The sequence below is a fragment of the Engystomops pustulosus genome, chromosome 4, assembly GCF_040894005.1.
Source record: "Engystomops pustulosus chromosome 4, aEngPut4.maternal, whole genome shotgun sequence".
NCBI lineage: Eukaryota > Metazoa > Chordata > Amphibia > Anura > Leptodactylidae > Engystomops > Engystomops pustulosus.
The window spans coordinates 99465775-99587670 of NC_092414.1; the positions used below are offsets into that span (position 1 = coordinate 99465775).

At 39.8% G+C, this 121896-nt stretch overlaps 1 protein-coding gene and 1 long non-coding RNA gene across 2 annotated transcripts; one reads left to right on the forward strand and one right to left on the reverse strand.

The window, feature by feature from the left end:
* Positions 1 to 4317: 4317 nt before the first annotated feature.
* CNTN1 (contactin 1) lies at positions 4318 to 117984 on the reverse strand. Its single transcript, XM_072146872.1, has 24 exons — positions 117833 to 117984; positions 74957 to 75041; positions 53563 to 53685; positions 43374 to 43500; positions 43093 to 43265; positions 35417 to 35512; positions 33330 to 33536; positions 31683 to 31779; positions 29505 to 29686; positions 27727 to 27851; positions 27528 to 27645; positions 26187 to 26337; positions 23193 to 23323; positions 22311 to 22483; positions 19540 to 19666; positions 18181 to 18339; positions 15120 to 15269; positions 14959 to 15029; positions 14153 to 14387; positions 11559 to 11662; positions 10960 to 11146; positions 9667 to 9779; positions 9374 to 9530; positions 4318 to 8013 (listed from the first exon to the last, which is right to left on the reverse strand). The coding sequence occupies exons 3-24, from the start codon at positions 53612 to 53614 to the stop codon at positions 7934 to 7936; spliced, it is 3015 nt and encodes a 1004-aa protein (XP_072002973.1). The 5' UTR covers positions 53615 to 53685; positions 74957 to 75041; positions 117833 to 117984; the 3' UTR covers positions 4318 to 7933.
* On the forward strand, positions 117859 to 121656 carry LOC140126895 (uncharacterized). Its single transcript, XR_011854921.1, has 3 exons — positions 117859 to 119791; positions 120822 to 120975; positions 121131 to 121656. It is a non-coding gene; the product is annotated as an uncharacterized lncRNA (long non-coding RNA).
* The last annotated feature ends 240 nt before the right edge of the window (positions 121657 to 121896 follow it).

The window sequence follows — 121896 nt, forward strand, 5'->3', positions numbered from 1 at the left end:
TGTAGGCACTGTAGCTGAAGTTGTATAATAGCTTTTCCTTTATACTCAATTCAATTCTGTACATGTAACAGTAAATTTTGTTGGTGGTCTTACACATTTAGTAGCTGTTGACTGGTTTGGTTCTAATCTCCCATCGTGTCATTAGGCTTCCTAGAGGTCATGCTTGATGTCACGGGAGCTGCCTTACAAGGTAACTTTTCATATTTTCCAAGAATCCCTTAGTGGAGCATCAATGGATATAAGTCTCCATACATCTACACGGCGGCCTTAATTGGCAGTCTCCGTAAGGAGAACTACGAATTGGCGTCTCTAGCAACCAGGGTCGGCGCTATGGGTAGGCAAAGTGAATCTTGAATCTTGTTTCTAGGTGCCATGGATCCAAAGACATTCAGGTTTAAAGTGAGAATATCAGGTACCATTTTTATATATAAAAATCACTCCCAACTGACGTTTAACAGTTAATATCTCCGTTAATTTAGATTTATTTAAAAGAGGAGACTCTCTTGTTTCATAGAAAAAAAGAAGTGAGGTTCTATGTGGCACAGAGACAGAGATACAGCCCAGTGAAGTGTAGCCCCTGCCTCTAGCAGGCTACAGGGAGGATATGCTGGACACAGGAGCTGCTGCACCTCACAGATAACTGAAATATTCACTTTATATGTTACTACATTCTGATAAGGGATAATATCAACTAATATTCATGTTTTTAACCCTCTCCTATCCAGAACTATCTAAGAACACACTTTCTTTCTTATTGCCCTTTATTTTGTGATAATTTTTTTTGCAAAAAATGACTGATACGATGAACATTTGATCCTCTTCGTCTAATGTCGCTACTATATATTAACAGCGCAACCAAGAACTTGTCCATAAAGTTGTATGTAACACCAAAAACACCCACATGTTCTGGAATAAAGTTTTTATTTCCCACCATCCTCCATTATTTATACCTATGTTATGACGTTCTCACTCAAATTCGTATGAAGTGCAGAGGGTTCTGTTATTGTGCGGATAATGCAATGGCGCACATCTAAAAGTGACTTTTGCTATCTCATTAGCTTGGTTTATGGATATATAGTTATTATTTTGGTTACCATTGTGTAAGGGAGAATACAATGATAGATCTGTGTGAATCTCAGTGCAATTTTCTGCAAAAATAGTTTGGTGTCCCCTGTGGATTTTATATTCCTTTTGCTGCATATTTTGGTGAATATACACATGTGGGTTCTGTGTGATCTCAAATCTTGTTGTTTTAAGAAAGTATATTTTCTTTATATAAATATTCTGGATTTGTACTTATTTTAGAGGAAATTTTGAATGTCAATTGCCAAATGCATCACCTGGTTGTCTGCTTTCAAAATTCTATAGGTTTTATGGCGCCTTTACCTTTTATTCTGTTTTATTGATATATTTTGCAGGTTATGACAGTCTTAAAATTTGTAGCTGAAAAGCAGATATCTAGTTATTACAGTTTTAGTGATATTATGTGGATTTATTTATGTGAACATATCAATATGGGACATTTATGAACTCTATACATGTCCATCTATTACATTTAGGAGAAGGTAATTTCTGTTCATTACATTTTTTTGCCATCAAAGTAAAATTTTAAGTATTTTTAATAAAATGTTTCAGTTTGAATCAAAATTGCATGAAGGCGTCTATGTCTATAATATCTTTAATGCAATTTTGAAAATGGGGCAAGTGTCTGCTTTCAGAAAATATATGGTTTATTGGGTTTACTTTAATTATTTCTGCTGTAATTCCGAGTTAATTTTTAAACATCAAAATTGTAAAAATTGCTCTGGTCAATAACGCAACAAAATATCCAGAAATGCCGGGTGGTGAAAGGGTTAATAACCCTTGGTTGAATTCCCCTTGGTTGAATTTTCTCTATCTATTTTCTAACCAATATTCTATTTCTTTTCTTCTGTATTTACCTCTCATATGTGTGTATATATATATATATATATATATATATATATTCTAGTTTAAAGTTCTGCATCTAGAAATCTCTATCATCTTTCATATTTATCTTCTATCATAATTACAATTAATAATTCCTTTATTTATATACCGTACACAGACTCCACAGCGCTGCGCAGAGCTGCCAGATCAGTCCCTGTCCCCAATGGGGCTCACAATCTATTCAACCTACCAGTAATTTTTTGGAGTGTGGGAGGAAACCGGAAACCCACGCAAACAAGGAGAGAACATACAAGCTCCTTGCAGATGTTGACCAGCACTGCAAGGCTGTAGTTATAACCACTGAGCCACCATGCTGCCCTTCAATCTCCCTATCATCTATCTCCTATAAAATTCTCCCATATGTTTTATTTTCCCATATATGTTTTATTTAATCCCATATGAATTTTTTACCATACTAAATGGAGCCTCTTGCTAACTGTGACTTGTCATAAAATAGTTTTATTTTGGGGCCCCACTTTTAATTTTGCCCATGGCCCCACTTTGTCTAGAACCGGCACTGCTAGCAACTAGCCATGGAAGTCACCCTGGCCAAGCATAGCCATGGCTAGTAGCTATGCTACCCAAAAGGAAACATCTGATCTGCACATCTCTATTTTCCACCATTAGTGCGTGGTGACAGATGCCTCTGGGGCCTGCTCATTTTATCAATATATACCATATCTAAAGTTGGCTGGTCCATGGTTTTTCTTTATACCCATGCGTGATAACACAAATCATTCAAAAACAAATATCAGTTTACTAGAGGATTCTGTCATACCTTGCTCCAAAAATCTGTGATTTATCAAGGGTCTTAGACAATTTTCAGCCTCTTTTATAACTAGTATGACACAAAGGGTGTGGTCTATGAGTGTCATTGCGCCAATGGCCGGATTAGGACTGCAATGGGCCCTGGGCTGTATGAATATTATAGCGCCTAAAAGTCTGTAATTCAATTCCTACATATGGTGCCAGAATCAAGCTTCTTGGGGAATGGAGGATGTGTCCCTTCTATCTGTTTTCAATCTGTGGATTCAGGACCTTTCTCCTTTTACCTGTCCCTTTTCGTCCACTCTGCATAACACCGACCACTCTGCCTGTAAATACTCTATGGGGGGGGGGGAGGGGGGGTCCTGTCATACTCTATATGGTCCTCCCTTTGTATTCTATCTTTGGAGGTACGGCCTGTATATAGTACCTAGGGGGTGGAAGTGGGGCCTGCCTGTATATACTATACTAGAGGGAGGGCTAGATCAAGGTATAAATGTTTGTTTTTTTAATAAGGTCACGGACATAGCTCATATAGGCTGATTTGAGACACTTTGATTCCAGTCAATAAGAAACTATGGGTGGTTTAGTGTCCCAAATCAGCCTGACAGTTTCCCTTTGAAAAAAAGCTTAAAGAATAACAGTCATTTTAGATAATTTTTTATACTGTGTAGGGAGAAGCGTTGTAAACATTTTTCTATTTTAATTCATTAAGAAATTCAGCTTAGTGTGTACAAAAAAAACAGACTGCAAAATGCTCCTTAATTACAGTTTACTTAACCATTGCCATGGTAGATCTGTCAACCAGATTGTGGTCAGGTTTCTCTTTTCTCTCCTTGGGTGTCATTCTCCTCTCCTGTTTGGTTACACAGCTGTGAGAAGTGAATGTTAACCCATTCTGCTCTCTCCTTGTCTGTAGTATGCTGTGAACAGTATTTTTAAAGAACAAGCTGGAAAAGAGGGGGTTAATCCTTGCTTCTTAGAGCGTTTTAACCAAACTAAAGTAGATCAGTTATAAGCTCATACTATTTAGGCTGGAATATAGATCTCTATGGGAGGGAGCTCTGGGGCCTGATATTTTACAAAGTAAGGCTACATTCAGACGCCCGTTGCCTGCCATAGCATAACACGGTGGACACATGGTGGCGCACGGGGAGAGGAGGAGAAGGTGAGGGCTGCTCACCCCCGCCCCTCTCCATAGGTATATATGGCGCACGGCATCATATGCCATGAAAAGATAGGACATGTCCTATCTTTCCACAGGGTACGGAGCGGTACGGTGCCGCACGTGTGCTGCACCATACCGCTCCCATAGGGTGCCATGCGCCCATTGCCATCTATGGGGGACATATATCGGCCGTATATACGTTGGCTGTATGTACGTCTCCCATACGGCCATCTGAATGTAGCCCAAGAGGAATTTCTTAGTAAAGTATATCACAAAAATGTTCCCTTCCCCCCACACAATATTAAAAATCATCTGAATTGATGTTATGCTTTAATCTGTGTATAAATCTTTTCTATAAATTAAGGGTGGCCCCTTGTTACAGTTCTGGAAAAATCAAAACATACTTTATCAAAACATAGTTTGTCAAACGCCTTTATTTTGGAGATTTTTCTAAACAAAACATAACATTTTGGCAAATGTAAAAGCCAGCAGTTACATGGTGAGTAATACTGATATTCAATTTTGACAAAAGCCAAAAAAAACATAATATAAGATCCCTGCCTATTCCACTTAAAAAAACAACATATGAACAGACAGCCAAGATAAAAAAGTGCATCTATAACAGAACAATGTAAATTAGCATTCTTACATAATAAAACTAGCAGTTGTGTTAGAAGGATCTTGAGCTTTAAATAGCTGATATATCTAGTTATACTCTCAAATAAAAATTGGTCATATGTTGCAGTATTGGTTGTGAAGCTGAAAAGCACTATTATGTTGCCTTCCCAGGACTTACTTTGACTCTTAAATGCCTATTTAAGACATAAAGGGGCACATTCTTAACTTTACATGGCAAAAGAACTAAAAAAAATAATAAATAGATAAAATAAAAATACAAATTTTGTTCACTTATTAAAAAAAGTAAAAGGCCATCATGCATTTGGCAAAACGATAGCTGAGATGGAGGGTAAATATAAAAATGAGAATGAGTACTACACAAATGAAAGGGTATGCCTGTGCTTTAGCATACTACCAAAGTGGGATGCATCACCTTCCTAAGAAGAGTATGTTTTTTATATAGATATGGTATAAGTACAGTGCAGTCATGGATCACGAAAGGCACTGCACCCCCAAAAGGTCATTACTTCTCATAATCAAATTAGGGGTTTTACCCATGATCCATGCATGTGCACTCCATACGCTTAGTCAAAAAGTTTTTTTTATTTTAAAACAAGTGATACTTCCCATTTAGAGTTTTAAACCTCTTGGTAATTTCATCAACTGTATATAGAAAAAATGTCTATTGTTGAAATAACCATTTAATAAACCGACAAAAGAAGTGAATGAAACAAAGATATTATCACATATGTAAACAATACAAAGAATAGAACATGAAAGACATGGGTAACAGTAGATTTGTTTTCATTCAGATCTTATTAATGTCTTATATTATGTTGAATCTAGAAAAGTAAAGGAACTGCACCCAATCAGCTTACAAGTTTGTGCTAAGAATAAAAAAAAATACAATTTTGAATTTCTTGGAAATAAAAATCAAACATTTCACTATTACTTGACCCAGTTCGATAATACTGTGTTGTACCATTCACACATGAACTGAAATACTGAAGCACAACTCTAAAATAATTATGACCCAACAATACAAAAAGGAAAAATAAAATAGACAAAGTCAGAACAAACACATTCATTAAGTTCAGAAGTGTCAGTAACACAACATTGCAGAACATTGCTGCTTGTGTTCATCATCATTCACTTATTTCTTCTAATATATTTCTCAGACTTCTATGACTATACCACAAGCTGTACCACTTTCCACTGCATCACCTGTTACACAACGATTCCCAAATATGGCCACATTTACATTTACCATACCATATCAAATGAATAACTTCCGTTTGTGATGTCTTAATCTCTGTCCATATCTAGGTGGCTAATGACATTTCTCTAGGATGATAACTAAAAGCCAATCAAATGTCTTCTTCTGACTTGTATTCAATGTTGGGCAGATTTCACTATAAAACACGGTAATACACATGATACTACGTATGTAGATGACAATTTACAATTAAATAACCATTAGCAATAGATTATGTACAGATGTAGGTTGTCTTATTGCTACATCCAGTATTTTTTATCTTTCACATCAGGGAACTCCCATTGCCAGCAATGGGTTTTGTCACTATATAGCTATCACATTATGGTCAAATTGTAGGAAATGTTCTTATATGTTTAAGGGCTATCGACAACTTTCCCATGTGTTACATTGATTTTATGTTAAAAAAAGCTGTGAACTTCATTCCATTTCAGACCCCATTATAGTTTATATTAAATTTTAATTTAAGACATTTGTCATAGGGGCCTATCATAGGCCTAGTAATAAACACAGGATTTGACTTTGTTCAGGATACAGCTAATAACAGCTTTCATGTATTAGTTCAGCTTCTCTTCTGTACTGACATCCCCTTCCGTAGCCCATGAGGGATTTATTAGAAAGGAACACAGAATGAATATGTGACTGAGTTCAATCTCTTGTGATTGTTCTTCTCTTTTTCCTCACAAACACAGGCTTTGTGATCCCTCCCTGTGTCTTATATTTGGAGAAGTGAGAAAGCCAGAAAGTGTCACATTCACCATTATAACAGGTTGTGAGAAGGAGTTGCACAGTGCATACAAGTCCATAACCTTTAATTCATAGCAGACAACTATGATATTACAATGCAACCTATAGATCTTGCATTTGATATATACAATGATAAATCTAAACTTGTGTATGTTAAAATGGTTTTATAAAAACAAAAACCTTGCTTTATCTCCTTGGATTTACTGTATGCTAAGCAGCCAGTATTGTAGAATGACCCACTGTCACCTAATACTTTATGCTGGAGCATTTGTCGCCACTCTACAGAGATTGCACACAGCTACAGAGCTTGATTCAAAATTATACAATTTCATTTGGAAAAATTTTAGTTTTTTAAAATTATTTTTTACCTTTCCAAAATTTACTTAACATGCAGTTTTGTGGGTAAAAAAGCTTTCTGGAGGGAAGATGGTTCATGCACAATGCATAAAGACCTTCAGGCCTTTTCTTATTGTACCATCAAGAACATATTCTTTACCGTTTCACTATAAATCATAGATGTCTGCTTATTTATTCAATCTTATATATATATTTCAGGTTTGCCAATATCCTTTCCTTACAACATGTCTAACTTTATATCCTAATGCTTTGAAATATTAATGTCATTTATAAAGTATGCTTTATATCCTATTTATACCTTACATTCATATGTGGGCCATCTATTGCACTATTTACAGTGTGACATATCTATTGCAAGTGCAAACTCTCCAGTACCGAAAATAGGTCATTCTGCAAGTAGGAACATTTCATCCTATGTTTGCACCTCTAAGGAATCAATGATATGTGTATATTACAGAATTCTAATATTCAATTGTCATTTTCAGCATTCTGACTCTACATTCATTTTTTTGTTTGTACAAATGACATTTTTTTTTCCAATACAATGACTGTTTTTGATCTGACTATATGTCTAGAGGCTCGTTCAAAAATATGCAGCACACAAAACAGATAGTACAGACAGATGTAGGTTACTCTACACATACCATATACAACATTTGAATCTCTAATATATTTCATAATTTGTTATTGTTAAGTTTTGTCACCAGTGGAGGTGATTTTGCTTTCACTGTACAGTCTAAGTTTTTGTAATTTAACACTGTAACTTGCCCCATTTGATCATGCAACTGTCAGACACTGGCGTAAGGCATATTGGAACAAATTAAAAACGATCTATTATCCTTGAAAATGATTTCCTCAGAGGAGTTCCTGAATGCCTTAATCCTATTTAAAGTTCATAATAAATCTGCTGGGTAATATATGTGTATTTTTTTTCTCATTTTTGGCTTAAGTTGTTTCCGCGGTCGTCAAAAAAGGATGGTTTTCTCCAGTTGTGAAAGGAGTACACTGCACTCAGGATGTTCTAAAGAGACCTACATTCAGAATTCCAGGTAAACCAAGAGGCCAAAAGTTGGTAGCAATATTCCAATAATACTGGGAAATATTCCTGAAGTGTCACCTACAATACAAAATACACAAACAATATTAATAACTATGCTCTTTTATTCTTTCTAGTCTCTTTTCTGTACAAAAACAGTTATAACTCACAAAACATATGAAAAAAACAGCATGACTATGGAGTCATTATTTAGATTTTATTATTTGTATTATTTATTTATAGAGCACTATTGATTCCTTGGTACTGTACAACCAATAAGGGGTTCACATACATTACATACATAAATTACTTATGTGTTAATTCACAAAATGATGGACAATATTTTCTCAGCTTATAACAAATATTAAAATTTTATTTAAATATAAACCTGGCCAAAAAAGAACTTGTACTTACCTTCACCAGCGCTACCGTTGTCCCACACCACCGCCCATCAGGGCCACGCCTCTCTTTGTTTACAGAGGCAGGTGCTTCGGTCCAAATGCTGCGTACAGCAGTGGTTGGATGGACGTGTACAATGGGGAACTTATACAAAAAAAGATTGTTTGCTTTTCTTACCCCCCCCTGGTGCACTCTATAGGGGCAGTGGGCCTCAGATTCACGCAGAACATGTGCCGGAAATACTGAATCTGGTTCACTCTGCACTATACACAGGCAAACTTGCCCCAATATGTATATACTCAGAACCATTTCTCTAGTGCCAGTTTCTAGATAAAGAATACACTGGAGTAGCATCTGTGTCAATATCATCTTCAGTCCACGGTGTGCACCTGAGGAGACACTGATTTTGTCTCTTTATGTTCACACAAACAAATACCATGAAATAAACTTATTTTGCTGGCAGAGTGGCACCCTTATCCTCCCGCAGCCTTCTTTGGTTTTACCATGGTTACATGTTGTGACTGACAAAGATCTGTTCCAATTGTCGCTGAAGCAGAGGCTCTAGTCTTCTATAAGTTTTTTTATATTCAGTTCACTGTTGCTTATAGTTTATCTTGACCGGCTCAATACCTTGTGCAAGAGACTCTATGTCCTGTATTTCTTGTATTTCGATCTTGGCTCCTGTTTTGATTACTCTTCTGCTATTTTGTTCTTTGTTGCCATCTCTGTTGTGACCTGGCTTCTTGACTATTCTTCTCTTTTCGTGTTGTTTATCCTGTTATGTGTTTGCAATTTGGCATACAGAGGGACCGATGCCAAGTTACTGGCCACAGTTGAGGGTGGATCAAGTAAGTAATTAGGGTTTGTCTTTTCCATTACAACTGGTTAGTAAACAAAGTCCTCAAACAAACTATGTGTAGCTGAACATTTACAAACACCTTCATGTTCACAGAACATTATAGAAAATTCAAGAAAAATAATTTGCTCTTTCAACTAGCAGAAACTGTTTTCACAGATCTTTTCAAACATCAAAAACACCTACTAGTGAGCTTGACATAAGCAACTTCTCCATCTCCTCCTTCACTGTGGGCTCGAACCTCCACAATATATTCACCCTCCATGGGCGCAGGCACTTCTAATGAATGCTCTCCAGTAGAGTAAATTGTGCCTGCGTGTTGTCCAACTGGCTTGTAAAGAATCTTCAGAAAGAAAAAGTATTTTTTATAAAAGCAAGAAAGATAAATAAATGGATAACAGACGATCAGATAAATACCCCTACCATATGATAGCAATATGTATTGTTAAAAATCAGTAATAAAAATTAACAAAACTTACTTTATATCCCTTTACTGCTGATTCATTGGACAATGGCTTTACATGATCCCAAGTGATGATATACTGGGAGCCAGACTTCACAGCACTAATAATTCTAGGTTTCTGACTTGGAGCTGAAACAAAGTTGTAAATACAAATACTCAAATGAAAACTAAAGTTACAGTTATATGTGCAAAATGTCTTGGGTCTTCCGCATTATTATCATTGCTTACATTAGAATGCTGCATATTTTAAAATAGGTTTTCCAAACTGGACATTTTTGGGGGGGTTCTCTCAATAATCGACCATATTTTTCTAACTATAAAAAACAACCAGATTTAGTCATCAAATAAAGGAAAATATATTTGATGCCAATTCACTGTTGGTCAAGTACAATCACAGCACAAATAGCTCTGCTACATCTTTATACTCATAAGGACTTGCAGTGATGTAGGCAGCATGTGCCAAATGCATCTGACATAACCACTTATGGTCCTGCAGAAAAACTGTCAGGACTAGGAAGGACAGGGAGAATATGTTCTCCGAAGAGCAGGTGAAATGCTTTATCAGTGCTTCCCCCGATCTTCATCCTAAATTTTTTTTTAAGAAATGAAAATGAGCTGGTCCTTAAGAGGTTAAAAATTGGAGAATCCTCTACTTCTTGTGCAGATGGTTGCAGGACACTTAGGAACTTTACACCAGAACTTAATATCCTGGTGGAGATGTTGGCATTGGGTTTGGTCAATTTCTACTGACAACAATGGTGTGTGGGGCTCAACCGGCAATGGCTGACATTGCCATTATTCTTTCTGGTAGCATTTTTGTTTGACTTCTACCTCAAAAGTTTTACATTTTTTGGGAGGTCAGGTTGAATAACATTTATTTTTTGGGTTTACAAACAACTGTATACTATTATGTAACTTTTATATCATTTACTTAAACTTACATAAAATTGAGGGGAACTTATCCTGCCTTGTATGTCAGTTTTCCTATATGAAAAAGTAGCAATTCCTGGCATATGGAACAGAATTGCAACTCCCCCCTTCCTTTTGCCACCCCCACTACACTTTATTGTGGGTGTTCCACTGGCCTATAAAATTTACAATAGGCGGTACCAAAATCCTGGTGAACGAACCTAAGACATGGGTGCCAGAGTTGGCACTCAGAACCCTCTAAAAGGTTCGCCATCACTGTCGTTGTACACCAGTGATGCACCAGTGAGGAGGAACACAATGCCCCTAGTCTTGATGAATTTCCCCCACACTATTCATTAATAAAAATTATAATGCAATAATAATAAGATTCTGGACTTACGTGCTTTTCTAGTATGGAATTCAATACGCTTACTCCTAGGCCCATCACCGGCGCTATTAAATGCAAACATATCCAGGTAATAAAGTGTATCTGGTATCAGTCCTTCAAGTCTGACTGGTTCATCTAATTGTTCTACTTGTACTCTGTGGGCTGCTGCTTCCTTGTCTTGACTACGCCAGTAACGAATCTGACAAAATGAATTTTTCACAAAAAATTACACATGCAAAATTAAGTTGTGGTTTTGAAAAAAATTAAGTTGTTTTATTGCAAATAAATACAGCAGGGTGGAGAGTACTATATATTTCCAGTTATTTATAATGTGTTTCTGCCTCAAAAAAAAAAGCCACAACGCCACACCAAAATCTGTATTGTGGCTAACATGTATTTACTTCCACTTATGTCCTGTCTCAAAAATTACTTCAAAGTTTTTTTTCCCATAAACACAGTAATATATTTTTTATTTATTTCTTATTAAAATACTTAAAAAGTGTGATATCCCGTTTACTGTGACCTCACAACTGACAGATAAAGCTTAGACGCCATATAAAATAGTAGTTATTTTTACTATATAATATACAGTATGCAATGGTGGTAATCACCTGGTAACCTGTGACTGTCTGTCCAATTACTGGCTGCCAATTTATTCGTGCTTCAGAGGATGATAACACATGGGCTGTGACTTCTGTAGGAGGCTCAGTTGGTGCTGGGAAGAAAACACAGGAAATGCTGATTAAAATAATAAGTAAGCATATATCTATCTGTATGTCTATATCGACAGTATCTATCTACACACTTCGTTATATACTTTTTTTATCATTAAAAATAATTTTTCTTATGTTTATTTATTGTGATTTGTGTTCCTAAACCATAAATCTTTTAACACCCAAGGAAATAATATCAGGGTAGCTCAATTGTTATGTTAAACTTAATGGTGTCAGTAGTTCCACGTTAATGCTCAGTATATTTCTCTTTTTTTTTGTCAGTGCCTTCTATAAGCTGTATAGGGACTTGTTTTTTTTATGGATGAAATGCAGTTTTTAATAGCGTCAAATGTGCTTCTGATATTTTATTAACCCTTTTTTATGCAGAATATTTTAAAAAGAACAGTAATCTAATGATTTTCTAATAAAAAAGTTTCTGCATCTCTTGTGGAACCTAAATAACATAAAAACTTTTTTATTTGGGTCAATACGATACAAAAGTACAATGATTCCAAATTTATAGATTTATTTTTTTTTTTTAAATGGCCTTTATTTGAATAATGAAATCCTTAAGGGGAAAAAAACCTGTTGAAACCTCATTGCCTTCCAAGTGCCATAACCTTTGACATTTTCTGTCACTGTGGCTACGTAAGGGCTTGTTTTTTGCTTAAACTCCTGTTGTTTTTATTTCTAAACACTTGGGATTCATAAAGCTTTTTTTTATTATGTTTAATATAATTTTTCGATTGATAGATGAAAAAAATGTCAATTGGACATTGTTTTTATTAAGTTTTCTGTCGTACAGGAAAAACACTATTATAGTATGTTTTAAACTGAGTTGCTAAGGGTGTGGAAGTACAAAAGGTGTGTGATGTTAAGGGCAATTTATGTGTGTTGGGGTTTGAACATTTTTGTTTACTTAATTTTTTACATAAAACTTTTTTTTGTTTTTTACTTCATCCCACAAGGATACAATGAGTTGAGGTCACTTGATCTCTTGTATAATACTCTGTACTGTGCATTAATCTGTCAGTTGCAGCCCAGCCCCTGCAGCAGCAGAACGCTAGGTCCTTCTATAATAAGATGCATACTGCATAACCATAGTAAAAAGCCAATACAGCGGTCATTAAGATGTTAAAGCATGTTCTTTACAAATATTTGGATGAAAAGTTTAGGGTTATGGTTCTATTCACATAGATTCTGTTGAGCCTGAATGTCCAATGCTTTGATGGGAAAAATATTGCTGCTTGTAGCGCTAATATTTCTGTTAAATCTAATGGAATTTGTAATTGAGACTTCAACACAAGTGTGAAAAAACAATGCATTGTTATCTCAAACATTTCTGTAAAGACACAGGAGGCATTGTGAAGAAGACGCATGTTTTTTTTTATAGTATTGAAAACTAGTTTTCTGTAACTCTGGTTGTGGTACATTAGTTTCCTGGTTTGGTAACTTCTGTGTGAATGAGTGTGCATGACTTCTTATTCTACTTCTCTCATTATACCGCCCACCTAATGCTCTATTCTCTTCTGTCTAGTATTACCACCTGGAAGCTATGTACCAAAACCAGGGAATGTGCTATTACAATGAAAAATTATGTAATATACGTATCATGTAATATACATATATATGTGTAATGTTCTACTTACCTGCAGCATGGTGGGTCTGCTCTGACCTTATAAGAGGCAGGCCAGCAGCAGCTCTGGTGTTTTATAGGGGAAGCTGCAGAGAATTGTGGGTATTTCAATTGAATGAAAGGTGTCACTGACCAGCAATCTGGGGGATTATGATTGTGGAGATTTGTGTTCTGCTGGTCTGTGGAACTACAAGAGCCTGGTGTTTATTAACCTGTTATGTTATATATGGACTTTTCAAAATAAACTCCTTTGGATTATTTTCATCAAGCAAAGCCTGGTTGTGCATTGAAAAGCCTATGCCTCGCAGGCATCTATTAAGAATGGCGTAATTCTGTCGTCCCCCTTTTTTTTGTCAGCACTAATCTACTTAGACCACTTTCACACAAACGTATGAAAACGCCCGTATCCTACCCGTACCATACTGCTTTTATATGTCTAGCATACAACAACATTCATTTTAATGGGCAATATGTGTCATACCGTGAGAGAAATGTAAAATGTAAAAAAATATACAAATATATTTTGTCCAGTATTTCGGTTCTGTAAGCCCCATAGAAGTCTATGGGAATGTTTAAAAAATCAGTGAAGTGTCCAGAGCACCAATCTTTGGTACACCCTATAAATGTTGCACAAAATAATAATTTTTATCATATAAAATATTGTATTCAGTATTATACACTATTATCTTGATATCCAACGTAAGAAACGACAACACTTAAAAAAGAAATAAAATTATGATACATAAGACATATCTCCTATGGTCAATATAGATATGTAAAGCATTACACCCTATTAAAATGTGCATATCGTGTGTAATTGTGTAATGGTTTAATGAAATTGTTCCTGGCAGCTCACCTTCATCCGCTGAATAAATAACAGCAATGCTGCTGAATGGACCATCGCCAATCTTATTGAAGGCTTTAACTTTTACTTGAAACTGTGTAGCAGGAGTGATGCTGTCATCTTTATGTATATATCGCCCACTTTCTGGATTGGTTACTGTCACTTTCCTCCATTCTCTTTCATTGAAAGGCTTAAAGGCAATAATGTATCCAAAGTCGTCACCAAAATGGTATTCACGGGCTAATGGCTGTCAAGAAAAATATAGATGTTATAATAATATTTATACTAAACTATTCATTCTATGACAGAAACTTAATGGCTATAAGGGTTAAAATGTGAAATACATAGTGAATAAATGTCTTATTCTGTATGTTTGGAGCTCTCACTGCTGGCCAAATGTGCCCCAAAAGTCACCCTGAGTTGCTTTATAGCGCAATAGACAAAAGAGATCAATTTCAATAGGACTTCTTTGACAGTTCACAGGAGAGTTGATCCAGGAAGTTCTATTTAGCATTCGACCATTCAAGGGATCTTAAAGTTACCCCATTCTGCCAATTGCTAGGGGTTACTGCAGTTGGACCCCCATTATCAGACATGTATGCCCCATCCACAGGATAAGTGTCTTTTAATGATGCCTCAGATAATTTGCCAACACCTGACATTTACTACACCTGCTAAAAAAAGGTGCACCCTCGTCTTCCTCAGGTCACATACTTTGGGTCATTGCTTTCACTAGCTTAGAATATTCCATACTACCAAAAGGTTTTATAAGTTTTGAAAAATGTTTACAATGCATACAGGTAATACTCTTTACTCACCACCCAGGTTACTGTTAACTCTTTATTGGTTCCTCCGCCTCCACTAACATCAGAGGGAGCAACAGTGGGTGCTATAAAAACAAAATTTTATTATCAAACTTAACTTTTTGCAAAAGATTACCAAAAATTTGATACAAGAACATATCCTATATAATACCTACCAGCTCCTTCTGTTCTTATTTGTGGTGATGGCAGACTTGGTTCTCCGGTCCCTAATGTATTAGTTGCTATAACTCGAAACTCGTAATCCATCCATGGAATCAAATCTATCACTCTTGCTGACTCCATATTTCCTTCAATGTTGGGGATTTCTAAATCCAATAGAGTGGTTACACATTTATTTTCCATAAAATGCAGATCAAAATAGATATTTTTATTTTATTTATTGAAGTGCTTTTTTGCGGTGCTTAACTTAGACTAGTACATTGTGCAAACACTAAGCTAAGCATTTCATGAGATCTGTCATCAGAATATACTAATGCCTTCTAAATACAGACTTGTCACTATTCTTGACATGTCTATTTTAGAAAATACAGTACTTGATTTCTTCATATAAAAGGCTAGAACACCATTATAAAAGAATTCTATATTATGTGACAGTTGTTTTTATATATAAAATGTAACGTTTCGGGTAAAACAGCAATGTTTTTCAAAGCATACAGGGGGATTATTAACAAATTAAATGGGAAATAATAATACATATTTTAATATATGTTTTTATGTATATATATTGTGTTTGTGTATTTTAATACTTTACATGTTCCCATGAGGTCATTAAAGACCCTGGGGCGCACTTTCTTTTTTTTTTTTTTTTTACAAGTTTTTCACTTTAACTAGCAAGGGTAAAATGGCCCCCTGTGGGACAGAGCTGGACTGGGTCTGATGAGACCCACACTGCGTGGCATGAGAAGTCAGTGGCCGGTCGGGATTCAGTTAAAAGTTCCTATTGTCATACTAAAAAGTGTTTGAGTGCAAACAAACAGAGTGACATGTTAAAGGTACCGACTCTTCTGATGCCACAATTTCTTTATTTATTGCATAATTCACCAGTGTGGATCCCAATGACACACTTTTACCGTATACAAAGTATATATAGGTCTTTGATCTGGCGTAAGAAGGTGGCCCGCATTCGACTGGAAACGTTACAAAGGGCAAAAGATGAAGGAGGATTAGCAGTGCCCAATCCATGCTTGTATTTTTTGGCTGCCCAGCTACAACAGCTGAAGGGCTGGGGACAACCGGGTAGTTTCATAACAGTGGAGCGCCTTCTGTCCTACTGTAATGGTGGGAGACCCCCTCTCTACCTACTGGAAATAGGTGCCCAGACCCGACCCCCGGACATGCTCCCTGCGGTAGCTTTATTAATAGAGGTGTGGAGGAGAGCTAAGCTGATGCTTGGACTGGAGGGCTGTATAAAGATCACTCCTTTATGGAGGAACCCACAATTCACCGAAGTAAATAAGTTACAAGATGTAGGGGTATGGGAAAATAAAGGGATTCATAGGGTAGGACAAGTAGTATCCGATGGGGTAGTAAAGAGCTTTGAGCAGCTACAGGAGGAGTATCAGTTTCCACATAACATGTTTTATAGGTATCTCCAGTTAAGGCATCCCCTGGATACTCAAATGAAAAGTACCCCATTGACCATTAAAAATCATTTAGTCATTAACACTTTGGTCTCCCCAGGAAGTGGTAGGGGAACAATATCGCTTATATATAGACAACTATTAGATGAATATCATAAAAAATTCCCGTTAACAATCCGATCTAAATGGGAAGCTGATATTGGGCTCATAACAGACGAACAATGGACCTCCATTCTAGCTTGAACACCAGACCTGTCTCCAAGCGAGAAGCATAGGCTCTCTCAATTATTCTTATGCCACAGAACATATAAGACGCCAGTGTGGTTGTGTAGAATTGGCATAAGGGGGGATGACTGTTGCCCCAGATGTGGTAGTGACAGGGCACATCTACTCAATGTGATGTGGGAATGTCCTGAACTGGGTACCTTTTGGAAGGAGGTACTGGATCTTGTAAAAAAGGTATATGATGTGCAAATCCCTGCCACTCCTATGGTTTGCATTCTGGGTTGGGTAGATGAAGTAACAGATGAAAGGGGGCCTCGACTGGGCATTGCTCGTATGTTATACCAAGCGAGAAAACTGATTGCGTATCTCTGGATACAGGCTGCTGCTCCTACTAAACAGGAATTTATTAATAAAATGAACAGGATAATTAGGCTAGAGAAGGGGGTATATATCAAGAGAAAGGCTGAAAAGCGATTTGAGAAAATATGGGGGCCTTGGCTCGACTAGCCGGGCTCCCATCTGTGCACCTGCGAGGAACCCGTTTAACACTTTATAAGACACGATATGGAAAACATGGTGTAATTATTGAAAACGGAAACTAGCCGTCATAAGCTTTATTGATGTGAATGTCATTGGAGGTCATGGATTTGGTCTGCTTTTGCATACAATGATAACCCCATCACATAATGTATGATGTATGTGAACTGTAAATAATAAGATCCTTTTATGCTGTACGGTCTCTGGAGGGTGGGGGGTATTTGTTTTATGATGTTTGTTGTAAACTGAAAAAACGTTAAATAAAAAAGAGTGGATTAAAAAAAAAAGGTAACGACTCAATATATCGTTTTTGGAAAAATATCAAATATCTTTATTTAAATTCATACTACAGACAAGTTAAAAACATTTAAAAGCACCAACACGTGCAAATTCATGTCCTATGTAATCAGTCAAATATGTGCAAAATGTGTAAACAGCAACCACTGCTTATTTTTTGCACATTGTAATCCTGCTATTGTAATCCTTGCATCATTTTGCACATATTTGACTGATTACATAGGACATGAATTTGCACATGTTGGTGCTTTTAAATGTTTTTAACTTGTCTGTAGTATGAATTTAAATAAAGATATTTGATATTTTTCCAAAAACTATATATTGAGTCGGTACCTTTAACATGTCACTCTGTTTTGTTTGCACTGAAATGCTTGTTTTTGACATGTGGTACCAATATCGGCCATTAACTGGTTTCACTAAAAAGTGTTTGTATATTTTGTTTTTGAGACAATTTGTATTTAACATTTTTTAATCATAAAAAATAATTAAAGAACTATATATAATGTGTATATATAATGAAAATGAGTCAGTTGTATTAAACAGCCTATTTGAATGAGGTTGGAATTGAACAGCATACCAGTTTTGACATCTTTCCACTCATCCGACAGTGAAGTTTTGGCCTGAATGGTATACTTGGAAATTGGCTGGTGATTGTCTGTACCACTGCTCCATGTGAGTTTCACTGATGTATCTCTTATTTCTTCTGCTCTTACACCTCCTGGAGAACCAGGTGGACCTAAAAGGGACATTTATTTTCAAGTAACATTAAAGTATACAGAATCCATTGCATGCAGTATTGTTTAATATCAGATTGCTGATTTGTATTAGTTTTTTTTAAAAAAAAGTAGAACTGTAAATCACCCATGAGGCCTTTGAATAAGGATAATGTCTGAAAAATTGTACTGTAACCATTATAGAACCACTGAACCAATGTTTCAATCCCTTATAATCCAATTGATAAATAATAATCCATTCAAGAGTATCTATACATTGCTGACAATAATAGAAATAAGTATACAGTAGTTGTTAGTAGGATTGCTAAAGAGTATACAGGCGGTCCCCTACTTAAGAACACCCGACTTACATACGACCCCTAGTTACAAACGGACCTCTGGATATTGGTAATTTATTGTACTTTAGTCCTAGGCTACAATAAACAGCTGTAACAGTTATCACAGGTGTCTGTAATGAAGCTTTAGTGTTAATATTGATTATTATGACAACCCAACATTTTTAAAATCCAATTGTCACGGAGACCAAAAAAGTTCTGGCTGGGATTACAATGATAAAATATACAGTTCCGACTTACATACAAACTCAACTTAAGAACAAACCTACAGACCCTATCTTGTATGTAACCCGGGGACTGCCTGTATAACTTTTGAAGCAAATTTTTTTTATATTTAGTAGTGAAGATGCATACACTGGCAAATTACATTTATTCACATTGACTGTGAAAGGAGTCAGTACACTCTAAGAATATTGATCTCATCAATTTGGCCAGTGGAAGAGAGAAATAATCTAAAGATACAAAATCAAGGATGTTAGCACTGGAAATAAAGCGGATGTAATATGTGGTAAAATACACTGAATACTGGAAAATGCTGCCTGAAAATGTATACACATATGTCTCTGCTAACATGTGTGCTTCAGTGGATACTTTTATTCTGTATGAAATAACTATTCTCATTTTGTCAAGAGTGTTACTGGTTAGTGGTGTGTTCCTGCATTTCATGACATTTTCACACAGCATAAATTGCCAGCTGGGTTATTCTAGTTGAGGGTGAATCCTTAGTCAGTATTAAAGTGGAAAATCAGTTAACCAGTTAAACATAAAGTAGGATCTGAAAATTATGTTCATGCTTACAAAGAAAAAATTACCATTTTAACATCAAGTTACAAATCAAAGAAATCTACAAGTAACGAACATTCTCACCTCTAACAACCAGATCGGCTGAGGCTGAGGAGTTGTCCACAATGCTTTGTGCAGTACACGTGTATCTCCCAGCATGCCTGAGTTGAACATTTTTGATTATGAGTTCACATTTGTCATTATCAGTTTCCTGTTCGAAAAATGAACGAGAAATTAACTACACATATTTCTCAAGTGCTGATCAAAAATTATTATTGACAACATTTTGGTCTTCTTCAGGAAAATACATTGATGAACAATCCTTAGGACATGGTTATATACCATTTGAGCACCAAGGGCTCTTCTTTCTGCTAGATATTACGTCTCTAGAGGGGAAGGGTAATAATCATTAATCACACATCCTAATGATGTGCCATGTGTCATCAATGCATTTCCCTGCATATTTCCAGGTACAACTTTGACACCTTTAAAAGAGATATTCCTTATCAATATCTGAGTTAATCTTTAGAAAGCAAATACAGTTGATACAGAATAAACAATCATATCTGCACTAAGTGGGTTGTAAAATATAAAATAAAATGTTTACAAGTAAAGCAATGTAGTAAAGTTTGATGCATGCAGCTGCATAGCTAGAGTAACCTGAAGAAATCCTAAAGCAGAATATTACATGGGAACCTGTCACCAGTCATTTTCACTAAAGACAGGTTACAAAAGCCCATTAACGCTACAATGCAAATGTGTCTTTCTGCCTTCTCTAACCATTTGCATTACAGTATAATTGTGTGACAACATGTGGCTTTTCTGTGCTGCAGACTCCACAGTTCTCTCCTGTACAGCTCTCCCCCACTGATGTCAGCTCACCAGTATGTGAGCTCTGTGAAGGCGTAGGAGGGAGGAGCTGTGCAGGAGCACAAAGGTGGGGGCCAAGAACTGAGCAGTCTGAAGCACAGACAAGTCACATGTTGTTTTTTGAAATGCATCCATACCAAAGCACAACCCCTAGGACTACATAGAGAATTCTGTCAGGGTGCAAGGTAAGTTATAACACACATTTATATTGTAATGCAAATGCTTAGAGAATGATGAAAGGCATATTTGCAATGCAGGTGTGATGGGTTTCTGCAGTGCGTCTTTAGTGACAATGAGGTTCCTGGTGACAGGTTCCCTTTAATAATAAATATAACATACATATCTTTATTTATCATGTTAAATTCTATAGTGGCCACAAACAAGATGCTTTTTTTATGAACACACAATTACAGAGCAAAGGAAGCTACTTTAATAGAGTTTCACTGAAAAAAATGAAATAGAAGATATTCATTAAATGCATCAATAACACCTAAGCACTAAGAAAAATCAAATAAAAAAGTTTTCTAAAGCCTTTGGCTCTATGATCACTAAAATGTGTATAATCTGTGTTAAGTCATTAGAGATGATTTTGGCAATGAGCACACAAGCAACTCTAGTAACTAAAACTATAGTAAAAGTGCCCTTAGATCTTTTACTGCAGAAAACTTTACTACATTGCAATTTTCTGCCAGATCTTGTGACACACAGTAAAAATGAATAAGATATTATGTAAATGTATTCTAGAACTGATGAAGGGGTTCCATATCAAGATAAAAACTTTGTTATTATACAAGTTTCACTTAATATTGGTTCTTTACATTTATGGTACATTTAGGTACATCTCAAATATGTTCATATTTTTATTGTAAGTTATTGAAGATTCCATTAAGAAAAGGTATTAAATCTTCATATTAAGTATTTAATATTTATAATATTTAATCTTCGTACTAAAACACCATAACAATACAGTAGGATACCATAGCACTTACGACTGTCAATCACGAGGCAAAGCAATGCAGGTAAATATTAATATGCAGGACTTCCTTAGTGAATAACTCACATCCGGTGAGTTGAATTTAAGTTTACAAACTGATTTTTTAACATTGCAGCCAAAGAAAGGAACCATTTAGGGATAAGGACAATGCTTTTCTATCATAGTTTTAATGATGTATTTATTTTGGATGGGATAATTTGCATGACAGGTTCATTTTAAGCCCTTAACGCTGAGGCCCTTTTTTGTTTTTGCATTTACATTCTTCACTCCCCACCTTCAAAAATCTATAACTTTTTATTTTTCCGTGTAAAGAGCTATGTGAAGGCTTGTTTTCTGGGTAACAAATTACACTTCATAGTAACGGTATTGAATATTCCATGCAGTGTACTGGGAAGCAGGAGAAAAACACCAAATGCAGTGAAATTGTGAAAAACTGCATTTGCGCCATTTGCTTGAATTTTACGGCTTTCAATGTGCGCCTCAAATGACATGTCTACTTTATTCCTTGGGTCGGTGCAATCACGGGGAGACCAAATGTATATAGGTTTTATAATGTTTTCATACATTTAAATCCTGCGATGACATCATAATGAAGGAGGAGCCAGAGACCTCATCTATCCGATGCAGTGTCTTATACATTGCTTTTTCTGTATGGTCACAGTGTCGGTATTAATGTGCAGCCCCCATATCAACAGAACAGCATGTAAAGTCTCCTATGTTTTCAAAATCAGGCACATCATATTTGGCAAACCAGTTATCCTTCATACAAGGCAATCAAAAGTCACCATGAAAAAATTGCCTTTTTGCCACTTTACCCCCAACTTTGGCCAGACAGATTGACTAAAACTTAAGCCTGGGAATTGACACAGATTACAGCTGTCCATTCCACCCTGCATGCCAATATATTATGAAGGCAACTTCCAAGTTCTTTTTTATGTTTTTAGTAGTCAATTGTTTGTAAAATAATACAATATACAATTTCTCAGCTTACCCTTATATGTTCTTCATAGTAATCGGTACCATCAGTCTCTATTATAAATCCATTCAAAGACCAGATAAACTCAATTTCCAATCCAGGATCATGAGATGCATGGCACTGTATGGTTGCATTTTCTCCAACTGATACATCTGCATTAGATGGTGCAAGGGTAATTTTTGTGGCAGCTGTAAAGTGAAAAATTGTAAGGTTAAAAGTCAGGTCCCCTGCATTGCAAAGGCTCTAATGCTAATCATTAAGCCACTGTACTGTCGTGTTCATGAGAAATCTCCTCTTGAGAGTATCATTATTATCCTCCAACAACTCCAACTTTTCATCCAAAGTCCTTTAAGATAAGCCACTAATTCCAGAGCAAGTGGAATTTCCTCTATTTTTAGATCTCTACTGTCAGGTTGAATGTTCCAGCCAAGGACAACCCATTTTACTACTCTGTTAACCATGTAAAGTCACTTCCTATGTTATCCCTAGGTCAGAGGAGGCACTCATTTGCTGAACCATTTCCCTTCCGCAAGCTGAACTTACGACCAGATGCAGAGCCGTAAACTGGAAGTACATAAGTTCTTTTTTTACCATCCTGGCCCCCTGGTAGTTTTCCAGATACCACGTAACCTCCTTTATGACCTAAAGTTCACATACCTGTTTTAAGGCTTCATATATTTATATATATATAAATATATATATATATATATATATATATTTATGAGTGTATAAGAAGCTCAATAGTGATGCCAAATAAAAGTCAGTCCCATTGATCATACTTTATATTTTAATGGAAAAAGTCATATGGGCTGCAGCGCTATTCTGCATGTGCATCTAATACAGTGGAAATATCCTTTGAAATACTATATACAGAGCAGTAAATACAGTATAAATTACCTTTCACAGAAAGAGTTGTCGTACTATTTGCTTTTCCTCTGTTATTCTCAGCAAAGCAGGTGTAGCTGCCTTCATCAAGCATAGTTATATTAATGATTTCCAGGCTGCCATCTTCCCAAATGAATACCCTACTACAAAATGAAAAAAAAAGATAAATAAATGTGGAGGTTCATAATTCTTTATTCATTGTTTTACTAGATGAACCATTAATTTTCATATGTAGCTAGATAGATAGATCATTCACTTTCCATGACTTTCATGTTGTTGTATGCTGATGTGCTAATAATTTGCTTTCAATTAATTTACTGTCCCAGTCATTCATTTGTTTTAAGAAAATTGAGGTTGTCCAAGGAAAAGTTGTAGTTTCAGTGTCTTGAACCAATTTTAGGTCACATGATCTTCACCATCTGAAATTCACACATTATTCGATAATGCAACAAGAGCTGGAGTTATGTTGCAGTACTGAAGAGATCTAGTCCTCTCAGTCACTGATCAGAGCCCTAAGCTGCCAAACAGTGCATCTCTGCATGCATATGCAACATTATCCAGCATCAGCCATTACGACTAAACTGTAGTATTTTTAGATTTTAGACAGCACTATCAAACCTGTCCGAGTGCGTATGCTCTTCTAAATCTGGCAAAACCTAGTGACAAGAAAAAGGTTATTAACCCCTTAAGGAATGGGTCATAATTGCACTCAATGACTGTACATTTTTTATTGCTTTTCTATCAGATATAGCATTGTTTTTTTTTTGCAGGTAACTCTTGAGTTCTGAATTTTGTGGGGCAAGCTGTGTGTTAGGCATCTTTTTAAGATCACTACGTTGTAAGTATACAGTAACTGTGAATATAAGTGACTTTTATGTGTTTATTTTAAAGAAACATGCATGAAAAAAGCTATTTAGTCATTCCTTCTTTCTTTTCAATGTTATTATTTTATTTAATACAATGAATATTAAAATTGTATAATTTACAGTACAGGCAATCCCCGGGTTAAGTACAGTTCCGTAGGTTTGTTCTTATGTTGAATTTGTATGTAAGTCGGAACCGTATAGTTTAAAATTGTAACCCCAGACAGAATTTTCTTCGATCTTTGTGACAATTGGATTTTAAAAATGTTAAGTACTCATAAAAAACATAATTAATTATAAAGCTTAATTGCAGACACCTTTTATAACTCCTACTGCTGTTTATTGTAGCCTAGGACTAAAGTACAGTGAATTACCAACATCCAGAGGTCCGATTGTAACTAGGGGTCATCAGTAAGTCAGGTGTTCTTAAGTAGGGAACCGCCTGTATTTATATTTTTAACTCTTATTCCCATAGATGAGTTATTATTGTTATTATAGTTTTGCTCTATTATTTTATTCTTATTAAATATACTTAACATCATTTTTTCACTATAATTTCTAACACGGGATAAATCAAATTATACTCTTGGGTTCCAGGCAAAACTAACTATAAAGGACAGCCCTTTATTCAGGTTGGTGATTATAAATATTAGCTTTTTATCACTACTAAAGATTAGGCCTGGTATAATGGTTGCTTCTCCTGTAAGGTTCACTAGATGGCAGGAGAATCCAGAGCGGGTAAGCAAAGAAAAATACTGTACAGATTTTTAAGTACGTCAGATAAGATCTATGCTACCCAATCTAATGACAGTAAGCAATAGAGGAGCAGATGCTAGGTTTGGAGATACAGTATAATCAGGCAGTCCCCAAGTTATGTACAAGATAGGTTCCTTGGGTTTGTACTTAAATTGAATTTGTATGTAAATCGGAACTGTATATTTTAGAATTGCAGCTCCAGACTCCCCCATTAGTGCACCAAGAAGCTTTTTTGCATAAAAAAATGCAAAAACTGCATTTTTCTAAAATAACAGATAGCTACAAAATAAGAAAGGTAAATCTAGGAAGATGAAGGGTGCTAAGCATAAATGGCTAGTAGGAAGATAGAGATTGCAAAATGCAGAGATTTTTTTATGGGCTTAGTTGTCGTATAGGAAACTTACCACATGAAATAGTACTTGTAAGCTTCAAATACCGAACACCTGCTCAGGGTGAGTTGGTGCCGGAGCATATTTTCATTATTCTCATAAACTGGTGTAAACACTTTTGGAATCTTTATATGTGAAGCAGCTTCGACTCAGCTTCACCGTAAAACCGCAATACAGCAATATGCTCCGGCACAAGCTCACCCTGAGCTGTTGCTCAGTATTTGAAGCTTACAAGTACTATTTCATGTGGTAAGTTTCCTTTAAATGAACATGTAGCTCTTCTCTCAGACTGAGATCAAAATTGTGTGGGACCTTTTTCTGAAAATGTGCTAAAAAAGCCCAACCCGGGCTATACGCGAGTGTATAAAAATAAACTTGCATACTCTCCTTCTGGGGCTACCCAATGCTCCGGGTGGCTCCTCTTCCTTTTCTCTTGACTGGAAATAGAGCGAGCAGAGATGTGACCATGCGCTCTGCCCACTGGCGCACACTATTGCGCGGTGGTGTCACTGCTGATTATGTCATTTTATGTGCTGGCAGCAGAGCGCATGGATGCGTCTCTGCTTGCTTTATTTCAGTGAAGAGATGGGGGAAGAGGTTGGAGGGGCTGGCTACAGGGCATTCCATCATTGGGGGGAGGGGTTGGAGGGCATTCCATCATAAGGGGGGCTGCAGATTCTGTTTAAATTCTAGGGGGGTTATATTGGTATTTAATTAAAAGGGACTGCTCCGGGGCATGTAATAAGTGGGAGGCTGCTGCTAGACATTTCATTAGTGCAGGGAGGCTAGGACCAATGTATCTCTCTAGGCCTATACTCGGGTCAATGTGTTTTCCCAATTATTTGTGGGAAAATTAAGGTCCTCGGCTTATACTCGGGTTGACTTATACTCTAGTAAATACAGTACCTTCTATTAGCACTGGGTAATGCACAATATAATCGTCGGTATTACAGGCAAAATAATAGCAAAACAAAACTCAAGGTTTTGGCGGTACAAACCGAGTATCATTTGTAAGCAGTTCGGTTCCTTTACTCCATGAGAACTTGGGTTTTGGCGCTGCCTTTGGTTTACATTCTATTATAACACGTCCTCCTTTTGCCGCTAATACCTGTTTCCTCATAGGATTTAGGTCAAAAGTTGGCGCCAAAGCTGGAAAGGAAATAAAAAATGTGAATATGTAAAAGTATTGCTGCCACCTTATTGCCTGGTTACCAACCCTACAACTTCCTTGTCTAGGCCTGAGAGGGCATAGAATCCAATTTGTATGCCTTCTTCATCTCCACATCTCATACAATATGGTTCTGCAAGCTATATTTGTAGAATCTTCCCCTATTAACTCCTCACTAAGCTTCAGTCAGTCTACCTGAACAGATACAGCCTATAACAAAACTTGCTCAGTGTTTGGAAAACATCCTTAAATTCTTAAAAAAGTTCTACAACAGAAGTTTTGACCTTACAAAAGTGCAGACAGTGTTAGGTAACTGCCCTGTGTAGATACTTAGCCACATATTTTTGTATCTGGTTCATATTTTTGTATCTGGTTCATAGCAGCAGAATTAATAACATTTACCTATATTGGAGCTGGGCTGCACGCTCACACTGCTGTGCTATGAAATCATTGAACTTCTCCCTAGCCCCTCACCTCTGCTCATAGTAAAATCTGTAGCAGGCTTCTGGTTGAAAACTACAGCATCTACACAGATGGGAGAGGAGGGATTGTAGAGCAGCTCTATGCACGCTAAGTGCAGAGCAGTATGAGTGATGCATAGAAAAGGCGAACAAGGGAAGACAAGGGAGCGCTCATAGAGTAGTATTGTGCAGAAAAAAAATCTGATCATGGTGAGACAGTTAGAATAAGGCTCACCAAAGTGAGTTGTGCTGATTCCAGGCACAACACTAGTATGACGCTTAAGTGGGGTACCATATGGTGCTGCCCATTGACAGAAGACAGTTGCCACACCGGTCTGGATGAGGTACATTGGGTAATAGGGTGGTTGTCACTGCGGCACACACTGGTAATCAATGGAATTCGGAGTAATCTTCATAAGAAACTTTTTATTGAAGTCTCAGTCTCAAAGTTTCTTAGGAAGATTACTCCGAATTCCATTGATTACCATTGTGCACCACAGTGACAACCACAGCTGTATGAGGAAAGTCACCCATGCACTTATTAAAGCTACAGTCGTAGAAAAGATAAAAACCTTGCTTCTGCAAGTAACAACATATACAGAGATATGATAAAACATCAATGGCTTTGTTCTGATGTGTTAATATATAATAGAGTATTTTGGGTTTCCATTCCAATGTTATGAAACAGAAAACTAAAGAGAATCACTAACCCAAGATCTTTAGCTCAGCATTTGCTTGAATGGTCCCATGCTGGTTGTATGCTATGCATTGATACATTCCAGCGTACTGTATAGTTAACCTTGGGATCCTCAGTTCTCCTGTAGTATACTAAAAGAAAGCATCATATGTAAGCAATTTGTAATAAAACTTCAATTCATAAACTTTTATTAAAGACTATATTTAACTTACATGAGTTCCATTTTTTAACCATGAAATTTTAGGAATGGGTTTTCCCTTTGCAACACAAGGCCAATTCAATTCACTGCCGATATCTCTTTCTGTATCATTTATATGTTCAACCCATTCAGGAGGAGCTACAGAACAAATGAGAGAAAAGTGAGCATTCTTGCTACGGAGCAGGAAGAAGCAACTTTAGGTGTGACAAGTTAAATGTTCAAAAGTAATAGAAGCCTTCGTTCCTCTATGGTAGTATGATAAATGTATTGAATGCCACTTCTAATTGGACAAATATTAAAATATTTCCAAAGATAGTTTATGAACAGAAATATCTGTAATAAAAAAACATTTATTGGGGCACTCTATGGCACTATATTATACTATCTATAAACATTGCGAGGAAGGGACTACATATAGGACTAAAGCAATAAGAGTCATATACGAGCATCCTCCTCATATAGTAGTCCTTTATGGGACTGCTGTTAAATCACCTGTGTACAGCAGTTTACTCACTGAAGTTTCAATTTATTTGGTATAAAATGTATCAATAAAGTATATTGATATATATTTCACCCCTGTAGATTAGAACCTTAATATGTTGTTGTTGTCAGATAGTACAGATATTTTGATGTAGTGTGTGAAAAGCACATTAAACATCACTTAATTTTAATTATGAGTATCCTTTTAGCATGCCTCTTCCCTGGACCCCCCCCCCCTCTCTGCAGGCCAGAGGTGACTGCTGGGGGTCATGCGGCAGTCACCGCCCCAAATCCCAACACCCCTCATGAATACATTGCGTTTACAGCATATAGCGCTGTTAGCGTTATCAAGGTTTTCGATAGCACTAGCATTGTAACACTGCTGCTTTTGTTTTAGCACTACTACTTTAGTAAGCAGCTCCTAGTGCTATTTTTGAGGGTGACAGGTGCTCTTTAAACAATTCTGAGGAATCACAGGAGAAATCAGCAGAGCCAGGAGACACAGCTACTGCAGAACCAGGCAGAACCAGGCTACTGCAGAACTGAGGAGTCTAGCAAAGAAACGGTTGACCATAAGATATGAATATAATAGGTTAAGTTGGTCTACACACTGCTCCTCCCCTGCAGTGAACAGTGTATCTGAAAGCTAGAGCAAAATTCCCTTCATGATTCAGCTCTCTGAAACAATTCAAATATCCAGAGACAGTCAGTAAAGGATTAAGTCATTAGCAATATGATAAGGTTCTTATCTTATCAGCTGTTAGTGGTGTAAAGTGAGATGGAGCTAATTTTCACAAACTGCTTAAATGAGGAAGAAAGGCAGAAGGAAAAGAAGGACACAGGAACTTATTTCTTTAATAAAGTATATTCCATAGTTTGCTATTATTATCTGCACTATTAATTTACAAAATGTTGTCCAAAGTTTAGTTACACTTTAAGCCTCATACATACAGTCATAATTTTATTCCATGTTCTTTGTTATGCGGCAGTGCATGGGATTTTACTGTACTTATGTTCATCTCTGATCTCATGCTTACTAAACACATCGAACACAAACAAAAAAATTTTATTACAGCATAATATTGTGTGCATTACTTCTGTCCTACAATAGCTCTATTTATACAGTAAAAAAGCATTCTATGACAGCACACAAAATTTCACTTCACTACAGTATACTATAAAGACAAACATACTCCATTAGTATACAACCTTCTACCAAAGGTTACGCTACATACAAGAAGCCAAAACATTTTTATATTTAACATATTCATATTTACATATTTTGTTTCAGAAAAATAAAGGCTTTCTTACCCTGTACATAAACATAAGCTTTGTGTGTATCCCTTCCCTTAATATTTTCGGCCTCACATTCATAAGTCCCTTCATCTTCAGGTTGAATATTAAATATTTTAAGCACAGCACCTGAGGCACTAACTTCCGCTGAGGCAGGCATTGGTTCATTTACTTTCCGCCATCTTATTACTGGTACAGGACTACATGTGGAAAATGAAAAATATAAAAAGGTTTACTTTTTATTCAAGAGTCTACAAAATGTACACAGAAATTACCTTCAGTTCCTTCCTCAAATTGCAGTTGACATATTTCTGAGATTTATCCAGACTGGTCTTGCAACTCTTCCACATAAGATATGCTTCATTTATTAAAAAGGCACATTTATGATACTAAGGGCTCAGGTGCATGAACATGTGTGCTTGTGGGTAGCAAACAACTGCCACAGCAATAGGACCTGCTCTTTAATTTGTGTTACAACCAGTCGGCATGTTCACAGTGTGGCAAGGCACGGTGCATGCACAGCACTGTGAACATGCACAAAATAAGGCTATTGGACTGTGAGCTATCCATAGTTTGGTTGGCTAGCTCAAGGACTCTCCACACGGTCATGTGCATGAAGCCTAGATCTGCTCGAAATTACATAAATGCTAGGAGCTAAAATATAATTTGTGGAGTAAGCTAAAGGAAAAATACCACCACGGGTCTACCTATTTAGAGTTAATCCTTTAGTCCCCCAATTTTTAATGGCAAATTTACTGAAGAGGCTACAGGGGGGTGAAGTAGCCGGAGCTGAGGCTACATGGTGCTCTCTGCATATACACAGAACGCAGCTTCGTGGACAAGGGTGCACAGCTCCTCATAGCTGCGTGCTTAAGATGTATTGTTGGGGATCCCAAGAGGCTACTTGGGCGTGGAATAGCCGCACCGTGTAACCTCAACTACTCTACGCCCCAATAGCTTCTATAGTAAATTTGCATATGAGGATCATTAAAGGAAACCTACCACCACGAATATACCTATAAAGGTAGATCGGGTGGTAGGTGGATCTATAGGATGTGAGGATAGCGGCTACTCCACGCTCCAGTAGCCTCCTCGTCCGACAAACCTGCTGTCTGCTTCTAGCTGTGCGCCAAAGATTTCGGGTTGGAGGAACAAAGAGGCTACTGGGCATGGAGTAGCCGCACATTGCAGCCTCATCTCCGGCTACTCCATACCCCAGTAGCCGCTTTAGAAAATGTACATATTCCATACCCCAGTAGCCGCTTTAGAAAATGTACATATTCTGATAATAAAAGTTATCAAAAAAGTGCAGGGATGTGAGGACTAGCCCTTCAAAGGGCTATCCTCACTTCTAATAGATCTATCTACCACCCAATCTACCTTTAGGTAGATTTGTGGTGGTAGGTTCCCTTTAAAAATTCTTAAAGATATGGGCAGTAAAGTTTTAGCCCTAAAAAGGGCTATCCTGTTACAGATTAGAGGAACCTGCCACCGGATCTACCTTAATAGATAGATCTGTGGTAGGTTTCCTTTTAATCAATTTTGCAGAACTTTATCACATGTTACAGTCACTAGCTTTTAAACGAATGTGCATAAATCAATAGTAAAAGTGAATACAATAATTTTTGTATACATTTTTTACATGTAGAGTGTCACTTTTTTCATTTACTCAGCTCCTCTCATGTTCCCTCCCTCACTATAAAATGAGTTTCTCCCTGAAAGCAAAATATCTTGCTAGCTGCTCACTGTGCTGTCATATTAAAAAAAAAAATCCACAAGGAGAAGCAATAGGGAGGAATAGGTCACAGTGACTGGGTCTCCAACCTCAGAGAGGGCTGTGCTCTACTCTGTAGTTTAGTTAACAGAAAAACAGAGTCATACTATTAATGATTCCCCTCCCTCTTTAATCTAAAAGTTTCAAAACAAGTATTTGATATTTTTTTAAACCAGGAAACTGATGTTCTGCGAAATACTTTCCAGTATTTACATATCGATTAAGATATCTGGCTACTGTTGAAAAACAGAAGGGACCAAAATAACAACTTTTTTATCATTTAGGGACAAAGCTGTTCTTTTGGACAGAGCATACAAGAATGCTGATACAGATGGCTACTTTGTCATAAAAGCAAATCTGTAAAGGCATTGAAGGTGATTTTTTAGCAAAAAAAAAAAAAAACAAGCTACTACAGTACTTACTTTCCCAATGCAAAACACTCCAAAGTCACATTTTGGTCTTTCAATGCGTAAGTATTTGGGAATTTAACTTGAAGATACGCAGCATAGCGCTTAGAAGCTGAAAAATAATCACAGTTAAATGTAAAAAATGCAAGCATATTTCTATAGACAGTTTCTATATACAGTAATGCTGATCGATACTAATAGACCTAGGTCCTTTTCACATAACTGTATATGGTGGCCGTACAAATGGCAGCTAGCATACAGACGCCATATAAGTACATAGTGTGCTCCATTTCATGCCAATGCCAGAAAAAAGATAGTGTGTGCACTATCTTTTGCCATGTGTATAGCCGAGCAGCACAACTCCCTATGGAGAGGGGAGAGGTGAGGAAACGCTGAACATATGCCAAGCCAACCCATCTGAAAGAAGAACAGATGGGTACTATGGTCAGATAAATAAAGGTACCAAATACTTGACCTTGATGAAAATAAACAAACTTTCTGGATTGTAATCTTCTGCAGTGCTGCAACCCTTTCATTTAAAAATACCGTACATACTTGTGTATAAGGCGAGTTTTTCAGCACAAAAAATGTGCTGAAAAACCTCACCTCGCTTATACAAAAGTCAATAAACAAATAAACATATACTCACCCTCCAGCGGCCCCAATGCTCAGCGCGGCTCCTCTTCTGTCTTCCCGCGGCTCCTCTTTTGTCTTCGGACTTCTGTAACAGCCAGCATAGAAGTGACCATGTTATCTGCCAGCATACTATGACGTCAGCAGCGGCCACATCATAGTATGCGCCTGCCGGCCAAGTGCATGGCCCCGTCTTTGCCGGCTATTACAGAAAACCGAAGAGGAGCTGCGGGGAAGACAGAAGAGGAACTGGGCTGAGCATTGGGGCTGCCATAGGGTGAGTATATAAGTTTATTTTAAGGGCTGGCTGGCTGTATACTACAGGGGGCTGGGGAGGCTGTCTGTATACTACAGAGGGGTTTGGTGGGCTAGCTGTATACTACAGGGAGCTGCTGTGTGGGCTGGCTGTATACTACAGGGAGCTGCTGTGTGGGCTGGCTGTATAGCACATGGGGCTGGCTGGGCTGGCTGTATACTACAGGAGGCTGGCTGTATACTACAGGGGGTTGGCTGGGCTGGCTGTATACTACAGGGGGCAGTCTGGCTGTATACTACAGGGGGCAGGCTGGCTGTATACTACAGGGGTCAGGCTGGCTGTATACTACAGGGGTCAGGCTGCCTGTATACTACAGGGGTCAGGCTGCCTGTATACTACAGGGGTCAGGCTGGCTGTATACTACTGGGGTCAGGCTGGCTGTATACTACAGGGGGTTGGCTGGCTGTATACTACAGGGGGCTGGCTGGCTTTACACTACAGGAGGCAGGCTGGCTATATACTACTGGGAGCTGGCTGGTTATATACTACAGGGGCTTGCTGGCTATATACTGGGAGGCTTTGACCAATGGATTTCCCACCCTCGGTTTAAACTTGAGTCAATAGGTTTTCTCAGTTTTTCGTGGTAAAATTAGGGGTCTCGGCTTATACTTGGGTCGGCTAATACTCGAGTATATATACGGTAAATGGATTGAAAGATGAGCAGGATATAGAATATAACATATCAGTTTATAAACAAAACCAGTGATACAAACCTTCAGCTTGTGGCAAAAGAGATGTATGTCTGCTGAATACACTTTTTGTAATTGATGGACTGGACACAAAACATGAGTAATTTCCCCTATCGGATTGCTCTACTTTTGCAATATAAAGATTTCCATTTTTCTGAGTAATAAATCGCCTTGAATCCATAGAAATAAAATTTGGAAATTCATTTATAATCCATCTATAATTGAGGTCATCTGTAAATAGAAAACAAGCAATTGAATCAATCACATTTTGTTTTTACTTTTTAATACAATTGCTTAGCTGCTCACTTATTTTTCAGGAAATAATTCATGAAAGGCTGCTGGATAGAGACTGCTGCTTCTAATAAGAGCTAAACTGCTCAAGCCTGCAGTCACATCAAGCCTGGCAGTCACAGTTGGCCTATGGAGTGGGAGAGGCTGTCCGGGGGAAAAGCAGCGCCTTGGACCGCCCCCTCATGAATATGGCGGACTACTGTGTTGGTCCGGTGTTCCTATTGTACTTCGCTGCAGTTTATCACTGCTAAAAATATGCTAGAGCTAGGAGCTGCTTACTTTAGTGCCTTTTTATAGGGGGACAGGTCCTGTTTAACTGCCTGTATCTCTGGTTACATAGTTAATAGAACCACGAGTCTGACACGATCTTAAAGTTGAGATTCTTATATTTAATATCATCCCAAAGCATGGTTCTAGGTATTATAGCTATAGCTAAGGCGAAGCTTAAGCAAAACATGACAGATTTTTTTTTATAGGTGAACAGGCAAGATTTCACATAAATGAGGGAATTCTAAAGAGGACATTCCAAATCTGGAGACAGTTGTCCTTTAAGGACTTCTGAAGGTAGACACTGATGTGTGCTACAGTAGAACGTTATTTTGGTTCCTGTGAAGTGAGAACTGCCTACAACTCCACATAACCTTTATGATATTAGAAAAGTGCAGAGGTTCTATCTTCAAAGACTGGCATACTGCAGACTGCTAGAAGGAAGGAGATAATCTTCTTTTAGCGTACACCTTGTCTACGTTAAGGGCAGTGCAAGGACAAGAAATACTGCAAGACAAATTCACTTGCAATATAATTCATGTTCAAATATTTCACAAGGCAATACAGAATTATACATCTTTTCGTAAGGCGAATCCATTGAAGCAATATAAATGGAGATTTAGCAGAAAATTTTACTTTTTTGCAGACATCGAAGGTACATAGGATAATCAGACAGAAACCAAACACAGTGGGGGTACATATATTACTATAACATTTTTCAAATGGTTATGTGCTATGTATTATGTGAGACATTTGACTTGAAATTACACATTTTTGATTTCCCTGCTGTGTTTTGCCCGAATCAAAGGTTAGTTTGCTCCTTATCACTTCCCAGTTCCTATGGATACAAGTCTTTTAACTGCTATTGCTCTCAGCTGTGCTTGGCAAATTCCTGATGCATCTTGGGAGGACCTGAACCATAATGGACTTCAGCTAGAGGTTCAAGGTCAAATGGTGATGCACAGGTGAATGCTGACATTTAAACACATTTAAATTTCTGCAGCATGTGGGTGCATGGCAACATTTAAACTTTTGGTTAGTGCTCTGTTTGACCACTAAACCTGATTCGGTCAGCTCATCCCTAGTTATTGGTGCAATGACAATCTGGTACAAAAAGCACACCTTTTGCTACATGACTTTGTACTGAGACATATGACTAAGCTTATATGATGGACTGTATATTTGTTACACATGTACTGTACATTCACAGTACAATAGTTAGTAATGTTAAAAAACAGGTCTATAAAGGGCAACCTACAGTCCCACAGTGTACAAGCAAGAAAAACCTAATTTTCATTTGTTTATTTTTTTAAATCTTGTACCCATTGCATGTGAATTCAGTTGTATTTTTTTTAAAAAGTCAAATTATATATAATATCCATTTTACATGTATACTACAACTCAACAGTTTCTTAGGCAACAGAATCCTAAAATGATGCATTAAGATGACTATTCCCTGTAAATAGCCAAATCTGACCTTCCTTATGCCCTGAGAAAAGCAGTGTCATATATTTAGTTTATTTCAGAAATTAGACTATGTACTGATCATTCACCTGGGAAGTGTGGAGGTGGGTCACAGATCAAGGTTATTCCAGTTCCTTCCTTTACTTTCACTGCTGGGCGTTCATCTACAGGAAATGGATCTAGGTCTGTGTGAAAAATAAATAATAATTAGAAAGTAATTCTAATTTCATAATCATTTTTTACTTTCATAACAAACAAAATGTTTCTCATACTACATCCCATCCCAACTACATCTTTCCAAAGTTATTCCATTTTCTATTGTCAGAAATACTCCTCAGAAATAACTGAAGTAAAATCAGTAAATCAGATTCCTATAAATAAATCCAAAGAGCTCTATATAGTGTGTACATACAGTGTCCATAGAGTGACTAGCCTGTCAGCTTCTATCACAGGGAGGAGCATGGAATAAGTGGTGGAAACCAGGAGTGAGATAGACAAAGTGGATAGTCTGTGCTGTGTGAGCAATAAGGTTGAGCAGCTTCCCTGCTGGGTAGATAATACCAAGCAGATAGAAAGTTGCTGCAGAGAAGTGCTTGACATAGCGTAAGGTAGAGGGAGAGACAGACAGAAAAATATTTTTCAGAATCACAGACTGAAATGGAGCAACTTATAAGGAACAGGGCATATCTTGTGGCTCACTATTTGTTGCAGGAGACTTCTGCATCCACAAATACTATGATACAACTCTCCTGCTAGGTACACAAAGCGATCATCACATGAGTTTTCCTGCTCAATCCAGAGTGAGCAGAGAACAGCAAAATATTAAGTGGTCAAGCAATAAGTAGAAATTTAAAAATGTAGTTTCTACCATAAAATTTATACATACATTCTGATTTGTGTTTATTAGCCTATTGCAGCGGTGACGAACCTATGGCACTGGTGCCAGAGGCGGCACTCCGAGCCCTTTCTGTGGGCACCCGGGCCATCACCCCAGCATACCAGACAGGACTCAAAGAATCTTCCTGCAGTTGCAAGCCACTTAAAAGATGCTGCTTCCAGATATATTTTGATACTTGCATCTCTGCTTCAAACTGTAGGAAGAGGGAGAATGAGTAGACAGGGCTGAATTATCTTTGGAGGACTTCCTGCTGGCCCCACGATTCTCTGTGTACAGAGGGACACTGGAAAGAAGCTACAATGATGCAGATTTTCCATCTTTCTACTGTGTTGCTGTCCTCAGGAGGCCAATCTGATTGAAAGTTGTTGAAGAACAGGGAGCAGTAACTTACTGCTTTCATTTTTGGTTGGCACCTCGCAATAAGTAAAGGGGGTTTGGGTTGCATTTTGGGCACTCGGTCGCTAAAAGGTTCGCCATCACTGGCCTATTGGTTACCCAAAGTCCCAGGCATTCCCTTCATTGCATTTGTATGACAGTAATTGCCTGTGCTGCTTTCCCAAGGGGCTGAAATATTCTCTGCATGTACTTTGTAAACCACTACCCGATATGGAGTTTCATTGTAGTTATACACTCACCGGCCACTTTATTAGGTACACCATGCTAGTAACGGGTTGGACTCCCTTTTGCCTTCAGAACTGCCTCAATTCTTCGTAACATAGATTCAACAAGGTGCTGGAAGCATTCCTCAGAGATTTTGGTCCATATTGACATGATGGCATCACACAGTTGCCGCAGATTTGTCGGCTGCACATCCATGATGCGAATCTCCCGTTTCACCACATCCCAAAGATGCTCTATTGGATTGAGATCTGGTGGAGGCCATTTGAGTACAGTGAACTCATTGTCATGTTCAAGAAACCAGTCTGAGATGATTCCAGCTTTAAGACATGGAGCATTATCCTGCTGAATTGTGGTCATAAAGGGATGGACATGGTCAGCAACAATACTCAGGTAGGCTGTGGCGTTGCAACGATGCTCAATTGGTACCAAGGGGCCCAAAGAGTGCCAAGAAAATATTCCCCACACCATGACACCACCACCACCAGCCTGAACCGTTGATACAAGGCAGGATGGATCCATGCTTTCATGTTGTCGACGCCAAATTCTGACCCTACCATCCGAATGTCGCAGCCAAAATCGAGACTCATCAGACCAGGCAACGTTTTTCCAATCTTCTACTGTCCAATTTCGATGAGCTTGTGCAAATTGTAGCCTCAGTTTCCTGTTCTTAGCTGAAAGGAGTGGCACCCGGTGTGGTCTTCTGCTGCTGTAGCCCATCTGCCTCAAAGTTTGACGTACTGTGCATTCAGAGATTCTCTTCTGCCTACCTTGGTTGTAACGGGTGGCGATTTGAGTCACTGTTGCCTTTCTATCAGCTCGAACCAGTCTGCCCATTCTCCTCTGACCTCTGGCACCAACAAGGCATTTCCGCCCACAGAACTGCCGGTCACTAGATGTTTTTTCTTTTTCGGACCATTCTCTGTAAAACCTTGAGATGGTTGTGCGTGAAAATCCCAGTAGATCAGCAGTTTCTGAAATACTCAGACCAGCCCTTCTGGCACCAACAACCATGCCACGTTCAAAGGCACTCAAGTCACCTTTCTTCACTGATGCTCGGTTTGAATTGCAGGAGATTGTCTTGACCATGTCTACATGCCTAAATGCACTGAGTTGCCGCCATGTGATTGGCTGATTAGAAATTAAGTGTTAACAAGCAGTTGGACAGGTGTACCTAATAAAGTGGCCGGTGAGTGTATACATATCATACTATTCACAGATCTCATTAGTATCATCTTTGGGATTCCCCTGGTTAATAAAGATAAATAGAAGCTATAGAAAAAATATTTTCACTAAAGTTTCACTCTCAGGTTGAAAATTGGGTCTGATGCAGTGGAGTTCTAGATGACATTTTTGTTTACGTGTTTCACTCCTTTCACTATCATGTTCAGTCATAAAAGAACAAAATTGTAACATTGAGTAAGCATCATGAAATATCCTGTAATGTGTTAAACTAAATAAAAAACAAACTAAAAAAACAGGGAGAGAATGTTTGCTTAAGGACAAGGCTTTTTTTATAATAGATTTGGGCCTTACGGCTTATTCTTGTTCTATGGCTTGGAGTGCATGTTCTAGAATTCTTAAGCAAAGTACCATTTCCATAGCAACAATCTTCCGGGAGCACTGCCAATGATTGTATTTGACATATTCCTTAAATATTACAAGGAATATCAGAACAGGGACTCAATCATTTTCTAGTACAGGAGAGTCCAACCTGTTCCTTCATTCTGCCCAAGTGTTTCCTGTACAATAAAAATAATTTCACTGCACATCATTGCATGATTTCATCTTCATATGTTTATATGGAAAGATATTATATATTAAAACATGATTTCCTCTATTTGCTCCACTCTCACTTCTAGAAGTAATGTAAAGGCTAAACTTGCAGGTATATGGTACTTCAGCACATCTTGGTTTTTCCATTTGCTTTGGGTGGTACAAGTCTCTCTTCAGGGTCCAATATCATCACAGAAAGTTCAAATCCCTGGTTAAAAGGCCTGGCCTAAATGAACTACGATTCCAAGGTGATGCACATGAAATATGGCAAAGTTATGCATATAGGAAATCTTGCTCAGCTTAGACAGCCGACTTGAATTGGAAATAAAGTGAACCTATCAGCAGAAATTGAACTAATAAACCACTGCCAAGATGTTGTCAAGTAGCTGAACATCTTTAATATCATGTTTCCTTCATAGTCCAGTGTGATGTCATCCAGAAAAACAACTTTAGAGTGACATATAAATTGGTTGTATAAAGTCACGTAATGGAAGAGTTTAGCACTGAAGCCAAGTTCTCCTACCTTAGATCACTCCATCTGCTGTGACTGACATCACGAACCAGACTTTAGGTAATATGGTCAGTGATATCCCTGGACACAGGGCTATCATTTACAGTAAAGAGGACATGCTGATGCAGGAAGTGCTCGACTTCATGGATCAAACTCTCAGACTTTATGCAACCAATTGGAAGGTGTGAAGCTGCTTGAAAACATATACTTAGAGGTTTGTTAGGATAATTTATGTGAGAGGTTTCATTTCAATAGTAATCTTATCTGTTAACTAGATGTCCTAAAAATGATTTAGAAAGTTAAGACTGACTAATGTGAAGAAACTCTAGATGTTAATTGATGCATATTTTAAATTCCTATGTCTTGCCCTATTAGATATACTTGTCACATCAAAACCATTAGGTAGCCAACCATAAATACACATAAAGAATAAACAACTCCTGACTGCATATTACAGACAAATCCTGTGTCATAATCTTTAGATATAAAAACAAGCTTGAAGGGAACCTGTCATTAGAAAGGTAATTTTTTACATGGTGACAGGCTCCAATAGCCCCTGGCATGTTGATATTAACCGACACTAGTTTTCTGCTCAATGACCGGACTCGATTTTTCAAATCTGACATGTCTCATGATAATTGGTTATAACTTCGGATCGCTTTAACATATCCCGGTGATTTTGAGAATGTTTTCTCGTGATACATTGTACTTCATGTTAGTTGTAAAATTTAAATGATAAGTTTAGCGTTTCGTTCTTAAAAAAAGTGAAAATTTGGCAAAAGTTTGTAAAAATTCTTCATTTTCCAAGTTTGAAATGTTCTGCTTTCCAGACAGGAAGTAAAACTACCCAAAAGGCTTGAGAATTAACATTTATGGAATGTCTGCTTTATGTTGGGATGATATTTCGTGTCATTTTTCCAGGATGTTATGAGGCGCAGAACTTTAGGTGCGATTTTTCTCATTTTCATGAAAATTGCCAAAACTCACATTTTGAGGGACAACTCGGCTTTCAAGTGACTTTGAAAGGCCTAAATAATAGTAAAACCCCATAAATTACCCCACTACAGAAACTTCACCCCTCAACGTATGTAAAACAACTTCTATTGAGTCTATTAACCCTTTAATTTCTGGACCTTTAGAAACTTTTACATTTTTTTGGAAAATACATTAATTTAGGCCAAAACTGACAGTTTCATAATAAATAAAATGATGAAACGCTCTACAACTTTTGATGCCCAATTTCTCCCGAGTGTAGAGATACCTCATATGTGGTGGTAAACTTCTGTATGGGCGCACGGCCGGGCATAGGATCAAAGCAGTGTCATGTACAGCAGATTTTTATTGTCACATTGTACAAGCTATAAATTTTTATTTTTTTTTGGTAATGTGAACATATGAGGGCTTATTATGTACGGGATGAGGTACAATGTATAGATAATTCATTTTGGGGGTCTATAGCTTATTAATGAGATTTTATTAACTATTTCACGGGAGACACAAACAAAATCATCAATTTTTATTTTGGATTTTTAGCCCTTTTTTTCCCCCGCTCACCATAACGTAAAAATAATATTTTATCTTTATTCTCTGGTTCACTACGATTGCGGTGTTACCTCATTTATATAGTTTTTCTTATCTTTGCTCAATTTTACTGAACAAAACCAATATTGGAGAAAATCGCATTGTTTTTACTATTGATTTTCAGGGCCATAACTTCTGTATTTTTCGGTTGTCAGATCTGGTTGAGGGCTTATTTTTTGTGAAAAGAGTTGTTCTATTCAGTCGTATAATATTAGGGAACTTAGCTTTTTTGATCACTTTTTAGAACATATTTTGTGATGGTGTTTGATGAAAAATTGTATATTATGGGAAGTTTTTTGTGTTTTTATTTTTACGTCGTTCACCGAGCGGGTTCAATATAGATTTAGATTTATTGTACAGATTAATACGGACGCGGTGATACCAAATATGTAAGTTTTTTAATGTTTTTGTGTTTTATATACTTTATTTGCATTATATGTGTAACTGGGGAGATTATGGGACTTCTATTTTATTTATTTCTTTATTAATTATTCTAAAATTATTTAATCTTTTTTTTTTTTACTTTTTATACATTTTCCTTCCTTTGGCTTGAACAAGCGATCATCAAGCCTTTACACTGCAATACACTTGTATTGCAGTGTATTACGTTAGTAACTGAGCATGTCCCGGCAGGACCCGGCGGGAAGAGAAGCCGGCAGCCTCGGGTCACTCGCCGGACCCGGGGGCAGCGGCAGGAGGGATTGGATCCCCCGGTAAGCACACCAGGGGGGTCCGATCCACGCGGGACACGCTTACACGCCGCGGTCATGCTTGACCGCGGCATGTGAGGGGTTAAACACCCAGGATCAGAGTATTATCACAGCCAGACACCAGCACCAGCGAGACCCGGAGTCCCGAAATCTTCTTCTGACGCGCTGCCATAGAAAGGCGTCGCGTCAGAAGAAGTACCCTTAATGACCGCCGTAGAATCCCGATACGGTGGTTATTAAGGGGTTAAAAATGTATTTTCTGTGAATCCATTGCTTTTTAATTGTTTCTTTAACATGACCTGGCTCCCTGCCAGCAGTGTGCGGGGAGTCCTTGGAGTGTTTGGGGGGGCAGAAGTTCACAAGAGAATTGCTTGTGGCAGAGAGCTGACCTAAGCAGGTGGAGGGAGAAGGGGAGAGGCTGAGAGAGGGGGAGGTCAATGAGTGAGGAGGAGAGGAGGAGACATTGGGGAGCGGCGACTCATGTTGTTTGAACTGCCTCACACTGGGACTCCCCATACACTGCTGACACTGAGCCAGGTTATGTTTAAGAAACTATATAAAAAAAGCTATGGAATTATTCAGATACACAAAAGGCATCTTTGAAATCAACAAGCCAAAGGCTATTGGAACACTTATTATCATTATTATCAGGGGGGACAGGAGGGCCCCACCAAAGCTGCATGTTTAGAATATCCTGCCAAACCTGCAGCAGCCAGGGACCTACAGTTGATATTGTCCCTAATACAGCAGAACAGAGCAGGTGATTATTGTTTTGCTGTATCTAAGTTATGAGGAAGAAGCTGCAGCTGACGGAACATACCAATAATTATTGCCCCTCCTTTTCGGAGTAGAGATGATTATTATGTCCTGTAGGTGGCAGCATCACTCATTGATGCTACTTCCTGTCTGGACTGGAGAACGTCAACAGAAGGGCAGCCCTGGACTGGGATAGAGAGGAGGAGAGAAATTAGGGCTGTATATATGCTGTATCTATGTATTCTTGGGGGCTGTGTATATTTCTATGTATTCCTGGAGATGGCTGTGTATATATATCTATGTATTCCTGGGGTGGCTGTATATATATATATATATATATGTATTTATCTACGTATTGTTGGGGAGGCTTTGTATATATTGTTGGGGAGGGGCTGTGTATATATCTATGTATTCCTGGAGGTGGCTGTGTATACATCTATGTATTGTTGGGGGAAGCTATGTATATATGTATGTATTGTTGGAGAGGCTGTGTATATACCTATGTATTATTGGGGGCTGTGTATATCTATGTGTTACATGAGGAAGGCTGTATATCTATCTCTGTGTTACAGGGGCCTGTGTATATATCTATGTGTTACTGGGGGTGGCACTGTATTACTGGTTACTGGGGAGTTGTACATATTCATTACAAGGGGGCTGTATATATTACTAGCAAGATTTACTTTTCTGAAAAAAATTGTGGGGAGGGCCCCCATCAGTTTGCTCCCAGGGACCTTTAATCCGGCCCCAATTATTATTATTTATAGTGCACCATTAATTCCATGCTGCTGAAGACAAGTTCCCTTTAAAAAGAAACATAGGCGGTGTCTATTTTATGAAATATTAATATAGACTAGATAAAAAGAAGCTGTTTTATATTTAATGACTTATTATGCAGTTACTTATGGCACTTACATCCAAAATTTAGGCTGGCTTCCATGCTCCTGATTGTTCCATATTCATTTGTAACTATGCAAACATATTTCCCAGAATCTCTTGACTTTTGTGGATTGTTAATGACAAGATTTCCTCCAATCATGCTGTAGTGTGGATTTAGAAGATCAATGTCCCATTCATTGAATCTCCACCTAAAAATATGCAAACCAACACCGTAAAAATATAAAAATCACTATATAAACACAGTGCATATTTCAATAAAATACATTTTGTATTTGTAATTTATCATTTCCATTTACCTGTATACTGGAGTTGGGTTCGCTCTGGCTCTGCAATTCATTGTTATTTTCCCATCTGAAGATTCTTCAGGGTGTATAGTGTCAATAGGCTGCTCTTCAAAAACTGGTCCATATCTTTTTCCCTCTTCTAAAACACATAACAAAATAAAAGGTTTATATTCTGAATCAATATAAGTGTCAACAGCATATCAGGTATAAGCAAAATAATGACAATCGTTACAATGTTCTGCCATTCCATTAGAAAAAAATTACTGAGTATACTTCCCGCTTTGGGACTCAAGGAGCATTTGAATGAAGGAGTTTGGGTTTGTGTTCGCAGGTGTAATCTCTCCTGTAGCGCATGTAGCACAATGCAACGCATTATAGGGAAGTGACATTCCCTCCTAGTGTTTAACAGTAACTAAAACAAGCAAGTTAACAGTTAGATTGTAATCTAATTTCACTATCTGGAAATGAATGCTTGGAAATGGATTCATTCCAGAAAGGTCTTTAAAGATAACCTAGATGACTGAAGATAAAGTTGTTGGAATAGCCTTATTTCAAAAGGATGTGTAGAATGAGCCATGCAGAGAGCTGAGTAAGAGCAGAGGTCAAAGAAAACTGGTGTATTATCATCTGTGTTTAGAGCCATGGAGCTTTGTGCAGAGACCAGAGACAAAGCAGGTCAGGATACAGTAACCTGTGAACCTGAATTTCAAGCGAAATTGGCAGGGTTGAAAACATGAGATTTAGTAATATAGAGCAATGTTTTGCTCTCAGTGCAGTACATGCCCTAATCAATAGGGCATGCAACCTTGTACTGCAAGTTTTAAACAATATTGGGTAAAATATGACATTGTGAGTTATAGGGAGCACCATTTTTGGAATGATCCCCCCTTCTCTATAGCAAACCCAGATAAAAATTCCCAAGTAAAATATGAATAACTTGATACCAGACATTTTCACTAAATTGGATGTGCTACAACCGTGCCAATGCAAAGGGTAGGTAGTTGTTGCGAATAGCATCCTCTCCATGTAAGGAGCAGCCTAGGGAGACTAAGCATCTCACTAGGAGATCTCCAACAGTGGGGAACTTCGTAATTGCAGCTGGTACCACTTCCTGGGAGGGCAAGAGTTAATATATCAATTGTCTGTAACCAATGATATGCTGTGTTCGTACTGTAGGCTGGAGAGTGCTGCCACTTCACTAGTGAAGTATAAAAAACCCTTGTGGGTGGGTGGACATAGTCAGTTCTGCAGAGTCAGTCTAAGCAGAAGCAGAGGAGAGTGCAGCACCTGCCTGTGCTGCACAAGCCATTGTCACATTACCAGTAAGTAGAGGTGTCTCAGGCCAGCCCCAGAGCAGAGGTCCACTGTCCACACTCGACTCCATTTTACCCAGCCTAGCCTGAAGTTACTACCAAGATGTGAGGGACTCTTCCTGCGGACCAGCTATCTCCAACCAGCTTTCCAGCCTGCTGAACCTGTTGAAGTTAAGCCGTTGCCTGTTGCTGAAGTTCAATAACTTGCACAACGTGCCTCCCTGTGATCCCTGCATCAGGCTGCTTCACCATCACTAACTCCCCATCCTCCATCACCCAGGGATTTCCATATACACCTTATGGGTTTCCCGAGGGAGAAACCTCTTTCATCAGCCTCTCCCTCCATTATTCTTGCACACACAACCTCTTGAAGACCTGCCAGGCTGTAGGCCCGTCCTCCGGTCCCAATACCAAGCACCCCAACCATAGCGTGCCCAAGGCTGCATAAGCCAGCCACTCCGGTATTCTGGGCCTTCTGTCTACAACCACAGAAGAAAGGGGAGGCCCCACTGGGGGATGATGCAGATGTACTAAATGTCCTAATGGGGGCCTACATGTCGATGAAACAACATATACTAAAGGGGGGCCTGATAATATCCATTAATAGTGGATATCATAGGGAAATACATATCAAGATCCTCTCAAAAAATATACAGAAACTTTATGTATTGAAAGGAAAACTACCATCACGGATCTACTTAATAAGGTAGATCCAGTGGCAGGTTCTTGAATTTATGGGCAGCCTGGTGATTTTTATTTTTTAATTAAAACTTTTGGTCCCTCCATGCCCCAGTAGCCTCTTTCAATACCTCCTGCAGGTAGTCTTCAGTGCCAAGTTAACAAAAAACATGGAAGGGGAAAAACACAGACCAAAAAGGAAAGGAATATGTGCAGAACCAACACTAACAAGAGAGTCCCCCTGGATACTAACAATGTGGGTATGTGAGTGAATGAAAGGTGTGAAATGCAGCACTACCCCAAGGGTACCACTTGAGGGAGTCAGGTCAAAATCTTCCCTTACCATTAGCCATGATAATTATTAATTAACAGGAGAAACCAATGGGCCTGGGCCACAGGGAGAACAGACTGGAACAACCCCAGCTTTGCTATATTAATTATTAAGATTATTATATATTCTTGTTACTATTGTGCTTTTATAAATAAAGTATCGGCATATTTTTATAATTATCTTGAGTTGTTGAAGTTTTTGAGATGTTGGTGAAACAAGAAACAAACTTAAAACAAGGATGATTTCACATGGTGCATGGCTGTTGTGGGGACAGTCCTTGCCAGTTAATGTATACATACAGAGACCGGTAGTGACAGATGGTGCAACAACTGAATGGGTTCGAAGAGAGAGGTAAGTATAAACTGTCTATTATTTTTAAAGCCCCGAGCCATATATAAAGAAATTTATACTCCTGGATGATTCCTTCCTTTGGAGAGCTAGGATGGCTGAAGATTGGCTGGCTGCAGCAATAGCGAATGCCGTTATTTCCAGCAACGTCAGGATAGACTAGAGTTCAGCTTCAGGTTGGCTCTGCTGCATCAGCAGCACATCAGTGTGCAGAGGCATTATTTCAGTACAGAGACAAATCACAAACCTGGTTGCTAAACCTCATGAAGATTCATTTTAGTGTAAATGGAATCATAACCCCTTATAAAAATAATGATATGCAATATGGGTTAAAAATATGCAATTAAAGTAATTCTGGGATAGGAATAGGGCCTCATTACCTGAGAATCTAGGTTGGGGAAGCCAAGTATGGGGATCAGTCCCTGTAATGCTACAGCGTGAAGGGAGTCTGGTAATTCCATCAAAGGGATACTTGGTCATTAGCATAATTTAATTTTTGATTCTAGATGGAAGGATCCAACATAGATCCACTGTGCCTCTATGAGTACCTTATATACTCAAGTATAAGCCAAGTTTTTCAGCACATTTTTTGGCTTATACTCGTGTCCGGTTACACAAAGCATGTTGGGTCCTGCAAGGGAATTCTTTCTGAAGAGATGTCAGGCAGCGGAGGAAGAGGGAGGGAATCCTTTTAATATATGTGTGGGTATATCTGCAGAGTAGGAACCACTTCATGGGGAAATCCCATCACCTGTCTATTTATGGTGTTTCTACATCTCTTAGGGCGTCCCCTGATATAATGTATATAAATTATTATGTTATTTAATTAATAATTTTTTGGGACAGACAGGACATGAACCTAATTCACAAATGTAGAAAAGTGGGAGTCCAGCATCCAGGCAAAGGGGTACTTCATACAGGTTAAAAATCCACTTTATTCAAACAGGTCAAAATCATATAGAGACGTCCTATAACAGTGGTGGCGAACCTATAGCACGGGTGCCAGAGGTGGCACTCAGAGCCATCTCTATGGGCACCCTTGCCATCGCCTCAGGGCAGTGTTCGTCAGACAGGACTTAAGGCCTCTTGCAGCCCAGGATCCTAGAAGAAAGCTACAATGATAATCCAAACTTCTTCTACTTCTTTCTACTGTATTGGTGTCCTCTGATGCCTATATAATTCAAACCTGCGAAAGAGCAGGGAGTAATAAGTTACTGCTTAAATTGTCGCATTGGCACTTTGCAAAAAATACATGGGTTTTGGTTGTAGTTTGGGCACTCGGTGTCTAAAAGGTTTGCCATCACTGTCCTATAACATTGATCTGATGCGTTTCGGTCCATTCATGGTCCTTAGTCGTAGGCTAATGGAATGTTGTAGCACAGAATATTTAAGCATATGGAAACCTGACTGGCAACAGACCATAGTAGTCACATGTCCATAGTAACCTTAGAACGAAAGAGATGGAGCCGCTTGTTTGGGGAATACTTAATACAACACAAGTCAATATATATACATAAAATGGTTTCTATAGTTTAGACCAGAGGGGAAACGAGTTTGTAATACGAATATTTGTAATACGAAATATCCCAAATGCATCATGGGAGCTCAATACCCGTGCCCAATCTCCACCAAATGGTGTTAAATGGCCTTCTTTCTATTTTCCTAGGACATGAACCTACAATCTCAGCTTTCTAGGTTTAACTAGAAATACTATTAATCCATTAGTCTATGTAGCTATCTATTGTCAATAGATGGATTTTATCTAACGAAGAGCTTCACTAGAACTTCCGTAAAGTTACACTGTCACACAAGTTTGACCCTTTCACACAACAGGACTTACTATTACGTCCTAGTGCTGCAGCTCGTGTATGGAGACAGCTCAGTATAATACAGCGGACACCCGCCTGCAACCACCTATATCGCTGCAGTTAACTTATTAAGTGCCGCAATCAAACCCGCAGACTCTACTGCCATTAAATCTGTGACAGCACAATGAATAAGGTTATTTCAGAATAAATGTAGAAAGTGAAATGAAAGACATGACAAGCTGCATGACACTGCATAGAAAGTGATTGCTGTGCTGAAGTGAAACATCTGTCACAGATCACTATGTCATGAACGCATTTCAATCGCCTTCAACTGTAACTGACCTTTATATCCGGTGCTGTCTGCGTTACTGCAGGCACAGATACTCATCCTTATGTTATATTAAAAGCTTACAATTGTGACTGTACAAACAGCATTTACAGATTTATTCACAGTTTTATCTGTGCTCATTTACTTAGTGGGGAGGAAGTTTTATTCAGTGACAACCCAGGAAAAAGTCAAATAATTAAAAAACAAATAGTATTCTATTTGCAAGAGTTGCGTATGTACATGAGAAGGCTGTGCTGTGTCAGTTTATTTATTGGGAAGTGTTTGATTCCAATTTTACTAATAAAAATAATAAAAACATGTAGGGCAGTTTTTAATTGTGGTGTCACTAAATGCTATAGGGGCTGTATATTAACTATTAAATATGATTAAATATGAGGCCTAGGTATATTTCTTATGGAAGACATTATGGGGGAATTTAACATGCCATGTCCACATTTAAAAAATAGCCCAATTTCGGACATTTTTTCCGTTTCCAACCACACAAAGCCCTTTGTTGGGCAGGTAGGATGCGATTTGGGGCGCACAGCAGAGACTACATCTGAAAACTCCACCAGGTCATTCTGGCTTCGGAGGCTGGAGCCTCTTATTATATGACGTGCTGTACTCTGGCACATGGGGGAAATTAAAGCTGTGTGTCAGCTACTGACACAGACCGCTCAAAGAAGTAAAGGGAACATTAAAATATCCCATCCCTGATATCAATGCATGAAACATTCCAGGTACATCTCTTAATTGCTTACAAAGTGGAATGTATTAAAGGAAACCTACCATTTAGAAACACCCATCATAATGCAAACATACCTTTAGACAGGTGTTGTTAGGCAGATGCCGGTGCAGGTCTTGTATTGTCCAGGAACTGAGGTGTTTCGGCGGCAAAATAGTTTTTAAATCATACTAATGAGCGTTCGTCGCACCTGTGTTCGTCACACAGAGCCATTGACACCTGGGTTTTATCCTAATTATTCACCCCCACAGCGTGACTCAAGCAGCCCTCCCTGCCCTTCCTTTCTCTCTCTCTATAGCACAGCCGCGGTGAACTAATCCGGAAGCATTGGTGTAAGTGTATAACAGTGCATTATGCACTGTTGCGCTAGAGCTCCCGAGAGCTCTGTGAAGTCACCGGCTCTCGGGAGAGAGAATGGAGGGTGGGCAGGGCTGCATAACAACAACTGTCTAAAGGTATATTTGCCTAATGATGGGTGTTTATAAATGGTAGGTTTCCTTTGAGAACAATGAAACAAAAAATAATCATTTAATAATTAAACATAAAGGGGTTTCCACTTTTCAATAAATCAGTTCCATTAAAGGGGTTGTCCGAGTTTTCAAAAAAAAACTATATGTGGCCGGGAGCGGGCTGACTAAAACAATAAAGATGTACTTACCTCCCGGTGCCCCACCGTATCCAGCGCTGCTGTCGCTCCGGTCCGGCCGCCATGTAAACAAACATGGCCGCCGGAGCAGCGCTGGACTCAGTTCCGGCCGGACCCGACAACCTTCCGGCCCCCATACACAATGCTGTGTATAGGGACGGATAGGCGTACCCGGCCATGGCCGGCCGGAAGCTGAATCCAGGGCTGCTCCGGCGGCCATGTTTGTTTACATGGCGCCCGGACCGGAGCGACAGCAGCGCTGGATACCGGAGGGCACCGGAGGTAAGTACATCTTTATTATTTTAGGCAGCCTGCTCGCGGCCACATATATTTTATTTTTTTTTTTTAACTCGGACAACCCCTTTAAATATGTCTCTGTATGTCTTTGCCTCCTTTGAGAGGTTCAGTCTTTCCCTGTTCTTACCATGCGGCTCTCTGCATATATATAGAACTTCCTGTTTCTCACTCCTTCCTAATAGCATCACCCACTGTGCCTCTTTCTCTCGCAATCTGTATCACTGACAGACACAGAAAGAGGGGAGGGGGGAGAACAAGATTAGTCATAATCTCGTGCTTCAGGCCCCTCATATTCATCAGACATGTAAACAAACATCCACAGAGAGTTTGCAGACAGCACTAAAGGAATGCTGAATGCACTTGATGAACATTCACGCACCTTAATAATCTAAAATCTTTAATATTCCATGGATGTCTGGATTTAGAATGAAACTCAAAATCAAAGTGGCAAATCAAATTTCAAGCTGATCCATCTTCATTGGAAATGCCTCAAGATAAAGCTTCTCAGTAGTGTGTGCAGCCTCTATGTGTACAATCTGCAAATGTTGGTGCTTTCTGGCAAATAAGAAGGGCAGGGATCTCCTGCCAGACTTAGATTAAAGCATCAGTCAACTTCTGGACGTCTGTGGTACTATGTGGCATTGGTGCATGGAATGAGTCATGATTTCCCAGATGTGCCATAATGGATTCAGCTCTGGGGAACAGGCCAGTCCATAGCATCAATGCCATCATCATGCAGAAACTGCTGACAAACTAAAGTCACATATAGATTACTATTGTCATGCATCAGATGAAACACAATGGGGCACATTTACTTACCCGGTCCAGTCGCGATCCAGCGGCGCGTTCTCTGCTCTGGATTCGGGTCCGGCCGGGATTTATGAATGTAGTTCTTCCGCCGTCCACCAGGTGGCGCTGCTGCGCTGAAAGTCATCTCATCGCGCCGGAATGCACCACCTCGGACCAGGTGAAGGTAAGCGCTCCCCAAGCGACACTTTTTTGGTTTTTAAATGCGGCGGTTTTTCCGAATACGTCGGGTTTTCGTTCGGCCACGCCCCCCCGATTTCCGTCGCGCGCATGCCGGCGCCGATGCGCCACAATCCGATCGCGTGCGCCACAATCCCTGGGCAATTCAGGTACAATCGGCGCAAATCGGAAATATTCGGGTAACACGTCGGGAAAACGCGAATCGGGCCCTTAGTAAATGACCCCCAATGGGTCTGTGGATCTCATCCCAATACCTAATGGCAGTCAGAGCTGTGCAGCCTGCCAAAGTCGTGCCTTCTAACGCCATTATTAACCCACTGGCAAACCGGTCATGCTGGAGGATGTTGCAGGCAGCAGCACATTTTTCATGGCATCACACAGGACCCCAGTGTTCTTGGTGTTCTTGTGAGGTGTTGGTCTGCAATCTCAACATCCACTTATGGACTTTGGGCCCTCAAACCAAATCATTAAGTCTGTTCCGGACAGTTTGAGTAGACACATGAAGTGACGAGCAGGAGGTCATACTGCACGGTTCTGGGACTGCTCCTCTTGTTTTTCCTTACGCAAAGGAGAAGGTAAAGTTATTGGTTCTGGGTTGTTGCCCTCCTATGCCCCCTTCCCCATGCCTCCTGATGTACTGCTCTGTCCTCTGGACATTGTGCTTCTTGCCTCATTAATGTGCATGAGCTGAACTACCTGAGCAACTTCTGGGGGTTGTAGACATCTCCTTATGCTACCTCTAAGGGTGAGAATAATGACATGCAAAAGTGAACAAAATAACAGCCAAATAAAAGTCTGTAGTCTGTGGTCACCACCTACAGAATACTGCTTTTTTGAGCAGTGTATATTATATATATAATTCTATATGGAGGTCACAATATATTTTTATAGGGGGAATAAAATGGAGAAACTTGCATTGCACTCTGACCCATTGATTACAATTGATTTTTCAGACTTGCATTTTTTTCACACACACTCTACTCTACTTTTGCAAGTCACGTGCATGAAAAACGCACCATACAAGTCTATGGAGATGCATCCCAAATGCATTGCACTCTGAGACACATGCAAGTGCAATGCGTTTTTCACGCATCAATTGCCACAGAAAAGATAGAGCTCAGACCCCAGTCCTTTTCACTGAACACTGAGACACTGAACAAACTCTGACTGAAAACTGATTGCACTCTGATGCAAATGTCAGTTTTTCCCTGACCAAACCCTGATCGCACCCTGATCACCAATGCAATTGTGGAAGGGGTCTAAATGTTGCATAGTGTAGAACGGAAATGCATAAATAATTTGTCTACCACAAGGTGACCGTTATCGAGCACTTGTTTTTCTTAAACAGTTTCTAGCTTTGCTGAAAGGCAGTATAGTTTTTAAAAGATTCCTTTCTTATTTATGTTTTATTGTGGACAGAGCTTTGCTATTCTTATACACTGCTTCAAATTCTACAAGCTGCCACCAGCAGGGGGAGTTTACTGTATACTGGTTTATACATAGAAGGTCACAAGAATCAGTGGTGTTAAATGTTGAACTCAGCTTTCTCTAGCAGTCCTTAACCCCTTAACGACCTGGCCCTTTTTTCATTTCCATTTTTCCCTACCCACCTTCAAAAATCTATAACTCTTTTGTTTTTACACGTAAAGAGCTGTGTGACGGCTTGTTTTCTGCATAACAAATTGCACTTCATAGTGATGGTATTTATTATTCCATGCCATGTACTGGGAGGCTGGAAAATATTTCAACTTTTTTATACTTTGGTGTATGGAGCTGTGGGTGATGTCATTTTTTGCTACTTTTGATGATGTTTTCAATGCTACCATTTTTAGGACAGTATGACCTTTTGATTACTTTTTATTGAATTTTTTATATTTTTCAAAATGGCAAAAAAGTGCCACTCTTAACTTTACTATTTTTAACGTAACTATTTTCCGTTACGGGGTTAAACACAGCGAAAAACCGTTACTATATTTTGATAGATTGGGCATTTTCAGACGCAGCGATACCTAATGTGTTTATGATTTTTACTGTTTATTTATATTTATATCAGTTCTAAGGAAAGGGGGTGATTTGAATTAATTTTTTTTTTATTATAATTTTTTTATCTTTTTTTATTTTGAGTTTTACTATTTTTCAGAGCCATAGGGTAATTTAACCCTAGGCTTTCTGATTGATCCTACATATATTACCATATACTACAGTATGGCAGTATATGTGAATTTTACAACTCATTCGTTACAATGTGCTAATCGCACATTGTAATGAAAGGGTGAAAACTACACAGACTTCCGGAGACCCAAGGCTTTCATGGCGACCGATCACTGCTTCCTGATGACAGCACGGGGAGCCACGATTGTCACCAATATGCAGTAAAGACTTAAGGGCTATGGAGAGCCCGTGAGCCCTCTCCATGCACCCACACCCAACGTGCGCTGGTTAAAGATGAAAAGAGCATAAATACACATATACTTCCCATAGTTAATTTAGGCAGGTGAACAAGGAACCCCATTCTCATGATCAACACTCCAACAATCACAAAAATTATACTTTTTTCCTGTGAATAGTGGATATGCTGATTTCACTGAACAATTGACATTTAATGTAAACTTAACAGCCAAGTGGAGACTGATGTCAAGATATTTTACTTCTAACATGACCAGATCTCTGCATCTTAAAGAAATCCAAGTAACATATCATGCTATGACATCACTTCTTACCTGCCCAGCAGAAGAATATGTACAATAAAAGTTGCGTTACAACAGGCCACATTTTCAGTGATGTTGAGTATAAAGAAATTCACCAAATGCTTCGGTTCACTTTCTTTAAGTGCTTTGTATTTACTGTAAAATAAATAAAATGGGAATTATAATGAGTTACAATATTTTAACTAATACAATATCAAAAGACTTATGCATACATGTTAGTAGGAACGCAGGGAAGGATTATAATTGATCGCTCATACACAGGATAGGCCATTAATAACTGATCAGTAGGTAGACCACCGGCTATCCCACTGCTCAGCTGAATTTCTTTTAAATGGTGGCTAGTCCGCAGTAATGGGTCATCCATTACACAGAGTACAGAGATCTCTGTTACATTCTCTGTGTATCAACTGATGAAACAGCTTATTTGTGGCATAGCCATAGCCATAGCCATAGCCATCTTCAAATACCACTTTCTAAACAGAATTAGCAGTTAGTTTAGAGAGCAGATCTGTAAGGGTGGTGGGTAATTGAAGAAGTATCCTGTGGTTACAGGGGAACATTGTTTCTAACTCCACACTCTGCTCTATGATCACATACTACATATAAGGTAAATGGATACAGTATATACTGACGGCAGTCACTGATATTCTGTGGTGAGATGTCAGTATGTACAGAGACCATTTGGTCACTAGTATAACAAAATCCTTTAGCAGGAAGAAGCCATCATGAACCAGGTGTGAGATTCTCTCTCATTGGGGTCTATCCCGAGTGGTCTTAGGGTGGAGTTATGGGGGGTGGGCAGAGGGCTGCCCACATGTATATTTAGGCTAGTGATACTAGAATCTTTCTCTTTCTTCCCGACCCCCCTGGGGTAAGGCAGCACTTACTCTAACTTTATAAGTGTAATTTTAATATAGTAGACTTTATACGTGTACCTATAGATAGCCCAGGTGTTATGTGTTTTACCATATATACATAACTGTCTGGCGTGAGTGTGTATATATTAGTGTAACTACATTTACAACCTGTAGCCATATCCCATTTACACGTGGATCTGTGCGCTGCACGTGTATTGGAGGAGTAGAAATATATAGATGCTATTGTGTATGAGCTTTTATATATACACATGTCAGGTCAGGTGCTGGATGTGACTTCTGCTATCAGGATAAATCCAGGAGCTGCTGTAGTGTTGGGATATATCGTGTATACACATTACCGGAGGTCCAGAAGGGGGCAGGAAAGGAGGCCTCTGTGTGTAGTTGTGTTCTTTATGTATTTTGTCACATATATGTTATATGTATATCTGTTATCAGTAATTAGTAAATTAATTAGTAAAGTCTTTTTATATATGAGTATCTGCGAGAGTTTTATGTTACTCCCGTGATGTATGAAGGACTGGAGTAGCTGCTTATAATAAATAACACAGACTAAGGGGTTGGATAAAACAAATGGAACCCCTAGGAACTGAGAAAAGAGAACCCGAAATCCCAAATTGTTGATATGTTATCATTATTATTATGAGGTGAAACAACTGATAATACTATCTGTGTGAAGATGTCTCTAAAAGAAGAGTGTCATTGGCAAAAAAATAGCTCCTGGAAAATCCTTAATTCCATACACAAGCTTTACATAGTTGATTAAAACTAGTCACTTGATTTCTGAGGCATTGGTATGAAATGAATCGGTCAGATGGAAGGGTCTAATTTGATTGGATTCATGGATTGGCTGTCAGGGGCTGCCAAGTCTTTTTAGCCCATTTCTTTCACTCCTATCCTGGTGTCAATTTAGTAATTAATTTTACAGTGGCATTAATTACTGTGTGACCTCCTCCATGGGTAATCTTTTCACATCACACAATCAGTAAGCCCTTGCTAACATGTAATATTTCGATATTAACAGAACAAGTACATGATATGCCTGAATACATTTATTCTGATCACTACATGTTGTATGCATTGGCTACGAACCAATGGCACACTGTGTAGTTGGGCTAACTGGTGATTATGTCATACAAATAGAAACATGTACTGAAATTTCTCTTCTGTGTAATAATTAAATTGTTGAAAATAAAATATTTCCCAGGAGTCTTTGGCACTGAGTCGTTGTACAATAAACCCCTGAAGGCCAAAGAGCTTTACACATTATTTTGCATTACAGCAGTTCGGTTCAATAGAATATATTATAAAATAAGCTACTTTAATTTTGGCACATGTTTTGTGAAACCTTTATGTTTTCTATCGACATTCTATTAATTTGTTAATTTGCTCTTTATAATACAAAATTAATTATTTAGAACAGTATCCTCTTTCAGAAGATTTCCTGTGACAATTTAAAGAGCAACTGTTTTCTTTCCACAAATTTATATCTCTTGGAAGTAGAACAACTTTGCCTATTATCTTTGTTACCTACTATATATCCAGCAGTGTCTTTGCTATACCCCTCAGATTATCTCAGTGCTGAAGTAGCTCCTTCCTTTGTGTTGACAAGTCCTGGAGTCTATCTTATAAACAAATCTACGGTCTCAGAAGAGGGGAGGGGCTGCTGCATCCTACTCATAGAGGTTGAGGTCAGAGCTGAGTGATTACAGGACTGTAGATATCAGATATCCTCCATCCCAGTCTGTGATCCTACAGAACTTTCTCTGTCTTTCTCTTCACCTCATGCTGCAGCACTTCCCCTACCTTGTACTCGGCACTTTAACCTCTGTGCAGAAAAGCTATTAACCCTTAGTACTCACATAGGACAGAAACTCCATGTAACCATACACTTCATGTAACTATTTTACTTATGATTTCTTCCACTTATTACATGTTCCATGCTCCTCCATGTGATGAAAGCTGCCAGGCTCCTGTATGTACAATATGCAGTGTTCAGTGGATTAACCTGTGGGGATCTAAAAGGATTTGATCCTAAATTACTTTGAGAGAGAACACAAGGCATCATGGGATTTGTGGGCAGATTCAATTGGACTCAACTTCAGGGCAAAAACAAGAAGACTTTAGTCTCTACCCACTTCACCAGTAGTCAATAAGATTTTTGTCAAACATATTCAGAACAAAAAATGCCATAACTTTGGAAAGAAAAGGGCGAGCAGCATCCTTCTGTATGGTTTCCAAATTGAAAATCACAGAATTTGATATCGATAAACGTTATAACATTGCAGTTCTGCTTTAAGATCCATGTTTTAAGTATTCTGGTCCTTGTCTTTATGAGGGAGCATATGGGTATAGTAAGACAGAAGTAACATTCTCGTTTAAAAAAAAAAAATGTGACTGATACGAGGTATAGATAAAAAAAAAAGTAGACTTATACAGAAAAATGCATGTTTTTGTCAAATCTTGACGTTTATGTTGAAGCATATGTCTAACAGATCCAAAAAATTAGATGTGAACCTAGCCATTGCAGTTTTCCTTATTGACAGCATTAGGTCTTTAGTGAATTTTCTACTTTTTCAAACAAAAGTCGCAAAAACTCTCCAAATCGCAATCAGTTGTAAGCCAATTTCTACAATTAGTCAGGAGCAGCCTTAGACTTGCGCCAAAGTTTGCAACTTTTTAAAAAAGTTTCACATTTGCCTTCAGGGGATAACTCAGAGAACATTGCAGAAAACTAGTCATTGTCAAACTTTGAAGGGAGAATTCTTAGTGTCAAAAAAAGTCGCACATGAGCCATAAAATGTCTCAAAAATTAGAAAAGGGCAAGCAAAAAGATTGATACATGTGCTCCTTTATGTTTGAGAGCTGTTATAGCAAAAGAAAATGCCAAACTTTTTTATGTTCGTTCTGGTGTTAGCCAATAAGTATTCATCCATATGTTGCTGCTGTATGTTTATATTGTATAATGATTTTTATATGCAACATGTGAACCTTACATATTTAATAAATCAATTATTCCTGATTTTATATCATTTAGTGTAGAAACATGTAAGTGACCTGCAGCCTTTAATTATGAAATATTTGTCTATCATACTATATGAAAGATGAGCGAAAGTAACAAATAAAGGCATACATAAATAAATAGATATAGATAGAAAGAGGATACGTTTTTTTTCTTACATGTTTTCTATATTGCTAGTACTATAATAGGATGCGTCTCTTTTCTGCACTGCATATACACTGCAGTTGATCATGAGATAAGCCAAGGTCTATAAATATAGAAACTAAGACTAACTCATAACAGTAAATGATGATATGTATTACAATACTTTTATCTATATCTTATCAATGGTCGAGTTTCATTTCCTCTATGGATGCTTCTGCCTTGCACTGTGTACTGCCTAATCATGTAGCCACATAAGAGAATATGGGATGACAACTGTTTTCGTGCATATCTAAAGGCTAACTCAGCAGGGAATTGCATCTACGAGCTCCAGGTTACCTAGCAACTCTCTCTGAACTGGAGCTTTTTTACATCACCCTTTACATCTGTCAAGGGTTCTTAAAAACAACTATTCCATTCTTTCAATGAACGGGGGAATTAGTCACTTCTACATCCTATTTAAAAAAGCAGCTAGTGGATATGGAAGTTGAATGTCTTCAATAAATTGAAATTATTTGTGAAACAGTAATATTTGTGATATATATTTCTTGTGGTGTGAGGAGAAATCTAACTCTAGTCTATTCCATTGAATTCTTATCACCCCTAGATATCGGACATTTCATTCTTTTGATGGCAAGAGATATCATTGTATTTTGAGTAGAATAGAAGAACTTTTTGCTATATTTTCTGTACTTGAATTTTCTGTGCCCTCTCAGATATATCCTCTCAAGACTAAATAAATTAATTTTTTTGTTTTATAACTAAGATATTTCATGACCCTTGTACTCTTGCTAACTCTAGGACATGTTGTGTTAATGAACTGATACCCAAAACGGGGGACACAGACTTGCTCTCACTATCCTGCATACATGGTATCAGTATGTGTAATGTCTCTATACTTTGAAATAAAAAATGATTATCTGGTACCGTAGTTAAAACAAATGGATAAAAATCCATGTCTTTATTTTATCCATCACACAAAAAACATGTCAAGTCCCTGAGAATAGTACGTTCTAATTATTTGTGTCTCAAGAAATGGTATTTAATTCACTGCGTACTTTAGAAGAACTCTATGATAACGCTAAAACTTAGCTTTTATTTAATCTTTAATTATTAAAATGAGCTCACTAGGATAAAAACACACACACACACACACAACACTTAAAGGGTAGGGCTAGTGTAGACATATTTGTCACTAAGGTACATTGTTCACTGCTCCCTTAATTCTCACATAAGCCTCAGGGCAAATCAATAACTAAGGGTATGTCCTAGTAACAAAAAACATGTCTCCTGACACATTTCCAGCTCTATATTGTTCTTAATCTAACAGTGTACAGTGAAGGATACAATGAACAATACAAAGATACCTCATCCAATCATATTCAAGTGTATTTGACATATGACCTTAGCTTTTCACATGTACCTGGCACAAGTTTCATGATCAAAACACGTTAGTTACTTGTATGACCATAAATGCATATGTACCACACATACAATTGCTTAAAAGGAACCTGTCATCAGGAAGGATATTCTTACATAAAGGCAGGTTGCAATAGTCTCTGGCATGTTGATTTATAAAAGCGGTGTTGCTATGCATCTAAATAATTCCACAGCTTTTTAATTGATTCTTTAACATTAGCTAGATCCCAGCCCTGTGGTAAGGCACTTCAAACAACAATTGCTTGTGGTGATGAGCTGGGGAGAGAGTAGGGGAGATACTGAGGGAGGGGGGTGGCAATGAGTGAGGAGAAAAGATAGATGAGAAGACGAGTTGTACCATTTAGACTGCCTCAACCTTCCCCATCCCCTTTACCTCTGTGACTCAAGGAGCCAGGTTATGTTAAAGAAATGATTCAAAATTAGTGGAATTATTATGATGAACAACAAAGGCATTTTAAGTCAACATTCCACAGGGTATTGGAACCTGTCATCATGTAAAACTGACATTCTTAATGACAAGTTCCCTTTAAGAACATTATTGCACTTTAATATGATAAACATTATAATGCTAAATAACAATCTTATTGATAGAAATACTAGATTCAATTGATATGATCTATATGCTCTAGTGCAGTGGTGGCGAACCTATGGCACTGGTGCCAGAGGTGGCACTCGGAGCCCTCTCTGTGGGCACTCAGGACATCACCCCAGCATGAAGTTCACCATACAGGACTCAAAGAATCTTCCTATAGAATCTTCCTACAATGATAGGCGAATTTGCTCTCCTCCTTTCAACTGTGTTGGTGTCTTTAGGAGGCTGAACAATTGAAAGTTGTCAAAGAACAAGGAGAAATAAGTTGCTGTGCTGGCACTTTGCGATAAATAAGTTGCTTTTGGTTAAAATTTTGGCACTCAGGCTCTAAAAGGTTCGCCATCACTGCTCTAGTGCATATACCTCTGTGTTCTACTAGATGTGTGAACAGTTCGCTATGTGCTCATTATTAAGAAATGAGTTAATCCCAGAATTGGAAAGGCTACTGTGTTTCCTACTGATTGGGCAGATAGAGATAAGACTGGAAAGACAACTAGGTTTTTTCTACATCGACTTGAAAGAAGACAGGAGAAGGTCAGACCAGAAAGAAGAATATATTAGATAAAAGAATGATCACACCTGAAGGAGAACTACACCAGTGCTACAACAAAGAGATCACATATGTTTATTATTGGACAATACTAGAAAGACAACTATGTTCCAAATAGAAGATTATTAGACCAGAGAAGGGGACCTGGGAATAGTCTCCTGTGGCACAGATAAAACATAGGACAATGTACTTCATGAAGAAAACCAAAAAGTCTTATTCAATGTCAGAGATTAAATAAAAACAGATGTATTCATTAGCTTTTTAACAATTCTTGCCCTCCACAGAGAAGGAGCCAAAACCTAAAAAGAAAATATGTTATATAAGTCATGTTTGTAAAATCCAACACAAGCAAAATAAAAATAAAAACATAAAACAAGTAGACACACTAGGGGATATTTCATTTGTATCAGTTATGATACAGAAACTACACATCATTTGTCTCCAGAGCTTTCCCCAGGGGTTAGACAACATCCCTGTGGAGAAGAACATAGTCAATGAGTGTGACAGCAGGTGTTAGGGAATACATGAAGCAATAAATAGGCCAGGGAACATGTGAGACATCGTAGTAAATAAACAACTACTATACCACAATACATGTGGCATTATGAGGAAATTTTTATCACACATGTCTAAACTATATTATGACCTTTTTTTGCATTATGAATGGGAGAGATAAGTGGTCATGTTGCTTGTGATGTTTTTGCATCTTAACCATAATTGAGAATAACATCAGGTTACCACTCAGTAACACAATTATTAGGTACTATATGCACACGAGAGGTTAAAGGATTTATTCAAAATAAATATTGTTTCTAATTTAGCTCCCAAAAATCATCCAGTAACAAAATACATCTAGAGCTGCAAGTTCTGGTATATGCTGTGCAGCGACCAGCACATGACCAAAGCAGCAAATCAGAGTCCTGATTAAGGACTTGTAACTCATAAATGTTTTATAGATGATTGAATAAAGCCTCAATTCTGTTGGACCTTCACCAACTGGAAATATTTTTCTTTTCTTGCATTTAATTTGACTACCTCGGCGTGGTATACTGTGCGTGTAATGAAGTTCTGGATCACAGAACATGGGTGAGCTGCCTCCTTTCTAATATTACATGGCCTGTATACAGAACCTGACTGCTCAGTTGTGATTGGCTGAAGTGGTCATATGCTGGTCACAGTACACCAAAGACCAGAGCACTAGATAAAATTACATGTACTAGTCAGTGTTGGGAGCCCAAAAAAATGTTGAAGCATAATCATTTGAGATATTTGAGATACCATTTTTATTGTGTATGGGAGGATGTTGTGAACATTTTTGTAGAATTAACTTCATACTACTCAATCAAGCTGCATCAAGGGATGCATATTCCAGCCTGTATACTGTGTATCTATGGAGTCTGCATGATCTCACATCTAACATCTCTGTGTTTGGTTCAACAGCTCGGAGAAGGAAGCATTGACCTCTCCACTTTCAGCTTCATCTTTGAAAATAATGTTCAAAGCATACTGCAGCCAGGGAGAGAGCAGGGGAGAAGATGGAGAGATCTGGTTGACATAATTGCCAAGTCAATGTAGAAGTAACATTGTAATCTGCACTTTGCAGCCCTTTTTTATTTCTAAATAAATTAAGTATATTTGCAAAAAGGTTCACAACATCCCATCCCTACACATAATATCAAAAATCATCTGAAATGACTGTTACTCTTTAAAGGAAGGCCCTGCTCTCTATTCTCCCTGGTGTTATCCGGAAACAAAAATGAGATTTTCCTGTATTGCAGCTCGCACAGTCATTCCTTGTAGATAGCAATCTGTCACACCTTCTACCGTTTCAGATTGGGCTCAAGAGCTAATACACATTTATCGGATGGAGGAAATAATGGCTGATACCCTTGGCACCACAGAGAAATTCATAAAGCTGTGGCAACCCTGGATGACATTTCGTGAATACCACAACTTCTGGGACATTCTGAGCTCAGATACCTAGACAGTCTTTTTTGCACAACCTTCTCAACTACACCAACAACCGACCCGCAACTATATTGGAATTTAATAAAATCATTGAACTACTCTTTAAAGAGTCACCAGGGACCTCATTTTCACTAAAGACAGGTTGCAGAAGCTTATTACACCTGCAGTGCAAATCTGCCTTTCTGCCTTTTGCATTATAACTTACTCTTGCACCCTGACAAAATCCTGGGGTAGTCACAGGGGCTGGGCTTTGGTATGGATGCATTTCAAAAAATAACATGTGACTTGTCTGTGTTACTCAATCCTCAGATCTTAGCCCCCTCCTCTGTGCTCCTGTACAGCTCCACCTCATGCTCCTTCTTAGAAATCACAGCCTGGTCAGCATGACATCAGTGGGGAGGGAAGAGCTGTACAAGAGCACAAATATGGAGGCAGCCTGCACAAGTCACATGTTGTTTTTTGACATGCATCCAAACCAAAGTCCAGCCCCTGTAACTACCCCAGGATTTTGTCAGGATGCAAGAGTAAGTTATAACACACAATTATTTTGTAATGCAAATGCTTAGAAAAGGCAGAGAAGCATTTTTGCACTGCAGGTGTAATGTGCTTTTACAATCTGTCTTTAGTGAAAATGAGGTCCCTGTTGACAGGTTCCCTTTATAGGAAGAAGGAAGTTAATAATGTTACATTTTTTCAATCCCACCTTTTCCAGTTATCTTGGCTAGACCCAGTTCACACCACCATTATTGGTGTCCATTGCTCATTTCCGCTTTTTATGATTGCCAAAATAAGGGACAGAGTAACAGATAACACTAGCGGTGGTATGATGCTATCCTTGCACAAGTTATTTTTTAGATCGCTTGTGATTTTACAGGTATGTTTAAAATAAAGACACAGAATTACAAATCAGGTCATATATTACACTGGAAAGCCTTAAAATGCATAAACCATATGTATCACAGTGGCTAATGCTTGTTTATGATTCTAGTGCCATTCTTTTTTCTTCTAATTCAAATAATTTTCTCAGTGCTCCCTTTCAGCTGCGGCACCTTCATTCACTGCCGTATTCTGCTTGTATACAGAGACCTGCAGTGACGCGGTGTTGACAGGCAGGTACATCCTGTAATTGATGCTGTAGCATTGTGCACACTGTCCATGTGACATCACTGCCAGCCTCTGTATACCAACAGGTTGGCACTGTGGCTGAAGGAGAGCGCCAGGAGAGGCGAGTATCAGTTTTTAATTGTTTTACAACCCCGAGCCACATATAAAACAAAATGTAATTCCTGACAAACTCCTTATCTTTTTACAATAAGCAGAAAAAACACATTAATGATAAAATTACTCAGGTTCCAATCAGGTCGGAGAGCATCTAACATGGAAGCAGTTGAAAGCAAAAGTATAAAAGAGAGCCCTTCACTAAATAGGTGCTCGGCTACAGTTCAACCTTCAATACTGCACAGAAAATGTCCTTCCTTTGTAACCATAGTTATATAGCAGCAGCAATGTTTCTCTAAGGAAACCAATAAAACCAGGGGTCAGTAATAGCCCCTACACTGACTGTTACATTATTTTATTTTAAACACACCAAATAAATTTCTCCATTGCAATAACGGTGTCCATGATATGACTCCATGATAGTTCACTATACCTATATGGCATCCAAACTGTTCTTCCACCCATTCTAAGTTTATTACTCCTATTAGTGTATGTTTTGCACCAGACTTTTGTAGCAGAATCTCTCTAAGCTACTCCCACTGATTACATGTGGTAAAAAAAATAAATTATATGTTACAATAAATGCGCTGACATGCACATTTTGCTCAGTATATCTCCCCTAATGCATTTTGATGTGCATTTGAAGATGTTAGAGCTAGACTATAGAACTTACTAAATTCTAAAATACACCAGAATAAAATGAATACCCTTAGTTAGCATAAAGAAAAAACATTATTGACGATAAAAATTTAAAATTCTTCACAGTCAGTGAAGGGGGAAATTCATTAAGACTGACTTTTTAACGCCAGTCTTAAAATTCCCCACGCTGGCAATTGTGCGCCCCTATTCACTGAGAAGTTCCGTCCACCCAATAAATACAGACCAAGTGTGAACTGGCGGAGTGTTTTTCTATAGACTCCTCCAGTTTTCCGATGTAGACTATAGTAAATGTGCCAGGCTGGGCGTACACACGCCCCCACCCCAGAATCGTTAGGCAGAATCATGTTCGGGGACAAGCAGAAGGTCATGGCAGGCAGCATAGGAACATAGTCAGGAACGGAACCGGGGGCACAACGGGAATTCACAATACAAACATAGGGCATAAGGAACAAGCTTTCTCTAGGGCTTCAGGCACAAAGATCCGGCAAGATCCGCCAATCATCTGCGCAATGACCGCCGAGGACAGGTGAGGAAGGCTACTGCTGGCATGGGAGGCATATGGGTGTGCCTGCGATCCGGGACATGGTCATAGGAGCACCTGTGACACATATGCAAAAAATATTTATTTCTAACTGCAATCATTCAGGCAGAAGTGGCTGTATCCAAGGACAACAATCTTGTTTCTAAGGGACAAAATGGCTACATTTATCAGAAAATGTCTTCACACAGGTATATAATATCCAGTTTCTGAAATGTTTCTATATGGCATATGAATTAAATTAAATATCATTGCCCACATGAGAAAACCCCATTAAGAGTGGTTAGGTGCAGAGAACACAATGCCCAATATCAAAATAATTAATGAAACTATACAATACAAATATAAATATATAGGGAAAAGTCTAAATTTGCTTTATTGTAACAAACATTTTGTTAGACAAACGGGATAAATCTTACCATTGCGGCGACTGCTCTTGTACTTTAAATGTGAGGTTTTATTTTGTGAGGTTTGTCTACTCTTTTAACACGTTAATTTTCATTTAATGAGTTCCTAGACTCATTGGTGCTTCATCAGTGTCTAACATCCACGCTACTTAATTCAATCTATCTCCGGTGTAGTCAATATTCAGGCATCGCTATCATTTACAGGCTCTCCAGGTCTAGATAAGATTTAGCTATTCATTGTGTTATTAACAGGGGACTATAGTGTATCATTATGGGGAACAAGTAGAATGCACTCTGTAATCTTTTTTCACTGTTTCTCTCATAAATATAAGACAACTGCAATTAAACCTGAAAAGAAAGAAGCAGTTGACAGCTTCAATGATAAAGCTAATTATCTCTGACTGAGGATGTCCAGGATGTTCTTTAAATGCATTAAATATATCTGCACAGCGTCTGCCATACAATGATTTTTCAGTTTTTCATGCATGTAATAGTATACATAACATGATTCTCATTTTTTAAAAAGCAGTAATAAGATTACATTCACACTATGTGGTGTAGGTTCAGCACTGGTATTGTGAAAGCCCCAAGGTTTATGCCCAATATGTCATAGAATTTTACAACTCAAAATACTAATATGGTGAAAGAGTCATAAATATTGTCAGGACCACTGTATAATGAGATGCAGGATGAAACTGTATCTGTAGCTGTCTGCATCAGAATCCTTTAAATAGATTTGTTGGGCTATAGGCAAATCAGGATCCAGGTCATCAAGGAAATATCATGAACTGACCTTATATCTTGTTTCTACATCTCTTTTCTATTTATCATTGGTTTTCCCTGGCTATTTTTGGCGTAAAAAAAAGTCTCAAAAAAGTGACATTGAAGTTTTTTGGGACTTTTCAGTGCTTTCTTCCTTAATGTTGCGTAAATATAGAACTACCGCTAGTGCAACGCCGTACAAAGCCAGGTTCATGACATGGAATTTTTTTTCCTATAAAAAGTCGCATAGTTACTAGAGTGTATTGTACTGGTGTATTTTCTGGAACTTTTTGTGCATTTTGAGACTTTTTTGGGGACTTTTAAAAAAAAAAAATCCAAGAGAGAAAGTAGACCATACGAACATATATTAAAGGGCCAAAACCACTTAAATGAATCTGCTGGGCAGCAGAGCTCCAAAAATAGAAGTGTCTCAAGAAGCCTGTATAATAATAAAAATCTAAATTATTAAATGTTATTCAATTAAATATTTTTTGCCATGATGGGATTTAAACTCCCAATCTTTACTCTTTACTGTGCTACATTGGTGGACATGAATCAAACTTTAGGCTTGCCTTTTGCTGTAATTTTTGAGACTTTTCACGATTCTTGTGCTCATTTGCAACTTTTTTTTGCAACTGTTTCCTTTTAAAGTTCGTCATTGTTTACATTCCAACAGTGTACCCACATTAATCCAGATGTAAAAGTTGTGGCTTTTATAAAAATTCACAAAATTCCGCGCAAGTCTACGGCTGCTACTGACCAAGCATAGAAAATAGCTGGGGAAATTATTGCGACTTGTGGAGACTTCTTCGCAAATTCTCTACAGACCGAACACCACATCAATAAAGAAAAACCTCCAAGATACATCTGACCAGCAGGAAAGCGAAGAATAGTCTCAAAAAACAATCAGAGAAGTGCGCCATTGATACAGTGTCATTATCCACTAGACTATGGACTTACTGATTGTCAATAGGAGGATTTTATCTAAGAACTTCAATAGAGCTTCCATAGAGTTACACAAGATTACTGCACTGGTATATAGAGATGGATCTTCTAAGGAATCTCTCTCCTACATTATCCTATTTTAAGCATATAATTAATATTTAAATGGGATAAATAAAAATGTATATAAGACAAACTTAATTGTACATTTTATATAAACATTATGAGGACAAACTTTACAATACATATAATAAACTGCCAAAACCCCCCCGAAAACTCTCTTCGCAAAATGCAAATTGTAAACGCAGCATGCGACTGCACCCGAATACTGAATTCAGATGATACAGTTTTCTTTTCTTGAAACCATTGGTGTCCAGCATCGTATCACATTCTGGTATCTGTGCAACCCTATTATAGGGCTATATACAACCTACTTATAGGACAAATGCATCATCACAGCTGTGTGTATCAAAGACAACACTACCACTCTACAAAGATTCAATTACACAGCACAATTGTGTATTAAATATAAAAATTCATGTCTTTATTAAACCACAAACAGTTAAACAATACTAGGGACAACTCAAGTGAAATCATAGATATAAAAATCTAAAGATCTAAATAAGGGCACCCAGTAATAGTGGTGTTTTAGTACTGTACTGATACTGTTACTGGATTCCCATTTTTTACATCTTGTGGGGGGATTCAGATATTTTGTAGCAATGTTTTTATCTGTGATTTATCTTAAATATTGACTCCAGCATTATTGTTTATCAATTTTTACATTTTTAATAAATACAGGCGGTCCCTGACTTAAGAACACCCAACTTACAAATGATCCATAGTTACAAATGAACCTCTGGATGTTGTTAATTTACTGCATTTTAGCCCTAGGCTACAACGATCAGCTGTAACAGTTATCTAAGGTGTCTGTAATGAAGCTTTAGTGTTAATCCTGGTTCTTATGGCCACCCATCATTTTTAAAATCCAATTTTCACAGAGAGCAGGATTTTTGTCTGGGGTTACAATACTTAAATATACAGTGACAACTTATATACAAATTCAGCTTAAGAACAAACCTACAGAACCTTTCTTGGTTGCCGATGCAAATCGGTTGTGTGAGAAAAAAACAAAAAGATGATTTCTTAAACTTCTACATCTTATATGTATAAGCAATGCAATGCAAGCTGGAGAATTCAGTTAGAAGTACAGGTTTGGCTCACTCTCAAATTTTTAGGTTTGGCTGAACCCGAATGTCAGTGGGTCTGCTCATCCCTGTTTATCACCTAATCTGTCTAGTTGTCAAATTTGTCTCTAGACCCTGTTTTTTCATTCAAAGCTGCAAATGGTCTCTAAACAATGGAATGTCTGTGAGAATATGAAATAAATCAATAATTCCACTATAATCATTTTTCGCAATGGTGGAGTCCTACATGAATCATGTGTGATATACTACAACCCCACACACGTCTAGACCACATTTTCTGTGGCAGATTTTAGTTCTATCACATATGAAACTCATGGATTTCACAGTATTTTCTGTACCTACAACATATTGTATAAGCTTTCTCATTCAGTTGAAAATATATACAGTGAAAAAACTGGATTAATGGTTGAAATGTATTACTTAACTAAGATTAGACACCAGTTCATATAAAGTAGTATTTGTGTTCCCTGTGAAAACATGTGAAGACTTTTTTTGTTTAAACACCCAATAGTCCAATAAGTATTATGCAACATTATATGAAAAATAGATTTAGAAAGATATAGATATATATAAAAATAAAATAACAAACAATAAGCAATTCCAGCATGCTACTATCATTACAGAAAATTAGCTATTTTATCTAACTTCCAAAATTATATTATTTCAGGAAGCTAAAAGAGGGTTACCACTGTTTATTCAAATTAAAAAAATGAGAAGACAGTAAATGTAGAGAGTAAATGTAGCAAGAATATTCTTATACTGGTATAAAAATTGCTCCATCATTATATCAAGCAGAACTACAATCATAAGGATGAAGACTGTCTGCTAGTAGGGATTTGCTTTTTGATTATTATATTTAAAGCTTTCTCAAGCAGAGAACCAAGGACATGACTCCAGTGTCATACACAGTTTACTTACAATTCAGCAGAATATCACTAACACCACATTCAGTAACAAAAAAATAGATAAAAGAGCATATTATAAAAAAAAAAAGTATAAGAAATCGAAATACATTAAAAACGTGCATGGGGCTTTCCAATATCAGGTTCTCTTCAAATAATAAAGTCAGATGACACCAGTAAATTAAGGCATCGGAAGAATCTATGTTATATAATGTTGAAAAAAATAAGCGTGTATTTGGGAAACACTCTCCTTTGTTGTTGCATTTCCAGCTGCACTATTCTTTTGGGCAGTAAACACGTGGAAACTACTCTTACCTGTTGGGTGTGCTGGCTTTAAAAGTTTCTAAGCCTTCCAATCTACTCCCAGTCCACTTGTGGGCTATACAGGGTACTGGCTTCCACAGGATGAAGCCTAAGAAATGGCTCAGTTGGCCGCGCCCCCCTTCACGCCCCACTGCCGTGAAGGTGGCAGAGAGGGCAAAATAATTGCAAGCTAGCATTTGCGATTATTACAGTGGCACAGGGGCCCTGATAAATATGCCCCTTTATGTAGTATGTTTAAGACTCAAAAAATGGTAAAAGTAAGTTAGGCTTGAGATGATAAGGCGCTTGGGCTGTTGGGCTTTGCAAGCCAGCCTACACTCCAGAGTGTATAGGACCACGCCGATAGATTAGAAGGTTCCAGAAGACAATAACGGGGATTTATAGGCTTTATATATCTTTATAATCCTTGATCCCAATGTTCGCCTCCTTAAGTACCAGGCACCCCTGAAAAGCCTTACAAACTATTAGCTGTTATGTCTGTTCTGCCTGCCATGACAATTTTCCTGGACTTTGATTACACACAAAGATATCTGCACACATAGGGGCAGATCTATCAAGCAGTCTGAAAGTCCGAATATTTCCAGTTGCCCATGGCAACCAATCACAGCTCCCCTTTAAAATATTCATGAGCACTGGTGAAATGAAAGCTGAGCTGTGATTGGTTGCCATGGGCAACTGGAAATATTCTGACTTTCAGACTGCTTGATAAATCTGCCCCATATTGTTTTAGCTGTGGAATGGCTGTACAGAATTTCTGTGTGACAAATCTGAACCGTAATACAGTTGCATTTTAGAGTATATAATTTAAGGAAATCCTATACACACAATGCCGAAAAATCTGCAGCATAAAAGCCTTTCCTGGATGCAAGACCACTGGAATAAATCTGCCTGCCCTGACTTTAAATCTCTTTCTCTAAGGCTGAATTCACACTGCCGCATGGGGGACGTATATACGGCCGATGTATATACGGCCGATATACGTCCCCCACAGACGGCAATAGGCACACGGGGCCCTATGGCAACGATACGGTGCAGCACACGTGCATATATGCCTGTGGAGAGTTGCGGGGGTGAGCAGCGTGCTACGGTACGTTCGAATGCCATTTGGGTTGCAGGGGGCCCCTGCCACTTTCCAGAGAGCCATGGACCAGGTTCTACGTCCTCACATGAAGTATGCAGCAGCGTACTTGGATGATATTGTCATTTTCAGTCATGACTGGGAAAGTCACCTCATTAAGCTTCAGGCTGTCCTGAATTCTCTAAGAAGGGCTGGATTTATGATTAATCCAAATAAATGTGCCCTAGGAATGGATGAAACCAGGTACCTGGGTTACATAGTGGGAAGAGGAGAAATTAAACCCCAACTGAATAAAGTGGAAGCTATTCAGAATTGGCCCCGCCCACTTAACAAGAAACAGGTCCGGGCATTTCTAGGAATTGTGGGATACTACAGGCGATTTGTCCCCAGGTTTGCAGAGATAGCAGTTCCTTTGACTGACCTCACAAAGGGTACAAAGTCGGCAATGGTGCAGTGGTCTCCAGAAGCAGAGGGGGTTTTTAAAGAGTTAAAGGAAGCCTTGTGTAGTCAACCAGTGTTGATAGCTCCTGACTTCTCCCGCGAGTTTGTGGTCCAGACAGATGCGTCTGATGTAGGTCTGGGTGCAGTTATGTCTCAAGTAGTCAATGGGGAAGAGCACCCAGTAATTTATCTTAGCAGGAAACTGTCCCCAGCAGAGAAAAATTATGCCATCATTGAGAAAGAATGTCTGGCCATAAAGTGGGCACTAGACTCCCTCAGGTACTATTTATTGGGAAGGAGGTTCAAACTAGTGTCAGACCATGCCCCCCTAAGATGGATGCGGGAGAAGAAGGGAAAAAATGCCCGGGTCACCCGCTGGTTCCTGGCCCTACAAGATTTTTCTTTCACAGTGGAGCACAGGCCAGGAAAAATGCAGGGAAATGTAGACGCCCTGTCAAGGGTGCATAGACTGGTGGCTAAAGGTGCCAAAACCCCCGGCTTTTGTCAGAGGAGGGGGGTATGTCAGAAGGTACAAGGGGCCATTATTGATGGCAGATATGTGTCACCGAGGTGCCTCAGTTTGGTCAGGAACCTTAGGTTTCTGACAATATTTAATGTAGCAAAGCTGCTTAATGCAGTTGATCCGGGCCGGCTTTCATTGGAGTAGTCAAGAGCAGGATGGGTGACTACTCCCACATATCCAGGCCAGGTTTTGGCTGACAGATAAAGCCAGGAAGCTCAGGTGAGCTGGGGGATGTGTGTTTGCAGTCTGGAAGTCTCTGCTATACTGCATGCAGAGCTGGAGGTGTTACACAGCCAAGGATCAGCAATAGTGACATTGTCGGTTTATGCTGCTGGATGGAGACACAACCTACAAAGGACTGAGTCAAGCCTGTTTATATGGACTGTATTTTCTGTTATATGCTGAAGCAAGCTATTCTGTTTCGTTAAACTGTTTTGGAAAGAAATAAAACAGCTACCTGGACTGTTACTGAAGTTGCCATTTGAGTTGATCCCCTACACACTTCATAAATGTTGTGTAAGACACTTGTCTTGTGGTGCGCATTACACCAGAATTCTGGCATATTTCACTTAGTAGATCTCAGTCTGTTTATGTAAATCAATGTGGATAATTGCATATCTAACAATAGCTCCTATAGTGTGCAAACACATAGAGTACTCTATAGAGCTTCCACAGTCCTAATATCTGCTGCTGTAACTCATTTCATTTTTATAAATTATAATTATCTTTTATATTATTGGTGAATTAATTGAAAGCATTTTTGGGACAGATTTATTAAAAGTATTGTCATGCACAACAGTGCAGAGTTAGACTATTAGAGCTATTAATAAATCTGATTAATTACCTTATATACTTGAGTATAAGTCAACCTGAGTATAAGCCGAGGCCCCTAATTTTACCACCAAAAACAGAGAAAACCTATTGACGCGAGTATAACCCGAGGGTGGGAAATGCATTGGTCACAGCCTCCCAGTATATAGCCAGCCCCCAGTATTATATAGCAAGCCAGCCCCCTGTAGTATATAGCTAGCCAGCCCCCTGTAGTATATAGCCAGTCAGCCCACTGTAATGTATAGTTAAACCCCTTTAGTATACATCCAGCCCCCTTTAGTATATAGCCAGGCATCCCCATTTAGTATACAGTGAGCCAGTCCCCTTTAGTATATAGCAAGCCAGCTGCAGGGAGCATCAGACGATGAGTATGTAAGTTTATTGTTGTACACACCGAGGGGGTGCAGGGTATTTCATTAATAGGGGGGTACAGGGCATTTCATCAATAGGGGACTGCATGGCATTGCATTATTAGGGGGGACTGCAGGGAATTTCATTAATAGGGGGACTGCAGAGCATTGTATTAATAGGGCGACTGCAGAGCATTTAATTATTTTGAGGGCTGGCTGCAGCGCATTTCATTATTTGGGGGGTTGCAGGTTATTTCATTACTAGGGGGCTTCTTCTGGACATTTCCTTACTAGGGGGCTGCTGCAGGGTATTTCATTACTCGGGGGGGCTTCTTCAGGACTCTTCCTTACTAGGGGGCTCCTGCGGGGCATTTTACTTCAAGATGGGTGCATGGAGCATTTCCTTATTGGGGGAAGGCTGGATAAAGCATTTTACAGGGGGCGGGCTGCATAGAGCATTTCATTACTGGAGGAGGCTGCTAGGGCTTTACATAGGGAGACTGTGACCATTTTCCCCCCTAGGCTCATACTCAGGTTGGCTTAAACTCAAGTATATATGATAGTGGTAAAACTTGGGTTGTAAATAGTATTCAAGAATATAGATGTAAATTTCTGGCTCTAAAGTGCTGAAATCAATATCAAAGCAACCAAAACTTTTTACTTGCATTACAGCCATTTGCTGCCATAAAGCAGGGGTCAGGAGCTGTCTCAGTGGAATTTGGCATTTGTATGGGTGCTAAGCTTAGCTAGGTCCTAAAAGCCACTGCTAGACCATAAGGATTGAGCATTTGAAATCCAACAATATGAACCATATTCTTCACAACATCTACCATTAAAGGAGAATTTTCTCAGCTGAAGGTCTACACATAAGAATAATGGGAGGCATTTGTCAGGGCTTATACGCCTGAAACCTGGAATAGTGAAGGGCATGCAGCCAGCGGTGGAGTGGGCGGCCACCTGCTTAGAACTTTCTCTGTCAGCGCTGCACAACGCTGCTGCCTGCCAAATTCATCAGATGTCGAAAACCTCTTGATAAATCCAATGTGGGGCGGAGATTATAGCCTGCATATGATAAATCTCCCCCAATGTCTGAAGCTGGACACATAAACATAAAACATGATTCATTTCAGAAACTTATTCTTATTAATAATAAATATTTTATATACATTTTGCAATTGCTAGAACTTCTGGAACATACAAATGGGATCATATTTATTAGGGCTTGTACACCTGAAATCTCCAAATAGGTTTAGGGGGGCATGAAGAGAGGGTGTGCCCAGTGAAGGAGGGTTGGTCAGATCTGGTCAGACCTGCCGGGATCTACCAGAAGGCCGGAGCCTTGTGATAGATCCTAGCAAGGAATTATGTGTAAGGCACTTTTTTCTTATTGCCTCCCTCTCTGACATCACAATAGGGCAGTGGCCGACTGGCTGAAAGATAAGTAATCTTCTCCTCCTCCTCTGCATCAGTGTATCAGAGACCCAGTGGACTGAGGTGATGGACATGTGGCTCATTGCCAGAATGGGACCAGGGGTTGTGGTCCTTTACTCAGCAAGTGAGCTATTCCGTATTTAAGATATTTCAGTTCTCTAAATAACCTCTTTAACCCCTTAACAACTTGGCCCTTTTTCGTTTTTCTGTTTCCGTTTTTTGCTCTCTTCCTTCAAGAATCTATAAATTCTTTATTTTTCTATTTAAAAAGCTGTGTATGGGCTTGTTTTTTGCGCAAATTACACTTCATAGTGAGGAATATTTAATATTCCATGCCTTTTACTTGGAACCAGGGCCATTATCATCAACATCCTGAAAAAAAACTCTTTCACTATAATGTGTATCCTAGAACTACATAAAAAACATGAGGCGAAACCGTGGACAAGACATGGAATTCTAACTGTAGACTACTATATAATATAAATATAAACATATTTCCATATGTTACATTCTCCATGGAGGATTTCTTTCAAAATTTTAACAAAGGATGATAGGGAGTGACACAGCTTTGTAATCCATGTTTACTTGTCCTTGATGTTCACACATATCTACGGTAGATCAGCATTATAATCAGCAATAACTGTGCCAGCATCTGGGCCAGCCAGAAGACATGTGGGTCAGTCAGTCCCTGCTGTTAACAATGATTTTTTTCGTTCATAAATTCACTTTCAAAGACTGCATGTAGGTTTTCATTTAAGAAATTTTCCAATAAAAAACTGAGATAAACAATTATATTGAATGATGACTTCCCTATTTTCTTTTTTATAAAACATTACACTGAAAACTTCTATCAATGGAAAATAGAAAGGTTTTACTATTTCACAACCAAAGCATTTTTTACTGAAAAAAATAATTCTCCTGAAGCATAACATATCCAAGTGTAAATGCACAGCCCAGATGCTAATCCTAAACAGGAATTATTAAGGATATCCGCTGGATTATAGTAAAAATCAAGTCCACCTTGTTTAAAGGCAGCTCTACTCATGCATAACAGACTTTACAGAAGACTGCAGTAAACATGCTGCAGAATGGGCGTCTATAATGAGAGATCAAATAATCCTGACTCTGTACTTTTGGGCTAAAAATACATCTGTTTCAATACACCCACCATTAAAATCTATTAAAAGAAGAGGTGCATCTTACCTGTACACTGGCACCACTTCTTTACTGAGAATCAAGATGAAAAACGCAAGTGTTGTCCCATCAAGATGCTCCACATAGTAACCGTCTGCAACAAAAATAGGAAGATATCACAATGTGCTCTCAGCAGGAAAAGTCATGCACAGAATACGCTCTGTCCTTCCTTCAATAACCCGCATGTAAATTAACACTGCAACATTCTGTGAACGCTGCAGAACGCGCCTCATAGCAAACATTCTATGTCAACAGCCCTGGATTTCTCCTGGAATTAGCCTTTAGCTTGGGTGTATACATATATACTGTGCTCCACTGACGTGAATTGCAGAAAAATCTCAGTCCGTAGAACGGCTGCACTCTGTCTGTTCAGGGACAGTGAATGAGAGCTGCATGCATAATTCAATGCATTAAAATCCTCCTGCACTTCCTGCTACATCTAATAATGGGCTATTGATTGCCAAGACGATGATAGTCAGGGGATTTTTTGGTGACATGAACCAAAAGATATAAAGGTAAGTGTGTGTATATATATATATATATATATATATATATATATATATATATATATATATATATATATATATATATATTATATATTATATACACACATACAGGCAGTCCCCGGGTTACATACAGGATAGGTTCCATAGGTTTGTTCTTAAGTAGAATTTGTATGTATAGTTAGCTACATTTATATGCTTGTAGGACATGCACAGAAAGCAGCACTACCCCATCACTAGTAATAAAACGGAATAAAGAGGGTCCTGTGTGATGTGCATGGCCATACAATGCAGATTCTCCCTGTAATTATGTAGCTCCTGCTTGTAATAGTTTCTTCTGTGCCCTACATTTTGAACAAAATCCTTGCATATTGCATATAAGGTACACCCATCCACAGAAATGTGGCATTCTGTATATTTCAATGGGAGTGGCAGAAAATCCATGTCAAACTCTGTATTTTAAACTACTTCCAGGAACAGACAGCACTCCAATATAGTGAAAAAAATCGGTGTGTCTTTATTCCATAAAGCGACGTTTCGGAGTGTGGGAGGAAACCGGAGGACCTGGAGGAAACCCACACCAACACGGAGAGTGCATACAAACTTTTTGAAGATGTTGACCCTGGGACTTGAACCCCCAGCTCTGCAAGGCTGTCATGCTAACCACTAAGCCACCTTATGAGTTTATCACCTATAAAGAAGAAATTTTTCACTGCCAGGTGAGTGCCACTTCTTTTCTTTATCTCGATTACTGCCATGTTTGCCCTATGGAGTTGAGCACACCCCAAGTGTATACTGGTGGTTTCCAACCTCTGTGTCCCATCGGCTAAACAGTGAAGACTATGTAGTCAATGGGACACAGAAGTTGGAAGCAATGCCGTGCATGCCTCTCGACAATCATAGAAAACTATTGCATGCATCTTTATGAATGTGGTGCACATGACAAAATAAGAGAACATTTACACTTTCTTCTGCCTTGTGCCCAAAAAGTCACACAAGCTTTGGAGGTAACATGCATTCGTCCCAACATAAATGCAGCTCTCCAAAGAAAAGCTAATCACTTCCCAAGGCAAATTTACATTTGGCCTATTGTTTTCACAGGAGCTAATGCAAGCTAATGTATTATTGTTTTATTGTATAAATCCAATTTTCAGTTGTAAATTAATAATTTTACAGTTACTGTATATTACAAGTAGGTGACTTCAAACAGCATTACTGAAATGAATAGTTCTACCACCAGTAAAGGCTGGGTTAGTTCAGGGCCTATACTCCTTTTACTGTAGTGGCAGAATAACCAACCCATAATACTCTAGTATTTCTGAGTTTGTGCATAACCATCACATCGATCCATCGAGTGCCATTTCCTCATTTTCCTGCAGTTATGGATTTTAGTGTTATTGTTTTAATTTTTTTTCTTGTGTGTCTTCTGATCCATCTATTAACCCTCAAACAGATGCTGTTGTATGTACGTTCACAGTTTGGGCACGGGCATCATCTGCAAAGCAGTGTATTAGCAAGGAACTCCACGTATACCTGCTAATCACTTTTCTCAAGGGTGGGTTATACTGGTGTCTTGACTCTTGTTTTACTATAGTATACTTTATATACATTACACTATTTATATTTCTGTGTTCTCTGACCTATGTTATTGACTATTCTTTGTCTCACAATTTTGTACCTTGCCACCATCTTCGTTTTGGCCCAGTTCTCCTAACTATGCATGTGTCTGTTTCATTCTTTCTTTGTTTTTTTGTAGGGAACCTCAACCAGTTGCCACCAGTGTGTTAGCGCAGGGCCTGGCAAGTAGGCAGGAACAGATGCCATGGGTTGCCAAGTTGTGACAACAATTTTTAAATATTCCAATGCTCAAAGATTACTATGGATGATAACCAAACAAAGTGCCACTCATTTCATCTGTATATCTTAAGATCTGGGAAGAGATTAAGACACTGAAAAAAATGATACTTAAAAAAGCACCTTTCAAATATGACATCATGTATTTCTAGCACTTAACGGAAGGTATTTGTGCAGTACAAGAAATCCATGCTGAGAAGTAAATTGCATTCATCCTGTAAGGCAATTTTATCCTTCAGTATTTTTCTTCAAAAAAGGAAACAGCAACAAAGTGCTCTATAGGAGATGTGATCCGGCGAGCGGTAGATTTTCGAAATACAAAAGATAGCTAACTTGATAGAACCAAAAATACAAAATCCGCACATGACACTTTGAAAACCATTAGGATATTCTCAGTTTTGGTATTTCTCAAGCAGCCATTAACAAAACATGTTTGCTTTGAGTCTTTAAAGGATATATCTACAAACAGCAGTCACATCTAGACAAAATTTGGTAAATTGCAGTTTCCATTTAATGTTAAATAAAATACTGTTTGGTGTAAACACAACAATAATAAAATATACTTGACATCTACCATCTATATATCTATTTCATCAGAGGCTTAACCTATTTTGTCCTCCACCCATAATTTAACCTGTTTTTTTTATTCAGACTGGATTCTGAGGACCATCAAAAGCCCAGCAGACAGGCCCAATAGGGCAGCAAAACTGGTAAATGAAGAGTCGTGCCTAGCTTATTGATAGCGCCGGCCATGGTCACAGCTGCATCTTGACCTTATACTTTCTTATTTTCTGTTTCTGGCATTGGCCAGGAAGAATACAGTAAACGCGAAGAATCTGACAGCAATTGCGCAATATATGCGATGCTGCCGACTTCTCAGAGGGGCATGCTGGAGGAGTGCCAGCCCCCTTATATACCTGAATATACCCAACTTACAGCGTAGTGGATACGAGGATCCGACCTCTACTTTGATAATAGGTCAGATCCTTTAGGAACAACTTTCACAACATAAAGTAAAATAAATTTAACATACATGGAAAGGGGCTGGGGAGAGGATTATGGGGGGCCTGTTTGGTGGGGGTCCTTTTTGTGGGTGACAGGTCCTCTTTAAGGATAACAAAGACAATGTTTTAGATTGTCCATCACAAAACCCCGATCTCAGTCCTACTGAATAAATGGACAGCAGTGAAATGGCAAGGCACCGACAAACATGGCTCAGTTACATCAGTTCAATCAGGAGTAATGGGCTCAAATTCCTACCAACTATTGTGGGAAGTTTATGGAAGGAAGTCCAAAATGTTTGTCAAACATTTAAGGGCAATGGTACAAAATACTGATGAAATGTATGTAAACTTTTTTTTTTATGTTGCCGAAAGTAATAAAATCCCTTAAAAAATTCTCTCTCACTCGTTAGTCTGGCATTTGGCAAAAATAAATAATTTAGGTAATCCTATTTGTTCTAAAACGGGAAAGGTTTATTCTGATCACATGTCAGATAGTGAGTAAAACATGCATATGTTTCTTTTTATATAGTCTATGTAAACATCTGCATTTTGATTTCCTAGTTAAATGTATTAATTAATTTTAGTCGATTTTAGGTTCAAGACACAGAGCACACAATAAAACTATAGTATGCAAGGATAGTTGATATAAAAGATGTATAAAATATATATAACAGACAATTGATGTGAAGTAAAGATCATGGGGCACATTTACTAAGGGCTTTGTGCTGCACTTTTGTCTCACTGTGCACGTTCTGCTTTTGTGTTGCACGTGGCCCTTTTGTGGTGCAGCTGCGCTGGCTTCCATGAGACACAAATTAGGGGGTGTGCCGTCGGTCGGTCTGACTGATCCGGACCGGGAGCCGTATTTGACATGCAAATTGTGTTGCACGCCCTATGTTAAAGAAGCACCACAAAAAAGATGGTGAACTCTGTCGGACCATAGCAGGGAAGTGCCAGATTCATGATTTCTGGCGCACAATCTTAGTGAATCTGCGCACCCAGCATTATACATGGAAATAGCACTTTTAGTGCAGTTTCTAAATGTGTCCCAATGTATAAGAAAAATTCTACAAATGTAAACCAAATGAATTGTAGGGAAACACTTTTCATGCAGAACATAGCATAGTAATGCTAGCACTGACTGGCACTATGTTGAATAATCCACTGTTTACATGTAAGAACAGATGTCCTTTTGTGACATGCCTTCCACAGAGCTTAACCTGACAAATCAGAAAGAATCATGGACATTATCACAATGATGCTAACAAAAAATGTTGCATGCTTATTATCTGAATGAAAACTACCACTAAATTTATTCTCTACAAAGCACCACCAATTCTTTGTAGAGGTTATAATGCTGAATCCAGGCATACGTTTATTAGGTTCATTAGCCGACTCTTCAGTTCAAAAAATTACTTATCTTTTTACTAATGTCCCTTAAGTTCTCTGGGTGTTGTTACCAGAGACCCTCTGAGCTCTGGCAGCATGCCCCCCCCCCCCCCCGCAATACATCTAACCCACCAACTGCCTCCTTCCCTCTGTCCCCCTCCTGCCATCTTCTTCTCGGCAGCTGGCGTTGAGTGAGCTGACGTCATAGTAAGGGGAGTGCCGGATGAGTTAGAAAAGGTGTGAGCTGCAAGACACCCCCTCACCCCCCTCCCCTCCACAGCCCTTCATGTACAAAAACATAAATAAGTACATTTTTTATAATGGATGAGTTAGCTAATGTACTTTATAGGTATGTCAGCTAATGTACTTTATAGGTATGCCAGGATTCAGCACTGTAACCTCTAGCACTGGTGATGCTTTGTACAAGTTAAATTTAGTGGGAGATTTCCTTTAAATGTTGGATAACACTTAAATTGTAAAATGTTAAACTCTAATTGAAGAGAAATCTCAACTCTTTAGCATCTATGGAGTTGCACAGCCATTTGTGTAAGGCAAACAATTTGGTTCCAGATTGGTTTGCACATTTTTGTTATGGCCAAGCCACCCCCCCCCCCATAGTGTTCCTATGTTACTTTTGTTGGTCACTCAAGGGTTATTCCTCTGTAGCAAGATGTTCACAAAGACTCCTTAAAGGGGTTGTCCGAGTTCTTAAAAAAAAACTCAGGGAGGCCGGGAGGGTGTTGCTTAAAAAAATAAAGTCCTACTTACCTTCCGGTGCCCTTCGGTATCCAGCGCTGCTGTCGCTCTGGTCCGGGCGCCATGTAAACAAACATGGCCGCCGGAGCAGCGCAGGACTCAGCTTCCGGCCGGCCGTGGTTGTCGGGTCTGGCTGGAAGCTGAGTCCAGCACTGCTCCGGCGGCCATGTTTGTTTACATGGCACCCGGACCAGAGCGACAGCAGCGCTGGATACCGGAGGGCACCGGAAGGTAAGTAGGACTTTTTTTTTTTAAGCAGCGCCCTCCCGGCCTCCCTGGGTTTTTTTTTTTAAGAACTCGGACATCCCCTTTAAGGTAACCTGTAATATTTCTGATCACATATAAACAAAACATGGCATTGTAGGTAACATTCCTTGCATCATAAGCAAATTTTAGGTAAAACTGTAACCAGAAGAGAAATCTAACCTTTTATTCTACTGCAAATCAACATTGTGGTGCATTGTGGGTGTGGCCGGGAGGTACACAACCTCTTGGCCTATTTTTCCACCAAATTCCCTCTGCTTGACCTTCATTGAGAGAAAACATTGGACCATGCGGCCACATGCATGGTGCGCACCTACACCTACAAGTGCTATATATTTAATAAACAGTATAAAGCATCAGACTTAGAAACCTTCTATATACTGTGGACATGAAAGCATAAAAATCTTATAATAGTGTCTTCATCATACACACATTGGGGCACATTTACAAAGGGTCCGTCGGACACATTTCCTTCGGGGGTGCGTGAGCGTCGGACAACCTAACTGATTCGGACAAACCGCGGAATTTAAAATTCAAATTGTGTCGTAAGATCAGCACTTACATACACCGGGAAGAAGATGGTGAACTTCGGTGGACCTAAGCAGATGTAAGTGAATCACGCCATCTCCGAATCCTCGTTGGACATTAGGATCAGCGAACACAACGGGACGGGTAAGTGCCCCATTATCTACAAACTTTATAACTTTTATAAGTCGGTTATGAAATTTTATATTTGTACTCGATTTCTTGAAATTGTCAAGTAGGATAACATATTATTACATATTGCTAAGGGTCATAACACCAACCAAAAAGCCAATAAATACCTTAATCTTAAGCTTACAGCTAAAACTAAACTTGCAAGTCTTTACCTGGGAATATGGGAACAAGAATAACAAGAATTTCCAAGTGAGTTGGAAATTGCAATACTTCATACCTCCGACACAATATATGGAAGGGATAACTTTTTCCTGATTCTTCTTTGCACATTTCAGGAAATGAAATCACAGAAGATGTACATCCAGCATCCACCAGGAGAAGCCAGGGGTGAATACAGCCAAAGCTGAGAGGTTTTTAATGGTAACGTCTGTGTCCATGAAAGGAAATTGCACTTCTTTTCTTCCAGTATTTCACTTTGTAGTACAATGTTTATTGACAATCAATGCTCCAGGGAAGATGCTTGCCCTACCTAAATACTTAAAAGCATTTAGACTTCTGTTTCTGTATCCTCAGAGCTTAGGTAATTCAGTTCTGCAACAAACGTTCAATATCTGGATTACTAAACGAATGTAAATAATATTAAAATGTGATGGAATCTTAGGAAACAAGGCCACGAGATTGAAATGCAGACCATTCCAAACACAATGACTTACATGTTATTTCCCAAACACAATGGAAATTTGTTTTATATCAGAGCTGAAGTAAACCCATTCAACATGTCACCACGGCAACTGGAAAATCAGCCTTCATGGCCGGGTATTGCTTCCTACCCTACTATTTGGTCAGTCTAGAGTTTCCACCCAAAGTGGAATTCATGAGGTCTGCTAATTATTTTTCAATTACTAACTGAAAAGACAATGAAAAATGGGGACTTTTGGAGACTTTAAGTAACTATATAAATGAACCTATCACCAAGTACAAATTGCTCATGTTTAAAAAAAAAACCACCCATTTGGCAAAGACTAGGATTCCAAATGCTGCAGGTAGGTTATTAACCAACAATCTCAACATGTTTCAATGAAAGGGGTTGGCCCCTAATAGGAAACACTACTGGACTAAGTACAAGTCCCTAATAGGTTCACCCATGTTGTAATTACCCCAGTAGAGAGTCTCGGTTGCTGAGGTGGCTGTAGGGGTGTGCCAGGGACATCTGCACACCCACTCAACCACTGATATGGAAGCGATTATCATGAGGACCGCGTGCGTACAGTAATGCACAAACTCTATCCCTTCAAAGCCATCAGGACATAGGATACCAGGCAAGTCCCCTGACCCATGGCTCCTGCCAGAAAAATAGAAACTTAACCTTGATGAGCACAATATAGGTGACGCTATTAGGGTACTGCACTTACACTGGTAACGTTTTTTTTATTATTAGTGGCCAACCCTTTAACACCAATCCTCGGTTCACTGTAATTGCTGCCCATAAAATGAGGCTTAACTTTTAGAATATACAAAGGATAGCCGCACTTGTATGAATTAATTTTTTCCCCTTTTCTAGTTAATAGGCTGCTGTACCTATATTTATGCACATAAAATAATGTAACAATTTTACGATCAGAACATGAACATTTATTTTACAATAAGAAATCTATTAAACTATTAAATAATTTACAAATTACAAATTAATTTAGTAATATATGTTCAGTTTCCCTGTTCATAGGTTTCTTCCTTATTATAGTATATGGTTATATGATGCAGCAAGAAACATTATGGCACGACTTGCTGTGAACCCACATCATGGGCCCACAAGACAAGAAGGGAGCTCTGCCATACTCCCAATGTGAGAAAATCACAGTCACAAATCTATAAAGGGTTAGTTACATTGATAGGAGGAGGGGAAATTCATAAACGCTGTGCTTCACTTAGCATCTGAATGGAAGGGACTCACATTTGGGTTTCTGTGCCCCCACCAACCCATCCCCTTGCAGTAATGCACCTAAATATGAATAGGGAGGGGCAGGGGAAAGTGATGTAGATCGTGAAGAGAGAGAGAGAGAGCCATGTGGTGAGCAGCTTCTCCTACTGCCTGGAAGTTTAAAAGGAAGCCCCTCAAGTGGAGGTAAAACTGATAATGATTTGTCATGTTTGTTTTGAAGCAAAAATCAACATGAATGTTGTTTTTATTGTAAGGGTACACAACAAACAGTACTCCAAAAGGATGTGCAGAGCCAAGCCCTATTCATATTTCTGCTAAAAAATGTTCTCTTCCTAGAGTAAATGCACATGGATGCAAAGACTTCCACATTCAATCTGTATTAAAATACAGGGGAAATCGATAGTAAATCCATGTGTAATACTGAGGACACAACCCATTTACTACCTTTTGTAATACATAATATTTAGAGGGTTTTAGGCCACAATACTTTGTAGTACCAGACTTGTTAAAGTTTGATGAATCTGTGTTTTGTGGACTTAACGGAGTTGGCAGCTCTTTTGCATAAATTGCCCATGTTCCTTTATTTTCTTATAGTTAATGCCGGAATGTACATGAAGGGATTCAGCATTTCTGCTACTTACTTTTGTGCAGACCGTCCATGTTTATATCTAGAGATGGGCGAATCGATTCTAATGATTCTAACTTCGGTTCGATTTTCAGGAAAAATTCGATTCGCCACGAAGCCGAAGTTTATGCTGAATCGCGGGAACGAAGTTGGTTTTTTTCCCCTCATGTTTCTGCTAAATGGGCGGGAGAACAAGTTACATGGGGCAGAGAACTTTGGGAAGGAGAAAGGAACTGCCCCGATGACATCTGCAGACCTGTAAGCCAATCAGCGACCGGCAGGCTTATGTGATGTCACACAGCCCTATAAAACCAGCCATTTTCTATCTCAGCACTTCACACTTCATGTTGTAGCGTCCAGCTGCTGCTATTGTGCTGTGCGATTCTTGCTGCAATCCCTCGCTGTTCTCTAAGGGGGTTCTATATATCCCAAATAGCAGTTCTATTTAGTGACAAAATCGAATAGGAAGAAATCTGTTTGACATTCATGCTTCTGCAGTAGTTAGCTGTCAGTTGTGGGGTATCTGTATAACGCAAATTGCAATACCTTTTGGGGGCTCTAGTTTACATCCAGATTTATGTGTGAAATCCACGTAGTTTATACAGTGATTTTCACTGAAATTACACTGTCAGTTGTGGGGCATCTGTATAACGCACATTGCAATACCTTTTTGGGGGCTCTAGTTTACAGCCAGATTTACGTGTCAAATCCACGTAGTTTATAAACCACTATGTCAGACAGAAAGGTGGCAGGTGGAGCAGGCAGAGGTGGCAGCACAGTAAGGGGATGTCGCAGCAGGGGTGACTCTGTGAGGCCAGAACTGCCGTTGTCATCTAGTGGCAGTGTGTTGATCAACAACCCAAAGGTTGTTGAATGGTTGACTAGGTCATCCAATTCCTCAAATATAACATCTGACAACCCCAGCAAAGAGTCCGTAGGTTCCTCTGATACAACAATTAGTTGGCATGGCCCAGGAGCAACTTCAACAAGAGACGGCGCTTTCTCCTCCACGTTGTCAAACTGCTGCTCCTGTGCCAATGTCCGCCTCCTCCTTCGCCACCCTCACCTCAGCCTCCACAAGTCTAAGTGCTGCTCCATCATACCACATGTGCAGGGCACAGCGGTGTCATGCAGTTCTACACCTGGTTTGCCTGGGCGAACGAAGTCACACAGGGGAGGAACTGCTCTGCGTCATGCAAGAAGAAATCAATGTGTGGCTTTCTCCGCAACAACTAAAAATCGGAACTATGGTGACAGACAATGGGAGGAACATGGTGTCCGCGCTGCACCGAGGAGGGATGGTCCATGCGCCCTGCATTGCGCACGTGTTCAATCTGGTAGTCAACAAGTTCCTGTAGTCTTACACCCATCTGCAAGACATTCTAAAAATGGCCAGGACACTGTGCACGCACTTCAGCCATTCTTATAAAGCCAAGCACACCCTCCTCGAGTTACAGCGGCAGAACGGCCTACCCCAACATAGTCTGATATGCAATGTTTCCACCCGTTGGAATTCCTGCCTCCATATGTTAGACAGCTTGTATGAACAGAGAAAAGCCATAAATGATTTTTTGATGATGCAAGCGGACCGTAGTACTCCCCTGTGTAACTTTGATGTCAGCCACTGGCAGCTCATGCTTGACACCTGCCGTTTGCTCAGGCCTTTTGAAGAGGCCACGTTATTTGTCAGTCACCAGGACTGCGGGATGAATAACGTCATTCCACTGCTTCATGTCCTGGAACTCATGCTGCAAAATCTGTTTGGTTAGGGCACTGGAGAAGTGGAGACTACATCTCATGGCCACATGAGTCCGGTGTGGCCTGAACTGGAGGAGGAGGAGGACATTGGAGAACAAGCAGAGTCTGGTGCAATTTGTGGTTTTTCTACTCAGGTGACAGGAGAGGAGGAGCAGGAGCATCCGGTGGAGGTAGAAGACGAGGCAGATGACCCAGAAGCACCGTGGCAGTATACTGTGGATATGGAGACTGGGAGTCCCTCAGAGTTACTTGCGCACATGGCCCGCAACATGCTGCTTTGCCTAACTAGTGACAGCCGAATAGTCAACATACGGCATAGGGATGACTTTTGGCCCTCCACCCTCTTGGACCCTCGCTACCGGTCCATTGTCCATCCTCTGTCAGGTCTGACCGGGGGATTCCTGGCAGTCATTGCTCACGTACTACTACTACGGCTGCTGTGGGGTGCTGGGGGGGTAGGAGCAGTAGCAGTTCCATCAACAGTTGCTTAAGTCTGGATTCCTTAATGAGCAATTTCCTTCACCCGCCTAGTGAGGAGGGTAGCCGCCACTGGCAGCAGCAGCAGGACATGAAGCAGACCCTGCACCAGCAGGTGGTGGCCTACTTGGACAGCACTTTACCACCTAAGGTAGATGATTCCATGGACTACTGGGCAGCCAAACTTGATGCGTGGCCGCAACTTGCGGAGTTTGCAATAGAGAAGCTGTCCTGCCCGGCCAGTAGTGTGGCATCAGAGTGGGTGTTCAGTGCGGCGGGGGCCATCGTTACCCCCAGGAGAACCCGCTTGTCCACCCGTAATGTGGAGAGACTTACCTTTGTCAAGATGAATCAGGCTTGGATCGGCCAGGATTTCAACTCACCAATGCCTAATGCATCAGATTAGATCAGCCATGACGCCTCCTCCAACCGTTGAGAAATGAGTCGGGGTTCTAACTACCTGCCTCAGCTACTATTCTGATGCTGCCACCCGCCTGATGCCACTTATCTGCAGCTAGTTGCACCATCTGCCTCCTACCATCTTTACCAGGGACTGGAATTGTCCGCCACCTCCACAATATATTATTGTGCCACTCTGCAGGCTCCTGCTGCTTCTGATGCCAGCAACATACTATATCATTGTGCCCCTCTGTGGGCTCCACCTGCTGCTGCTACTGATGCCACCTTCACACTATATCATTGTGCCACTCTGCGGGCTCCTGCTGCTGCTTTTGATGCCACTAACACACTATATCAATGTGCCACTATGCGGGCTCCTGCTGCTTCTGATGCCACCTTCACACTATATCATTGTGCCACTCTGCGGGCTCCTGCTGCTTCTGATTCCACTAACACACTATATCATTGTGCCACTTTGTGGGCTCCTCCTCCTGCTGCTGCTACTGATGCCACCTTCACACTATATCATTGTGCCACTCTGCGGGCTCCTACTGCTTCCGATGCCACCTTCACACTATATCATTGTGCCACTCCGCAGGCTCCTGCTGCTACTGATGCCACCTTCACACTATATCATTGTGCCACTCTGCAGGCTCCTGCTGCTGCTGCTTTTGATGCCACCAACACACTATATCAATGTGCCACTATGCGGGCTCCTGCTGCTTCTGATGCCACCTTCACACTATATCATTGTGCCACTCTGCGGGCTCCGCTGCTTCTGATGCCACTAACACACTATATCATTGTGCCACTTTGTGGGCTCCTCTTCCTGCTGCTGCTACTGATGCCACCTTCACACTAAATCATTGTGCCACTCTGCGGGCTCCTGCTGCTGCTACTGATGCCACCAACGCACTATATCATTGTGCCATTCTGCGGGCTCCTACTGCTTCCGATGCCACCTTCACACTATATCATTGTGCCACTCCACAGGCTCCTGCTGCTACTGATGCCACCTTCACACTATATCATTGTGCCACTCTGCAGGCTCCTGCTGCTGCTGCTTTTGATGCCACTAACACACTACACTCACTGGCCACTTTATTAGGTACACCATGCTAGTAACGGGTTGGACCCCCTTTTGCCTTCAGAACTGCCTCAATTCTTCATGGCATAGATTCAACAAGGTGCTGGAAGCATTCCTCAGGTATTTTGGTCCATATTGACATGATGGCATCACACAGTTGCCGCAGATTTGTCGGCTGCACATCCATGATGCGAATCTCCCGTTCCACCACATCCCAAAGATGCTCTATTGGATTGAAATCTGGTGACTGTGGAGGCCATTTGAGTACAGTGAACTCATTGTCATGTTCAAGAAACCAGTCTGAGATGATTCCAGCTTTATGACATGGCGCATTATCCTGCTGAAAGTAGCCATCAGATGTTGGGTACATTGTGGTCATAAAGGGATGGACATGGTCAGCAACAATACTCAGGTAGGCTGTGGCGTTGCAACCAAGGGGCCCAAAGGGTGCCAAGAAAATATTTCCCACAACCATGACACCACCACCACCAGCCTGAACCGTTGATACAAGGCAGGATGGATCCATGCTTTCATGTTGTTGACGCCAAATTCTGACCCTACCATCCGAATGTCACAGCAGAAATCGAGACTCATCAGACCAGGCAATGTTTTTCCAATCTTCTACTGTCCAATTTCGATGAGCTTGTGCAAATTGTAGCCTCAGTTTCCTGTTCTTAGCTGAAAGGAGTGGCACCCGGTGTGGTCTTCTGCTGCTGTAGCCCATCTGCCCCAAAGTTTGACGTACTGTGCGTTCAGAGATGCTCTTCTGCCTACCTTGGTTGTAACGGGTGGCGATTTGAGTCACTGTTGCCTTTCTATCAGCTCGAACAAGTCTGCCCATTCTCCTCTGACCTCTGGCATCAACAAGGCATTTCCGCCCACAGAACTGCCGCTCACTGGATGTTTTTTCTTTTTCGGACCATTCTCTGTAAACCCTAGAGATGGTTGTGTGTGAAAATCCCAGTAGATCAGCAGTTTCTGAAATACTCAGACCAGCCCTTCTGGCACCAACAACCATGCCACATTCAAAGGCACTCAAATCACCTTTATTCCCCATACTGATGCTCGGTTTGAACTGCAGGAGATTGTCTTGACCATGTCTACATGCCTAAATGAACTGAGTTGCTGCCATGTGATTGGCTGATTAGAAATTAAGTGTTAACGAGCAGTTGGACAGGTGTACCTAATAAAGTGGCCGGTGAGTGTATATCATTGTGCCACTCAGTGTAAAAAGAGTGCACTCTTTGATATTATAGTGGGATCTTGGCCCTCAGCTCAGTCCTTTCGAGCTGGCACAGACATTACCTTGTCAGGCTGTGTTCCAGCTTCACTTATTTGGGGAAGTTGGCCTATGTAAGTGCACATGGAAGTGAAGAGTGAAGCGATTCTAAGAGCCGCGGCTGTCATGTGCGTGTCATACTAAAACACAGCATTGTTTGAAGACCAAACAACGCTCCCTATGCATATTTAAGCATGGGACAATGTTCTACAACACCCTACAGGCTCTCTGCAGCTAGGAAATGCCTATTTTTTAACGTGATTCATTTTGATTAGATTCAAATCAAATTTTTTCGAAAAATTCGGCGAATCGTGTCGAAACGAATTTTAACAAATTCGCCCATCTCTATTTATATCTTTATATCTCTGAGCTCTGCTGAATAGGAAGAGCTGTAGCAGGAGAGTTATGACTCATCCTGCTCCCTCCTCTATTCATGTCTCTGTCTATGAGCATGGACTCTGGGAAGATAGACACAGTAGGAGATGCCATGAGGACCGCCTAAAGCCTGAGAGAAAGGAAGTTGTGTGTATGCAGAGGGTAGAATGGTAAGAACAGGGGAAGGCTGAAGCTACCAAAAGAACAGATTTATTGAAATGTGGTCTACCCCTTTAAAGTATTTTGTGCAGATTTCATATTTGCTGCAGCTTTTTCATGGATTCCAGGTAAAATGCATGTCCAATATTTGCATTAATATTAATAATCGTAAAGAATTTCTCAGGGATAAAAAAGTAGACATTTTTGCCAAATTAATTAAACTACTTATTGTGCAATAGTCCTTGCTGTTAAAGTCTACAATACTGTGTAGTATTTTGGACTAACATGATTGAACAAATGAAAAGAAAATTCATTAGTGGTCATGCATCTGGCTGACATCATTGAAACCAAGAGACTGACTTCAACCGCTAATTCACTAAATAAAAAGATGTTAATTAGCCATGTTTTACTGGAATGAAGAGAGAAAAAAGGTGTTAGACGTGTTAGAAATGATATAATCTGGGAAAATCAAGGAAATAAATGATTATAACACATATAACACGTTTTAGGGATTTTCCACAATAATTTGCAGCTGCAGGTTTTTTATAGTGATTTATGTTCTTTAGACTATAGAAATAACACCATAGGGTTCGCTTTTCATCTAGTCACACCAATAATATAATGTACATTGACAAGTCGCTGCCTGGTACTTGTATATTGTGTCAAATCGAACATGTGCCCTTAAAGGGGACATGTCACCAGAAAATTACCAATTTTTCAACAAAGTTAAACAATGTTTTTATATTAAACAAATTTCCTAGGTACTTTTGATGATTTTTATTAATATGTCCATGTGCATTCATTTAATAAAAAGTACTATATTATACCAATTAGGTCCGGCCTTGGAATCTTATAATCAAGTGAAATTTTCTAATTTTGTAAGAAATTTTCATTACAGCATTCTCTTTATTTACATTCCAGACAAAATACTGTGGTAAATAATAATGTAATACCAGCTCCCCACATGTACTGTATAAGACCCCCTAATGCACGCATATGGGTCCAAAGTCTGTTGGCAATGGAGGGAATTTATTTAGACTCTTGTTTTGAATGTGAGTCTTAAAGTAACCCCCACCAGAACTCCCCTGTCCTGATCCAGTAAGAGGCTCCGGCCTCTTACTAGATCTGGATGGGATCTCTGTCAGGTCAGACCAGTTTAGACCAAGTATGACCTGATCGAGATCTTAGCTGTAGTCTCTGCTGTTTTTCCATGGGGTAGTATAGTAAATGTGGCAGGCCTGGGTGTTTAAGCCCCCGCCGACCTACTGACTGCCCCACGCCAGCCCAGCTCTGCCAAAAGTGGTGTACAGTGCAGAAAACTCCAAAATTCACCATTCAACAAAATTCATTGTTAAATGCCTTCTTTTCCTGAATTCTGGAAGGGAATAAATATAAAACGTCCCCCAATATGTACAAAACAAAATGGTATCCAGAACTCCAAGATCTTTATCCTTGACATCAACATCATATCTGGTTTTAACAGATGTCACAATGAAAGCTGACAACACATTTCCTAAAAGATGTGAAATTGTAAAATCTGTGACCAAATGTTTAGCCAGACAACCCCAATAAGAAACTGACGGATGCAAAAAGATACTCTGAGAAGGTAAAAAGTTACAGTATTTCCATCTTTGATTATATATTTAAAGGAAACCTACCACTTGATGTGGTAGGTGTAAGATACATACACCAAGCACCAGCTCAGGGTGAGCTGGTGCCGGTGCTTACTTTTGTTAGTGTTATAAACCGCTGCATCGCAGTTTAAAACACTTTTTTATCTTTATAGCCAAAGCTGCTTTGGCGCACCAAGCGCGCGACCGTACGCACGCCTACATAGGAAATGCCGGGGAGCTGCGCGCACAGTCGAGCGCACGGTGCGCCGAAGCTCCTTCGGCTGTAAAGAATAAAAAGTGTTTAAACCGCGATACAGCAGTTTAGGACACTAATGAAAGCAAGCTCCGGCACCAGCTCACCCTGAGCTGGTGCTCGGTGTATGCATCTTACAACTACCACTTCAAGTGGTAGGTTTCCTTTTAATTATTCATTTAAAATTTCATTTCACTGCCTCATAAAATCTCATGCATCTCCATAATGACTAGAAGCAACCCTATAGTTTTATACAGTACATAATGTTATACCATAGTGCACACCTACTAGCTATGGAGTAAAGTCATACTGGTTTATCAGAGCAAATAAAAAATCTAAACAGGTGAACAATGTTAATAAGTTCCTCTGGAGCAGCTGTAGTGCCTCCTCAACACTACTTCTTTAAACATGAAAATATTAGTAGGATGTACATTAACAAAATAATGTACTAATACTATATACCCTCATTACTATTGCTTCATCTGACCATGTACAGCTCTGCAATATCTTATTTTGTGAGGGTCTATAGCCCATAATCTGTAAAGCACTGATAAATATGATGACACTAGATAAATAAAGATTTATTATTATTTGTTATTATAACTTGTGCAAATACAAAGCACCGTCTGTTTTTTGTACTAAAATATTTGCGGTAAAACACAAAATAGATTCTTAGAAGAAAGTTCAAGCTAGTCTCATTACTTACATACTAATGTGCTAGTGGAAAGTTTCAATCTTCAAACAAAAGAGAAAGAAACAAATGTCTGGACCTGTATGGGAGTCTATCCAAGCCTAAGCATTACTGAGGTCTACACCATGGTTACCTTCCTTTGTAGGCCAGAATTTAAAGACATTCATGCTTTTCAGAAGTCACTTCATACAAAGTAACTTCTTAAAATGGAACAATATTAAATAATATTATCAATGCCAGAAAATTCCCTCCCTTATGCTCAACATGGTAGCAGTATGGTCAAATCATCCACAGTATTCCCCAATAATTTCTGAAGGTGGATGTGTTGAAAGCAGCAATACATCAATGTTGTTATATGAACTAATCAAACACAAACTTTAAATCCCAAACAATGTGTTAGGCTCCATTTACATGAGCCAACAAGGAGCCAAATGCGCCATTTAAACTTGTAACTGAATTTTTAAGAATGAAAAGTGGATGTGAGGAAAAACTCATGAAAAAAAAACAAAGCAAAAATAGTATGCAGACTACAGTAACACTATGGAAAGCTTAAGGTATTTTTTACCCTATGTTCCATAAATTAAGGCAGAGCATGCAGCTGGTCTGGAAATGAAGGAGCTTCTGACCTAAAAGTCCCACTTTTCTCCAAATAGTAGTCAATAAAAATGTCAGTCCAAGCTCAACCTTCCACAATCCTTCACCTTTGTCAAGTATAACGTTAATATATATTTCAGAGATGTTCCGGTTTCCAAAATTAAGGGAAAAGTGAGGATTAATATAAGCCTATGTTCACGCTTTTGTGCCGATAATCACTCCAGCCACCGATGTTCTAGGACACTAAAAGGATTTAGGTGCAGGTAGAAATAGCATGTTTTAATTAAAATGTACTCATAAACATGCAGTAAAAACTCGCATTTCTTCTGAGGCGAAACCCAGGGTTGGGCAGACAGCCTTGGCTGTGAGAATGATGGGTACATGAGGAAGGGTTGGCCCCAGGGCACACTATATGAAAAAGTCCAAACAGAGAGATTAATATTATTAATATTTAATGCAACCTTCCAAACCTAAGGTCAAGCAGATATAAGGGACAGCAGTTACTAAGCTGTCTACCTTGTCCAACAGTGAAAGGAGGCTAGCCCAAGGAGGAAGTGAAATGCTTTTACAAATGTTCTGCTGAAAAATCTTGACCATTTTGGTCCCTGGAATACATTGACAAACACCACTTACAAGTTTGTTGCAGACCATGTACACCTATTCATGGCAACAATAATCCCTATAGGCAGTGGCTGCTTTTAGCTTTGTGCCCTATCACAGTCAGTAGAACGCTTAATCCTTTTTGACCAAATGTATTTATCAATTCATAGATTGAGTGCTAATCAGGTGATTTTCAGACACCAAATCGCAAATTAATATTTTCTAATTAGCTTTAGAAGAATTTTGTATATATCATAATACCAGGAGTTTGACTGATCTGTTTAATGTTGATTGATTTCAATAGACTTTTGATGGTTTTAGTTATTATTTGTTTGTAACCGTTACATTAGGCTTCCGTTATTAACGTTTTAGTGAAAAAATACATTTTTAAGAAATTTACAAAACACGATAGGATCTTTTTATTAAACAAAAACCTGTGTTTTAGAAGACTTGAGAGGGTTATATACAAATTTCCAGGACAAATAGAATTTAATTCTAATTAGAATCCCGAATTCAAATCTAAATCACATCTAAGGGAAAATTCTCCACAGCTTCAACAAAGCTTATGTTTGCTTATGTTTAATTGGAAGTCACTTTGTCTATCCATGTTTACAAGAGGCACTATTCTATAATTATTTTTCTTCACATTCGCTGGCTCTCATAGGCATGAATTGATAAGGTGACTTCTGATCCACACTATAAAGACTGTATGAATTAGGTAGTAATTGCAACCATGTAGTATTGGTTAATAGCAAAATGAAGGCTGCAAAGACAGATACATTTTGTAAACAGATTACATACTTTATATCCTATACCTGTTATCAAGTCATGAAGAAATAAACAGCAGGGTGCTGCTCTAAAAATAAATGGGACAGTAAATACTGGTAGGAAAACCTTTTCATTATGAAGTGATAGTAGAATAGAGTATTTTACTATACTTTTGGAGTTGACTAGTGTTAAATGATTGATTGATCATACACATTGGGGCAGATTTATCAAGCTGTCTAAAAGTCAGAATATTTCTAGTTGACCATGGCAACCAATCACAATGCCCCTTTAAAATATTCATGAGCACTAGTAAAATGAAAGCTAAGCTTTCTGACTTTCAAACAGCTTGATCAATCTGCCCTCTTATGTGAAATAAATACATACATATATATATATATATATATATATATATATATATATATATATATATATATATATATATATGGACCATATACATCAAATAGAACACATAACACTGTTATTGTATCGTTTGCTCTCTGTATTGTAATTAAAAGATTCTAAAATCTAGAGCAAGTGCTCTTCATTTCATGCAATATTTGATCAAAATAATAGCTGCGGCTCCAGCAGTTCCCTTATCTGGCTGAGCAACAAGTATGCACATTTTGGGGAGGGGATTGCTGAATTTGCTTTTCGAGAAAATTCAGGACAATGAATTTGGATATATATCCATATTTCATTATAGAAGACGGCCTGGAGCATGCTAGCAGGAATCCCTCATCACACCAAGATAATGAGCATCCGTTTAAGAAGAGTCTACCACCCCTAAATGTGCTTGTAGATGTCCTTTAACAACTTCTTCTTATCTATCAGCTGTGTAAATAGTGAGGAAAAGTGGAGGAAGAAGGAAAGGGAAAATAAGGAAAAATAGGTATATTCTTTGAATTAATATTAATAAGATTCATATGTATGTTTTTTAAATATTTTTTCTTCTGACTACAATTTTTTAGTATTTTTATATATCAAAGAGAACCAAGAGAAAAGGCAAAGAAGCACAATTATGTATGTCTTGTAATAAATCTGTCTATATACGAACCACTTCTGCATGCAGTCAGCGTGCCGCTTTTACAATATCCGTTTTGGACTCAGGAAATTACTAAGCCAGTGATCTCTGCTACTTTAATTGCTTTGGTGTGAGGTGCTTCCTAGAAAAGAGTCTTTTGCCAGTGTTCTCATTGCCAGGAGTTATTTTTAAGGTACTTATGTAAGCAATGTAACGTAACAGAACCAGCAAATCTTTACTCAAGGTCATGTTTAACAGGTAATTAATTTTATGTGATGCACATTGTTTTCGCTTCCCTGTGCACTTCTTTCACAGGGATTGCAACATTTTATTTGCATATTGGCCATCATTTATCACAAGGGAAGGATGCCACTAATTTTAATGGGGAATAATACCAATCCTCTGTTGCCTTGGATACCAAACTCATCATTTCTAATGATGTATGCAGAGTTTTTAATATTGCAGATAGTGATAGTCTAAATAAACTAGCAGAAAGGATTCTGCATGAGGACATTCAATACATCAAGCAGCCATAAGAGAAAGACTATGGGGTATAATTACCATTGATTATTTTATGACTGTGGAATCTGTCAGCATGGGGGAGGTATTAAGGCAGCCAGGAGACAATCCATGATTATGGGTGCTGCCATATCGCCTGAGCTCTAGTCATTTACTGATCTAGTTGCAATGTTGGTATTCTGTATAGAGGTGTTACCTTCTATTATAATCATTTCTGTAATGTATATAAAGGGATTGATAAATAGAAAATCCATACAGAATCAGGAGCTGTTATTATTAAAGAGGCCTAAGGCGATAGTCCTATCATAACAAGTTTTCCCCTATTCTCAGGGTACGGAATAACATTTGATTTCTGGGTGGCACACCCATGTATCACAAGATCAGAAGTCTGTAGTGCCCCAGATGAATAAAGAAGCTGCTTTCACTGCTGCTATATTAATCTCTATGGCTATAGATTGCAATACTCAACTACTTTCATCATTCCTATAGACATTGAACAGAGTGGCAGGGCCCGTGCTCAACCTGCTGCTCCATTCATTTGGAGTACAATGAATCCCTGTTATTGTGATTCATTAGGGTCCCAACATTGGGACCTCCACTGATCAGCAAGTTAGTTCCTATCTAACAACCGCTTTGAGCCGAGTGGTCAGAATTCAAATAGCAGGATATAGCACTCATTAGTTGTAGATAGCAACATGAGAAAATGTAAAAAAAATCATTAAAATTTCCTTACAAATTTATCTGTCACACAATTTATTTGTGGATTATTACTTAAAATTTGTAGGAAAAATGATTGTTGTACGGGACTTGTCACTGTAATTATTTTTTCTAAATCATCAGCAATTCTACGTGGAAATGCAGCAGAAACTAGCCACATTCCTCTCTTCTCTGCCAAACTATCAGTGCTATATTATCTCTAGGACACCGACTTCTACACTGAACCCAGTATCCTAGTGACCAGAGCATTGCTCTCACTTGTCAGATTTATGAATGTTTCTAATGCTGGCTGAAAAATCTAAAGTAGTATAAGACTGTCTGGTCCTACTGTGCAGCATCTATTAGTTGGCTTGGTTTAGGTTTTTTGGTGAGAAGCCATGCCACTTTTCAAAGGTCACGCACACTATTTCATACTACTCATAAAAGTGCCTAAAACTGTCTAAAATCCTTGATAAATGTGGAGCAGGACATGCTGCAGCTTTAGAGCAAAATGATTATGAAAAATATTTTAAGTCCTGCTCTATAATCATTTTCCAATTAAACTGGAGGTGGTGGTATTTAAATAAAAACCGCACTTACTACTAAAATATTCTTTATTCTATTCCAAAAACATTAAAAGTAGCCAGTGCAGGCTGTTGTAGTAGCATGAAATGGCCATGGCCCCTGTGACATACTCTGCTCCCACCTGCCCTGAATGCTTCGGTTTTTTAATGGTTTCAGAATTTTTAAAAAAGTGATTTTGCCAGCGATTGCCGCTTTTACTACGTATAAGTTGACTTTTAATGAATCCTCCTTTAGACATGCTGAACAACACTGTACTCACTGACAATGTCAAAAATATTTGGATAATGGACAGTGTCCTCACACTTGTATTCTGTGTATACTTTGGCGATTCAATTTGTAGGCTGTAGCTATTTCCATTTATAAATGAATAGACATTGCCCTGGATTAGCATGCATGCATGTTGTTTCATTGCAAAATACAATACTTAGTACTAAATCATTGTTGGATTTTGTAATATAAATCTAACAAAGAATCACCAAGCACAAGAATTCAATGCCATATAAGGCCTATATGGCTTTGTGTATTCCACATTGAAACCTAAAAATAGAAAAGAACAACATGACCTACTTTCTGATCCATAATTGTTTCATAACTTGTGAAGCCAATCGTGGTCTTCTAACAAAAGTTTACTTATTCATCACATAGCCCATGTGGTTGAGAATTTCCATCATTAAGTACCATAGCTTTTTCCAGGACACATCTCATTATATCACAGCAAAAATAAATATAGAAACAAGTGATAAGAAAACATTTGACACATCAGTATGAAGCAGCTCTAAAGTGAGAATCTAGTCATGTATGAAAATAAGCCACGTACATTATACAGTCACAATATCTGTCCACTTTGAAGGACAGTCTGAGGAAATGTTATTTGCCTGAACATTTAATATATGTTCCTGTGCACTAAATGGAATCTCCACCATGAAATTCTCATACATCTATTCCTGCTCTCAATACACAATAGTTGCTTCAGCCCCTTTTAAGGGCCTCCACAGGTCCTCAAAGCAGACAGAAGTGATGCATCTTTCATTTCCCAAGAAGCTTGATTCTAGTACCATATGTAGGAAGTAATTACAAACTTGTAGGGGCCAATGGAAGTCTCACCTCAGACCATTAGGGCAGAGGTCCAGAGTCTTTAGATGTCTCTGCAATTTTCTACAGGAACAGGATTGGGTCTACAGGTATCAGAGACATCCAGATACCCTAGGGAGAAGGGAGATGCGGTTTATTATCACTTATCCGCTTATCATACCATTGCGCTGAAGTAATGCGATGCAAAGAGAAACAGAAACAGCTCTATGTGTACTGAAAAAAACACTGCAAAAAATTTTAAGGCAGCACGCAAAATAAAAAGTTATAGCCCTTAAACCGCCGCGTGCACAAATTCGCTAACATGCCCTGGTCACTAGAAACTTTTCAGGCCGCATCAATAAGTTAATCAGCCCCTGTTCATCGTGAGAAAGAAGAGGCTGCTGCAAATAAAAAGTTTTATCCCAAACATGATGTTTAGTATACATGAACTAAGTACTCAAGTGTACTTTTATTTTTGTACATAGGACATCAAAAGTGCATTAGTAAATCCTGAGGGGTTACTATAATTTCAGTCCTTCAAGGCAACAATCACCATTGGGGAGTTGGTCCATCAGGAGTCAGGGTAGTGATGAGCCGGGGTCACACACGGGAATGACAAGCAAAATTTGGGTCCTTGTCCACTTTAGTCAGAAGTTCCGGGTAAAATGGAAAAGCTGAATGCTGAGCAGCCAATCAGCCAGGTTTTAGCTATCAAGCAACCACAGGCATGCCCATACTTGGCTTGTAGGCTGAGGAGGGGGAACTAGAAATGTACAGCAAAATAATTGGCCTTTTCAGGGAAGTTTGAATCTGTATACTGATATTGAAGTGTAGTGCAATGCTAGTAACTCTGATTGCATGTCTACTACCAAACAGTCTCCTACTCCAGTCACTGCCTGTCTAATCTCACAAAGTCTCATACAACAGTCATACACTGTTTAATCTCAAACAATCTCATACTCCAGTCACTGCCGGTCTAATCATAAACAGTCTCATTCTCCAGTCACTGCCGGTCTAATCTCAAACAGTCTCATACTCCAGTCACAGTCTGTCCAATCTCAAAGTCTCATACTCCAGTCACTGCCTGTCTAATCTCAAACAGTCTCATACTCCAGTCACTGCTTGTCTAACCTCAAACAGTCTCATACTGCAGTCAATGCAGTGTAGGAGATTAGCTCCGGGGATCGTCGTCTCCTAAGCAGACGACCAGCACACACAGGGAATTCACACAATGTGAGTAAGGTTAAGACTGGCCTCAGCCAGCTTTATTTGGCAGTACACAAACTCAAAACATAAAAATAATACCTAAGCCTCTCCAGCACTAACTAAACATCGAGGTTCCCTACCTCACCAGGTGCTGGCCTACTGCCAGCCACCCCAAAAACACAGCAACAGTTCACTGCCACCGCTCCACAGGCCTTTGCCGTAGCCTGTCTCTTCCCCAGGGTGGAGCCCAGTGTGAAGTCTGCCCCATGTATTAGTGCAGCCCCTCCAGCTGAAAACTAATCAACTTAATTAGACAGACCCAACTTTTCCAGGTCTGTCTTCTACTCAGCTTTTCATAAGGCAAAATGCACATTTTATGCCCAAAAGCTTCTCTAGTGGCAGCCACCCTGCCACATATCCTCCCCCTGTGATCAAGGCCGTAGGCCTGATCAATAAACTTAATTCTCCCTCCGGGGTCAAAGCTCCTATATTGGGGTCTAATCCCTACGGTTCCTAGAAGCACTGTAGAGACCCTACTATCTACTACATCTTCTATACCTGGAAAATGACAGCTTTTTTCCTTAACTGCAGGAGACACAGACAGCTCAAAATTAGTCCCAGCATCTCTTCCTTCACACAACTGATCATCTTCAATCATGTCTCTATTAACAATGATAGATTTTCTTCTCCTCTTTCTCTTGCATTTTACTGGAGACTCCACATACCCCTGAGGGCTTGGCATGGTTAGGCCCCATCTCTTCATCACCTTGTAGATGCCGTCACACCGGTTACCATCCACTGAGGCATATGCACTGTGCTTTTTCCCCTTAGCATTGCACACGACACGCACGGGTTTGCCCGTTTTCCAGTCTTCAGCTTCGGCACCTTCTTTGTCATTGAAGGGGGCATTACCGTTCAGAACCAGGGCACGATTCACATTGGTGAGCTTCTGGTCACATGTCTGCAAAGCTGTGCGCTTGCTACCTCTGAGGTCACAACCTCCGCTCTCGGTGTAGGTGAAACTCATCTCAACATCAGCATCATCCTCATCACCTCCAGCTAACACTTCGGACTTCGGACCCAAGTCCTGGCATGGACTTTCCACAATGGCAGCCTTAAGCTCTTCATGGCTTGCACTAGGTTCCTGGCTGACCTCTACCTCGGTCAGTCCTTCATACGCCTTGCTGGCCAACACCTCAGTCTTCACCGAGTCTTTCCTGTGTAGGAATTTCGAGGGCTCTGTTGACATTATATCAGACACAGTCTCCTCACATCCACTGCAGTCATCACCCGGTATATCTTCAAGGCACTTCTCACCATCCAGACCATCTTCACTTTGGCTCTTCAGATGATCAGGCAGATCTACCGTTGGGTACAGCTGTGCTGGAGTCTCTGTAGGGCCCATCTGGGTATTCCTCCACTTGCCCAGAGAACGCTGGCATGCACTATGACAGAGACGAGACGACAGAGCTTCCACACGTACACAGCAACTCGGCTGGTCCCTTTGTTGTAGGCTTGGCGCCACTTCAACCTTCTCCACAGGTTCAGCAGGCTGAGACAGCTCTTCACCTGTCTTCGGGGGGTAGCCATTAACCCATTCTTCGGATTTTCCCAAGACTGTATCCAGACTACTGGTTATAAGCGATCCCACTTGGGTGGCCATCACGGTTGAGACTACAGACTTAGTCACACCCACACCGCCTTGTACTGCACCAGCTTCCCAGCCCAATATATCGGACGTCGCACCTGTAACAGTGTCTCGGGCACCAGTCACTGTATTTGTCTTCAATACGGCTTTTCCAGTTGGCTGCTGAAGAAAAGCCAGGTTGGACTCCTGTTTCCCCAAACCTTTGCAAGCAAAGTCATTACTTGTGGCAACTGGTGGCTCCAGAATGCCTATGAGAGGCCTTGATCCAGTCACTGTAACGTCAGTCAAGGGCTTCTCCTCCTTCTCAGCAACATCACGATCACTGCGGATGCATGGGCGACCTTCCCTCACAGAGTTGTAGACTGCACTCACCACACTGCAGGCAGAACTACCAAAGGGCTGGTGCATCACATGTTCCACCACCTTCTGGGGATCTGGGGTCCCCTCATCCGTAGGTGTATGATTAAGAGTGGCGCTTCCACCCTGTTCACACACAATTTCAGTCAGCACGCCATCATGCGTATTCTGCGGTTCATCAGCAGGTGTACAGGGGTCTGGTTTACGCCTGGTCTCCTTCCTAGGACACTTCTGGTGCCACATCACGACAGAACACACCTGGAGGTCGGCATCACCATTTTGGCACTTTCTTTTGTTCCCCGAACACGTACACATGTGAACCTCCCATTCACTTTTCTTTGCAAACACTGTATCACAGAAAGGACAGTACGAGATATCAATCTTCAACTCATGTTTCTGTAATATATGTCTCTTTAGGTCATCTTTTCTTCTATAAGACACGTGACAATTGTAGCATTTATACCAGTTATTCCGCAAACCAGTATTCACATGACGCTTCAGTTTATTGATGCTTCTTCTGGCCTTGTTCACACACGAACTCAGTACATCAATCTCCTCAGAAGCCTCAGGTGTATCAGATGTCTGGTTTCCCCCTGACATTTCCTGAAAACTGATGTGAGACTCCTCCCCAGGTGACTGACACAGGCTATCCCCACCTCCTGCAGGTTCTGAGCGAGTAGCTGCTTCTCTAGGACTCTGTTCACACTCACTGTTTGTGTAACTCTGGGCTGAAGGGAAACCACTAACAATCAGGATCTCATTATCTTCACCTGCCCTTGCTATGGCGGTATCCCTATCTGAACTTCCATTAGCTAGATTACACATCTCAGGCTCGCTACCTGTGTCATTACAACTCACCACCTCTAGGGGCACCTCTGAGCTAACTCTCTCAGTATCTAGGGCTGCACCTAGTTCACACTCTGCATACTTCTGAACAGACATTGTAACGCTATCAGATGTTATCGGCATTGCAGAATTGTCACATGTTACAGGTAGTGTCACATAATCACAGTTAACACTATAATCACAGGTTAGAGGCAGATTATGCACAACATTACACTTTTCTGGTTTAACTTCAGAAATTAAGGCATCACAAATATTATCATCATCACATAGTCCATCAAACTTTATCAGTCCCAGTGGCAGAGTCTCCTTCTGTGGGATCAAGACCCCTTGGTCACAGTTCAGACTGCAACCTGTTGAGACTCCACCCACCATCACCTCAGGTCGCTGAGACTTCTCCAGATCGTCCTTTGGGGAGATTGGGACTGTACCCGATGTCAGAGGGGTCTCCCAGGAAAAGCAGCTATTCCCACTACTTGGAATACTTTCCCACAAGTCCCAGAAAAAAGGGAGGTTTTTCCCCAGGATGAACTCCACCTCCAGATCTGCACAAATCTCCAGCTTATGTGTCACAATCGCAATATCACTTTCAAAGTCAATCCAGACAGTCTTACCCTTCCCTGGCTGGTACTTCAGGAACAATAAGATGTCCGGTTTAACTCTGGAGACATCCTGAGAACAGTCCAGTTCCACCGTCAGCGGGATTCCACCCACTATCATCTCACAGGTCTTGACTGGCAACTTCTCTGGTCTCCTGACCAGAGGACAATGAGGTGCACTGACCTCACATGGCACAGCCGCATGCTGTCGCCGTTGGTTGCCCCTAGCAACCACATCTTTGCGCTGCTGCATACACGCTGCAACACGTGGCCACTTGGCCGCAGGACATTCCGCCACACACCGGTTCATCCGTAGACATCTGCAAAGCTGCTCCCGTCGGTTGGCAACGGCACATAGCAACCTCTCCTCAGGAACTGCAGACCGATCACAGACATCTCGAACCATCGGCTGGGATCCGCTCGCCTTGGCAGTTGGGGTCTCCATAACCTGAATGGCTTCTGGCATTCCAAGGTCCTCCCACATCATCTGCCGCCAGCGTCTCTGGAACTCATCCATCGGACCCATGGTGATTACTCCCACAGCAAACAAGCAGTCTCTGTATATCTCTCACACCAAGACAAATCTTCCCGTGACCACAGCGCCTCCAGCAGCAGGAACAACAGTCTCTCACATAGGGTTACTGGCCCTTTAAATCTCGCTGTGTGTGCTGATTTCCATGCCACAGCATACCGCCACCATATGTAGGAGATTAGCTCCGGGGATCGTCGTCTCCTAAGCAGACGACCAGCACACACAGGGAATTCACACAATGTGAGTAAGGTTAAGACTGGCCTCAGCCAGCTTTATTTGGCAGTACACAAACTCAAAACATAAAAATAATACCTAAGCCTCTCCAGCACTAACTAAACATCGAGGTTCCCTACGTCACCAGGTGCTGGCCTACTGCCAGCCACCCCAAAAACACAGCAACAGTTCACTGCCACCGCTCCACAGGCCTTTGCCGTAGCCTGTCTCTTCCCCAGGGTGGAGCCCAGTGTGAAGTCTGCCCCATGTATTAGTGCAGCCCCTCCAGCTGAAAACTAATCAACTTAATTAGACAGACCCAACTTTTCCAGGTCTGTCTTCTACTCAGCTTTTCATAAGGCAAAATGCACATTTTATGCCCAAAAGCTTCTCTAGTGGCAGCCACCCTGCCACAGCAGGTATAATATCAAACGGGCGCATGCTGCATTCAATATTTGTCTAATGTCAAAAAGTCTCACACACAGTCTCAAATGCACTCACTTTCCTTCTAATCTTAAATGGTCTCATATGCAGTCACTACATGTCTTATCTCAAACAATCTCACACTGCAATCACTGCATGACTAATTGTAAACTGTTTTAACCTGCAGTCACTGCCTGTCTAATCTCCAAGGGTCTAAACCTGCAGTCACTACATGTCTAATCTTAAATGTTCTTATACTGCAGTCACTGCCTGTCTAATCTTTAACGTTCTCATACCGCAGTCACTGCATATCTAATCACAAACAGTCTAATCCTGCAGTTACTGAATGTCTAATCTCAAATGGTCACTGCCTGTTTAATCGCAAATCATCTCATATTGGATAACATCTTATAGCACAGTGAAAATAACTGCGTATGAATACCCATGGCATCCAATAACTGTCTCTGGGTACCCATCTTATAACGTAGTGAGTAATTCCATCTAGATACCTCATTCACTGTGCATACCCCTACCAGATTCTAATATAGTGCCATTAACAGCATTTTATTTGCTTTTAAATTTATTTTGTTCTTTATTTTAGTTTTTATTTTCCGTAACCATTTTTGGCAGGGCATTTCCCTTGTTACACCCCTATTTTAGGAACCCATATAATTCATATAACCCATAAAGGCAATTTTAGGTATTAAAGTTTGGGTCCCCACTGATTTAAATAGGGTTCAGAGGCAAGACCAGGTATCGAGCCAAACTTTTGCCAAACTTCAAGAGATCCATTCATCATTAGATGGGGTGTCATACAGTAAATGTCCATGCATATAGCTGCCCCGTTACTCATTGTTTACTTTTATTGTTATTTTTTCCATTATTTTCTTTAAAATTGACAACACAACCCTAGAACAAGTCAAAGGGGTCATCATTCTTAAAAGATCTAGCACAGAGCTCTGTTTTTTATAAACAGAAGTCACATCACTTATCAATTCTAAAAATCAAGTGTTAGTGTAACAGCAGCAGGTTGTTAACCTAGTGTGCTATCCAACTGGTTTGACTTTGGGTCACACAGTAAGGGCGTTACACCTGGACCACTCTGGTATTCAAGGACGCTACCTCTTGTGGTGGTCTCAGTGTGGATAGCAGCTGGCCCAGAGACCCCAGTAGGGGGTGGGCAATAGTCAGTCTGAGTTGAGGCAGGCAGTGTACAAGAAGAAACATAGACAAGAAGAGGGTCATCACAGGTTAAGAATACAAGCCGGGGATAGATACCAGGAAACACGGAGCAAAGGACAAGCCGGGGTCACACACGGGAAGACAAGCAGGTACAAATACAAGTTTAGACCTAACTAACAACCTTGCTAAGGCGCGGAGAGTAGGGAATGCTGGACTATATGATAGGTGGTGGATGCTGATAGGCTAGGACAGCCAAGCATGGAAACGCCCTGTTCCCTTAAGAAGGAATGAAAGGCCCTGCCGGCGCCCTAAGGTAGCTGAAGCATGGTCGGACACAGCGTTTGAAGGTAAGCCTGCAACAGGGAACGCGACAAGGGGCGGTACAGTGTTACAGTTTAGTAAAAAATTCTTTGAAACATCATGTATTGTTAGAGATTCAGATGTTTTAAAATATAAAAATGGTGTGTTTTTTTTTCAAAATACAGTTTAGCTGAATTGCAAAATTGGAAACTTTAACTAATAAAAAATAGGAAAAACAGTAAATCTCTTACACGGACACACATTACCATTTATATTTTGCATTATTTGGTAATCAATGATCCAATTTCTTTTAAGAACACTGCTTAATTCATATATTGATGGCCAGGAATTCTGGCCTGAAGCTGCATTTGTTTCTCTCTGCTGACATATTTCCTAACAAAACACTGGCACAAAATATGAAGGAGATTTTTAAAATGTTGTGAATATTTATGTAACATCTGTGCACTTTTTGCTGTTTAAAATTAAAAAGAATGGGATTGGTCTGTCAAATCCGTTGCTAAGGCAAAGTATAGTAAAAGGTAGAATGTGATTGGTTGCAATAGGAAACTGCTGCTCTTTTCATTTCAACCAATTTTCTTCTATTCTCTTGAGCAGCTTCACATAGTTATCCTTGGATTTGTGTGGGTTTCATCCAACATTCCAAAATCCATTATGCTTTACCGACGTTCTATTAAAGGGTCCCAGTATGGGAACTGGGCTATAACAATCTCGGTACAGTACTGCACAGTATTTACATTATGAAAAACTTTATGTTTTAGGTAGTTCAGAATCTCCTGATTTTCAGATGGTAATATGGCTACTTGTGCCACACCCTGATAATGCAGTTCTTTCTGTCATCCGTGTCCTGTGGTCCTGGTAGGCATCTGAGAGCCCACCCACACAAGAATATATAGAGAACTGCTATAGCAACAGAGATGATGATGGCTATTATGCATTGATATTATTAACTGATAAGAGAGATCCAGTATTCTTATCTTTCCAAGTATTAACTAAATAGTAAATGCATTCACCATCATATATAGTAAAAAGTTCCTTACACATGCTAGATAATAGCCTTAGCAGTTTATGTTCTGCTATTTTTTAATTTTTCTTTCATGTTTCTATTTCATACATACATTATGTAAATATGCATGGATGCCAGTAATAATTGTGCATATTTTATACATGAATTTTATAGTATGACTGATAAATAAAACATCACAGCCATAAGGACATCTAGTATTAGAAAAGTGTGAGAATACATTTCTTTTCATTTCACAATCTATACATTTCTTTCATTAGAAAATGCCAACACCTGATCAATAAACAAGAAGTGTAAGGTGTATAACTGACCAAGAGACTGCTCTTTCAACAATACAGCATTTATTGAACTAAGCGATGCCCAACAGATTCACCATCAATATAGGGTTGGACTGAAGATCCAACGCTCTGACATAACAATTGGCACCAGAAGGAGACCCTATTAAAGAGGTCTTCCCACAAAGACAAGTTTCTTATATGTACTCAGGATAACAAAATAACATTCTCTAATTCACTGTTATTAACAAAAATACAGCATTTCACAGATATAAGTCCAACCTGTCTCTATCAGTCCTGGTGTACACAATTTCCGTTTCCCCTAGACACGAACCTGTAACTTCTGACTTAGGGTCAGGTGCCATCTTGGATTTCTGTGTGAACGTGTGCAGATGAGATTTCTGTCTCTCACTAATCTGAGCCTGGAGCCACGCCCCCTGCACGGAGCTCAGAGATATTCACTGATTACTTCCTGCCAGGAGATCTTGAGCAAAGACAGAGAGGCTGCAAACTACAAGGAGATAAGTGATCTGGGGGAAGGGGAAGGAAGGCACATATCTTTTAGATGTAGAAGAGCTCACAGTGTGAAAAGTCGGTCATCCTCTGTCTGTCAGTGTCTGTGTAATCTCATCTCTGATCTGTCTCATCTCTCTCTCTAAGTGTCAGTGTGTTACCACAGTGTCAGAAGCCAGAGACCCCGCACACACCCTAGGATTTTACACTGAGCAGCCTAGGGAGTGATAGGAGATAAAACTGAGTAACATTGTAAAGTAAGGGGTTAAAATGATCACCTTTAAAAAGTGACTTGAAACCCACATTTGGAGATAACTAGAGGAATATTTTGCCCCTAGGAGCTATTGTTTAGGTCGTGACTCTAAAATAATCAATGAGACCTTATTGATTGAAGGTTATGTGAAAGCAATAAGAAGAAAGATTATTTTGCAATTAAAGTAGATGAGAATAGGTTCTGGAAGGATGTAGAGAGGTCCCTTGGAATAATTTATTTTTACCTTTAATGTGCAAATGGTCAAACACCATCAAACAACCTCACTGGTCAGAAAGTACTATGAGTTTCATGAATATATTCTAGTTAAATCTATGGGTCTTCTGAAATCGAGCATTTGCTTGGTATTGTTGTTTTGTACTTTGGAAACACACTGGCCGACATTTATCAAAAACCATGCAGTCCAATTTACCTGTGTAGAGTGCAGGGTGCGCCAGATTCATTAATTGTGGCAATCCTTGCTCTGCACCAACAGAGTGCACCAACTTTTTTGGGGGCACCTTTAAAATAGAACATGCAACACAATTCTGTCAGACACTGCATGATAAATGTGTTGCATGGTCCGACTGTGCACCGGAACGGCCCTTTGAGTGCAGAATTTTGTGTTGCGTCAGGTATACTGGGACACTTTATGAATACATGTGAAAGCAGTTTTCACTTAAAGAAAGGGGCAAAGTCAGACAATAAACTGGTGTAGGGGATCTAGTAATTGTGGGTCACAGTGGTCAGGGAGTAAAGGTTCTCCTTATGGAGAGTTTGCCAATTAGGGCTGCCTTGCAGAAGTGTGGAGACTTATAACCATTGATGCTCTACTTGAGGATTCTGGGAAATATGCAGATAATCTTTCCTAGATGGAACAAGAAAACCACACTGTTGAGCATGACTTTCAGGAAGCCTTATGACATGATGAGGGACAGCACTGTTTCAACGTGGTTGCTTCTCTTCAGTACAGTGTAGGGAACTGGTATAGCTTAATAAGAGGCTTTTGACTATGGTCAGGGAGTGTTCTGAAACACACAGTAACAATTTACAAAAACTGTTCATAGCTCGTAGTAACCAATCCCAAAACAGATTTCATTTCTAATATCATTCTTAAAAATGAAAGCTCCACTGTGATTGGTTACTAAGGGCAACTAAATACTGTTTCTGTTTTAGACAGTCTCAGTATTCTGCCCAAATTTCCTTAAATATAGTGGAAAATGTATAACAACATATTCAACAGGGCAGACTTACACTAAGTAATTAAACGTTAACTGACAAATACTATTTATTATCAAAAGAAATACTGAAAGGTCTGCGGCATGCAATGATTTGTGTAGCTAATACATTAAACAGAGGCGCGGCTGAAGAGTCACGGGATCTCTCTTAATGTCACCACTAAGATACAAACTCTGCCCATGAGTCCTATCTATTTCTGTGTGATGCCACATCCATCTACTGCTGTTTCATCAATGCCCAGTGGAGAAATGGTAATACCAGAAGTAAAAGCAATGGCTAATGATGAATGGATACAACATAGATACTGTATGTATATAAAATAGCCATTTAAATCAGGGTGGTCAACATGTCTTTAATACATCACAAAATATTACTTTTTGGCAAATTGTCCTTGTTATGTAGAAGTCTGAGAATGGGGCATGTCAAATTGTAAGATTAAGCTGTGTCACACTATGTTGTTTGTAATACAGTTTTCCCCCCCAAAAAATTACCATCAAAATCCATCAGGATAAACTAGGGGCACTTACTCATAGATAGACCAGGCACTGTGACTGTGGTAATCTTCTTATGTTTGTTATACATATTGCCTCTCTCCTTCAAAAATCAACTTTTAAATATTGCTCCACTAGAGCCCCTCAGTGCTGCAGATTCAGAAATGCCTCGCTCTCCCTCTGCTCTCCCCTTTCTCCCTCTGCCTGTGTTATCTGGCAGGAAATACAGGGGGAGGAGAGACCTACTCTTCTCATTGTAACAACCAGTGAAAAGACATTAATGAGGGGCTCTCGAAACACCCCTATAGCCCCTCAGACTCATAAGCATAATTATAAGTTAATATTAAGGAGGCCCTGGATAACAAATATAAGAAGATTACCACATTTATTTTAATATAATGCAACATTTATGGTATTTTTACTGTATATTGAAGGGCTCTTTACATACTGCTATGTCAACTTTTCACATAGAGTCACGAGGAGTATTTAGCTGACAAAATATCAAGTGCAACACATAATTCCCAAGAAGAAGCTGATAAAGCCTGATAGGATTTTTTAAACTCAAATTCTAGAAATGACATAGTTATACTAAAGCTAGAATAAGTTTCCAATATACAGCCGAATGATCTCCATTTATGATCATTCTTATGCTGTTCTGCTTTTCAATGAACCAGTGAAGAAAGGAGTTAAAGGACACCTGTCATCAGGTCTGTGTCACTTGTCCTGTCACTACTACCTGTTGGAGCAGCTCACAAGGATCCCATCCCAGCCTTTATCTAGTTATTTCATACTTTATTCATTGTAAAATCATCTATTCTTTATCATATAAATGAGGCTGGTCACATGGTCAGAGGCAGTGATGTCACCCCTGTTACCCCTCCCCTCTCCTCCCCCTGCTCATGTCTGTGTGTAATGTATAGTAAAGCATGGCTAGTGTGAGTGCTGTACCTGCTGACATGCTGCATCCTCCTAATACACATGTGAGAGACACAGACATCAGCTACACATGAATCTGACATGTTCTGCTGTAACATGGCTGCCTGGAGCTGCTGTATCTCTCCTATACACACACAGGCTGCAGGGGGCATGGCCACCAGCACCAGGAAGCACATCATTATACAGCCTCACATCATTATACAGGCTGTCAGTCAAGCACTGGGGGTGTGGCTGTACCTCCCACTCATGAATAGAGTGGACAGCTTGAATATGCTAATGCTTCATTGGACATTTCACAGGTCATTTGCATACAGCTTTAGGACCTCATTGCTTAGGGTTACAGGCATGTAGAGGGACAATGAAGGGATAGAGGCAATGCTCTCTAATGGCAGTTTATGAAAATATATTTAGTTTAGAGGGGTTATTTTGCATGACGGGTTCTCTTTAAGAAGGATACTGAACCTAAAATACATCATCTGCCTAGAAATAAAGAATATTCTGCCCCTCCAGCAGGCAGACATTACTGTGAAGGCGCTGGCTGTAGTGTCCACCTGAGAGATTACTAAGAAAAAGACCAGAAAGATAGCTGCAGTAGCTCCAGGTAGGAACAGGACATTAATGGTATATCTGTATAAAATTAATGGTATATCCTGTCCATTTGTATCATTAAGGAAATTGCACAATACTAAACTAATACAGGAACTTTCTTTACTTACCTGTCACCCAAAAGACTATGTAACGACAGAAGCTCTATAACTTGCTCATCACACTATGAGGGACGCTAGGCTGCAATAGTGGGAGCAAGAGACGGACACCGAACTTAGGACTGGGTGAAATCATACTATCTCATAGGCTGAGTAAGCAAAAAGTATCACCATATTTAAGTATCTACAAAGCCATATACAATGTGTACATCTATTTTTGACTTATCATAATATTGCATAATATTGATACCACATTGAAGTATCCTGGCTATAAAACAAAACTTGTGGGAGACATATAAAAGTTAGCTTTTTTGAAGACAATCTGAAGATGGACACTAATAGCATGTAGTAAACATCCATATACTTCAAGACAGATTGCTGTATACTTCTTTACATAGGGAAATCAGAAGTTTTTTTTCGTATTACGTTTTTATTCAATTTTCAAAACAAAACAAATTTTGACAAACGCTCTTTGGGAGCGACTAAGGGACAGAGACAATCCAACATTTACAAAAATTATCAAACAAGCCACGGAAACCGGGCTACCTCAGTAAACGATGAGGCACATATATAACAGAAAAATTATGGAAGAACGAAGAAAAGCATGTGGGGAGGGGAAGACAAAAGAAAAAAGGGTTAAGGAAGAAGCCAGAGGGGAAAGGAGTAGATCCCAGTCCAGCAAAACCTTTAAGATCAGATCTCCTCTATCTCCTCTGGGGCATCACGTATCAGGGCATTAGGGAAATCAGAAGTTAAGCAGTGCTATTCACCCTAGATAACAGAGTATATCATGTGATTTTCAGTATTCATATATGAGTTTTAGCTAAATAAATTTCATATGAAAAGGATTACATATTGCAGTTGTCCTTTTGTTGTTTTGAAACTATGCAATTTGAACTTGTAACTTTTTAATTAAATAATTTTATGAATTTTTAAAATGAATTTATGAGTATATTGATGGAGGTTTATTCCAACATATAATAAATACATTTTTCATATTACAACAGTAAGGATTGTGCCAGAAAAATCAATTGCTAAAATCAGTAAAATGTCTACACTCAAAAAACCTTTTTAAGTTTAAAATGCTACTCATAATCAACAGTTCCACAGCCAAAATGTGTGGGTTTAATAATCCACTGGAGAATATTGTTGGTGACTATTAAATAAATGAATAGGGACTATATACACTAGCAGATCTCCAAATGATCTGAACTCTTTGCATAATATTTAATACCTTATGTTTGTTCCTGAAAGGGAATCTGCCATTTAAATTAACCCACCCAAAATAAATACTTCATTAAAAACTACGTTTATGCAGCAATGCTCTTATCCCTAAATGTTTCCTTTCCACGGCTGCAATGTTAAAAAATCAGTTTGTAAGCTGATAAGCAACTCACCTGATGTGAGTCCAATCACACAGTCCGGCATGGTAAATTTTATTTGCATTGTCCTGTGTACTTGTTGACAGGTCTCACTGCTAGGACATGCTGCTGTGTGGAACATTGAGGGAGAGCTACATCATTGGACACTTAATTTCATGTGACTTGGGTGATGTCATCTAAGGTCGTTAAACCAGTTACATTTGCATTGTCTACCACATGTATGTATCACATGATCACATGAAATCACAGCAACCTCCATGGAGGATGGGGAGGAGTAGAAGTCCATGGAGGCTTGCTGTGATTTTATGTGATCAGATACATACATGTGGTAGACGTTGCAATTCTTACTGTGTAAATGACCTTAGATGACATCACCCTGGTCACATTACATGCTGAGAAACGGCAGGGGACATGGGGAGGAGTAGATGGGAGGGGCCAGTCTAGCAAGACAAGCCCCCTCTGATGCCAGGTAATATAAGATAAAGTTAAATTATGGAGATGTAATTAAACAATTTTTAACTATAAGATTGGTGTCAGTCAGTTAATAGGGCTTTATGGGAGCCTGTCACTAGTTGTAGTTGTGAAAATGTGGTGACAGGTTGCCTTTAAGGCTTATTGTCCCTTTAAGAAAAGAAAATTACAGTTCCATAGTGTATTTTAGATTCGATTTTAACCATGGCAAAAAATTTTGTATAGTGCAAGAAATAATACAATTCTGGTATTGACCATAATGACCACCAGTATTGTGAATGTATGTAGGCAAGCAATGCTGTCCAGTTGGTCATTAAAAGATTATTTACATAGTACGCCATAGCCCTAGAATATTCTAAAGTATTATGCAGGATGCAGGTCTGACCTACGAGAAACTTGGCCTTTCAAAAACTTTTTCTATGTGGAAACCCTCATTGCCACTTGCTGTGCAAAATGTTATTTAATGACAGCATGTAGCCTGCAATGTCCTTATGGAAGTGCCCTCTATGTCTTCCAGTTGGTTTTAAACGCATTGCACATTATTTGGGGCCATTTTATGTATCATTGCTAACATATCCCTTAGCTAAGCTCTCCTGGGTAGACACATTATTAAATAGACCCTCATGTTTAGACATAGCAGAAATAGCTATATGTTATTTCTGACTACCGTAATTTTTTTTTATATATATATATATTTTAGTGTAGTGGCATCATTTTCAAGAAAGTATCATTTGTCCCTTATAAATATTGTTAATTTGTATCATCATTGTTATAGGCCAGTGATGGCCAACCTATGACACGCGTGTCAGCACTGACACACGAAGCCATTTTCAGTGACACACGGCTGCTGGAGAAAAATTGCTGTAGTGCAGTTTCCTTGGGCCGATCGGTGATGTGGTCTGCAGTGAGCGGCTGCATCTCAGTCAGAGAGATCGCAGCTGCTGCTCCTGTCCTCCAGTCCTGCTCTGCGGAGGCCGCGCAATGACTCCAGAGTGGAGCAATCTCAGCTTGCAAAGACGAAACCTATGCTGTGCCTCCGCGGGAACATCTACACAGGAGCTGAAGCCGCCTGAAGAGGAGTAACGGAGGTCCGTCATTGGAGCCTGTGCCAGTTAGGTAAGTTAATTTATTGAGTTGAGCTCTGCTGGGCTGGGCTGTGATGTACACTGCTTTGGGGGGCACTTCTCAGGACACAAATGTCCTTAAAACTAGCTGTTGCTGGACTGCCACAGGTTCACCATCACTGGAATAATTCCCCCTCACCTATCTTAGTTCATGGCACCCCACACAAGTTAAATAACAGCAAGACCAACAAAAGAAACCAACTGACCAATTAACAAAGAAGTCACTAAGCAGGTAAGTTAAATAACTATACATACTTGTTATTTAAACTCTAAATATCACAAAATAAGGTTTTTTTTTCTAAAGGTGACACACCACCCGAGTTATGGATGTTTTTTTGGCGAATTTTGACACACCAAGTTCAAAAGGTTGCCCATCACTGTTATAGGCAGTCCCTTAAAAACGTAAGAACACCCTGCTTACAGACGACTCCTCTTTGCCCACTGTGACCTCTGGTGATGCTCTCTGGCTGCTGTTAATTTATTGAACTTTAGCCTCAGACAGCAATGATCAACTGTAAAAGTTAACAAAAGGTTTCTGCAATGAAGTATTATTGTTTATTGTCTTCTTCCCATGAAAAGCCAAAATTCTAAAAATCTAGTTTTCACAAGAATAAAATATAGTTTTGTCTGGAATTACACTTGCAAAACATAACTTTTCCGACTTACATACATATAATTCAAAATTGACAAGCTACACATTGTAAAGTTATGTGAGAAAGCTTAATATTTAGGTACCTGCAAATGAGTAATTTAGACAACCATGGGTGTGAGAGGGGGCCCCATTTTGCCCAGATTCGGCAACTGAAAAATGCTATAGGTAATCCACAAATGGTTTCATGGAGGCCAACCTGCTCTAATAACCCCATATATCACACTGTCTATTCTGGGGTCCTCTAAAGAAGGAAAAATGCCTTTCCCTCTTTGGAGTTCGATAGTCTCTTCCTCTTTTATCTGGGAACAACAATGCGTTTGTACTAGAGGAGCCTGGTAATGGAGTTCAGATCTAATTAGTTTGGCCGTCTTGCTTGGATGAACATTGAGAGGAATGTAGTGCATGTTAAGGTGCCAAGACGTCCTAGAAATGCAAAGCAATGGTAATCCATGGTAACACCAGCGTCACTCATTAGAGGTTCCAATTTTTATTCTTAGATATTTAGAATATAGAGGATAATCAGTTTGTATCCATATATAAAAGAATAGAATATACAAGTAATTCCCAGTGCACAAGGGGTGTGGCTTCACCTGCTGGTGCACACATTTTCTTTACTTTAGTCTTTGGAAGCTCCAGCAGGATTAGCCACAGCCTTGGAACCAAGGAACAAACTGATCCATGGAGCTAATTTGCTCAAAGATAGAAACTGTGTTTTCTCTCAAATGGCATTACTGGGAGAAAGTAAAGGTAAAGTTTATATAGTATATAGTGCTATAAATGTTTCTGTTTTGTATGGAGTGACGCCCATCAAATACTGGCTCTTGAATATGTTTTTAAGTAGTTTACAACTGCCTTAGTATTCAGTATTATACGGGAAAAATGTTCATTGTTCATTCATTGTGGGTGGGTGGGTTCGGTGGGGTCTGTTCTCCAGTCTGACTCCAACTAATAACTAGAAGCCATTCATGAAAAGTAATTAAAAGTGTATGCTGCATTGTTTGTAATAAATAATACAGCAATCTTCTGTCACATATCGTCCCATGATAGGTCAAATTGAAGGGCATTATCCAGACATTCATGGTTTAAAACAGTGACAATGCCTCAATAGGTAGATCTTCTGCATGGACTTAGCAAGTGAATGAGATTGGGCAACACAATATACTATAAATTTGTATTCTGACCTGTATCTATGACCAATATACAATATTCTCATTCTGTTTAAGGTCATCATTATTTACATTTCAAGTTGGATGATATTTATGTAATTTTTAACTATAAACTCGCTATTTTACATAACCCTGATAATGGTTACTCCACGTGGCCCAGCTGTTACCTGCTAAACCTTGTGTTTTTATCCAGTCTGCGCCATTTTTATGCTAAATTAACTTTTAGGAGTGTCACTTTCCTCTTTTGGAGCATAACATAGTGTACACCCACTAACTGCTACATAACTGCATCTAGAAAGTACAGCCAATACAGCCGATTGTAGTGTTGAATACTGACACTATTTATTGCCTCTTTGTCTGAGCAATAATTCCCTTCAATAGGCATCAGTATCATCTAAGAAGACCAGTGCCAGAACATACATCCTAAGACAGAGGCCCAAAGTAGATTGCTGTAAACTTCTGTCACCCAGTTTTATGTCATATTTCATCCCTAGAGCCCAACTGAGAACAGTACATGAATATTTATACTGAAAATCCTAGCAATAGCACAATTCTATTTCTTTTATCTGCTCCATCTATAATTCTTGCAGATGATATGACTTTGTGTTTAATTTACAGAAAATCTCAAGCATATATAAAATATTAATGAAGATGATGTCACACATATACCCGCAGTGCAAACATCCGAATAAATCATATAAGAACTATAGTAATGTGGCTGCACAAACAATACACAATCACAATCTGTGTCTCTTCTATGTAATTGCACTTCTCTGGAATGTCAGCGATTATTACTGTACATATAGTGACACCCTCCTAGAATTGAGCAGGGAACAATGGCACGAGGCCAAAAATGGCAGAACCCTGTCTTGGCAAGATGATGGAAGGAAGAAGAATTTTCTTCTAGCATTTTGGAAGCAACGTGTGTAATTTTTAAGGCACAAAATACAGATTAAGTTTATAGCTTTATGTCTGAGCTATTACTATTTAGCATATATATTATATATAATTTGTTACATAATATTCAAATCTCAGAAATATACATACATACATATATAATAACGGATTAAAATCCCCCTTATTTTATGCTGTGAGCATTGCCCAGGAATGGGTGTTACTTTTTTGTCCACCATGAAAATTCACAGTGTTTTACATGAGAGTAGGGTGGGGGTGGGATCAATATTTTAATAGTGACAAATGATTCCCCACTGAATGTCCTTTCTCACCAGCAGGTGTGACTCCAACCAGTGGGGATTTCAGATCATGACACTGCATAGACAGCAGCAGACATCCACATACATGTCCTACTATCATGTTACCCATCCAGGGGACAGAGAAAGAGCTCTTCAGTGGTCTAAATAATGGAGCAGATGCTGGGAGATGATACATAACAGTGCAGAGAAGTCCTTCTGCCCATAATGTGACAGTGTCTGGGGAATTACAGGACTACAGTATACATTACAATCAGTGCCCTGTGGAGCTGGGCAATATACTGTACTCATACAATAAGCGCCATTTATACCCTAAATGAAAAGATGCTGCTTTGCAATGTTAACCCCCCCCCCTTGCCATTTCTATCACAGATTACTATCAAACAAATATTTGCATTTCAAATGGGACTCCTTATTAAAAACCAAAAATTTCTGGGGATTTTAGGAGCCTTGCTGCTAGGCAGAGAATTAATCTTCTTAGGGGAGAAGCAAGGCTGATTACTTCTGGTGCTGGCTGATCCCTAGCTTTTACTATCCACATCAATCACAATGTAGGCGGAGGAGGGAGATGGTGGTGATCGTCTAAAATACATATAACTGCAGTTGTTACCCCTTTCCTAAGGTGTAGAGGTGAGATGCAATGACACCCAGCTACTCACCAATGCCCTGGCTAAGAAGACCCTCCCTATTCATCTGGATGGAGCCAGGTCCATGATGAAGATGCAGACAGCAATGTATGACACAAATGGTTGATGGCAAAGAGAATCATTTACCGTGACTCAGGGCAGGGGAGGGGGTGGATGTACATGTCTCATCAATCCTACAATTCAATTATACAGCATATAATGACCCCATGCCCATATATATATATATATATATATATATATATATATATATATATATATATATATATATATATATATATATATATATATCCAGATAGATCAGGTCTCTCCATACAGTGATGCAGGCTTCTCTATAATAGGATCTGGTCCTGTCCTCCTAGGATACGAGAACTGAAATCTCATTACGATGAATCCCAGCTCCGAGCACAAGATGCACATTATCATGCTGATCACTGGGGGCCCCATCAGCCATGTCTGTGGCTGCACCCTCCAGCGCACCCTGGCATGCCTGCCACTGCCATATCATGGAAGCATTACAGTCAATCCCGGTAAAATGGGTCCTACCTTCCCGCAGCAGCACTGCACTGTCACCAGAGGAGCACCGGCACCTGGGGAAGCCCCCTCCCCCTGCTATGCCCGCAGTCCCAGCCCTCTCCGCAGCCCTGCTCCCGCCCTCCCCGCGCTGACAGTGATGTCATCCCCGGCAGCCGGAGGAGCGGGGCCGCCAGCTGCAGTGTGTCTGCAGTGCCCGGGAACACAAGGTGAAAATGTTACAACATTATGAGTAGCCGGGAGAGGGAGGAACACGGCAAATAAATATATGACACACGAAGTGGATGTGTATAGGGTTAAACATACGTACGGATGCGTATCAGGGATACGGAGGCTCGGCTGCTGGCGCGCTCTGCTGGTCTCTGTGAGCTGAGGAGGAGAAGCAGGAGCCACATCCAGGATGAATGGGATGTAACAAAGCTGATGAATTATGAAGTATAGCAGTATGATTGTGAGGAAGCCTACAATCTACCTAATAAGATATCTATATCTATCTGTGTATCTATGTATACTTCTTTCTATGTATCTATCTCTCTATCTCTATCCATATTACCTCACACATACATTGGGGGTCATTTACTAATTCGTGTTTTCCCGACGTGTTACCCGAATATTTCCGATTTGCGCCGATTTCCCCTGAATTGCCCCAGGATGTTGGCGCACGCGATCGGATTGTATGCACGCACGGAAATCGGGGGGCGTGGCCGAACGAAAACCCATCGGATTCGGAAAAACCGCCGCGGAGCTTGCACTTACCTTCACTAGGAATAGGCCGTTGAACTTGAGCACGTTCCAATGCTCTTCAGCGCAGCAGCGCCACCTGGTGGACGTCGGAGGAACTACCTTAATGAATCCCGGCCGGACCCGAATCCACTGCAGAGAACGCGCCGCTGGATCGCAAATGGACCGGGTATATAAATCTGCCCCATTGTCTTATACTCATTGGACCTATATGATGCTGGATAACTGTTCTGGTGCAGTTTAGGACTGGGGAGACTTTGAATCTCCTATTAGTTGGTCTTGTTTTCTGCACCAGAATAGTGAATTTTCTAGCGCACAGAAAAAAGTTTCTGTTGCACAGGTTTTTCCCCAGTGCAGCTACGCCTCTTTTTACTGAGGACACGCCCCTTTTCTGGAGAAGAATAGCCCGAAAATCATCTAAAATCTTCAGTAAATGTGGCGCAGGGCTTTTTAGGTGCAAATTGTGATTTTAGACCAATGTCCATTCATCCTCATGTGTAATTGCTGGGCTGCTTTAGATAGGAATTAGATTGGAATCATTGCAGAGGATAATCCAGGATGGACGTCTTTCTATAGTGTTCTGTATTGCATGTTGTGATGAAGTTGGGGGCTGAAGACGTAGCAAAGGGATCCAGGTTGGCGGATGGATCATAGCTGTGAGGCATTCCAGAATTAGAGATGAAGTTTTCCTGTAGGCATCCTAGATTAGGCTGCATTCACACGACCGTTGAAAAACGGCCGTATATACGGGCGTATATTCGTCCAGAATACGCTACCATTCATTCCTATGGGAGATACGGTGATACAAAGAATTGCCCTGTTTGTCACTGTAACATACCGTACCATATGTGAGCCGTATAAAAAGATAGAGCATGTCCTATTTTTTCACGTTCTTGCGGCCGTATGCCCCATTGAAGTCTATGGGAACGTATAAAATACGGGTGACATACGTTGTGGCCACCGTATGCTGCCGTATATACGTTCTGTATCTAGGAATACCAGGAACTAGGGGAGGGGAGGGGAGGACTTTCCTGGGAGTCAGAAGCAACATGGCTTATGTGCAGATGGAGAGGCTCCTGGCTCTGGTGCAAGCGCACCCTATCCTATGGGATAAGCGATTGGAAGACTTCCACAACCGTGCCCTCAAGCACAAAAAGTGGGAGGAGATTACTGCAATACTGTTGCCGGACGAATGGGCTAGTAGCAGTACCCGGGAACGTGCATCTCTTGGTAAGCTAATTACCCTGCCCTGCAGCCATGTGCATACCCCACCCCTGCGGGTCCCTGCAGCCATGCGCATGACCTTCCCCTGCAGACATTTGTAATGCATAATCCCAGCATCCATGTAGCCTGTATTAGCCCTGCAGCCATGTGCCCTGTATCACCCCTGCAGCCATGTGCCCTGTATCACCCCTGCAGCCATGTGCCCTGTATCACCCCTGCAGCCATGTGCCCTGTATCACCCCTGCAGCCATGTGCCCTGTATCACCCCTGCAGCCATGTGCCCTGTATCACCCCTGCAGCCATCAGGCCTGTATCACCCCTGCAGCCATGTGCCCTGTGTCACCCCTGCAGCCATGTGCCCTGTGTCACCCCTGCAGCCATGTGCCCTGTATCACCCCTGCAGCCATCAGGCCTGTATCACCCCTGCAGCCATGTGCCCTGTGTCACCCCTGCAGCCATCAGGCCTGTAGCCTGTGTCAGGCTGCAGGGGTGATACAGGCCTGTTGGCTGCAGGGGTGATACAGGGCACATGGCTGCAGGGGTGACACAGGGCACATGGCTGCAGCCATCAGGCCTGTATCACCCCTGCAGCCATGTGCCCTGTATCACCCCTGCAGCCATGTGCCCTGTATCACCCCTGCAGCCATGTGCCCTGTATCACCCCTGCAGCCATGTGCCCTGTATCACCCCTGCAGCCATGTGCCCTGTATCACCCCTGCAGCCATGTGCCCTGTATCACCCCTGCAGCCATGTGCCCTGTATCACCCCTGCAGCCATGTGCCCTGTATCACCCCTGCAGCCATGTGCCCTGTATCACCCCTGCAGCCATGTGCCCTGTATCACCCCTGCAGCCATGTGCCCTGTATCACCCCTGCAGCCATGTGCCCTGTATCACCCCTGCAGCCATGTGCCCTGTATCACCCCTGCAGCCATGTGCCCTGTATCACCCCTGCAGCCATGTGCCCTGTACCTTCTTATTACTATTCTGTATGATTGCTTGAAACCGCAAATGAATAAAAACTTTTTTTTTTTATAGTAAAAAAGGGCTCCACACGCTGGGTCTCAGCAAGAGACCAATATAAGAGGGAAAAGTCAGAGAAAGGGAGAAGTGGCAGTGGGAAACTGCACAAGAAACCGTACCTCTACACAAGTTCCTTGCGTTTTTTGGATGTGGTGATGGACGTTGGAGAGTAAGTTATCAAAATATATTTTTACTTTAAAGCATTATTAATAAAAGAATTGTAAGTTCTTGTGTCCTCAGAATTGTCGTTGCATCAATGCACTATAGAATATGTGCACAAATTTTAAATTATTTTTTTTTTCTCTACAACTGCGGATAATTTAGAGGAATCAGCCTCTATGCAGACTGGGGAAGATGTGGTGGAGGAGTCCTTTGAAGAGCAGCCAGAGGATCTATCCACCCAGTCACCAACACCTCAACCTCCATCTACACCACCACAAGCACCGATGCGTTCTCGTAGAAGGAGGCAGCTGGGATTGTCAAGTCTCAGTATTGCTGCTGAGACGGAGGTCTTGGATCAGTTGAGGAGGAGGCGCGATGAATCGGCGGAGGACATCTTCATGCGCTCCATGGTGCAAGACCTTAAAGGAGTGCATGAGGATGACAGAATGAATTGCAGGGTAGCCATGATGGCTGTCCTGCAGATTTTTCAAAAGGGCACACCGAAGGACAAGTCCGAGGTGGCTCTTTTTTTGGAAAGACGGCGCCAGCATGTGGGTGGACTGCTACCTCCAAGCCCACCTCCATCCACCAGATACCCTGCCATGGCCCCTACGAAGGCTCTTCAGCCATGGCTCCTCATGGCCAATCAACATCAGGGCCATATACTAGAGAGCTGTTTGAACTCTAAATACAGCATTTTGAATTGTATATATTGTTAATATTTGTTTATAAATTCGTTTAAAAAAAAAATCTTCTTTCATTATTCTTTACTCCATCCACTACCATCCTGTATATGCATGCTAAAGAGACAGATGGGTGCAGGGATCAAACAGCAAAGTAGCCTTGCACTCCTCTGTCTCTTCTTCTTACAGACGTACTTTTAAATCTTCTTATATTTGTTATAATACCTCCATCTCACTCACACCTC

Coding starts and splice junctions, on each gene's coding strand:
- CNTN1 (XM_072146872.1), bottom strand. CDS start 53,614: ATGTGGCCTGTTGTAACGCAACTTTTATTGTACATATTCTTCTGCTGG. Junction 29,687..31,682: donor GAGTGTTTTGCATTGGGAAA/GTAAGTACTGTA, acceptor TTCCACATGTAG/TCCTGTACCAGTAATAAGAT. Junction 19,667..22,310: donor ACTATGAAGAACATATAAGG/GTAAGCTGAGAA, acceptor TTTTTCGAACAG/GAAACTGATAATGACAAATG.